General features: G+C 33.8%; 8 protein-coding genes, 1 long non-coding RNA gene and 1 pseudogene across 16 annotated transcripts; 3 read left to right on the forward strand and 7 right to left on the reverse strand.

The window, feature by feature from the left end:
- The first annotated feature begins 18,012 nt into the window (after nt 1-18,012).
- Nucleotides 18,013-29,706, forward strand: LOC119640902 (CCR4-NOT transcription complex subunit 1). Of its 4 annotated transcripts, none has more exons than XM_038039217.1 (9): nt 18,013-18,499; nt 18,766-19,017; nt 21,407-21,640; nt 21,721-23,986; nt 24,058-24,831; nt 24,901-27,440; nt 27,507-28,675; nt 28,754-29,113; nt 29,218-29,706. In XM_038039217.1, exons 2-9 carry the CDS (start codon nt 18,916-18,918, stop codon nt 29,309-29,311), a joined length of 7,539 nt encoding a protein of 2,512 aa, XP_037895145.1. In that variant the 5' UTR covers nt 18,013-18,499; nt 18,766-18,915; the 3' UTR covers nt 29,312-29,706. The 4 variants fall into 4 exon arrangements, with proteins under 4 accessions (XP_037895145.1, XP_037895146.1, XP_037895148.1 ...); XM_038039218.1 differs by having other exon boundaries at nt 18,836-19,017; XM_038039220.1 differs by lacking the exon at nt 18,013-18,499 and having other exon boundaries at nt 18,916-19,017; nt 24,901-27,434; nt 29,218-29,311.
- Nucleotides 29,707-42,358: 12,652 nt separating this feature from the next.
- On the reverse strand, nt 42,359-44,851 carry LOC119640918 (proline-, glutamic acid- and leucine-rich protein 1). The gene has a single exon (XM_038039270.1). The coding sequence runs from the start codon at nt 44,717-44,719 to the stop codon at nt 42,422-42,424; it is 2,298 nt and encodes a 765-aa protein (XP_037895198.1). The 5' UTR covers nt 44,720-44,851; the 3' UTR covers nt 42,359-42,421.
- A 1,519-nt stretch (nt 44,852-46,370) lies between these two features.
- On the reverse strand, nt 46,371-48,225 carry LOC119640909 (membrane-bound alkaline phosphatase). The gene is made up of 4 exons (XM_038039246.1): nt 48,147-48,225; nt 46,904-48,057; nt 46,518-46,845; nt 46,371-46,450 (listed from the first exon to the last, which is right to left on the reverse strand). Exons 1-4 carry the CDS (start codon nt 48,208-48,210, stop codon nt 46,377-46,379), a joined length of 1,620 nt encoding a protein of 539 aa, XP_037895174.1. The 5' UTR covers nt 48,211-48,225; the 3' UTR covers nt 46,371-46,376.
- A 1,553-nt stretch (nt 48,226-49,778) lies between these two features.
- On the forward strand, nt 49,779-95,472 carry LOC119640910. Of its 5 annotated transcripts, none has more exons than XM_038039248.1 (3): nt 49,779-49,828; nt 93,483-94,586; nt 94,692-95,472. In XM_038039248.1, the coding sequence occupies exons 2-3, from the start codon at nt 93,489-93,491 to the stop codon at nt 94,827-94,829; spliced, it is 1,236 nt and encodes a 411-aa protein (XP_037895176.1). In that variant the 5' UTR covers nt 49,779-49,828; nt 93,483-93,488; the 3' UTR covers nt 94,830-95,472. The 5 variants fall into 5 exon arrangements, with proteins under 5 accessions (XP_037895176.1, XP_037895179.1, XP_037895177.1 ...); XM_038039251.1 differs by lacking the exon at nt 49,779-49,828 and adding an exon at nt 63,461-65,468; XM_038039249.1 differs by lacking the exon at nt 49,779-49,828 and adding an exon at nt 85,604-86,032.
- LOC119640911 lies at nt 86,409-87,892 on the reverse strand. Its single transcript, XR_005247768.1, has 3 exons — nt 87,431-87,892; nt 86,511-87,370; nt 86,409-86,446 (listed from the first exon to the last, which is right to left on the reverse strand). It is a non-coding gene; the product is annotated as an uncharacterized LOC119640911 (long non-coding RNA).
- A 2,213-nt stretch (nt 95,473-97,685) lies between the features above and the next one.
- On the reverse strand, nt 97,686-99,633 carry LOC119641015. Its single transcript, XM_038039435.1, has 2 exons — nt 99,454-99,633; nt 97,686-98,644 (listed from the first exon to the last, which is right to left on the reverse strand). Exons 1-2 carry the CDS (start codon nt 99,539-99,541, stop codon nt 97,686-97,688), a joined length of 1,047 nt encoding a protein of 348 aa, XP_037895363.1. The 5' UTR covers nt 99,542-99,633.
- Nucleotides 99,634-100,943: 1,310 nt separating this feature from the next.
- Nucleotides 100,944-102,385, reverse strand: LOC119640952. Its single transcript, XM_038039331.1, has 2 exons — nt 102,148-102,385; nt 100,944-102,067 (listed from the first exon to the last, which is right to left on the reverse strand). Exons 1-2 carry the CDS (start codon nt 102,227-102,229, stop codon nt 101,145-101,147), a joined length of 1,005 nt encoding a protein of 334 aa, XP_037895259.1. The 5' UTR covers nt 102,230-102,385; the 3' UTR covers nt 100,944-101,144.
- A 39,241-nt stretch (nt 102,386-141,626) lies between these two features.
- Nucleotides 141,627-142,563, forward strand: LOC119640990 (translocon-associated protein subunit delta). The gene is made up of 2 exons (XM_038039411.1): nt 141,627-142,023; nt 142,085-142,563. The coding sequence occupies exons 1-2, from the start codon at nt 141,775-141,777 to the stop codon at nt 142,346-142,348; spliced, it is 513 nt and encodes a 170-aa protein (XP_037895339.1). The 5' UTR covers nt 141,627-141,774; the 3' UTR covers nt 142,349-142,563.
- Nucleotides 142,564-142,880: 317 nt separating this feature from the next.
- On the reverse strand, nt 142,881-143,716 carry LOC119641016. Its single transcript, XM_038039436.1, has one exon. The coding sequence runs from the start codon at nt 143,714-143,716 to the stop codon at nt 143,228-143,230; it is 489 nt and encodes a 162-aa protein (XP_037895364.1). The 3' UTR covers nt 142,881-143,227.
- A 25-nt stretch (nt 143,717-143,741) lies between these two features.
- Nucleotides 143,742-144,179, reverse strand: part of LOC119641017 — an 868-nt pseudogene continuing 430 nt past the window's right edge.

Here is a 144,179-nt window from a genome sequence, read left to right on the forward strand (position 1 = left end):
CAGTCGTAAGCTTTATTAATGTCTAAGCAAAGCATGACTACCTGGTTTCCATTTGCTTTTTCATTTGCAATTGTCAAAAGGACTTCATTAAGGCACATACCGGTGGAGATATTTTTTTGGTAAGCAAAGGACCTTGACGGGAGAAGTTGTGAGTGATTCAGGAATTTTGTTAGTCTCTCTTTAATCATTTGGTTGGTAATTTTAAGAAGAACAGGCAAGAGGGAAGTTAGTGAATATTTCAAGATCTTTTCCGGGTTTAGGAATGGGCACTATTTTAATTGTACGCCAAACGGTGGGACACGAGTTGGTCATCCAGCGCTCATTTATAGCAGGTAGCAGGGTTAGAAGGCTTGGCATGGGAAGGACCTTTATCATTTCATATTTGATTCCGTTATGGCCTGCTGCTGTGGACTTCTTTTTCGACTTAAGGACGTGCATGAGTTCATCAAGGGAGAATGGAGAGATGTTTTCCATCCGAGAGTTAAGTAAGGAGGTTTGGAGACCACATGTCGAGGGAACTTGAGCTTTCAGCCATTCAAGGTAGGATTTGTTGTTGAGATCATCCCAAATGGGGTGCTTGTATTTCTTTTTTGTGGTGCGATGACCATTTAAAAATTTCCAGAATGGCTTTGTATTGCTATTTGAGCATAGTTCTTCGATAACGAGGGCTCGATGGCATCTTTTGGCTTTTCTAGTCGATTTCTTCCATTCTTTTTGTGATAACTTGAAATCTTCAAAATTAGAAATATTGGGGTATTTGGAAAATTTTTGTTTAGCAGCCTGTAATCTACGGTATTGTGAAGTGAGCAGCTCGTTCCACCAAGGTTTTGGTGAGTAGGAATTCGAGATTTGGATGTCGGATTTGGCGTTAATTATTTCTTGTTGAAATGAGCACTGGATAGATTCGACCTGTGGCTCAAGACATACGTGAATAAGATTATTTAGGAGTTTTTTCCTCGAGATAAAGTCATTTATCTTGTACGAGGTAATAGAGGTGGCATTAAAGAGAATAGGAAGGTGGTGGCTGTTTCCCAGGAAAATTTCCTTTTTAACCTCCCGTTTGAATGTGAGATGGGTTGCGTTAGTGAAAGTAAGATCCAACACGCTACCACAATTGTTGGTCGTAGAGTGAAAATAGGTTGGTGAATTATCATTCAGTCATTAGAAGTTACTAGCTTTAATGATTTCTTGCAAGGCTTTGCCTTTATTGTTTGACACGGAGTCACCAAAGCAAGGGTGTCTTGCATTGAAATCTCCTGCAATTATGACATTGTGGAAACTATTGAGCATATCACAGAGACGATTAAAGTCATCCCGGAAAGATTGAATGGGGATGTTGGGCTTGAAATAGCAAGCAGCAATGACGATATTAGGTTTTAGACAAGAGGTTTTGATAATGACAATGTCAGCAGTCGATTTAAATGGGATTTGTTTGAAGGATATGCCTTTTCTGGCAAGGATGGCAACACCTCCATAGCCGTCACTTCTACATTTATAAGCGGAGTTGTAATTTAAGATTTTGAGATCGGAAATTTTTTCATCGGACAGAAAGATTTCACTCAAGATGGCGAAATCAGCTCGGTTGGAATTTATGAAAAAATCAAGAGAATGGGCATTATGCCTGAAGCTTTGTATGTTATACTGTAAGAAGGACGTCATGAGAAATGTTAGAACATGATAGGGCCGACCCAGATGTACCTTGTTTTAAAAGATCAAATTTTGATTTAAGGGAACTTATTTCTGTTTGGATGGCTTTAAGCATATCTTCTTGAGAAGAGATGGAAAGAATCCTGAAAATCTTTTCCAGAATTATCTCCATTTCAGTGGATTTATGGTAATTGATGAAAGTATGCTTTTCAGGAGGTGGGGTAGGTTTTTTTGGCTCCTGCGACTTGTTACTGTAAGTCGAGGGCGTCTTGAGAGACATTCTATGCAAGGACTTGGGAATACTTGTTTTATTTTTGAAAACTGCATTGAAGTTTTTGTTAATTAAAATATTATTTGTATCAATAGTAGGGTCTCTGATATTGTTAGGACCATTGCGTCCTTCATTGCTGGGAAGTTTACGTCATAGTTTTCAAGTAAATTGTATGGGTTGTTAGAGAATTTCTCTTTGTATTCTCTAAAAGATAAGTTCTGGATGGTTAAAATTTTTTTTAAATTTTCCTCTTTCTTTCTCTTTGGACACTCTCGAAATGTTACGTTGTGATCCAGAGACCCGCAACCTAGACATTTGATTGAGAGGCATGAGTCCGTAGGACAGGCCGGTGACTTGCCACAGTTCAGGCATCTGCTTTCCTTACTTTTGCAGAATTTGGCGATGTGACCAAATCAGCCGCAATTATAGCAGAGCCTGACGGAAGGAATGAAGTAGTCAACTGGAATATTGCAATAGTTGAATTTTATACTCTTGGGAATTAGTTTACCCTTGAAACCAATCTTTAGGCTGTTTGTTGGGATGAACATTTCTCTGTCTGCAGGGTCTCTTCTGAGGATTCTTGTAACAGAAATGATTTCAATATCAGAGATAGCTGAGTTGAGAAAGTCCTCTTCCTTAATTGAAGGTGGAATGTTTTTTACGATCCGAAATTTTTCTGTGAAAATTCTAGGGATGTGGGCCTTGCAAAACTTTGGACCAAAATCATTGTTTATTATAAAGTTGCTGGCATCAACCGCAGTGGCAAAACCAAGTTTGGCTTTGCCATTGCTGATGGTTTTGATATTAATCAAACCATCCAATTTGAGATCTTTGATGTGTTTGAAAAAAAATAAATCTGAGTTAAGGCGAAAAGGTTTCTCTAGGTTATTGTTACATACTTCAATGAACCCGTAGCACTCACCGGTCGTGTCATCACTATAACGTTTTGGACTAGTTGGGTCAGAGTTCTTTCCTTTTATGGGACTACGATTATTGTTACTGTTCACAGAGCTGTCTTTATTGGGAGGCTTATTCCTAGAGGGAGCGATCGGGGACTTTAAGGAGGTGCTGTTGACATCCTCAGTCAAGTCTTTTATGGATGAATTATTTTTATCAGAGATGATCTTTTTGAGACCTTCGTTCTGGTCTGTGATTTTTCTTTTAAATGAACCCTTGCTACGCGTGATTCGAACAAAATTTTCGAAATCATCATCGTTTGATAACATGCTTGAGAGCCTCACCCCCTTGAGGGGCGGGCGACTTTTAGGTTTCGTGATAGATTAAAGGCAAGAGAAAAGGATCAACTGACTTACCGAGAAAAGAAGATATATGGAAATCAGCAGTTTTTGGTGGAACCGACAGAGACAGAGAAGAACAAAGCCTTGTAAGTTAAAGCAGTTTTAAGAATTTGACAGGGATCGCCGCTACTTGATGTCCAATGTACAGGTGAGTTGACGAAGTGAGTCTTGTCAGGATGAAGACAGCAGGTGGTGCTGCGCAATTTGCGAAAAGCACAAGGACGTCGAAGCCTTTGTTGATTTTGTTTAAATGCCGCAACTTCACTATATATATTTTCACTACTTCAAGAGTTTTCAGAAACAAAAGTTTGTGAAAAAAAAAGAGAATTTTTTCTTTTTTGTTGAAAAAAAAATTTATTTTTCAAGAATTTTCTGCAAGAAAGCGTCTTGTTTCATGCAGTTGACTCAAGTTCAAGTTGAAAAGTGATGAGGAAAGCTGCTGATATATTTCGCATGAAATTGTCCAACTGTTCCTATTCTTATGACTTTTGCTTTTTTTTATTCTGTATTATATTCATATATATTTCGGTGACGGGGCAAAACAAAAATTTAACAAAACTGCTTATGAAGATGCACTTGTTTACGAAAAGTTCGAAAATATAGACAATTAGAATGGATACAATGTCTGACTATGCCAACAAAAAAAATATTTCTTTTAACATCCATTTTCAGGTTGATATACGTGCCGAGGAAGTGAAAAATTCGCCCAAAATTACTGTTGCTACACAAGCTAATATTAAAACTTTTGTTGACTAATTGTTCGAAGAAATTAACGCGGAAAATTTTCATTTCGGCAACAATCAACAATGGTGGCACCAATTAAATGGAAAAATGGAAAATGTCAGCAGAATCATGAAATATTTCATTCTTTAGCAATGGATACTTCACCTTCTATGAATTATTAGAGTGTTTTTTCATCATTTGTGTGTCAATTACTACCCAAGGACGTCTGACAACGCCTCTGTACCAGTATGCACTGCATTATCACTTTCATTCATGGACGGAGTGTCCGTAAGCATTTTATGTATGCTACGTTCCGAATGCACTGAATGAGCCATTATTCTATATATTTTATTCTTATTCTTTTAATTATCTTCTTTTTTAAATACGATTTAATTAGATTAGACGAAATTATTCTTTCTTAATATATTCTGAACTCATATCAATCGTCTTCTCTTTAGTGTAGTTAAATTTTTCATAATTTTTAATGCCTTAAGTGAAGTATTTTCCTTCTTTTAGAAAAACTTACATGCATTTGAAAGCTTGCGTTGAATGAATGATTGTCAAAACGAATAAAAGAAGGCTTTTTGTAAGCAGGATAAATGTTACAAAGTGTTTTACAATTTCAGAAAATCATTCGGAGTTTTTTAAGAAAGATAAAGGCCACTTTTGCTAGACAATATTACAATTGTAATTGTAATTTAATGTAAACGGATTTGTTGCTTAAAGTCTTAATATTTCTTGTCTTTTGTATAAAAACGACTAAAAAAGTGCGCAAATTTTCTGTGACAATGTGCGGTTTACCACCTTCCTCGGTATTTGCGTTTATACAAATGTGTCCAAAGCGTAAATTTAAAGAAAAATTACTAAAATTGATTACAGATTGACTAACTACATATGTAAACATATACTTTTTTTAATTTTCCAAACCGCGTTTTAATTTTAAACAAATAGAATGAGAAAGTGAGTATATCTCTTTTTTTTTGTGATGAGTGTAATAAAAATAAATAATATTCAAATCATATTGAGTATTTTGATACCTATCATATATACATGCACGTATATATATATATTTAATCCATTTCGCAAGTATAGAACTCACGACTTTAAAGCAGTCCTTAGAATGTTTAAGAAGCTTGTTCCCAGTTGTATTAATAAAATTTGAATAGCAGGTTGTTTTCAGGGAAATAGTAAAAAAACATATAAATTTTGATAAACGTTAATATTAAAGAAAATCCATAAATTTTTTCATCAGTAGAGTTTTATGTTGTATAATTTGTTCCTGCCCTTGGGAAATCTGGTACTGTGAGACAAAGGTTGTTTTTATTATAGTACTACGCTTTGGCAAACTAACTAAGCCTCCACCCTACTAGTCTAATCGAAATTCAACTGTAATTATATTTTAACCCTACAAATTGAATAAAACTTACTACCCGTAATAAACCTTAACGTCCTAATTTTAATATAATTCCACCTAAAACAGGGGCTTCTAACATGAAGCCTTAGCTAATCAAAAATGAACTAAAAGCACTGATATTTTTACAAAAAATGCTAAAATTATAGAGATATATAATATTTTGTAGTGAAAACACTCAAATTTAATATTCTTTAAGTCTTTATTACGAATTTGGTTCTGACCATCACTGAGGTATGTTCAGTATCTTATATAACTAATAATTGTAATGCTAACTTAGCATAATAATACAATTAACTAGTTACGACTAAATTAGGCTAACTTAACTAGGTTACGTGTCGCAATTGAAATGAGAATGTAAACTTAGCAATAGTTAATAAAATTGGAACATAGCGATAATTTGTGTAAAGCGGTAGAGAGCGACAGCCCGATAATGCTACAATTTCGTTAACATAATAAAATATTAAATCTTCGGAAATAATCATTGGCACGTGTACGAATAGTGCAAACTGAAAGGCAAACTAATGCTGCCCTTCATATACTCATCAATGATTTTCCCAAAAAAAAAAAAAAAAATATGGCGAATATAACAACATTAATGTCGCGACGCGTGTACTTGTTGTTCTTTGCCGCCAATCGCCCAGGCAAAAATAACTCACACTCAAGTATTTAAAACCCAAAAATATTCGTTTACAAGTCCCTACCCTTGTTATGCAAAACCCAAAAATCGCTGATCTACGTTTACTAGAAATATGGAAATATATTTTTTCCAAACGGGACATAATGTGAAGGCTTATATAAAAATAAATTATTAAATTTTGTCGCATATTAATAATAATAACCTGCTGAACGCGCCGTTCATGTCGCATCGGCGGTTCACAGTTAGAATCAACAATCATGTCTCTGATTCCTTGCCGCCAATGAATGGCATTCCGCAAGGATCTCCTCTCTCTGTCATGCTTTTCCAGATCGCCTTCAACGAAATTAGCAAAATTCTTTGTCGTGTACCAAGAGTGGAACATTGTCTCTACGCGGACGATGTATACATTTTTACAAAAGAAAAAGACAACACGAAAGCAATCAACATCCTCGAACCTATTGGACGAGAGATCTCCGCATGGGCCAACTCGTCAGGGGCTAAAATTTCCATACAAAAATCTAAAAAAAAGCACATTTGTCGAAAGCAGATTTGCGATGCAGGAAATCTACTGATGCATATTAATGACTTACCAGTACTAAACGTGCAGACGCTGCATATTCTCGGGCTCACGTTTGCCAACAAATAACGTTGGAAAGCTCACTGTCTTCGGTTAAAAAATTCTATTTTAACAAGGGTGAATTTGATACAGTACGTTGCTTGGAGAAGCCATGCGCAGATTAACTCTATTGCTTATCTTACCAAAATGCTTGTGTTAAGCAAGATTGACTATGCTTTGATAATTTATGGCAATAGCTGCAAACCTAATATCAACATCCTTAAACCGGTCTATCACCAAGCCGTCAGAGCAAGTTGTTACGCTTTTCGGACGACGCCCATAAATAATATTATAATTGAAACTGGTCTCTCAACTTTAGAAAATAGACTGCATGAGTTAAAGGCTAAAATAGTCCCCAAGCTTCTTAATTCAAACAAATCTATTCTCGTTGATGACGTGAGAAAGATTATTATTGCGAAGAAAATTCCAAAGTCACCATCTGCAATTGACTACTCAATGTTCTCAATCACATATTTCACGAAAGTACTTCAACGTTCACAACCGATGCCAGAGCTATCCTTCACGCTGCGAACCTTGCCCATAAAAGCAAACTCAACACCTTCATTGTTACTGACAGCTTGTCTGTTTTACAAGCTATTCGGAACCCTTGGACTTCGAGATGGAGCACCATCAACAAATTAAGGAATATAATTACAACACCCGACGGAAAAATTGAAATGTTATGGGTACCAAGTCACATCGGTTTATTGGGAAACGAGCAGGCTGATCGAGCGGCAAAGTATTCTGCTTCTGCTCCTCTAATTATGGATGATGTCATGGAAAAGTTGGATCTTCAAAGATACATTGGAAGAAAAGTTAAAGAAAAAATTGCAGAATGAAATTTACAATACCATCATCAACACTACTCTTCCATTAACCCTCAATTAATTCCACCTTTATATCCAACAAACGTTGAGAAAACCAAGATTCAAACATTTTCGAGAATTCGCCTTGGTCATACAATTGCAACTCACCAATGGATCTTGAAGGAGTCTTCCTCCCCAATCTGCAGTTGTGGACAAACTCTAACTATAAAGCACATTCTCTGCGACTGCCTTAAATTTTCCTTGCGTAGAAGTATTGCATTTGGAGCGACTAACCCTTTGGACATTCTAAAATCAACTTCAGAACCGAATATAAATTCTATATATTACTTTATTAATACTACTAAGCTCATTATCTAATGTAAATTTATTTATATCAGAGCCGATAGCCTGTGCTGCTAGTGCTCAATGTCTTTTTTTTTTAGTCTAAGAATTTATTTCATTAGTCTAAAACTATAATAATAATAAATTTTATTTCTTTTATTTTTTTTTTTTTCATTCCATTTTCTTTTTAATTCAATTTTTTTTTTTTATTTAGGTCAAAATTTAATAATTATTTCAACGCACTAAACAAATTTTACACTATGATTTTATTCAATTATTTCAATGCACTGAACAAATTTTAAAGTATCTTTCTTTTTTTTAAAAGCTATATTTAATGTAAGTGTAAGAAAATTAAATTTTATTTCTTTTATTTTTCTTTTTGATTCAATTTTCTTTTTAATTTCGGTCAAAACTTCATTTGGTTGTATGATATGCGAGCTTGGCAAACTAGTTGATTGAATTGAAAATTTTGAAAACCGTTGGCCAGTTTTATACAAAATCCTTTGCGTGATTTATCAAAAATCCACCATCCGTGGAGGATGGATGATCAAAGAGTTGCTTTCCATAAATACCAATAATGGTGAAAATAAAATGTCATCATATTTTGCATTATTCTTCCTTAGGTAAAAGCAAGTACAAAAATTATAGTCAGGCGAGCTCGAACATTAAACACCTTTCAACGCTTATGTAATAAAATTCGTCATCTATTTGAATGTAAAAGCATTCTTTTTTTTGTTAGTCCTTATGAGAGAGGTGAAGACTAAAACTGACGTTATTTAAAAAAAAAATATTGTAAATTAGACTTCGATTTACTTTTTAGGTGAATCTTGAATTTTGTATTGTGATCCTGTAATCAAATATTTCAATTAAGCTATGCCTGGTTAATTCTAATAATACGAGGTATCATTCATCATTAAATCATTAATTAATAATAATTAAAATTAGTGTTAAATCCTTAACGCAATATTTTGGTTTTTGCTAATTCCACTATTTTATTTTTGTTTTTTGTATACCACTTGTTGCTATGCATTTGAACTTCGTATTTTGTTACTTTAGAGAGTAAGTAAATGAGCGACCACTTGTTAGAATGTATTTGAAACAAAGTATTGCCAAATGTAATTTTTTTCGTGACAGTAAAATGTTTTGTGAAGAAACATTAGGGTTATCTATTTTATTTTCTACTATTCGCATACATGGTAATGATTATTATACTGAATGTAAAATTTTTATATACTCTGTGCTCACGTGTTCTTCTTCTACCGGTACTTCTACTGTTATATTGTGTTATAATTCTATCTTGTAAGCGATTTATTGCCAAGTCGCTTATTTCCGAAACAAACTAATATTTTCTTTATTACAGACGTGTATATTTAGATTGAAACTAATGAGAAATATTTTAAAATTAAAACATTAAATTAATTTATTCGCTTTCTAATATTGCTTCATACAAAATCTGTTACAAAAATCTGTCAGTTTCCTTTTCATCATCATTCAAAATTTCGTATTTATTTTTATGCACATATATTTTTATGTATTTTTACGTGATGCGGAGAAAGAAGAATAAATATTGCCAATATTTACATTCTAACAAGTGGTCGCTCATTTACTTATTCTCTCAAGTTATGAATTTTGAAGTTCAGGCAGGCTATTGCCCGGCGCGAATGGTGGACTACTACTAGAGGCCGCTGTAATCGTAATGCAAAAAATTGGTGGTGATGGACGAACAGTTTCAATATAGAAAAGCCTTAACTACAATATTTTCATCATATCATTAAATATCAACCCTAAAAGCCCGTCAATTTCGATTGTTTAAATATAAAAATTAGAAAAATACACTCACTTGAAAAGAAAAGATAGTAGAAATATACGCAAATAAACTCTGCAACAAAAGTCAAGTAGTTATTCTTAAATGATGCAAAACTCTTGAAATTTTCAAATTCATCTTTCCAACCATGGTTATTGTAAAAACCGTCAAAACGTCTGCGCAACAAAAAGTATGAAAAACGTTCGAAATGTTCAGCCGACAAAATCGACGTTCATACTACAAGTAGATGTGCTTCCATATAATTGAATTCAAAAGTTGCCAGCAGCAAAATAGATAATTAAAAAAAAAAAAATTACAACAAAAACAACAAATACAACAAATTACAGCAAAGTCAGCAAAGTCGATTTTATTTGAATTAAATTTAATTGAATATTGAATATTTCTCAGCAAATTCAAAAAATTTCAAACATTGTCGGAATTTTAAATCTTTCCATCCGCCTGGGTGGCCGAGTAGGCAAGAGTCTCGACTAGCAACTCAGTGGTCGTGGGTTCGAATCTCAAGTGCGGTAGAGTTTTTAATAAAGGCCGATAGCCTTAGATGCTAGTGCTTTTAAGAGTTTAGAGAATTTATTTCTCTGGCGAAATTAATAATAATAATAATAATAAATCTTTCCAATTTTTTTTAGTAAAATTATAAAATAAATATTGTATTTTATATAAAAAAAAGTAAACACATTTTTTTACCACTAACTTTTTTAAAATCTTTTTATGGATCCATTTCTCGCAAATTTTAGTTATTAAGCATATATTAATTTATATGAGAAACCACACGCAAGGAACAAGCAAATTCAGTGATCGTAATCCCGATTCATCAATTTTTTTGAGAGGACTTTGCAAAAATACATGGTGCTGTTGTTAGCATCGCAAATATCACCATTCAAATTAAAGTAATTAATGTGGGCGTTATTAAATATAGTATTTCATAGGGGGAAAAAAGGGGAATTTGCAACACCACCAATATTCATGATGACGGCTACAACTTTCGTTATTGCAAATTTGTCGCCTGTCGAGGAAGAAAACAATGCCGCCAGTATTAATGTAAACAGGGTTGAAGAACAACTTATTAATGTGACTACTGCAGTTTTTGTTAATTCCAACGACACTTGGTACAGGTAATTGGCACTACATAATGATTTAACCAAAATTATAATTCAAAAATTTAAAAATAACGTTTAGGATGGAGTTAACTTCATATAAATCACTTACTAAAACGTAAGAGCGTAAAGCAGTTTTATGATGAGGTTTCTGAGGCCTAATGCACATACTGTCGGCTTGATGATATATTATATTATATTTTCGAATTATTGTAAAGACTGCTTAGTAAAATCTTATATAAACAAAAAAAAAGAAAAAAATTTTAAAAAACTTTATGCCAACCAATTTGGTTAAACTTCTTTAATAGCATCCACTGTAAAGGCATAATTGTGAGAGCACGACTTTCATATTTTGAAACATTAAAAGTGCAAAAAAAAGGGCAAATTCTTGGCGAAGCAAAGTCGAATTATCGATATTCAACTTTTGCCATTAAAGGGCGCACGGTAGAGCGCGAGAAATCGGAAATAGATTTTGTCCATTCCTAAAACTCTCGCCTTTCCGCAAGTTAGTCAGTCATACATTGTGTGCATTCGTGTTTTTTTCATTTTGAAAAAATTTCCTAAAGCAAACATCATTATTTGAATGGTACTTGATAATAAAGCTACGAGCCTCTTGATTTGTTTGTTCAGGTAAAGTCAGATGGAAGAAAACAAACTATACCCACGGTTCTGAGTTGTCTATGAAAATCCTTAAAGTCACCATTGTCTTCGTTCATATCTAAACAATAAAGATGTATGGAGTTCAAAGCTAAATCTGGGTACTGTAAAGTAGCCTTATAGTAAACGAAACCACTAACCTAAAGTAAGAAAACGTAGCTTTTCTATAAAAGTCCTTTTACATTTTGTCGCATCGCATACCTCATTTATCTCGGCGCTGGCCAATACATAAATTTTTGTCGGATAATTTCGTTCATTTTATGTTAACATATTCAGAAATATATTAATGCGCTTAGTTGGAACGTCGTTCCGCGAAGTTCCGTCAGATTTAATATATTTTTGAAATTTGTTTTGCACCTACTTAGGACTATTGGCCAATTGCAGAGTTCAGATCGCGTTGATTTATTTGCGTACAAAGAAACCACTGCGTTCTGGAGTTCCGATATCTTTTCATTAGATACAATATTATTGCTCCTTTCATTCAAGTAAAAGAAGTAACGAAGAAGAACAGTACTATTTGAAATTATGTATTGATTGGCCATTTTTTGTTAGAAAAACCTCCAAAAAATCTGTTAAGGTAATGGAGTACACAAAAAGAAGAACAAGAAAAAAGTAAGGAAGTAACAACATACAAACTCTTCATCATATATTGCGCCTTAGGACGAGCAGTATCCATCTTCTCCAAATTTTGTGCGGTATTCGAACGAAAACGGTGAGCATCTACCACAGGGTACATTTCAATATAAAAACACTGTGTGGTTAAATCAGTACCCTCGTCGTCGCTTTGATCTAAACCAGGATAGCAGGCAAAGTTCAAAGTTTTTGCAACGGTGAATCTAAATTCCTACACAATTGATTCGGTCCCATAGAATGTCGCTGTTGCAATGTACTAGTAATAGTACCATTGCCGACTTTTGTGCCTACCTTTGGCTTGTAAATAATTGCATAAGTTTTCTTTCCAATCCGCTATTTCGCGCCGACCTTTGTGCCTACCTCTCATTTGTAAACAATTCCGTATGTTTTCTTTTGAATTCCCTACGCCGATGATATTCTCGAAATAGTTAGGAGCCTACACAATTTTGTCAATCCAAATAGGCGTAAGTTAAGATAGGAAATTGATATTTAATATACATACTCTCAACACATTTTCGTGGATTAAGATTTAAAGTGGGGGTTATGGATCCAAAGTCCTATGATCAATAAAGGAAAAGTCATAATAAACAATTGGTAGTAACACATAAAAATTTTATATTCACAGTAAACAAAGCCTGCGCGCACCACTCCGTATCATAGACCATGAGAATTTTGTGCTTTTACTCCTTTTGCCTTTTTTTTGGTCCGGACTGCATTTAATTTTCTTACTTGTTTTTTTTTTTTTGTTGTATATATATATGTAATCGATTTCTTGACGAGTTAGACTGAAACTTAAACTGAAACAACATCTTAGGGTTTCAAGCAATGGTCGATTTAACCAATAAAGGTAAATTAGTTTAAAAAACATATTCAAATCCACACCCAATTAGAATTATTAGAAAAGGTTCTGTATAACAAAAATTCTGTAAAGAAACGAGTAAAAGCAAAGTAATCAGATGTTGTCTAATACGTATGTAAGTTAACTGAGTGAACCGAGTCCTTGAAGTTCACCAAATCATGACAAAATGTTGTGCTTTTTAATTGGAAGCTTTGCGAAGTTTATTGGCTAATGTATCATTTTATATTTGATCTTTAAAAAGGGCTTCGCCAGACGTGTATTAATTGAAATAAAGAAGGGAGTAGACGCGCCTTAACATACTATTAAATATTTATTAAAAAATTTTTTAAATAGATTCTTTTTGCGTAGACTGATTCAAAATTTAAAAACGTTTTTGCGAGATATGTCAAAAACGTCGGTACAAGCACTTAGGAATTTTTCATTTTTAAATTGGAAAAAGTGAAAATTTTCCGGACAATTTTCGATCGTAATTGTTGAAAAATTTCTATATTCCAGCTTTTTATCAACTTCTAAGTTTGGTACGCTGGTGTGACTCAAATTTTCTTCATCTTAGCGAATTTTTTCGGCACTTTAATAACCTATGTCTTCTATAACAACTCTTCTCGTAATGTGCACAAGTAAGTGCAATGTTTGTAATTTAAAAATTTGATCTTTTAAATTTTTTATACCCATCATCGAAATATGTGAACATTTGCGACTTTTTTTTTTTTGATTACAAATCTTGTCAAAAAGTAAGCAGTAAAAAAAGCCAAATGCTAAAGTCCTTTCGTGATTTCGATCATTTTGGATGTAATGTCTACGACCAGTATTGTACATATTTTGCTAATCTCAACAGGAAAGTAAGATGAGTTCGTCGAGGTTTACAAGTTATACAAAATATTAATCTCACTAAATAATTAATCTTAACGTAGCGCATGCATGCAAATACCTTTAACAACAAGTAAGAACATTACAGTCGGCCAAGACCGATCATTACTACCTTCCACCACATTGTCTAACACAATTCTTATTTTTATTATAGAACACAAAAATTATATCTTGTTTCTATATAAAGACATATATATCATGTGCGGGCCCACAACAAGTGGGACGACACTTCATTAAATATCTGCGCAACCTTTGAGCTTCAGCGTAACGTGGGCTCTGTTGTACTTGGCGCCTGGAGGCACATCCAGTGAAAGTTTGCTAAGGTGGTTAAAGAGATTCGCCCATCAATCAGTACCCTTTACGAGATGACTTAGAGGACTTATTCACACGTTTTGGAATTGCCTGCAAAGCGCACAACATATTGACACGACTCGTCGATCTTCCACCGTACTTCCGAATGTTTCCACTGAAGTCGAGTCGAATGTACATAATTACTACTTCCCCTACTCTCCTCCCTCTACGTACAAGCCTTCATATGTGGGGGGAGATGCGCCCTGAGCAATTACTCTAATATAAAAATAAAAAACTCTTCTATTTGCTTATCCCTTAATATTAAGAACTGAATGTCTTTTGAAAAAGTTTGGACCAAGTAGCGCTTTTTACAACGTTCACAGGCTTATAACATATGAAAGTATGTTAGGGCTTTATGTGAAAAATGGTTTGAATTTATTGATTGCTTTGAGGCTCGGGAACTAGACATTTCTGGTGCAGTGGTTTCATTAATTAAGCAGAGATTTGAACATGTGTACCTATTATTATAGATAGCTTGAAAACCCGTAACTAAAATGCTCTTGCTTGAAAGTTGAACGCAGGTGGAGAGAGCCAATTGTAAAAGAAAACAATGATCAGCAGCGATGATCTGTAACGTCCAGCGGATTTGTTTGTTTACTACCAAAAACGCCGCAATTTATCAAATTAACATTAAAGGCAGTTAGGGGTTTTATGCACATTTCATGCCACTGCCCTCTGCGCTAAGACGCAACTAACTGCGATAGCAAACAGTTCGTCTGACAGAATTTTTGATTAGAATACGAAAAATGTATTAAGGAGTGCTTCTATACTATAAGCAGTTAAGTCATTGTTCTTGTGATCGCCATGTCTGTAAAAGAATTCCTTGAAGGTAATCGCTCTGTATATTTTTTTTATTTTCTTTGTACTTTCTAAGCCAAAGTTCCTTACGGGCTACCAAGTTACCAAAATGTGCAGAAATAGTGAATAACATATTTGGATTTGCATAGGCGCCGCGATATCCCCTATTCTCCTTGTTGTTTGATTTTTACAGGGGAGATGCTTTCCTTTTTTGAATTTCATTTTTCAAATTAAAAGCAGATCGCGTCAAAGACAAACTTTAGAGTAAATAACGAAAGTAAGGACGACCCAAAAGCGGAGATCTTTGCTAGAGCTCCTAAGTTATTGTCAACTATATTTTGACACTTTATTTTCTCTTCAGGTATAAAAGACAGTGAGCAAAACGAAACGGAAAAAGAAAAGGATCGATCTGTATTTGTAAAAGCCTCCAAGTTATGACCAACCATATTTTAAACTTATTTTTCTCTTATTGCGATTTTTTGTGGTGATTGTGAACGCACTTGTTTATGTTGGTTTAAATGCAATTTCCATAGAGTATTTATTATCAAAAAACCAACTGATTACAACTTTTTGTGGTTTCAGTACAACTTCCATAGAATATTTAGTATTAAAACACAACAAATTTCTACTTTTGTTGGTTTCAATAGAGTATTTATTATAAAAACAGAAAAAAGTTTTACTTTTGTTCGTTTCAATACAACTTCCATAGAGTTTTTATTATTAAAAAACCCAATATAGGACAAGTTTAATGCTTACATAGGACGGGATGCAAAAATAGGCCGAGATGGTCCAAATTTTATGTGGTTAATTTTTTTTATGTTAAATTACTATAACGATATAACTTTCTTCGAGAAGCGTTGAAAAGTGTACCCGTTTGTCGTGTGAACTTCAGTGTTCGTTATATATGGGGGTTCAAAAATGGCCCCAGCTAGTCTAACGTTACCATATCAACTCAGAATACCAAAGTACTACTAATTACCCATTTTTTCTGAGAAATTTGGAAAACTGCCATTTTTTTCCTAATAACAGCTTTCCACAACAGGGCGTTATATGGGAACCGGTTGAAAAGGTCGGCTGATCCGTACCATTTTCAACAGGGATTGTCCTTGGGTCAAAATGTGTCGCTGTACCAAATTTCATCAAAATATCTCAAAAGTTGCGAACTGCAACTTAAACACAATATTACATGGACGAACATCAGGCGGGCGGTCGGACAGACAGACTTAAGTCAATTCAGATTATGACTCTGAATCGATTGCTACATCTGGATTTGGTGGATCTATCTGCAGTCCTTCTGCGTGTTCAATATGATCGCACTAACTTGATTGCAATTGGTCGCGTTTAGTTTACAACCTTGCTATATTAGGCTTATGGAATCGTCTAACCCGTCTCAAGCATTTTGATTGAATGAATGTATTCAATTAATCATTTTATCATAAAAATGGGGGAACATCGGTGGTTGATAAATAATAATGGTTGATAATAATGAAAAAATATGAGCGTTCCGAGTGCAGTAAAAAATACGCCGCATTTGTATTAATTAAAGGTTAAAGATAAGTTTATTAAAAATTAAAGGTAAGTAATAATCATTAAAGTTCCATATCCATTTTATAATTAATGCGTCAATAAGAGTTTTGCACAAGGATTAAAAATCATTTTGATAGGACTTAGTAACGAGTTCCATAACTTTACAGCGTTCACCCTTTGCACCCGGAAGTCGCCCGAGAGATGCCACTACTATTTTTGATAATATTGTACATTAAATTGTGCACGCGTTGTAAATTTTTTTACTTGCTGTGAGATTATTCAGGTGTAAATCATATGGTGGACACTTAGATCATTCAGTCTGAACACTATAGCGTTTCTGGCAATATCGTAACAAAATATTAGATGCTCTGTTAAGTGAAAACACTGATAAGCAAAATCGAAACAAACATTTTTTGATATTCTGTTAAGCGAAAGCATTGGTAATTAAATGAACGAAATTTGTAGCAGCGAAGATGAGTTTGAGATGCTTAGATCGATTGATAACATTCTAAATGAACATAAAGAAGATAGTGATCAAGACAATAGCGGAAAAGCGGAAGACGTGAAATGGTGTATTACGGTGACACATGTCGTGAAAAATCTAGGATAGTGTGGGACAGTGCTTCCTCAAATATCACACTAAGGAAAATTATAAAATTTGATATTAAAATATTATGTTTGTAGTATGTAAATAAAAATAAGACATGTAAATAAACTACTTTTGTTTAAAATTCCTATGTTTGATGTATTACAATTTCTTATTAAAACTACTGTCGGGTAGCTGAATACACGCACTAAACAATGGTTCGGGTGCAAAGGATTAACGAAGAATAGCATTGATGGTATCAAGTATTTATAGGCAGATAGAATGAGATTCATCTCCCCCTCTTATGTAAACACCTTGGTGTTTGGGTTCGTATAAACTTGTGTAGAAAAGGCAGATTTCTTATATTAAGATATGTCAAAAGATCAGAACCCAAAATCTGCAGCTAGAACGGCGATATCCTATAATCGAATTATCATTTTTTTTTTTTTGAAAATAGGGTAAAATCGAATATATATATATTGATATCGTATATAATATCTTCGCTTGTTGAACACGTACTTAGCATACTTATTAACGACAACCTGCAATTTTTGATTAGAAGCGTAATCTAATTTACCATAAACACATGCTCTTTATGATATAAGCGGAACACAAGACATTTCCACGGACATGTTCCCGAACTGTTTATTTTAATAACTTAGTTTTCTTCGATTACTTTCACGAATTTTAATATTACCCTTGATTGAAACTGCTGTATTGCATACAGCAATTTGCATCGCTGCCTGTGACAAGTTTAGCTGAGTCACACGCATTTGCAACGCCTCGTGTTGAATGAGTTAAAAAGCAAACAAGATTTTTTTACCTATGGCAACACTTGTCGACAAGTCAATAAGGAAAAAAAATAAAGTTTAACATAATACGAAGACGAAACAGTCAACAAAAAGTCGAGACATTTTTTAAAACTTAAAACTATTTAATTCTAATTATTCGGAAACAATATTACACAAAATTTTTGGAATGCAAAGAGGGAAAACAATACCAAAATGACGTAGATATTGCTATTATTTGTAAGTGTAAAAAGGTAAAAATAATGACCGAGAAGTTCGACTGCGGTGGCGATGACACGACAACGAAAAAGACAAAAGATATGAAAGGAGGAAAAATGATAAATTAATACTAATGAATAACATAAAGAAAGCAGTCGTAAGGCCAATATCGAAAAGAATCAAATTGTTGTGAAATTTACTAAATTCTAGTAAATAGGCGATTAAAATTTTAATTATAAATTGCTGCTTAATAAGTGTTTAATTAATTTGGCCCCTTATAAGGGGCCAAAATAATAACAACGTATGTGCTACAATATCAACGCATGTGGATATCGCAAGATCAATTATAAAAAGTGCTAACTCTGAAAAATTTAATAAGAAAAAAAATGACTTTTGTCAATTGCGTTTTTATTAAAAAAGAAGAGGAGGAAAAGTAAAAGAAATAAAAACATTTATTAATATACTCAGTGGTGGCGCATCTATGATATTCGAATTTATATTTGAGACCATATTACAAAGAAAATACGTGTAGTTGTAAGTGGTGAGTGTGTTGTGTACATTATTATGCCTTCATCAACACGAACTCTTGAAAACGTATAAGTTACTGATAGTGTATGCGAATTAATGTATACATACATATACATACGTATATATATATATATATATGTATGTATATATGGTCATACATATAAAGAAGTACTTGTTAATGACAAATTGGTGCTTTGTTTAAAAAATAAAAGAACAGAAATAGTAAAGAATTCCAAATATTTTTTTGTTATCGTTGTGCTATTTTCTTTTATTCATTAGTTTCTTTCAATTTTCGTTGATTTTGTTCGTGCGCCACCGTGTGTGTATGATCTCGTAATTTTTTCGAAAGATTGTTAAATATCGTTCGAAAAAATCCCGATCTTTCATCGTCGTGTGTTGTCGCCGTTCAACATATTTAATGGAAGAGCTATGAACCTAGACCATCTGAAATTGATGCTTACGCAGATTGGTACATTGGTTAAACAATTGAATAAGAAAAATTTTACCGAAACCAGCGAAAGCCTTAATAAGGTAAGTCAAAACTCTGTTTCTACTTCGTCTTATAAGAGTAATATAGAAAAATTAAGAAGATATGAGCTTATATCCTCTTCGTTTTGGCTTTGAAGTCGGTTAATGGACTCTAATAACAACTGTTCCGCTTACAAATTTAAAGGGAATAGGGCAAGCATTTGCATTTAGACGATTTTAAGTTACGTTTTTTAAGAATAAGCGATATTGACTTACAAAGGGGTTTACGTAAGAAGACGTTATAGTGTTGTTGGACAGGGCAAGTATATTTATTACGATTGATAAGAATTAATATTAATAATTGCATGAAAATATTTTTACTGTTTGCTTATTCAAAACTAATCTATGCGCAATTTTATATTATGCTTACAAACTACTTACGAATAAAGTAATTACTACTAACACTTTCCAATTACTTTCCGAAACAATTTCTCACTCGCATTTAAGTTTTGAAACTCAACCAGTTGATGCTTTCAGCAAACTTTGTAAAATTTTCTCTGCGGGATGTGGCCTATCATTCAATATAAGAAGATCGCCGAATTTAAACAGTTCCGCTCGTGTGCGAACTACGAAATCGTTACTCAAACTTAAAAGTTAACAAAAGTGATTTAGAAAAGAGGAAAAACTCACCGTAAAAAAATAAAAAAGAAAGAATAAATAAAAAAATCAAATTTGACATTCGTTATTAAAGGAAAACCCATCTTAGAGGTGACATACTTCGCAAGCGCAATAAAGCATATATACATATATTCATATATGATGCCTAAAATATCACCACATGCAATACAACATAATGAGCAAAACATACCGGGAAAAACAATATAAATCGGTCATAACTTAACGTGGACGGATTTGTCTCCTCGAAAAAGAAGAAAATATTACACCTTCTAAACAAAGTTTTGAATTCGTAACTATACGAAAGTAATGTATTTATTTTCATTAATTTTAAAATGCAATCAGTTTTTTTGATTGTACTACCTGTAGAGTGCACAATCCACTGAACTCAAAGGGGTAACATGATTCTCATAGCGAACGAGAAATGAGAAAATCACAAACAAGGCTTCTGTTGTTAGTTTTATTTAAGTGTTTTCTTGTTATTTGGTGCTGCTGCCGTCGCTTGACTCTCCCGATCGCTGTATAAGTCTGATGCTTTAATATGAAAAGTATACAAAAGAAAGTAATATTTTACTGCTATTGTGGCAATAAACAAGAGAAAGTAATGGCAACCCTTCACTACAATGACAATGCTTCTCACCCGTTTTTCACACTAAAAATATAAATTTAAAGAATTTTTTGTTTGACAGGAATAAATTTCAATTAAACATTCTAATAATTCGGCAGGTTTTGGAAATTACAACGTTTATGTCAGAAAAACAGCAATAATTTGCATTGGAACTTGAGCTTTAAACTTTCACTTTACTACTGTCTAAAGCAACTGTGAGTAGAGAAATAATTGACAACCATTTCTTGCCGACGCCATTACAATTGGTGGCAAAGAAGGAAATTTCTCTGCTTGTGTTAGTCGGTTGTGAAGAAGAAAGAAGTTTGACAAATTTGTTTAAGTGAAGAAAAAGTAAAAACGTGTTAAAGTATTAATTAACTAAAATTACTTTCATCTATTATATGTATATAAATAAAATGCAGAAAAATGCGGTGTTCGTGAAAAAAGTTTTATAAGAATTGTTGACGCATTCTTCTTCGTGCAGCTCTTAAACCAACTTTCATCATCGTCTCCTATACTTCCCAATTTCGTGCGTTTACATATATATATCTATATATATATATTTTTTTTTAAACAAGTTTAATGAAAACTAATTGGATATAGAAATAAATAATTTATGTGCAAGTCTTTTAAAGGCTTAAAAAAATCATTAGATTAGGTATAACTTTCTATTATCAAAATGCCAATTTTTTTCTTTTATACTCGGTGAATATGCCACAATAAAACTTGGTTTTAGACATTTCTTTGTGTATTTTTGTTTTTTTCTCTTATTTTTTAATTGTAAAGTCCTTACTTCCAGTAGTAAAATTTTATTTTCCACGTTCTACCTCGCATATGATTAATTGGAGCAATTTATTTGTTATGTGTTTGTCTCTTTCTAGCCCATTTAATGAAGCTTTTAATCTTCTCTTCCAGTGGAAGAAGGTATTTTTGACAGTTATTGCCAGATTCCATTTTATTTGTTTTGTTGTTTCTTTATAAAGCAATGTATATTTATACATACACATATACTTATATATTTATATGCAAAATCTCAGTTTTAGGCGGGATTTAATGTAATATATTTTTGTTTTCCTCCATTAGTTTAACAAATAACTGAAGGCTTTAAGCTCCTAAGATACAGATGAAAATTATTTTTTAAGTATCATCTTGTAAATTGTTTATTTGCAGTTGATTGAAGAATTTGGCTTGGAAGCGGATCGACATTGTCTGCGTTGTTTGTTTTCATGTATTAATTTTAATGATCCATCATTCTCACCGTTATCATTTTCAATATCAAATTTAACGATACAACAGCAAGTTCAAGTGAAATTCTTAGGTATCCAATTGGAAAAGCAACTGACGAGAGCTTCACACATCTCCAACATCTGTTTTGCTATCGATAATTGTTGGTTTCATCAAAAGGTATATAATGTTTAAAATGGTGTTTGATTTTATAACGATAGCTTCCTCTTAACTGATAATAAATTATCCTGTGTTTATAGGGCTTTAAAGCGTCAGCGCATCTGGTAAAACAAATTGTACGTGTAACTGGCATCAACAAGTTGAGTGAGTGCCTTTTATGTTTATCTTTAACTCACTCGTCGCAACCGGATTTACGTAAAACCGCTCGAGATCTTCTAACGCGATCGTTGCCTGAACTTATAGAATCGTATCTGGGTAAAAATCAAGCAACGGCAGGTGTAATTTGCAGTTTTCACGACATCTCTATCGATTTGTTGCAATTGTTTTTATCCTGTTTGGAAGAATACGTACCGCAAGAATTTCTACGTGAGCAATTTGTACAGAAACTACGCGACGAATTCCCGCGAGCTGGTGTTCCTCTGATATTAGCACCATATTTGTACCGTTTGGAATCCGTCAGAAACTTAACTCAACAAAAGCCGTCGCTACAAGATGAGGACGGGTTGGCCTTAAACTCTATTACTGATGGCTACCACTTGTCAATTAATTTAAAAGAAATCCCAGTTGAATGTGTTTACGAGAATTTCTGCGAAACAATATTTTCATCACACGAGCACAATAATATTATGGACACATCCTGGATTAATTTAATCCTTGAAATTGGTTATGAATTCACTTCAAGCGTTGAAGATTGTAAAAATCACTTACGCAGCGGAGGTAGTGTAGGTAGTAGTAGTAGTCGAGATTTACAACCGCAAGATGTTGCTAAAATTATTGGTCTTATGTGTCGTCGACATACATCGCTATTAGATTGCAATGTAAACTTACCAACACCAGCAAATTTTTGGCCACAACAGTCTGTTGGTGGTAGCAGTAGTCAACAGCAGCAGCAGAACTCTACCAATAACAATGATGGTTCGTCGATTAATTCGGATAAAAACGCAACAAACGGCAATGACAAAAAAGACAAAACAGGGCCGAGTAACGCTAATAACGGTTCGAGCAGCACAGATACTACACAGGCCTGGAAACCAGATGTATTCGTTCAAGCTCTCAAAGAGGTAGTGCCGCAATTGAACTGGAAGGAAGTGTGTTTAGAGCTTGATCATCCCGAATTTGTAATAAAGGATCGCGTTGGACTTGATCTTCTCTTAACCATATTTCGTTTGGCTACGCAATCAACGTTGTTTTCTTATCCAGAATGCATTTACCGTCATTGGCAAACCGTGGAAGGTCAGTTTACGCTGATTGCAGTGATGCTGAAGAATCCCGATCTATTCTCGTTTGCGGATTATATCTTTACATCAGCTCCAGTGGAAATGTTAAAAACTCCGCCTGACAACGATAATAAAGATATTTGCGCCTGGAAGTCCCTCCATCTTGTTGAAGTCCTATTATATATTGCGGAACATGGTTATTACAACAAAGTTCACGATCTGTTTAAATTTCCTGCACAACATTGTCCTGATGTTCTCTTCCTTTCATTGTTGCACATCACACCGCCTCTAACTGCTTTGCGTCAGGAACTATTCAATCAATTAATTCCGACATTTCTGGCCAATCATCCAAACTCAGGAGTGATATTAGGAAGTGCGTGGAGCTCTACTAATTTTGGCCACTCTCTAAGACCCTTAATAATGCATGCAATGTCTGAATGGTACCTTAGAGGCGCAGAGTATGATCAAGTAAAACTCTCCCGCATCCTGGACGTGGCCCAAGATTTGAAAGCACTTTCTACTCTCTTAAATGCCAGATCTTTCCTATTTGTTATTGATTTAGCTTGCTTGGCTTCTCGCCGCGAATATTTGAAGCTTGAAAAATGGCTCAGCGATAAAATTCGTGAACACGGCGAGCCATTTATTCAGGCGATGTTGAAGTGTCTTCAACGAAGATGTCCTCAAATAACCAACGCAAAGATACCAGACGATCAATTGCCGCCAAAGCAAGCGCAGCTGCCTCCAGACACTGTTAATACAATGGTTTCATGTTTACAAGGTTGCATTGGCAACGTTCCACATGAAATAGCCGAGCTCATTATGCAAATGGCTGCCAATTGTTCCATTATGGCAAACAAAGCGCGAGTTGCCGCTGCTGCGGCTGCACAGCAACAACAAACTCCACAAGGCTTGGTGCCACCTCAAAGTGTTTTACGTAGTCATCGTGGGATGGACTTGGGAGCCGGTGGCGGTGTGCCGAGCGGCGTACCACCGCCGCAGTTTTCAGCAAATCTAAATGCCCAGCAAATGTTCGGTCCTACCATGGACACTCTATCGAATTTGACCACAAATATTGCTAGTCTCAACCTCGGTGGACCCAATGGAGCTTTCAACTTTGGCAATGTATTAAGTAAGTTGATATCATTAATATATATCATTTTGTACGACATTTACCAAGTTAATGGCGTATCTCTTTTCAAGGTAACTTGGTATCCACGCCGGCGTCACCATCACGTCTGATGAATCCAGCAGCTGCTAGTCCATACCCCTTGAATCCAATGCAAATGCCGGCGCCGCCACCGAACGTAGGACCGTTAGGTCGTATGCCTCCTACTGCTCCGCAGCCAACACCAACACCGCCGAATCCAAATAATCCTATAATAGCTGACCTTCAAGCCCCTGTTTCCAAAGAGATCGAAGATGAAGCCAATTCGTATTTCCAGCGCATATATAACCATCCACCTCATCCGACTCTGTCTATAGATGAGGTGCTGGACATTTTACAACGTTTCAAGGAATCCAGCATACGACGTGAGCAGGAAGTGTATCAATGTATGTTACGCAATCTCTTCGAGGAATATCGTTTTTTTTCGCATTACCCGGAAAAAGAGTTACAAATCACGGCGCAGCTTTTTGGTGGCATAATTGAACGTAATTTGGTGCCGACTTTTGTGGCATTAGGACTAGCGTTACGATGTGTCTTAGATGCATTACGAAAACCGGAGGGGTCAAAACTGTACTACTTTGGCATTACAGCTCTGGATCGTTTTAAAACGCGCCTGCATACGTACAACAAATACTGCGAGCATATCAGGTCGATTCCACATTTTAAGGATTTTCCACCACATTTGATACAATATGTTGAATGCGGTTATCTTGGCCAAGAACCGCCTGCAGCTAAATTACAAATGCTAATGGGGGCTGCCGGACAACAACCGCCGCAGGATTCAATATATCGCAGTAATTCTGTTACAGGTAAACAACGATTGTAGATCTTTCTATCATAGCACTTCTTTCTAATATAGTTCTCTATCATAATTACAGGCAACCTTGTTACTACGCCAACTCAACAAAAGCCAATGGTAGTCGCGCAATCCATTCATCCGGCCCGTGTGAAATCAATTGCCACGGCTACAAATATCGACACTCTACTAGTGGCTAATCAGGAAGAGAAATTGACTGTACCACCAGAAGGTATTCAGGATAAAACTGCTTTCATATTTAACAACCTCAGCCAATTGAATATTCCGCAAAAAGTTGAAGAAATTAAGGATATTATGACCAAAGACTATTGGCCTTGGCTAGCTCAATATTTGGTTCTAAAGAGAGCTTCTATGGAATTCAACTTCCACACATTGTACTTCAATTTTTTGGAGGCTTTAAAAAATACCGAGATCAATAAATATGTCACTAAAGAGACAATACGAAATATAAAGGTCTTATTGCGTTCAGATAAGGGCGTAGTTAACTTTTCAGATCGTAGCTTATTGAAAAACCTTGGCCATTGGTTAGGTATGATGACCTTGGCTCGTAACAGACCAATACTGCAAATAGATCTAGACTTGAAGTCCTTATTGGCAGAAGCTTATCATAAAGGACAACAAGAATTGCTTTTTGTGGTACCTTTTGTGGCTAAAATTCTGGAATCATCAAATAAATCGAAAGTGTTTAAAACCCCAAATCCTTGGACAATGGCCATAATGAATGTGTTGGGAGAGTTACATCAGGAACCCGACTTAAAGTTGAATTTGAAATTTGAAATCGAAGTTCTTTGTAAAGGTCTAAACATTGATTTGCAGAAATTAAAACCAATAATATACCTTAAAGATCCTGGTCGTTTCACGGTAATTGAACACCAAATGTCACAGCCGAAACCGAAAGCTATAGATCCCTCGCCTTCCCAACAGCAACAACAACAGCAACAACAGCAGCAGCAACAACAGCAGCCTACCTCTAGCACACAACATTCAATGATGTCGGAAAATGACGCACAAGCTATGATGATGGGTGGAGCCGGTGGTGGTGTCAACATTCCGGGTGGGGCTATACCATCACCTAATCTCACCAATGACGGTGTCGGACCATTAATGTTGCCCGCTCCAGAGCCACGTTTTTCGTATGTAGATATTAATGTGACAAACTTTCAACTTTTAACCCAACATGTGATGCTGTCCCCTAACATTGCATTTTTGCATGTAAATCCTGGAATAAAGCATATAGTGCTAAGTGCTATCGAACGTACCCTAACCGAATGGTTACAACCTGTCGTCGATCGTAGCGTTCGTATTGCTGCGTCCACTTCCGAGCAAATTGTTCGCAAAGATTTTGCTCTTGACCCTGATGAACATCGTATGCGCACTGCGGCCCATCAAATGGTACGTAATCTTGCCGCAGGCATGGCAATGATTGCTTGCAAAGATCAAATCACGCAAACCTTGAATAACAATCTGCGTAAAGTCTTCATGAATGCTCTGCCGGGAGGGCCAACATACCAAGATATTGAAACTGCATCCATGCAGCTAACAAACGACAACGTAGAATTGGCATGCGCTTTCATACAAAAAACTGCTGCTGAAAAAGCTACTCCCGAAATAGATCGTCGTCTTGCAGCTGATTTTGAAACACGTAAAATGGCCCGCGAAGAGAACAATCGTTACTTTGACGCCCAAACTTTGGCGTATCAATCAGAGCGCTTACCTGAACAAGTGCGTCTTAAAGTCGGTGGAGTACCGCCAAATCAATTTGCAGTGTATGCAGAATTTGCCCGCAACATACCCGGATTCCAACCAATGACCGACCGTGATGTCGCTATGTTTTTACCCAAACCTCAAGAAATGCCCCCCAGTTTTGCCACTGACGAATTGGGTCTTATGTACGCTGAATTGGCCAGCAAAATGGAAACTTTCCTCAATAGTTGTGTTAACAATTCTAATTTACAATTGCAAGCTAGTAAAATGCATGCGCTACTTAACGCTCTCATGGTTACTCGGCGTCATCGCGACAACGAATCCGCGTTAAACTTACTTAACCGTTGTGTTGAAGGTTTTATTGAAGGCATGATCAATATTCCCGAACACGTTGAACAAATGAAATTATATCGTGACATACATTTACGCATATTAACTTTGCTTCAGAACACATTCGGCGCACCGGCCACTGAACGCGCCATCACGAAATGCATTTTTGAAATTCGCGAAGAAGCTCGCTACAATATAGATGCAATTAAATTGCTTATAACATCGCATTTCATAAATGTTAGCCAATTCGATTTGTTACTACGTGATTGCATGGAAAATGGCAACAATTATTTAGCTGTATCGTTTGGAACCACGCTTTTGGAACGCCTGCTAGTGGATGAACGCTCAAGCTCTAGTTTAGTAGAAACCGAATTCATCGGCACCTTAGAGTTGTTAAGTCGTCTTACCCAACACCGTCACCGTTATCCAGAGGCCTTGTCCCATTTGATTGACATGTTGTGTGGTAATAACAATGCTGGAGACATTGGGCCATTTAGTTCAACGGATCGTTACTTGGCAGGAGCTACACAATATATACATTCGGGATGGCAACATGTCAGGGTAAGTGTAAGTGACTGTTCTATAACGATTAAAAAGTATGATCTTCGAGAAAATATGATAACGATATTACAGGCAAACGATTGCGATGATCCGCCCGGCTTGCAAGAGAAGACAGAATTTCTACTAAAAGATTGGGTCTCTATTTATTCGCAATCTCACAATTTATCGCGAGAAACTAAAAATTTTGGATCGTTTGTGCAGAAAATGAATCTTTACGGTATATTAAAAACTGACGACTTGATTACGCGGTTCTTTCGTCAGGCGACTCAGTTTTGTATTGATTTGGTGTATCGCATTCTGACTGACCCTGCGCACACTCCCGTGCAGGCGAAGACAAAGATTTTCCATTGGATAGACGCTTTTGTGCATTTGATAGCCCTCCTCGTTCGTCATTCCGGTGAATCTGGGAATCCTACCACTAAGATCAACTTGCTCAACAAGGTTTTGGGCATTGTTTTGGGAATTTTGCTACAAGATCAAGATATACACGGTACCGCATTCCAACAGCTTGGTTATCATCGATTTTTTGTCATGCTCTTCCTTGAGCTTAGCTCGCCGGATGTTGTTTTAGAATCATTGATGCATAGCATTGTAACTGCTTTTTCGCACACCTACCATCTCCTAAATCCATCCCTTGCACCAGGTTTCTGTTACGCGTGGCTGGAGCTTATTTCTCATCGCATATTTATTGGACGCATTCTCGCGCAGATTCCTCAACAGAAAGGATGGCCATTATATGCTCAATTGCTATTAGATCTCTTCAAGTATCTGGCACCTTTCCTCCGGAACGCCGAACTAGCGAAACCAGTACAGTTGCTGTATCGTGGAACTTTACGAGTTTTGCTCGTGTTGTTACACGATTTCCCCGAATTTCTTTGCGATTATCATTTTGGTTTCTGTGATGCCATACCACCAAACTGTATTCAGATGCGCAACATCATTCTGGCGGCTTTCCCACGAAATATGCGCTTACCTGATCCATTTACTCCAAACTTAAAAGTCGACATGCTGGCTGAAACGGCTTCAGCACCAAAAATTTGTACCAATTATGCAATAAATATACAACCAGTTAATTTTAAAAAGGATCTTGATTCTTATCTAAAAGCTCGAGCTCCGGTTACGTTCCTGTCTGAGTTACGCAGTCATCTACAGATATCAAATGAGCCCGGTTCACGGTACAATATACCGCTAATGAACGCTCTTGTATTGTACGTGGGTACTCAAGCGATTGCACACATTAGGTAAGGTTTTTTTTAATCTCTGTCTATTTACTTTGTCTCGCTTAAATCTTAAATCCTTAAACCAATTATAAATTTCAGAAGTAAAAATTTCGTTCCCAATACATCAAATATTGCGCATAGTGCTCATATGGATATATTCCAAAACTTGGCTGTTGATTTAGATACTGAGGGCCGTTATCTTTTTCTTAATGCAATTGCCAATCAGTTACGTTATCCTAACAGTCATACGCACTATTTTAGCTGCGCTGTTTTACATCTCTTTGCTGAGGCCAACTCCGAAGCCATACAAGAACAAATAACCAGAGTATTATTGGAGCGCCTTATAGTGAATCGTCCACATCCCTGGGGCTTATTGATAACGTTCATTGAACTTATCAAGAATCCCATATATAAATTTTGGGATCACGACTTTGTTCATTGCGCACCAGAAATATCAAAGTAAGTCTTGTTGTTTGCTTTCCAAATGATTAAAGATAAAAAAATTCATTTTTTTTTATTATCATCATAACTTTATTATTATTTTTTTTAATCATAAACTTTAGACTCTTCGAATCGGTTGCCCGCTCTTGCATGGTAAAATCGAATCATCCTCAACAGATGAACAATATGGATGGAGAAATTCAGGAGATTAATTGAATTTGAATGGAGTTATCCCAATATTTTCTCTAATTATTTACAAAAATACTATACATATATTAATGAAAAAAAAAAAGAAAAAAGTAAACGTAATGTTTCTGTTTTAAGCTAAAGATATAAAATCTACATGCATTCTTCGCATTATAATTGATTTAATAATAATAATACGCGTTAAGAGAGATTGCAATCATTTCTAACTTTATTTTTATGTTTTTTTTTTTAATAACTTTTATTATTATAATTTTTTTTTGTCATATATTATAAATAATTCATAGAAACAAGATTTTTTAGTTTTATTATTTGTCTTATTATATTAATATAATTAATTATTAACTGTAAGTAGTTTCACCGACTAAAATAATGGAAGAATAATTTGAAAAAAAAACGAATACAGATGATATATATACATAATAAAAGAACAAATCGGAAACGGTGAATTCTTAAATTTTAAAAATAATTTTTATGTATTATATAAAAAGGAAAGAGAATTAAAAAATCAGAACACAAATTTTTGAATCCCAAAAATAAAAAACGAATTTGTAAAAAAAATAAAAAAAAAACCAAACCTTAATTCAAGAAAATTAAAAAAATAAAAGATATAATTCAAAATAATTAAAAAAAAAAAAAAAGTTAAAAATCAAGAAAGCCAACTGTGCTTCAATTCGATATTCAAAGGGAAATATGGATTGAAGTAACGGTTAAAAAAAAATGTACTTGTATATGTGAATGTATAGTAAAGATTATTGCAATGATAATACACAACTAACCCGTGGTGTACGCCCTTTCCTCCCCCCCCTCCCCTCCCCCGCTCCCCAAAACAATATCGTAGCCATTCAATGACTAAAGAAAACCGTGTTGCTTAACGTAGAAATAGTCTTGGCTCCAGAAACACCAATAAATTTTTATTCAATTTGCTTTGTTTCTATTTCAATACTTGGAACTGTTTCGAAAATTTTATGAAATGAGTAAAGAACTACTATTATTGACATTTTTATTTAAAAGATATTCTGTAATAATTGTTAATATTTAGAAACAAAAAAAAAAGGAAAAAAAAGAAAATAGAATTGAATATAAAGATTTTAAACATCATCCATACATCCCTTAAGAGTAAAGAAAGAAAAATGTTTAGTCTTTAACTGACAATTAAAAAAAAAGCAGAAAAACGAAAAAAAATTAAAATAAAATAAACAAAGAATTAAAAAATGAACACACACTTAGCTTTAGGTTACACACTATTACAAATAAATGAAACATTAAAATCATATGTATAAATAATTGCAGAAAAAAATTGTTTTATTGCATTTACACTTACCTCAAAAGTAGCCAATCCTAGCCTAATGGTCATAAGTTAATTAACGGTGTTAATAATTCGAAGGAACTAGGACAGCCACCACTTACCGTAGGAAATGGTCGAGGTATTAAAATTCCAAGTTACGGGCAAGATGCGAATTTTTTTCGAGGAAAGGAGTCAATTTTCTTTATTACGTCCATCAGCGCCAATTAATTTGCAAATAAAAAAAAAAATCAGGCCTACTCGCTCTATATTAAAGAACATGAAAATGTAGTTCTTTTATAACTTACCATTGAAGGAGCGAGATAGACTTATTTTGTTTTCTCCGTAATGTATGTAAGACCCAAAAGGAAGCTTCACCCTGTAAGTGTATATATTCCTCATCTGTTCAGTGACTTGGCTTGGTGCAAGGGCTCTCCTTATAGAAAGTGGATTGGATCGCACTTTTACAATAGCCTGCGATAAGTCGACATAAGACACGTTTAAACAATCATTTGTTGGAAAATGAACTCCATATTTTAAACAGGGTAACATTTTCGCCGCACATGACTTCTTAACTGTTCTTAGCTGTTGTTCCAGTCGATGGGCGGAGGTCAACACTTTTTCGCATGAAGGACATTTTCATTCTTTCAAGTTATCAAGTTGGTCATCCGCCGAGTTTTATTTAATTGTTGATGATATTGTTTTAGTTCGGGATTCGCGTTTGTTGTCTAAATGATTTTCCACGTGTTGTTCAAGGCGAGGTGCAGAAGTTATGATCTTTCCGCAAAAAGGACACTTCCAATCATTTAAATTGTCATCTCGCCCTTGAGCTGTATTCCCACGTTCACGATATATGTTCCCGAGTCTTAAAGAAGAATTAAACATAAGCAACTACGTGAATCCCTTTCAAACACTCGTATATTTATAGGAAGTAGAGTGTTTTGTCAATTTCCGCATGTATGATCGTGAACGAGCGTGAACTTTGAATTGGTTACCAAGATACTGCAGCTGGTCATTACCGTTACTGATCAACATTTTCAAACTGTTTAAGAATTATACTAGATTCGTTTGAAATGGCTTTGCTATTAAACGCATTCATTGCAATTTTTTCTTTGCTTTTAAATCGATGGCGAGTGCATATAAGGCTTGTGATTGTATAAATTAGGCAATAAATGGAAGTAAGTGGGGCAACTTCGCGAACCTTGGATACTCATCACCTCGAAGTACAATTTAAAATGAGTTATATATTGTCATTTATGCATCTCTGACAGATATTTACTCCAAATCTTAGATGAAAATGTGGAAAAATTCAGAAAGATTTAGGAATTTTACCCGCCAAAAAAAGGTCTTTTAGGCTGCACCGAGATGATAGAGTGCCGCACTTTAATCTTGAACGTATATCACTAAATCGATTCAAAACTACATTTGCTTTAAGGGATATCTGATGCCTTGTTCTGTGTGAGTATTACAAAAGGAAGGTGGCTTTTATAAAAAAAAGTTAGGCAATTCATTGCAAAAAATAAATTAACAATATTGTGTAATAATACTTTAAAGTGCTTCCTTCAAAAATTGTCTCGATTTGAAAACCGCATTTGAAAAAAGTCAATTTTTTGTTTTTCTTTTTTCTTATTGGTTTTTTGAACCAAGAAAATATTCTTTTTACGGGTCATCATCTTACTCCCATAAATATATTTTACCGGTCTTCCTCTTGCTGTTCATATATTTTGCTGGGCTTCCTCTTACTGGTCATATATATGATCATGAGATCATATATCCTTGTGGTCATTACAAATAAGATTCCTAACTTGAGCATAGTCACAGCCTTTACGAAGGTATAAGTTGCGAAAGCTACTGGCGCAGGTACAACAAAATCAATGCAGAGCGCTCGTGCTGGTTATCTAGCCGAACGAGTTACTGAAAGTTGCAAAAGAAGCACGATCGAACAGCATGGCCGGTGGCTGGTAGCTTGGCGTCATAGCTTGGTAAAGATAATGAAATCTGCAAAGCTAGATCTGTTGGTTAAAGAATTGAGAGCAATTCGCGAAACAATAAAACAATAAATAAAAGTTCAAACAATGATATTTACAAAAAAAGAAAAAGGTGTCATATTTGTTGTTTGTCATTGCCGTCTAAGCTACAAAAGAAACGATTCTTCAAATCATTAAAAAAAAAAAAAAAAAATCGAGAAAATATAACAGATTCCACTTCTCTTTGTGTACATAATTCAGGGAGAAAAAATTATTATTATTATAAATTATAAATGTACTAAATCTACAAATGTATAAAACACTTACATTCTATTAAAACTTTTGCAAGTGTTAGTACGATCACGGTGCGCAATCACTTTGTGACGCTGCAATAGGTACACAGTACAAATTTTCTGGGACACTGAGAACAAACAAATGTTTTGTGTTCATCCTTTTGATGTTTCATAAGAAAATGATTACGCATCGACTTGCGATCGGGAAATACACGACTACAGTTCGTATGTGCTCCAAAAGTAAAAAAACGTTTGGAAAAATTCTTTGACGTTGTGCTCTGCGGGCATACGATCGCGGGGAACGGTAAAATTTGCTATCTCTACGCTGCATAGTTCACAACGCAATGACATAAATTTGGCTATTTCCTCATCAATAGCTGAAGAAGCGTTTTTATTATGGTCGCTAAGACCCACTAATTCAAGCTGTCGCAGTAAATATCTTCTAACAAATTTCTTGGAACATTATGAGCTGGAGAACATTTTATCTTCAACCTTTTGATTTTTGATAAGTAAATGATTTCGCGCAGATCTACGATCTGCGAAACCCCGCTTACATGGATCGCATCTAAATAAAAACAATATCAAAATAAGATTTAGAAATCAAATTAACCCACGTGAAACAATCGGGATTTGAATGTTGACGTATGTTGTCCAGCAGTAAAAAGCGCTTAGAAAATTTCTCATTACAACATGGCTATCAAGATCATGAAAATTCTTTACTTCAACGCTACATAGCTCACAACTTAGAGACATAAATTTCGCTATCTCTTCAATAAACGCTAAACCCTGCTCACGAATAGCTTTAGCTTGTTCGGAAAGTTCTCTTGCTGTGTCACTTTTTTGACGCTGTTCTTTTCAATCTTGCGGACTTTTGTTGCAGCTGGTTTTTAGCAATGAATATTCTGTGCGTTCCTTTGTACCATAGACGAAGATCTTGTGGTTCTAGCCTTTTCACTGTATAAATAGGTCTTCTGTAAAGTGTTTTATGTGGTGCATGTTACATTCAATTGCTTTTCTTAATCTCTGAAATGAAGAGTCACAAAGTGCGTATTCGACATATAATGCTTTAGGAATTTGAACAAAACAATAGAGCTAAACGGATAGCTCATTCAGCATATATTCAGCATATATACTGATAACTGCATATACGGTGAAGGACTGATAACTGATTGGGCGGTTAGAAGTTGATTTGTAAAATTCCATTTTGTAGATATAACCGAGGGCGGGACGACCCCCTAACTTTGACGACAACTTTTTAAAGGCAATAGTGGAACAAAATCCAAGCCAATCAAGTGCATGTACACCAAAACGTTGAATACCTTACCACCAATACTTAACCGCCATCTGGAGAAATTAAGAAAAGCCAGCAAATTGTAAAAATCTAGAAGAACAAATTTTTCATCTGTTTTTGATTCGAATTCGCTATACCTCCCATTTATTTGTAAACAATCTCATCTGTTTTTGATTCGAATTCGCTGTACCTCCCATTGATTTGTAAACAATTTCAAAAAATACATCAATTGCTGAACATTTAAATTGAATTTTATTTATTTTATTTTTTTTATTTTTTATTTTCAATGTAAGATAGTCAATGCCTTGCGTGATGGTTATAAGACTTAAATACGTTGATTGCCCGGTTTTTATTGAACACAAAGTAGGATGCAATCACAGTTATACAGTTGCAGTATAAAAAATGGACTAAAATAAAATGCAACAAAATGAAGCTAATAAGTCTAGTTAACTTTGAGAGCGACAATTATATCGACCCTTTTTCAATCACGTTATTTATCTACACAATAGCTTTTTAACAAAAATATTTCAATGGTCTTCTAAATAGAAATTGTTGCCGCAGTTGAGGTTATTGACTTCAAATATGTTAAAAATATTTAAGAAAAGGAGAATTAAAGTGCGATTCTCATGAATCGGTCTTGCTGACTTTCGAACTTAGCTGAACGAGGTAAGAAAATGTTGAGGTTGTGCTTGTTTATGTGCCTTTGTTTGCAATGGGGTGTGTAGTTTTTAGTAGTTAACAGCCAGCCGAGCCCGACTATAATGTTTTCAATTGTTGTTTCTTAAAAACACCTTTAATTGAAATAAAAGATGCAAGAAAAATTTTGTTCGATACACTGAAGATTTTGATTGTGTTAGATATACGAGATTCGATCCAGGCCGAATATAAATTTCTTACTTCTTTTAATTACCATATTATTTATAATGTATCTTGTGGATCAAAAAGAAAGTATTTGCATAAAGATCCTTTCACCACTCCATTTCATTTTAGCCGTTTTGAATCAGCCCAAGTCTCGAAAGAGTTTTGTAGTTGCAGCGAAATTTGCTTTCTTCTCATATGCATTTAATTCAATTTTGTTTCACTTAAATCCGTAAAAAATAGTTTTAAAAAATTAGAAGAAAGTAGTGTAGAATAGATTAATATCGTGGAGAGATCACTTTAAGTAAGTTACGTAAAAAAACAATTCTTATATATATAGGAGTCGGGAGGAAGTTGTCGCCAACCAAGGTACAAATCTTTAAAGATGTCTTAACCGTTTTTTAGCTTTTCATGGGATCAAAAAATGTTTTGAAGCAATTAATTAAAGATCGCTTTTTGACGACGAAAGACCATCCATATGCAACACATATTTGTTCCTTTAAAAGCTTTTCCTTGTAGATGTGTATGAGGTTCAAACAAAGATACCAGTAAGGCTATGCTTTCTATGCAAGTGCACAAAGTAACTTAAAAGACGACTTAGAATGAATAAGTATGAACTGTCGATAACCAAAAATCTGAGTACGGTAGGTATCTTCCCGGTATGGTGGTTAAAATAAGACATATGGGCGAAGAACATTTCAACAAACTTATATGCATCTTTTTCGAAAGCATTGGAATAATTGGATCGTACACTTCCTTTAAACATGACGGTTCTTTATCGATAACGTACACACTGCCAATAAATGGCAATCAGCCGACGAATTAGGTTCTGATGCTTTCTTTATTCATTAATCATAGAAAAAACGTTTATGAGAATTAAGGATCACATCACACATATGCAGTAGTATCCAAAAAACAGACATACCTTGTCCAAAATTCGGCATGGTAGATTTCTTTGCCACTTCACTATTATGGGATAATTTTCAGATTGAAAATTCTGCCTTTTTACCATATAAAGCTTCAGACTTCGTAGGAACGCTTATATGAGATAAAAAATTACCACAGCCGATCCAAAGTTTGCATAACAATTTAAAATGCCTAAACACTACTACTCAGCCACATAATCCGTATAGAGCTGGGGCTGTGTTTATTTTTACCAGGTTAGCTAAGTAGTTACACAAAGAAACAAAAGTAAGAAAACGACAGATATATATAAATATATGTAGTGATGTTAAAGAGGATGGTATGTTCTGCTTATTCTGCTCGTCACAACGTTCGTAAGCCTTATTTTTCGTCTGTTAGTTCGAATATGTACATATCTGTTAATCTGTTAAGTCAACCTCAGTTATTGCAAACATATAGGCACACATACATATCACTCGCTTCCTTCACCAAACCACTTACAAATTAAACCTGCGACACTAACTATTACGACGTTTAGAATTTCAGCCAGGGTCATAATGGAGTTCCTCATTAGGCGTGCATGTACGCATATTTATGTCTAATAAAAAAATTAAAGTTACTTATAAAAAAACGGAAGTTTTTCTAAGAAATGGACATGTGCATTTATACAAGTTATGAGAAATTATTTCACTTCATTTTATTTCCTCAAAAGTTTTACATAATTTTACGTTTGTACGGTTTCATTATGGATTGTATTATTGTAAACAAACAAACGTAAAATTTTCGAACGCCGTATATAACTTTACTTTGTATACTCCTCAAACGAGGGTAAATATATCTGCTTAAAAGTGGATTAATTCTTAAATGGACATGGTAGACACCGCGACCTGGTGGATTAATTTTTTCTTAATAATATCAGCGAAATGAGCATCAAATAAAAGAACTTGTTTAGCTTTTTTTAGCATGAAGAGATAGGCATATTCGGCCACGACCGAATATAATTTTCTTATTTGCTCGATCATAGTTCTGCCTGTCCGCCCTGTTGTCCTCTAGTGTTACAAAGCTACTTGACTTAAAAATTAATACAAAAATTAGAAACTCGCAGCACATATTTTTGTACTCATCACCGAAGGATAGGGATTATATTCATTTGGTCAAAAAGTTTGCAATGGGTTGAAGTTAGCTTCAAAGACTCTGCAGAGTATATACATTCTTGATCACCACCTAATTCTGAATCGCTTTAAGCACGTCCGTCTTTCCGCCTGCAAATTTGGCAGAAACATTGGTAGTTCTTTAACACGGGTTGATATTGAAAGTGGGTCAAATCCGTCGACACGCGTGCAGTATCAATAAATTCAGAATATCTCTCTTTTTGAAAAGGGTATAAAAAATTGTTTTTACTCATGCCTCATAAACTACATAGACAAAAAATTTGACGGTATAGGCGTCGCCATTCTGTCTGTTAGTTCCAAATATGAATGTGTAGGTAAGTAGATGGTAATAGGTTAAGGAAGGTGGCAATAGACTGAATCGTTATTATCTATGCTTACTGTGGTACAAATAAAACGGTAAAAGAAGTTAACTTGAGAATAGTTCAAGATATACTCTTGAGGCATTAAAACTAGGAAAATTAAACGGAAAAGTCAAATTTATACACGCATGTATGCGCATACATGAAAATATTAGTATTTTGGAAATTTCTGAGGTTTTTTCCCTATGAAAAAATGTACATTTTTTTATTATAAGGAATAAATTTTTGTCTTGGATGAATTACGTCTAACTTACTTTTACAAAATAAATATAAGCCGGCTTTACATAACTATATTCCTTTTATTCCTAATTATAAGTCTAGCCTTTTGAAAAAAGTTATTTTAACATAGCGTCGCAAAAAACCGGAAGATATTTCCGAGCTACCCGATAGTCTTTTTAATGTTTTTCTCTTTATTATTTTAATTATTTAATTTTGTTTAATTACTTCATCTTTTAACCTTTCTTAGTTATAATATCTACAGGCGCATATACCCGCATTAATTAAAATTAAAATTTCAATTTTAAATCGAGTTCCTAACAAAGGTGATTTTTTCAAACTTTAACTTCGTATTCTTTTTGTTCATTCAAAGTGTTGCCATTTAATGAACTCTGAAGAAGCAACTCTGTTCTCTCTCTATTCTCAATATATGGTAATTTTTTTTTTATAAACCATGTACAGGGAAAAACCAGCTAACGTTTTTTCAGAATCAAAATTACTATTATTATTATTTTTTAACGAGGAGATGAAATAAAATTCCAGGTGCGTTTACCCTCTAAGATATTGTGTAATTTTGTTGTTTGAAGTCGATGGGAAATCTGTAAGCTGTAGCGAAAACAAACGAATAAACCGCTGCTGCCGTTGCTAAAACAGATGTCTGAACATCACCTCAATAATATTATTTCATAATGTAAACCTTTATTTTTTATAATAGCATTAATAATTAATAATTTTTAATTGCCATATTTCTTAATTTTCAATTTAAATTATTTTCCTTGAAATTATCTGATTCATAATTTCTTTTTCGCTTTCGCTAAACATATAAAATGAAGAAAATATATATATATTCATGTAATGTTGTCTTCTTCTTTTCCTTCTGCTTACCGTTTTAAATGTATGACCAATACATGTCACAGCCGAAAGTAAATGTCACCGCCGAAAGTAAATGACACCGCCGAAAGTACATCTCACCGTCGAAAGTAAATAAAAGTCGCGAAACTAATGTCATAATTAAAGGCAAAATAAAGGCAAAACTCGAAATGCTGTCGCTACCGCTAAATGTAAAATTGATGTATTGCTTTTAATGTTTTAATGTTTAAGTCCGCGTTTGAAGGGAATAAAGCATTTCATTATTGAAGTTGTTTTTCATTTATTATGGGAAGGTTCTAGGTTGCGTTTTATATGCTCAAAATTATCAATTATAAAATATCTTAACATATGCTCCTGTAGAAATTTTTCTCTTTCTCATTTTCTGTTTGTTTCTCTTTACTTGACACATTCTGTTGTGTTATAAACTAATTAGCTTGTGTCTTATTCGTCCAGGTGAAATCTTTGCCATATTGGAAAGTTAAGAAAGATTGAATCGCATTTACGTTTCATTAAGAGAAAAAGTAATAATGTTATTTATACTTTGTAGGGGTAATGCTTACCCCCGGGCCCATATGACGTAGTAAAAGATGGACTCAAAACTTCAGACATTACAAACAGATCCAATAAAGTGAACAAGGTTGATTGAAACCACGCTCGAGGTTTCACGACTTTCGCATTTAGAGATTCGATGAAAGAGCAACTAATGAATAAAATGATTATTAATACTAACTAAACTATAGAGTCATCTACTTTTTGTTTCCGAAACCAAACACAATTGAAAGTCTTTGCTGATTGCTATTTGGATCATTTGTTTGATATTGTTTGAATCTTGGCATTATTTGTGAAATACAATACGTACATAGCTGAACAGCGTACAGAAATTGAGAGATGATCGCGACTCGGACAATATGTGACTTCTACAAAATGTTGCAACATATCATACATATCGTAACAAAATCAATTAGTTCCGGGGAAGTTCAATAATTTGTGTATCGCCCGAAATGCTTATGTGAGTTTGTAATAAAGATCTGGTGATATTGTTCCCTTTGACTTTTTACTTTGCAGCCAATGTTGGAGCATTGCTTTACATCAATAAACCACGAAGACTATTTACTTTGCTCGTGAAATAGGAATAGATGTTTGTGAAACATTGGCGAAAATTGGTCTTCTACGGTTGAGATTTTACAAAACTCCAAAGGCGGTTGCTTATATGAAAAGACATGAACTAATGTATAAGGTAAAAAAAAATTCATGTCGATGGCCCATACAATTTAAAAAAAAAAAAACTCTCCGTCCCGCACATAAAATTAGGACCTGAAAATGACGTTAGGCAGACATGTAAGAATTATAAACAAAGGTGGACGCTTATTCTCAGATGTTTGGAATTTTTATACAAATTATTGAGAATCATAGACGCTTACTTTCAGTTGGCGGCAAATTTTTATACGTTTACTCTCAGATGCAGGCAATTTTTATACAAATACATGTTCAAGTATTGAGATCAATATTATGTCGCGTTCCTAAAAAAACCCAAGCTAAAGCAACATTAGTGTTAATTCAGACATTAATGAAATTTTACGAAAGTTATACCTCTCCTTGGAATTCCTCCACGGTGCCTATTTTAGGCGCTGCTACGTCGGCATCATCAAAAAGTTTGTGTAAATGTTCAACTTGTTTTATGTACGGTCTTATGATGCCAATGGATTCTGGCTTAATATCCTTACGATAAAAGTTGACTGTCATAAGGAAAACCTTCAAAAATGAAATAAATGTTATGAAATACTAAATAGAAGGGATTGTGCTTTTAAACTAAATACAACTTACCATCTTCGCTTCGTACATATTTAACCACTGCATATCCTTACCACGCGTTACGCAGAAGAATACACCATATGTACGTTTACCACGTACGTTTACGTTACCATTGGTACGTTTAGAACTTTACGTTGCGATTGATAAAAAAATGAGTTAAAAATTTCATCCTTTGAATGTTGTTCGGGTGTATTACGTAAAATAAGCGTATCTCTCGTTCAGATATACAGCCTGCGTATAAAATTTTATGTTTATATATAGCTTGTTTGGACAGATAAAGGAATTTTTAAACTTGTTAAGAAACTGTCTTGGCGAACCGGTTTTTTTGATCTGTATAATCGGCTCTTGAGCCGGCTATCCGAATTTGAGAAGCAATTTTTTCCATTGGATTACTTTTAAGTAGTTAAGGGAAAGAGCCGATAGCCTGTGTTGCTAGTGCTCAATGTCTCCTTTTTTAGTCTAAGAATTCAATTCATTAGTCTAAAATTAAAATAATAATAATAATAATAGTTAAGGGAAATAGCATATAACAATTCCTGCAAGTTTCATTAGGTAAACCGATCTTTTGAAAGAATACAAAAATTATATATAAATCTCATATTTTTGCTTCACCAAAATACGAAATCTTTCACTTGTAAAGATACTTTTGTACAAAGTTTTTTTTTTTCATGTGAGTGAAATTTAGGATTAAAGACGTTAACTACCTCATATTTTTTACTTTAACAAGCTCTGCTCGCGCAATCGATTATAAAGTTAAACGACTAAGCACAAAAGAAAGAAACCCGCAAAAGCTTCTACCCATTCACCTTGACATTTACCTATGCCTTATATAAAATCAAAGTCTTTGAAGAGAATTTCAACAAATTCCTAAAAGATTTTCAAAATTGAAGATGAACCGTTTCAAAAGAACCCTTTCCAGGGGGCCTAGCCTAAGTCATGACACGTACGTTATGACCGCTGACCACTTCATCTTTTTGAATTTATTATAAGTATATTTATATACATGGCACTCGTTTCACCAAAAGTGTCACCTTTTTAACGTAGGTCCTCTATATCTATGTTACAGGATGGTACGAAGAATGCGATTACTTTTAAATTTCATTACATGGAAGCGGCCAAAAGTTATATTTTTAGGGAAATGAATTTTTGACCATACCTAGGTGCACCAAAAAACTAAAACTAAAAACGAAGAAGAAAACCTACACCAAAAAACTAAAACTAAAAAAGACGAAAACCTAACCAAAAAACTAAAAACCTACACCAAAAAAACGACATTCTCTACACTTGGTGTCCAAAGATATTTAATTGAAATGCTAGCATGCATGCGCACCGCAAAAAGACTCATCCTATAGAGTGGGCGGAACATCGTCGCAAAAAATATGTCAGCAACTTTCTGAATAATTGTGGTGCTACTTCAGGGACTACCGAATTATCAACGCAAGTATATTAATATAAATTTAAATATCGCTGTTTTCGTAAATAGCAATAATTGAGCTAATATTATAATAATAAATATTAGTATTTAATACGTTGCAGCTTTGAAAGTGCCTAAAGACGTCCACTGAAAACTGATGCAATCATCAAATTATTTTCTTTTGCTGGTATTTTTAGAATGTTCCCATTATTTCGTTGGCATATTCATTACTTTACTTATTGTTTTCATGCGAACCGCCTATATTTTTTTAATTTTGGATTTTAATATACCAAGAAAATAGTAAGTAAATAATACATATATTTACGATATCAAAAATTAAGGTGAATTTTTATTTAGATTGCGTAAACGCTAGATTGCTAGGAAATCACAAAATTAGTCTTTACGGATTGGTATTCGCCGTCTTCAACTTCTATGTGAACGCACAAGTATTAGTGAACACACAAAAGCGAAGTATTCCACTTATGCCAAGACACCCTTTTTCGCGATAAAATTGGTAAATAGAATTTTTTATTTCAAAAAGAAATTCGTCTTACTTTTTCGTCACATTAGTAAGCGACAACAAAAGTTTTCTTATTAACCAAGTTTACTGTTTATTGAAAATTTAAGAAAAAACCAATTATATAATGATTTTTATGTAATTAAAAATATGATTGTTCTTCGCTTAACTTAATTCGTCAACAAATTCGGCTGCGATGTCTTCCAGCAACTGATCGATAGCATCTGCGTCGCTTGAATTAAGTACGGTCCAACTTTTTTTTGAACCGCTAGCCGTATCACCTTCGTCAATTTTCCGTATTTTCGAGTTGGGAGTATATGTTTGGTCATCATCCATTTTCTCCTCTACGACTGTTTCATTTGCTTTATTAACTTCCTTATAGCATTCAGCGTCCAGCCCACATGATGAGGAACCGCAATGATCACAGTGTTTAGTCTCGTTGTTGATCATCTCGTTTATTTCCTTACCTTCACTATAGAAATCAGCTTTCATTGCAAATGATAAGGAATTATTGGGATGATCAGAAGGTCTAGTTTTATCGTCACCAAGGTCTTGATTTTCATTGTTAACTAAATTATCGTTGCTAGTATTTTCATTGTATTGAGATCTCTCCAACAAGTTTCCAGGGGTAATATTCAATAAGTGTTCTTGCCCTAAGTTAACGAATGCGTTACGAATATCGCGTGCTTCTAAAGGGAACAACAAACTCTCCTTTTGTGGATGGAATAGTTTTTCCAAATTCCTTATTAAATGTGTGCATTGATTTCTCACTGACAAACTATTGTCACTCAAATGAGCGCATTGCAAAATTTTTAAAGCAATTTCTGTTGGTGGAGGGCACAAATGATTTGGCGCCATTATTGTCACGCTTAAGCTATTATAAACTTCAAGACGATACATGCTATTATGTTGTATTACCGTAGATGCGGGTAAACTATCATACAGTTGAATGGAAAGTTGTACGATATTTAGATGAATTGCTTTCATAGTTGATGGTTTCAAAAAGTTTGCAAATGTCCACAAAATTTGTTGTAAACAGCGTAATGCCCACACAACGCTTATGAGCAAATTCTTGCTTCCATACTGGTTAATTTTACGGATTGAATTGCCTTGAGAAAGCTTGGACTGATCGCTGCGAGCCTTGTTCAACTGTCGTCTAGCTTGTTTTGACAGGTGTTTACGGGCTCCACTTGAAATTTGTAAAGTCATTCCACTATACACACACGGAGTGTCGCTAAATATTTCATTCACTAAGAATTCAACAACTGTTTCACCATGACACCCACTTTTTAATGTCTGACACCACAGAGCTATCGTTTCGTAGGCTTTTGCTCGTAGACTCGCCAAATTAATTCCATTGCTTTCTTCTTGTGCCTTCAGAACTGTAGTCCATTTTAATGAATCTAATGTAATATTCCAGATTAGCTGGTAATGCGGCTTCAAATGTGGGCCTAAAATTAATATCAAAGTATCCAACAGACGTAAGAGATCTTTGTGGAGTTTAGGCAATAATACTCCTAATGCCAAGTTATCCGCGATAGGATTTTGCTGCAAAGTAATGCACGTGACACTCGTTCCCACGCTAATAAGGTTTAATATTTTTTTTGGCATAATAGATTTTTCGACAGGAAAAGGGTCCTTTAAAGCTATAATCAAATATTCAATGACGTTATGAGCACGTACATGCAACTGCGCAGCTTTCCGCACCGGCTCGCTACTAAGATCGGCTATTGTTTTGTTTCCTATCTCCTGACTGCTGTCGCCTACATATGTTTCTGAACAGTTTGAAAACATTTCATTGAAAATGGCATGAATGGAAGCAACTAATTGATTTTGATATTCTTGCCAGCGTGTTTTATGGTTTACGCCTTGTTGACCTCCACCACGAATTTGCTGCAACATGTGCATACATTTACCACAATATACAATAATATTATGATCAGTTGAATCAATAAACTTTCTTAAGAATCTATCTATTACGCTTTGAAAAGAAGCACTGGGCGCAGCATACAATCTTAAGCAAATTTCTAAGCAGCGTAATGCACTTTCTATACCGATTTCTAAAACATTATTCAGAGATTCGTAGACTTTGCAGAGATAGTTATTTATAAACATCTTTGATAGATCACAGTTTTCGTGACATCTCATTGCAAACTTTTTTAACAAATCAAAACATAAATCCATGTTACCGGAATCCTGGCTGTTACATGATTTTAATATTAAAGGTATCCATACATTGGCTTTCCTTTCTAAAACCGCTGCTTGTGAATAATCCAAAAATTGATTGAGTAATTGAAATCCCACCGTACGTGTGTTCGGTTTCAATAATAATGAATTAATGCGATGATCGATGTCATCCCCTTTATCAAAAATCTTATGCTCAATAAGACCATCTAAATAAACATCCAAATAGGTATTTTCCGTTGATAAAAGAGTTTGAAATAAAGATTTCATTTCGTTCATTTTATTTATAAGCTTCTGCTTTCTCAAATGAAAAAGAAATTAAGAACGACTTTGTTGACTTATTTTGTTTTTTTTTTTTTTGCATTACACGCACGTGAGTTCTAGTCAACTAACCACTAAAAAGAAGTTTTATTCTCTATTATGGCAACGCTTATACAAAGAAAGACAATGAAATGAAATTCCCAAGAAAAACAATATGTACCGCTTTTTAAAAACACTGCAGAAAATGTTCTTGTCAATGATTTATAATTCAATTTTTGACTCGTACGTTAATCGTCCAAATGTTACTTTAATAGATGTTGTCAAATTTAATTCATTATAAGATGCAAACATTTCTTGTTTCTTTTTCTTTGGTTTAATACTTTTTACTATGTATAATTTAGACACCAATATGTTTCAAATTGAACAGCTGATTGCACAAACGTTTCTGTAGTATTATTTTGTGTTTTCGTCAAAATTGACAAACAAGTGAAGAATACTTCGATTCAGTTAAAGTAAGTTTTGTGAGTGTTTTAAGTAAATTAAGAAGGTTCTTGCACAAGTAATTTCCTTGAATCGCATCTTGTATATATATCATCCCGCTACAGGGTTTGTTGTTACTTAGAAGCAAATCATCAGCGATTACCACAAAGATTTGATTGCAAATTTTCGACACTAAAAAGAAATGAATGCCTACAAATTTCTATTTTTTTGATTCAGCTAATTTATATGTTTCATTTTCGTAACCATTATCGCAATAATTTACCAATTTTGTTTCGTGTTTAGCATCATCTTAATAAAGACAGCAGTTGCATATTTTTCTTATACGTGAAACTTGAATTTTATTTTAGACAAACATTCTGAGGGTTACGAAAATTGGAATATAAGATCAATACCACGGAATAGGTACACGCACGCTAAAAATTTTAGTAAACTGCAAACGTAGACAGGCAGTTTTCTTATTATAGCTATCACCAAAGGATGAGGGGTATATTCATTTTGACAAAACGTTTGCAACGCCAAGAGGGAATCATCGGAGCATCAAATTCCAAATCGATTTAAACGTGTACGTCTGTCACTTTGTGTAATGTCTGAAAAATGAAGCTGTCGACTTCACGTTTGATAGAAAAATTCGAAGTTCTTGCACGCAGGTTGGTACTGAAAATAGGCCAAGTCGATAGAATAACTGGCCCACAGTAGCACGCAAGCTGAAACCACTTCTGTTTGTCAAAAGTAATAAAAAATCGATTTTTTACTCATTACTCTTGTACGATAATAAATAAATGTTCAAGAATTTGAACGCATGGGTGACGATGTAGTACATACCTAGCAAAAATTGAAAAAATAAATTACCCAATATTATAGTACATTTGAATTAAATATTTTTGGAATATCTATATAACGAGCAGAACAAAATTTCAAAAACCCTGTAAAGTGTATAAATTCCAATAATGGCCAATTTCACGGCCACGACCGAATATAATTTTCTTACTTGTTAGTCTTATAGGCTTTTGCCAACGCAATATATAATTATAGATTGAGATTTTACGCAGCCTTGGTCATATACGGTAAAATATTACGTTAAATTTTACCCATTCAGCCGCCCAAAGGATCAAACTCTCTGTACATTACTACCAACCCATGAAAACTGAATAATACCACAGGCGTTTTAAAGATATTATCGAGTTTTTAATAAAATGATGAAAAAATGAATTACAAAAAGAGCCATTACCGTTGGTCTTGCTTGTACGCCTGCAAAGTGAAGACGTCATTTATTGATTCTTAAAAAATTAAAAGGTAACTTGTTATTTAATATAACCTGCTCCAGATCTGAATGTCCCAATATTAGCGGCTTTTGCCATCATAGCTGGTATGTTACATTGTTCGTAAGTTCCGCTAAAGTAATGGGCAAAAGGTCCCGATGCAAATACACCAACATCGTCGCCACCATGTGTTTCAGATGCCAAAGGTACCGTAGCCAAGTATTGAAAATTAGGATCGATGGTCTCCTCCGGGGCAATTCGTTTACGTCCTTTTTTATTATAAGTATTGTCAAAGCCAGGACCGTTAGCGTAAGATAAAATTGTATATGGCAGGTCATCATCGGCCTGATCAGCAGCTAAACCAGTTATGTCCTCATCGCGATACTTATTAAAATTAAATATATTAATAATTGGAGTAAAATAGCCGAGTATAGGAACTTACAGGATAACCACTAATAGTCATTGTGTGCGAATGATCTGAGGTTACAATAATTAGGGTATCCTCTTCGGAGAACATTTTACGAGTTAAATCAACAGCTTTTGCAAGCTCTTCAGTGTCTTCTAACGACTTACGAGCTTTAGTTTCGTGATGAGCCATATCAATACGAGCACTCTCCACAAACAAGAAGAATCCATTGTTTTTCTTACTTAAAACTTTTAAAGCAAATTCAGTCATTTCACTAAGCGACGGTACCAATGTTGATATATTATTGCGCTTTAAATCACCGTGAAAAGGACAATGTGAACTACTAAATAGACCCAGCAGGTAGTCAGTGTTATTTAAATTTAACGAGTTGAGACCTTTCCGATTCCACACATAGTTGGCCTTAACATTTTGCGAACGCTTATCTTGTATCCAATATTCAATAAGATCACGACCATCATAGCGTTGACCTGCTATACCGTCTTCGTCGTTAACTGTTATGTTTCGGAAATTACTACGCCCTCCTCCCATTATAACTTTCAATTTGCGTCCAACAGGCCATTCGACCAACTGACGTGCAATGTCAACGTTAACTTTGGAACTGCAACCTGATTTTAGAATTTCGGCATCGTTCTCCCAGCCACGTTGGGCTGTATGAGCGTATACGCCTGCCGGAGAGGCGTGCGTAACGCGGGATGTCGTCACCAAACCAGTATCCATGCCGGCATTTTGAGCCCATTGAGCAATACTTTCCACCCAATTACCCACATTAAGACCGGCCATACAATCGAAACGTGGTACGTTAGCATTTACACCAATTGTACCGTAGTTACCTTTAACACCTCCTAAATAGGCTGTCGCACTACATGCTGAGTCCGCGACTTGACTATCCACACAGTATGTTTTTGACAAACCAAAATATGGAAATTTTTCAAATGAAACTTGTTTCGCGCTGTCACCCATGAAATTCCTCGTTGCTGTTATAGTGTGCACTGACATACCATCACCTAGAAACATAATAATATTCTTAGCATTATTCGTGATAGGTGATTGAACCTCCACTAATTTTTGTTTTAATATGTCTTGAGCTCTTTCGTTCCAATATTCGGTGGTATGTTCAGGAAACATATTCTTCATTGTATATTTCCTAGACGGTCCATACTTGAAATGGTCTAAAAAAGGATATAAAAAAGAGATGCTGTAATAAATGTTACTTTAATTATGGAAGCGTGCACTGTGAGTATTTGACGTGTCATACTACCTGCGGCTCTTGCTGTGTCGATTAGTAATGCTATTAATAAATAGAGCAAAATTTGCAAGCCCATGTTAACCTTGTTTTTAAACTGAATAAACTAAATGAAATGTAATGAGAAAGAACCATCAAAAATAGAAGTTTTAATCTTATCGTGAAATTTAGAGCCTATCTATAGGAAATTTATGATTCAGTTAGATTAAGTTGATAATAAGGGCATCATAAATAAATCGTCTTATAATAGTACTTTCGGAACGGATAATTTGACATAAACGGGACAGGCCAACTTTACAGGAGGAACATTTAGGGCTCTACAAAAGATGTAACGACCCGAAGTGTTTAAAATATATACATTCTGTATGTTTCTCCAGCTAGAATTCCCACGTTTGCACAAAATCTAAAACTTGACTCATACATATCAACTTAGTATGACCACAAAATTATAAAATTTGTTTTTATACCCATCACCGTTTTATCAAAACCCATAAAATATATACATGTATTCCAAACCTATTTAAGGGTGTCTGTCCGCCTGTGTGATTGTGATAGACATTCTCATATTCGCGAAAGATCAGCAATTGCCTTAAAATTTGGCACAAAGATTAAAAGTAAGACCAATATTCAAGTTAAGTTAAGGTTCTAAATTGGTAGCACTTTGACCGACATCTGTATCAATCTCCACATTTTAAACGCTATCAGTATTCCAGCTGCGTTTGGTGTTGCACGGCACAAAAAATATTTTTTTTTGCGATTTTTACAATGTGTGCGAGGAAGTGATTTCTGAATATCACTGTCAATTAAGCGAATATCGTGCAAAAAATGAGATGAGACTGAAAAAATTGCTCCAAAGGCGCTCAAAAATCAACGTTAACAGTTTTCACCGATCATCGTAGCGTTGTGCACTAGGAATTCCTTCCGCCGAGCCAAAACTGTTAACAAGGAATTTTATTTGGGTTTGAGGATTACTTTGAAGCCGACGAAACTGATTTGGAATAATAAATAGATTTAAAAAAGAAACAACAAAAATTGATCTTACTTTTTAAACCGCAACAGATACAACGATAAAAATTGAGATTTACATCTTATGGCAGCGCCCATACAAAAATGTGGAAAAGCGACCATGGCTACTTAATATTATAGAATATTTATTTTTTCATGATTCATATCAAAGTTTACAGCATCCAGAAAGAAGCTTTAGAGACGATGCAAGGTTTATATATTATTGAACAGTAGTATGCGGTGATGGATATAAAAGACTCTATCGCGGCCGAATATTATTTTCTTACTTGTTTATATTTGATTAGTCACACAGGCAGGGGAAATGAACGTAACTTATCCAAAAAAGAAAAGACCAACAAAGTGATACCAGCAAGGATACTTTAGGAGGCACTTTTTAAAATCCACTAAATGCTTGTAAAGTAGAATTAACACCCCCTTTACATGATCTGGATTATAGGTCTATCGTTTTATTCAAAGCGTCAATTATTCGATAATGGCTTGACATTATTGGACTACAAACGTGATGCCGCGACAATTGAGGTTATTGCATTTCAGGCGATATAGTGAGCCAAATGGTTTTCACAGGCTTCTTTTCAAATCAAATCTACAACGCGTTTCGCAGAGAATGAAATAAATTTTAGCTGAATGGAACATGATCCGGTCTATTCGATGCATGTATCAAGATTTTCCAGGTAAGCCTTCTCAATATTAACCAAATTTAAAAAATCAAATATGGGTTGGCATTGTCGTAATCGAAGACGACGGTTTTTCTATTGATCTATTTTGGACTTTTTTTTGTTTCAGTTCTTCGCTTTGTCACATTAATTGTTTGATAGTAGAAAATCATGAGAATCATTCGTTTGGTCGGCTTGAATTTGTTAATATGACATCGATTTAAATTTGTGTCGCTTGATCCATTTTGAAGCACGACTTTTCTTGCACTGTCTAGTTGTATCTGACCGTTTTTTCACTGGTCTGATTTCTTCAAAAATGGCTCGGTTTCGTTTTGTTTCACTAGTTATTCACAAAAAAGATTTCGGTCCATTCAACGTTTCTTAATCGAAATATTAAGCTTATTTTGTGCCCAATATTCAAATGCTTTAAAATTGTTTTCTTTTTTTCAGTTGCACAGCAATGTGAAAAATGAAACGGCCCCATCTTTCTGAACTTTTTAATGATTGAACGTAGACTAACAAAACATTCGCATTTTGCCGATTTTGATAAACAAGCTGAAAAATAGACGTTAATATTATTATTGATTTAGACCCAAGTCTTAAAGCACTAGCATCTAAGACTATTGGCGTAACTGAAAACTCCATCGCACTTGAGATTTGAACCCACGACCATTGTGGTTAGACGAGATCCTTTACTTAGGCGGCCAAGCTGGCGGATTTGTTTAAAACATTTTAAATAAGAAAAATCATTATAGCCGGCGAAGGTTGATCATTGTACGCTCCACATTATTTCTCCTAATGCAATTATTTATGCCTTTTCGTGATACTAAACCAAAATGTATACCTTGTTTTCATATAAATGCATATTACTCATGAAGAAAACCCTCTTAATGGAAAATCCACTGGTGTTGTCCAAGTTTAGCGAATTTAATTTTCTTCGTTAAGGGCTTTATATCTTTTCGTTTGTTTTCTTAAAAAGTTATAAATGAAACTGCTGCCGACCAGGAGCTTTCATTATTTTTTCTTTCATCATTTCCTTTTCTTTTTGTTTCTAACAGCATGGGTGCCAGGAGGAAGCAATTTTCCATCTTCGGACTGGTAGCGGGAACGGTCCATTGCGGGAGTTCCCTGGTGACTATGTGCTGACCCAATCGTGGGAAGAGCTTTTTGTCGTCGTGACGTTGCTTTGCACCCGGGTGTCTCACCCAAAAAAAGACTGTGAGTTTAGGTAGGCCTCGAACCCGCCAGAAGAGGAGATAAGCTTATATACGTATCTTTGCTGGCACTCGGGGACTAATCATCCTCGTGGCGCAGAGCGTGCGTTTTCACACTTCGCGTGTCATCGGACATCGTGGGGTTAAGCCTTTACGGCAGTGTATCCACGTAAAGTACTTAGACACATTCGTCGCCGTATAAAAGTTTTACTTTTCATTAGAGGCCTTATATTTAATTGGGTTTAAAAAATAGACCTACGCGAAGTAAATTTACTACGTTCAATTTTTATGGCATAGTGATATTATGGATTAGTTTTCATCATTAAATATTAAAAATTGTATTACATCAGCCTACTTTTCATGAGTTCACTTATATACCGAGGAGACGAACAAATAAACGTACGTAGTCCAAATTTGGTATAATTAATTTTTATGTTAGATTGATTCTACGCAGTCCAAATTTGTTATTTTTTTTTTAAATTTTTATGCCAATTCCTATTATATGCTCATCTTTAGTCTGTTTCACCAGATGAGGGTTATTTTTTGTAGGAACCATTACATGGAAGCAAGTTCGTAAATTTACCCCATCCTATCCAAATTTTGTAGATTTGTTTAATATGACAAAATACTATTTTCTACCGATTTTTGTCTTAAGAAATATTAAAAACGCCAAATTTTTTTCATTTAACGGCTTTTTCTTACTGAGGTGCTATATGGGTAGTGCATATTGTGTCTAAGCAATCTAAGCCTACTGATATAGTCATTGTGTTGGGTGACTTCAATTTGTCTCAAGCCACTTGCTGTAACATAACCCAGGATGAGGTAAGCATAATCGGAATTTGGAAAAACTCTTAGGGAAAACTTATTTTGTAAATTGACATTTTTTTGGTAAATCGTTAAGTCTATCCTGTGGGTACATATTCCTATTTAGCTCAGCTGGTAGTCGTCCTACCTATAAATATGATCATATGCGGACTGTCAGCTAAACCACGTGTTTAGGTGTCACTTATGTAACTTTTTAGTTATCTTAATTAGAGAAAAGGACACGAAGTTTTTCTTCTACTAAATATTTACATATTTTATACTATATTTTTTATATGTGGTATAACGGAGCAAAATCATGTTTACATGCTGCGCTTTATTTATACATTTCTAGCAATTGTGAGCGAATTATTGCACTATATAATGAGCTGATGTCCTTCTAGATAAAGTTTCAAGTTCCTTAACTAGACGAACAAACAGGCCGATAGGTATTCTTAAGTCGATTTGCGGTGTTTATGTAGACTCTTTACTTCCGCTGCGATATTTTCATGCGTTAAAAAAATTGGATAATTCTAACATAGCTCCTACGGTGGAAGCATAAGGAAAAGTCTTAGGTTAGGATGAATTGGCTGGATATCCAAAACGATATTTGACGTAATTATGTATCCTTAACATACCTTCTCTTAATGAATACAGCTTTTATATATAAATATATATGTGTTGTGTAAATGCAGATGAGTAAATATGTGTACGTAAGAAAGAAAACAAAAAAAAAAAAAATCACGTTATTATGTTTGGTCAATTCTATCGTTATTCCCATCATAGTTTTCTAATAATGAAATGGGTTTGGCAACCGGTACCACTGTTTTACTGTAAAAAACGAATATAATGCGTATATATACACACCCAAAATGTGTATATAACTTATGTATGCATTTTGTGTTTTTGGATAGCGTGCATAAAAAATCGGGTCAACATTTAATAAAAAGTTTGTGTTCCATTTTTATTATAAATTACAAGGCATTCGTTTTGAGTTTCACGTACAAAATTTAGCTAAACGTGCACACTAAAACTTGTACATACACACACACATACGAGTAAATATATATTTACATGTATATTGTATGTATGCATAAGTGTATATATGCTTGTATGTATATATCCTTGTATATATATATGTATACATGCTTGTATATAAGCTTGTACATAGATACATATATGCTTGTATTGAGATATATATGTAATTCACTTTTAAGCACGTAGCTCTTAAACTCCTTACATCAAGGAAAGTCTATCAATTTGAATAACAGTTCTTTTCAAAATTCAATCATTACTTTATATATCACGTGTTAAGAGACGAATATTAAGCCTTTTATAGATTGGAGCTGTTCTAGATGATTATACCCAGATTGTCAACGATTGCAATAATTGTTTCTTTTTTCTGCTGAACAATAAGTCTTCCACTATCTACTATTTTATATAATTAAGAACAATATTTTCAAAGATTCTTTTTAATAATAATTTTTCCAGCCATTTATTTTTCGTACTTGTAGTCGATTTTCGAGGCAGATCTTTTTAAATACTCGCCTTAAACTTTCCATATCACTTTTCGTACTTAATGAGACTTTAAAAAATGGTTGATTTAAGAACGTCAATCATACTTGACTTGAACTGAAACTATACCAAGACCTAAGAATATAGGCAGGTGATGGAGACAATACTGTAAACACTATGTAACGTAGGATCATCTGGTTGCATTTTGGCCACACTGCTTCCGAAATAATATAATACCTCAATGCATAGTTCGATAGAGGCGTCGGTTAGCGGGATCTAACTATCCAGGCATTCTGGGAATCTATTACGCGAAGAATTACAAGCACTGGCCCAAGACTTATTTAACAGATAAATATTGCATATATATCACATGTTCATATTATTTTGTCCATCCCAAGAGTTTACATTGGTATTACGGCAAAAAAAAATAGTCAAATGATTTGCTAACCGACGGAGTTACGTTACAGCAAAATAATTTGGATAAACATTTGAAATGTGGTTAAAGTTTTATCATTTTTGTTTCATTAAAAAGCGCAATTTGTTATTAACTGAATAGCAAAAAAAGAGAACGCAAAACGAAAAAGATTAGTTGATGACATCTAATTGAATACTACGCTGTACAATTTATTATCGAATAAAAGCGCTCTTTATGTATTCGCTAAAGTAAAAGGAAACTTTTTTTCCTCTTATGTAGGTGCGTTTCATATCATATATCAGACACCGCTTTCAATTTGAAGTCATTTTTTAACAATCAGTGCGGTGACCTTTAAATCTAATTTGATGTTGGAAATGTATTATTAGTTAAGCAAAATTTATTCGGAATGATGAGCTTCATATCTATTGGTATCTATTGGAAATTGTTATTACCTGGAACTTCGAAAGTTAAGCGGAACTAGGCAATTAGGCAAATAGCGTAGAGAAAGATCAACATCATCGAATTTAATCGTTATGTTCGCTTGTTTTTCGTATAACTTCATCATTTTTATTGGTAGTAGTTGCTAGCCAAAGTTACCGAAAGCTACTCCGCACATATCACACATATCGCACATACCAGTCCCAGCGCCGCCAACAAATTTTTGCGTGGCGTTTATTTCCCATGAGTGTTTGTTCTTAAACAACTCCGTACAGAAAGTGTTCGGACAACAAGAGACGATTAAAACGAAATAATAGAGCGCCTTACGCTTTTTTTCACAGCGATTGTTACTCCAACGGCATAAAAGACGTTGCATGAAGGTATCCGGTAGGTTCTTCAAAAGTCATGGTCCAATAGCCTCGAGCGACAATTTACTGCGAATGTTAGGCTGACTCAGACATTGTGCTTTCCTTTGTTAATTGCAAATAATACTTTTTCATGACAGACCTTATATGCAGGATTTTTTTGGGCAATGACGAGGCTTCAGGCATACTTACAGAACTGTCGTTTTGGAATAATATTTTTAACCATATCTTGCCCGACTTGTGCTCCCACACAAGGATGTGTTAAATTTGTTGCGATGTATGCGTGAGAATCGATTTAAGCTGATCTTTCCTTATGTCTGCTTTGTGTCCAACCTCGCAATTTTTGATGAAATTTGGTATACTCTGACGTGTTTTGGTCCAAGGACGAACGCTATTCAAAATAGTTCAAATTGGACCAGTTTTTCGAACATTTCCCATATAAGGCCTCGTTTCATAAAGTCATTTTATAAATAACCGTAGGCGAGCGAAGGATATTTGATGGTGAGCCGTTGCAAATTATATTGTTTTCAGTTGTTTATTTAAATAAAGAAAAAATTATACGTCGTTCGCCATATATAATGGGTGCCCAAAAATAATCAATTATTTGAAAAGAATTTTTTTTGCTTTCGGTTCTGTACCGAGCGTAGATGAGAAGACAAGTATTCTTTTACAGTTTTCAATAAAGTAGACGGTGTAGAAAACGTTAATAAAGGTAATAAATTGCCGGTTGTCGCACCTTCCGGCGATCATATTCGTCACTTCTGCGGTATTTTCATTTCATTTTTCTGCGGGATTTTATGTAATGGTAAAACAAAGAATATTTGCGATGTATATTGATGTATTGAAGATCAACAGGTAGTAATGTCATGACTAACTCTAACAGGCGTCAAAGTGGAAGACGAGTTGAATTTGATAATGGCACCCTGATATCTCTAGTGAGAGGTAATCTAAAATAAATTATGCAAGAATAAAGAAAAAGCTTGAGATACATATGGTCAACTGTACAGACACCCAGACAAAATTTGAAAACATACGGCCATCGCGTATACGGGTATCGCATTAATTATCTGAGACAATAACAGAAATATTGCTAACCAAATTTCGTAGAGATCCATTTTTACCATTATCGTTACCGAAGATGAAAAATTGATCTCTGATGAATCTCTGTGGCAATATGACGCGTTCTCACCAATGCCTCTCTGCTATGAACTTCTAAACCTAGCCTATCAAGGAAGCACATCTGGCTTCCGAACCTTGTATTTCTATAAGACGAAGATTGATTGCAAAAAGGGACAATTGTCCTTAATGATGACGGATAATAATACGAAATAAAAACTTGAATTTAGTATGAACTTTCTTTTAGATTTCAAAATATTTGATTACTTATGGATTCTGTTACGAATGGGTTCTTCAGCCGATTTTCCTAAGCATTGAGTTCAATGCAAAAACAAGCGAAAGTGAAACTTCAGGCAAAACTTTTTATATTAGATAAACTTTTATAATGATAATAATAATAATTTTGGTAGGCGGGACATCCGGGATAGACATGACGATATCGATGCAGGGGACTATTCAATTGAATTAAGGACGTTCATCTGTATAGTTTTTTGGTGTATAGTATTAAAGAAAACAACATGGATTTACTTTTAAGAGCATCGATTATTAAGTTATAACCGCATCATACTACTTAAAAAAAATATTACTATTCCTAAAAATATAAAAACACGACAGTTGGCAGCAGTTGAGGGTCCTACACCGCTTATTCATATAAAGGCATTTCAAAATAAGGTTTTGTATGGGAAGCGGTCGAAATTGTGGTTCGATCCGAAGCACCTTCAATACCTTTCGTCCTTGGGCGACAATTCGCAAATTTCACGTAAAATATTTTAGATCACAAGAAAACAAGACGAAGAAATAAGCTTAGACAGATTCAGAAAGTGATTTTGAATTGAACGGTACACCGAAAGGTGGATTTATCTTAAGTCCTTCTGCCTGCATCCGCATAAACCATTGGAACATTGCACATTGTATGGAATGCAAAACGCAAAGAGAGAATGTTCTTGTGAAACTGTTGAGTTGCTTATATATGACGATTGTTACGAAGCGAGCTAAGTAGCATTTTGCGAAACAACTACATTGTTTCCATCGCCTCTAATACTTAAGATAGTCACTTTTCCGGTTTTTAAATTAATTCGATAATCTTTGAAATCTTTGTCTACTTTTTTAATAGTTCATCGTACATTTAGGATTGGGGGATAGTTGCCAATATCGAGGAGACTCCATCTATCTATCGTAATTTAAATGTGTTAGACTCGGTAGGGATCTCATTCGATTCGATCAAAAGAGTTTTCATTGGCCAGTAAAAATAATTCATCCTTTATCGATAGCTGTAATCTAGCCATTTGTTACAGCGACTCCATAACTAGGGGCAATGAATTGGTATCGTTTTGAATGTCGAAGTTTACTGGTTACGCAGCAGCATTCGAAGTATTGAAACAATGTAGAACAAATTTGAAATCAAAGAAAGTAATTTATCCAACTAATGAATTTTTGCAGTGTCGACAAAAGATTATAGCGCCAGGCTAAATCTCAATCTTTTTATACCCTACACCACTGTGTGTGGTACAGGGTATATTCAGTTTGGGTGTATGTATGCGACACCCAGAAGGCTTAAGGTAGGCCCTTTACCTGCTATCATGGATTTAGAGTCATTTTCTAAATCGATCTAAATCTCTCTGTTCATATATTTTTTTGTTCAACTCACATCTCGTAGTTTTTGATGAAATTTGATACAATTATTACACTAAGTACGAATCGTATACATCCTTTTCTCGGCCACTTTTCCATACAGGGTTTTCGGTGAAAGGTAAGCCTTTGTGTGGCAACAAGTTTCAATGCTCGGTGGCTTATAACAAAAACGAGCTGTATTAGGTGAATCGACTTACGTTTGTCTGTTTATCTTGTTTTCTTGTGTCCAACTTCCAGCAATTTTTGACAAATTTTGAATTTGAAATTTGGTGCTTTGACTTAAAGATGAACATTATTGCAAATGGTTCGGATCGATCCACTAATGCGATCACTTCTCATTCTCGCCTTATTTTGAAAGTTCTAATGTTGGAAAAAATTGGTACTCTTAAGATTTTTTGAAAAAGCTCCTTGTATTTCGACATTCCAAATTGCTATAAAAAATTTGGCTCAAATAAAGCAAAATTCTCTTCTCATTGGTGAAATAAGCTTTAATGTCCCTAACCGCTTCTCTAGTCACTTTATCTTGGCTACGCTTAGTCAGTGTAAATATAATTATGAGCTGTTTAATCCGCTCAGAGTCGTTTGCAAGAACCTAAATGACGTCTACCACTTATTCTTGTTATCAGACTCTTTAAAGTCTATTAAAGCAACATTGCATAATACGCATAATGTCGTACTTAAACTAGCTTTTAACCTTAAAAAGTCGTTACGATTCGAAAATGAATTATTGTTAATTATTATCGGTTGCCAGGCGTAGGCGTCCATTTGCAATTTCGTCCTGTACTGGCTGTAAGTGTGGCTCTATGCTGATAGTGTACATGCTTTTTTTTCTTTTTTTTTCTTATTTGTTTTATTATGCTTATACTAAATTTTATAATTAATTAATTTAAGTTTTGCATTATGAGCCAATTGAACTCGACTGTTATTTGTTTAGTTGAGTTTCTTGTATAAGTAAAATTAAATTAAATAAATAAATAAATATAACTTTTCCTAAGAAAAATGATTCTTTATATAGGGAAGAAATCACATTTTCAATATTTCATAGTAAAAACTGGTATTCATAGCAGTAAATTGATAAAGAAATCAATCTTACCGGATTTCGTTTAAATTGATCTATTTTTTGAATATTATCGAATACAAGGTTTCTCAGGAAATGTAAATCTCTACATGCCAAAAAGGCCCAACTGTTAACGCTTTATGATGAAAATTGATTAAAAAATAGTAAATTGAAAGGAGTAAATTGATATAAAAATTATTAGGACTAAATTTGAAGCACGTGAGTCTATTTCCTGGATCCGACTGCATATAAAATTAATGGCAAGCCTTTGAGAAAAAGATTTATTTTCTAGTATTTTGTGATGAAAATTGTGCAAAAAAATTAAAAGTATAAAATTTGAATCACACAGGGCTGTGTTTTAAACCCTATCAGATATAGGGGTTATCAATAAAAGCAGGCCATTATCTTTTTCTTTTTTAGATGATGGGAGATGAAAAATCATGAAATTTTAAGTAAGTTAAGTAAGTTGCAAATTTAGATCACGTCATATGATGTTTTGGGTATCTTCCAATATGTGGGCTTTCATGTAAGGACAGCCTTTGTGTGAACATAATGCGTACTTTTTGGTATATTATTACCAAAACGAGTGAACAATTGTACAAGGCGAAGTATAGTAGGGTATCTACGGTCGGCGTTGACGGAGTTATAATGTGCTCCTTTGTTTTGTCGCTTACTTTAGCTTTAAAGTGTTACTTGTTTCATGGAAATGTAAACGTCTTTTCAACGGCTCGAGGGACGTTCGTCCAACCTTTATAAATCGATGTGACATTCAGTACGAATTAACTGACGTTCTTCTTCTTACGTATTTTGCGAGTTTTTAAATGATATCGCAAAAACTAATGTTCGAATTCTTCTGAAATTATTTTGAAAAATCGAAATTATGCCTTAAGTTAACACTGTTTGTGGGAGTTGACGATGTGGTTGTCCTTTAGTTCGGTTGCTTAAAGTTATATAATTTTGAAAAAATTATGAAAATTATAGCTTGTTTCGCTAGAAATAGATTCTTAATAAATTAAAAAAAAATTCTCTCGCTCCATGAGTTGAGAACAAGTTAAACATCTTTATGTGAATCTTTGTAAAAATGAAAAAAAAAGAAAATGGCGAACTTATAAGATATTCAAACATGTGCACGCTACACTTGCCATATACTTATATATAGACTCGTCAACATATATAGCATTTTCAAGATTTAATTTTATTTACGAAAAACGTACGAAGTTAACATATGCGTGATGTACTATTACAGACCCCTACAGTATGAACAACAGCATTGAAAAATAAATAGACTTTGAATTTTGTGTTTAATGATCAGCAATCAACATGTTTTATTCGCAAAAAAACAAAAAAAAAAAATATTCAGAACTTCAAGGTTAACTTCTTTTTAATTGTATTAGTGATTGTACAGCTTTGCGCAGCAAATAGAAATAGGAATGTGTCTAATAATAAATACAATCAAACAAGCTGAATTTATTAACAATTGCAATTTACTGGGGAAAAAAAAGAAACGACAGAGAGAATCGTTAATATATACATACAATGGTGTCATTAATCAACAAAACAAGTAAGTAAGTAATTGAGACAAGAGTTTGCAACGGATATCTGTCATAGCTACATTGAAAACAAAAAAAAAGTTAAGATTCAAGTAGAAAAGGGTAAATGGGAGTTTGCTCTTCACTTGAATTGAAAGAATATTTTGATACCTACAGTTTCCTGTCTTTTATACTTTACATCATTTCAGGTGCAATGGTACATTAAGTTTCTGCGGATGTATCCAATACCCAGGAGAACTTGAGATAGACCTACATTTTTTTATACCGATCGTTTCAGAATCATTTCGTCAATCGAGCTAAGCTTGTCTGTCTTCCTCCCAAAAAAATAAAAAATAAAAAAAAATAAAAAAAAAATTATGGCACAAGTTAATAGCTGGGATACTTAGTTTTAGAGAAAGTCAGCTATCGGTAAAGCACTTCGGCATGAAAAAGGTGGTATTCGCTTTTAAGCAGATAGATCTTAAACCATTAGCGAAAGTGTTTTATCGGGTTTCAGTTTAATTACACAAAAGATGTCTCTGCACGCTAAAGACCATGAAGGTAACTAAGAAGTGGTAGGAGAGAGATAGAAATCTTGGAAGGTGTGCGATCGATCCAACAATGCACTACTAGTTACGATCACAAACCAATTATAATTAATGCATGGCCTATTGCACTTGGATTTGAACCCGGAGATGTTGACGCGCTTCTTAAATACATTGCTATGTGGTGGTCTTAATTTCTGACCCGAGTTTATTTATATTATTTTATGTATCCATTTATATACTATTATATGCCAAGTACAGCTTTTTATATCTGTTACAAAAAGTTTGAACGGCAGACTATTCGTAGAAGTCAAAGTTTTAAGCTGATTAAGAATATATTAGCAATTTCTCAAAGAAAATGTTGAGTCTAATAGAGGAGAGAGACTTTAGTGTACGAGAATAAATGTAGTGAATGGAATGAAATGAGCAAAAAAAATTATCGGCATTTAATTGTTGTATCAATGTCGATCCCTCTGTTGTAATGTTGATTACAAATTGCAAAAGTTTGGGCAGAAAAAAATTTTGATCCGAGTGCTGTTATTTTTTACGTAGGTTTGCGAAAGAGGTGCGCTGAAGATTTCTCATTTCTCCTTTGTTAAAAACTTAAAATTTTTTTGTAAAAAAAGTTATAAAACTCAATTTGAGCAAAATCAAAGAAAAAACTTGAACGCAATAACCACAAATTTCCCTATATTTTATCTTGTAATCGCTCAAAAAAACTCTCAAGTTGGTGTTATTACCGATATACTTTGTTTCTTTTTCAGACAATGAGAAAATAACTGCTGATTTTATAACAGAATCTCACACAGTAATGGGTTCAGGATGACTATTAATGAATCCGTATGATTTTAAGATAATCTTTAAACGAAATACAACAAAATGTGACGACCGTCTAACCATTAGTTTACTAGTTACAGTTGTTTAAGTGATTTTCCCAGTGTTTTACAAAAACAAAGGTGTGGTCAATAAAATGATTTCAACTTGTACTCTATCTAATAATCGTAGCAATTCATTAAGAGTGAGGAACTTATTGAGTGGAGTATTAAGGCAACAGTAGAAAGGTGGTATCTGGATATCCTAAAAAATATTTCTAGGCATTACAAACGATCCACGTTCCACGATCCTGATATACCGAACTCGATTTATGCGCGGAAAGATTGGCTTAGGAAGAAAACGGTCATCAATTCTTGAATTCATTGGCGCTTGCGAAGCAAAAGATATTCGTGGGGCTTTCTTAAGCCGCTCAGTCGCTTTTTATACCGTAATTTTCAAAAATTTTTTAAAAATAACTATGTGTCATATCGAATAAAGTATGGGAAGTCAAGAACGAGCATTCTGATCGGGCGATGTGGGTAGTACTTGATCCAAACTCCATTTTCCCACTTTTACAATCTATGGATTAGATGGGCTCGATAGGGGAAAACTTACCTGTTCGGAACGTAAGTGTGTAAAACGGACTGTTGGGTCTTTCTCGAATCTACGTGTGGTGGTGGATGACCGTTCATAGTTCGAGAAGTGATTTGTTGGGTTAATTCTGATAACGAAGTAGACTCAAATGTATTAAATAGATGCTTTCAGGATAATGGTGTGGAAGATTTTATGGCGTTCACTGTTGGAGACACAGTAAATTGTGTGAATATTTAAATGTGTTTTTAAACACAGGAGCCTACCTGTTTTAGTTCGCCAGCTTCTTAAAATGATTTTATTGACATTTTTTTTGTATTTAAAAAAGAAAATATTTCAATAGGAGACATCCGCACATCATGCGATTTGAATGGAAGGCTACTTATAAAGAGTATCTGCTTTTTGTGTAGAACTTGTCCTACATTGGGTGTCACCTCTATTAACGAACTGTAACGAACTGTAACGGTTCACTGCAAACAGATTATTCCCTCTTAAAAAGCATAACCTAAATAATCCATTTTTTTTAACTTATGCAGCGTTATCCGGACGCCGCCTAAGTTTGATACAAAAAAAGGGAAGAGAATTCGAAAACTCTAAAAAAAGTATTGAAATTTCATTTAATTTGGAATGTCATCAGCAACATTTTCATATCGATATTTCGAAGTGTCTTCTGAATGAAACGTAAATTCTGTCAAGAAGAATTCCCCTTCTTCTATGAAGAAATAAATCAAATGTTTTGAATAATCGGAAAACCCATAGAGAACAAGAGCGATTGCGGTGGCCTTTTTTTGAGACAGAAAAGATTTGAAATAGACTTGAGGAAGACTTTCTAATATATTTAGCAAAGAATTTTAAATCATGGATTTGCTTTTTATATTCTTTCTCATTAATAGAGACACTTGATCGATCACCTGTTCAAGTTCAGCAAGTGAAAGGTCAAATTATTTTCGAAGCTCTCGCATTCAGTTTAATACTTTATGCCGCAGGCTTTCGCTGAAAAATTATCACATTTTTAATTATTGAACATTCACAGAGCGCTTTTTGTGCAAAATAATACTTATCTCCTGGACGTGAAAGGCTTTCGTTTTTTTTCTTTTTAAAAATTCTTCGAACTTCAGTTTAAAAATCAACATTTTTGTTGCATACTTCCCGTGTGCTTTATCTATTACTTAAGTAAATAGAAACAGAGCGGTTTTTTGTATTTTATTTCTTTTCAAGTCTAATTGGATTTCGTTGTTAAATGTTAGAAAAAAAGGTCAACAACAACTTATATTAGAAATATAATACAATTATAAGACAAGGTTACATATTTTACGAAGAAGGGGAAGCTTTCTTGGGGCATAACATTTTCCAAAGGAAAGTGTACATATATATACCAATTAGAAATTTTTTTTTCTACAGCATATAAGTGTACATTAGTGCTGGCATGAAGCATATATTTATTGTTTTCAATTAGTCATCTTTTTGACGTTGATAATTCTTAGATTTTTCAAAAAAAAAAAAAAAAAGAGGAAGCTTTAATAGATTTTTTTAATGGCCAAGTTTGGTTTTGTGGTATCCTTTTCGCAATTAAAAATTTAAACAATATATGTATATATATATATATATAAAAGTTTTAATATATGTGTTAATTTTGTTTATATCTCTATGAGAAACATCCTCTCCCTCTTCAAACACTGGTTATAGGTCGTTGTAGCAATAAAAACGGACAGAACTTTCTCTCGCAACACTTTGGATGTTCAATTTCACATACGTAAGAGCGTTCGTTATCTGTTACTATGGACGACTTTTGCAATCTTTATATACTATACGCATTTCCATAAACACATACATTAGCACGCGATTAGTAGTACACGTGCCACTTAGAACAAATAGCACATTTATTAAAATTATTTCAAGTCGTAATCAAATTGTTCCTTTGTTTCTAACACAAATAATTCTTTCTGTTTTATTTTATTTGTAATGGGCAGCTCTTCCCAATGTTTCTTACTTAAGATGATACGCCCGCAATTTTTTATAGGAGAGAGAAAAAGACTGACTTGTCGAATTGACGATAATAAAATCACAGCAAGTCCCTATCTCGCTCCCACATATGTTGCAGTGCGTTGTTTCAGAAACAATGGTTAGAGAAAACTTGTTCCTTTTTTTTATTTTTTTAAATATTTGTTACGAGATTCGTTACTTTTAAGGCAAACGCTTGGAGTATTGTATCTTTTATTAAATAACATATTTTTTTGCTGTTATATTATGCATCTCAAAAATCAACTTGATAGCAACACACATTTCAAACTAACGACGTAGATACTCCACCAAGCAGCTGCGAACGTTTGAATAGGCAACGCTGAACGTGAACGAAACCAAGCGCGAACTCTTTTTCTTTTTTCAGCATAACAAAGTTGTTCGAACACGTATATAACGACAAAGTAAAAAAAAAAAAAAAGCTGATTGTAAGAAAGAACGAGGACACATATTAGATGAGATTCGTCATTTCGTTTTTTTTTTTTTCAACATACACAGCTGTATATTGTGTTGTTACTAGTTATATGGTGGTTGTTTTTATATTGAATTTTGAGCAGTATTAAAAGAAAAAAAGCGCGCGCGTAAAACAACAAACGCTCACACACTTTCCTATAAGTACACACTCTTATTAATATGTAGGTAGATAGATACCCTAAAAAAGTTTTTATCTTTTATATTAGTAAAGCAAACGTAGAGTGTACGAGAGAAACTGAATTATTTTGTAAACTCGCCAACTAACTAACTACTTGACTCCTAAAGCTTTTTATCTCTTTTACGTTTTCCGTGCCTCTCTCCTTAAATTAAAGATTATTAAGGGGAATTTTCAAACAATGTACAGTTGGCTTTGAAGAGTTAGAGGCGAACAATGAAAAGCAAAAAAAAAGATATAGTGCGAAGAGCTTTTGATGTATTTTCCAAACAAAAACCACATTGATGATGATTTCATAATTTGTACTAAACGAGGCCACACGACAATAAAGCTTTATTGTCGTGTGCACGAGAGAATTTAGGTGAACGAGTGTTTTTTTTTTTTTATTTTATACAACAAACATATATGTGTATGCATCGGTGTATCTACATCTTATCCACATATATACAATTCCAACAAGTCAATCTGCATATATACATATAAATATGGCGTAAGAAAATTTCCTGTAGAATGAAGTCATCACATTTACACAAAAAAAGAAGCATTTAAACATATTGCCATTTAACAGAAACAAACTTGTGAAAATAATATATATTTAGAAACTCTCCAAAAAAAAAAAAAAAAAAAATTCAAAGCAAAATGTAAGTAAAAATATTTAAATTACTCTGTTTGTACCAAAGAGCTAAACACTTTCTTGAAAACACTCATCGAAAACTTTATTATACATGCGAAAAACAATTATTTATGAAATGTTAATATTGTTGTAAGATTTAGATTTCGTTGATTTAGAAACGAATTATTAATATTTGAAAATATAATCGATGAGGCAAAAAAATGAGGAAAAAGTGATTGCATAACGGATATACGTACACAAGTGATGGTGTTCAAACGAACCATTTAAGTGCTGCTCGTGTAGCCGAAACAGAAATTGTGAATCTGTGTCATTGTGATAAAAAAAGGTAAAAAACTAAGTCAGAAGCATATATCAAAATGGAAATCCCAATATACAATATACACGTGCCCATAAGATTCTTTTACATTCTTTTTCGATAGATATAGTTATTAAAAACTTAAACCTTAAACATGAAAAATTTTTTTGAAGATTCTTTAGCCCGCGCCCATAAACACACAAACACATTTGCATATTATTGCGCACATAAGCATATATATATATATATATATATACATATATACATATATATATATATATATACAATCAACCACCAAGTAAGCAGAGTAACAACTATTCATCACCGAATACAACGTAATAAAAAAAAAGTTTTAGCTTAGCAACAACAAAATGCTAGCAAAAAATTATTTCAAGTTATGTGTACTTTTTCAATAATTTCTTATTTGCTTTGTTATTCACTTTATATAAAAGTATTAAAATTAAAAAATATATATTTATATGTATTAGTGTATATAAACACATACATATATATACATATATAAAGTTCCACAATTAGCTGCTAAGTGCTTTGCTATGTAACCGTCGCCAGCGCTAAATTTATTTAGAACGACCGTACACGACCACGAATGATTAACGAATGATTTTGTAGAATAGAAAAACTTATGTAAATGGTTTGTTTCCAAAATGCCAGCACTGTGTGTTAGTCTATAAGCGCTTTTAATAAGCATACATATGCATGCAATTTTGCTCGCATGCTCTCGCATGTGTATATCTATATATATATATATATATATATAGTCGTGCGTTTATTGAAAGCTTTTCTCACTTCCCCTGCGCTAAACTAATTTCAAGTAGCATCGACTATATTGGAACCTTCGTTACATTTCGTGTTTGCATCTGTGTCGCTTGTTGTTAGTTCTTCTCTTTAGCTTTACTACATCTACTGTTAGTTTGTGTTAAGTTGTTAGATACAGAAAAAAAAGCTTATTTTGTTTATTATTCTTCAAGTATATGGGTTGCTTTGAAGGTAATCGTAATGTATTTGATAAAAAAAAAAAAAAAATGTAGGGGCACTATATATAGAAATACAAAAAGCCCCTGCCTGCTCTTTCACTCTTTTATTTTCTAAATATGGTGTAAGCTAAATGCATACATAAGTTTGTTTGTTTATGTCTGTCCATATCAATCGATTTCAGTTGAAAAGTAGTTTGTGTTGTTTTGATTTTTTGTTGTTGCTTTTGCTATGGAATATTCACAAGTTCTGTTGTTGACACACATTTTTCTCACTTGCTTTTTTATTGCAGTTGTTTTTCATTTTTTAATATATATTTATTTTTGTTGTCTTGCTTTTCATCATATTCGTTGGCTTTGACTGTGTTTTCAAATTATTTAGCCTTCTCTCGTATATATTTATATACGTACGTACTTGTATGCATACTTTTGTGTTTTTTTTTTTTGTTTGTTTCTCGTATTAAATTAATAGAAGGAATTTCAGGTTTTATTTTCGCATATATACACATACATATATAAACTTACATATATGTAGGTACACTTCTATGTATCGTATTTTACCTTCTTTGTATCCTCTTCAGTTGGCCCACTTATTTTGAAAGTTGTTTCTGTTTTTATTTCTGGTTTTCTTTTTCCCCTATAGTTTTGTTCTTCATTAGAAAGTTTGGTTGATAATAATACTTGGTGTTCATCTGTGATTTCTCTTTGTTGATATTCTATTGTTTTGACTGTAAAATTTTCACATTTATTTTGCATTCACACATACATACGCACACGCATACATATATATATATATATATATATATACATATATATTTATATATATTCTGATAAAGTTACATGTGTCAGTTGGTAAACTTAAATGTAAGTAGTAAGTAAGGCACAAGGCACAATCATCAGTCAGAGTACAAATCATATTTGAAAATTTATCATTAATTGAAAGTACATTAGAAACAAAAGCTTTTTCTTCTCTCAGATCACTGATTGTTGGCATACATGGTATATACATATGCATTTATGTATATATATGTTACGTCAGCATATTTGTTAAAATAAAGTGATATATGGATTTATATACAAACATGTATTATATATATGTAATATATATATATATATATATATATATAATATATATAAAAATATCTACAAACACATGTTTTTGTGTACACGAATATCTATAGAAATAAATAGCTATAGAAATGTTTCTTAATTCAAAGTTTTTGAATTTATTATTGATTATATTTAGAATGAATCAACTATAATTAAAACATTCAAGAATTATAATCACACAATATTAACGCTTAAAAGCTTGCATATAGGTAGTTAAATTATTATTTTTCACTATTCTTTACTCGCTACAAGTAAAAGTCATTTTTATATCGAGACAACACTATTATATGAATAAAATTAAGACAAAAAAATCATTTTTAGTTTCTATTGAAGTCATTTTTTTTATTACTCATTAAGGCGACTAGAAAAAGCTTTGCCTGCCTACCAGTTTCGTCAAGTCAAATTGTAGATAGTCACTCACGACCTTGAATTAAACATATTTTTATCGTTTTCAAAACTTGGTTTATTTTTATAGCTCATCTCACACCGTCTAGAGAGATCGCAAACATATTATTATTAGATCTCATTTTTTTGTTAATTGTAGGCGTATATGAAACTCGTTGATCTGACTGTTCAATGATTTCGTTATAAATTTTCATTTCTATGAATTCTTAATAAAACAAGAGTGATGTTATATTCGCCCTAAATCAAATCAATTAATCTTAGGTTGGAGAGAAAGAAATCCGCTAATATTTCGTTCGCACTAAAAAAAATCTTTTGCTGTTTTTTTTTTTGGTAGATTCAGTTGTGAGTCACAGGGTGTTAAGAATGGAAGTCAACAAAGAAAAAATTCGCCACATTTCTAGTTTTTCTTTGATAAAAGTGAAATTGCAAATCAGACGTCCGACATTGTTAATGGTGTGTATGGTCTAGATACTGTAACAGCCCACCACATGAAATTTCGTTTTCGTCGATTTCGTTCAGGCATTTTTGATGTTAAAGATGCACTTCGTGCAGGCAGGCGCGTCGTCGAGAATTTCGTTAAAATCACAGGAATCATCGCAGCTTGCCGGCATATTAATATTCGTAACATCGCCTACACACAGATTTAAGCCATTTGCAAAAAGCTGGCTTAAAAAAGAGCCTTGGTGTTTAGGTGCCATACCAATTAACAAAGGAAAAGGTGACAGATTGAATTTTCCTTTGCGAAGCTTCGGCCAAACGGAATGGACGGCGATTGCCATGTTTTTCTTGCATTGCAAAACTTCCTTAATGTTAAGAAATTAGCGCCAACGGAAGGTTGTGAAAATCGATTTCGAGAGTTTTTCGTCGAAGTTGCCTTTAAAATGGCAACAAATTGTAAAACAAAACGGTGCATATTTGATCTAAATCGGTTGTCCAAAACATGCTATATAAAGTCTTGGAGTTAGTGTATTTCTTTTTAACTCACGTTAACACTATCATTTGAAATTGTGAACAATATAACACTAAGCGAGCACTAAGTATAGTTGCGTCCACTCGCCAATTGTAATTATAGTGTGTTCTATCTCACTAAACGCGGGCGTGCCGACGTAATAGTCACACTTCTTTATCACTTGTAACACAATTTAGTACTATGGAAGAAAAAAAGAATTGAAATAAATCCAAGTGTAAAAATGAAAGAAGCATTTTTTGCCTAGGAATACTGCGCGTGGACTTTCTATATAAGATGTATATAAATTATTTCTACAGATATGTGCACACGGAAATTTGGGGGAAGATCCAAGTGTACCGCCTATAACGATTGCGAGATTGAATCGCTTTGACAAAAGAGGAATCTATTATCAACGGCGAAAGTCTAAAGAAGTGCCGTTCAAATAATTATATAATTATTAACGCGAGCTATCGCGGACTTTATATGCATGTTTTTGCAAATTTATTCTTTAATTTATTGCTATTTTTTCATTTATTTAAGTTTATCCGAGCTTTCGTACAACAATTTCTAGTGTTGTAGAATGGAGAAATAATAGCTATGAATATTGCTAATAGTTTAAGTGTAGCACTTTGTATATAGAATTACAGGAAAATTAAACTTGGCTACGTGGTAGTCCCAAATAACTTATCGCACGTTCATACGTTCATAGAATGGCATACAGATGTGAGATGACTATTGACGTATGACGCGTGATTTTTAGACAGTACCAACCTTCAAGTGAAATACATGAAAATTTCATGACATTCCGACATTCAATCATTCGTAGACTCGCGATCCTTTTGTGAATCTCTTTAAACATGTCTGCCAATCTGCCTGTTTATCTATCACAATTTTCGAGTTTTTCCAATGAAATTTAGTATGTTCGAATGCTTCACCAAAGGCTATTGAAAATGGATTAGATCTGGTTCGTATTCGCCCGGCATCTAACGCTCGATTTTTAAAGAGTGCTTATAAGAAACAATGTTGGAGTTTTCGATATTTCTCGACAAAAATTATTGAAAATTAGCATCTTTACTGATTCAAAAAAATGTAGAAAACTTGGATCCAATAGGACTACGTTTATGAACACCCTCCTATAGGAAGCTTTCTACAGCAACAATCTTTTTGTGACCACGAGGTTTAATTTCGAATATAAGTTTTTTCTTGGCTGCACTTTTTTAGGCAAGGGTTTCCTCAAACAGGAAGCCTTTATATGGGAACAAGTTTAAATTTTCGATGCCTTATGATGAAAGCAGAAAATGAGCTGTATTAAGTGGACCGACTTAAATTTGTCTGTCCGTCCTCTTTTCGCGTGTTCAACTTATGGCAATTTTGGCCCAAACGCTTTGTATCGTACCACTTTTGAAATGAATACCTCCTATCTGTATAATTATATAAGAAAATATAAGAAAATCTTGCAAAGTTTTCAACTTGAAAAGTGTCAACTTGATAATAAATAAACAGTAATGACTGAGCCGATTTTTCAATTTTTCTTGACACAAACATAGTATACCTTCTGCGATGGGTATAGCGAACCAGCTGCCTGGGATAGACAAGTGTGGAGAAATAAGCGGGGAATGCCAAGGAAATCAAACATATATTAAAAAAGCGCAGAAAATATCGAACTGGTTACGAAAGAAATTAACATTTCAACATTCATTTTTTTTTCTGCCTTGTGAATACAACTTCGTTGTATTGGCCGCAGTTTTTTTTAGAATACGGGAGAAAGCAACCAAAAAGGAAAACAAATATTGTGAATCCATCTATCTCTATTTTTAATGGTTCAGCCGCAAAGTTATTGTGAAATTTTTGCCTATCATTACACCTCACTAATAGTGAACTGTTACGAGAAAAGGAAAAAAATAAAAACTATGAAAATGAAATATTTACCAGATAACCCTTTTAGGTACCAACAATTATGATAGGAACGGAAGCACATGCTCTGTTCATTGCTCAGTTCTTGCGCCATTATCAATTAGCTTGAAACAAAACGCCTGCAGCACAACAGGCACATGGATTAGATAACTGTCCTGTTTGCTCTACGGTATCCAATAATTCAGATTTTTGCACAAAGAGTGGATTGAAAGTCAGCAAAAGAGACAGTGAGTTAAAAAAATTAAGGAAAATTATACGAGGAAAGTTTGAAACATATTAAAGAATCAACACAACACAACAAGACCACGATGAGCTGTCTGCATAGTCACGTCTTGTTTCCAGGCAAAAAAAAAATTGTTGCAGTAAAGGATATGTTTTGGGTTTGTGACGGCCACTAGTTATAGGAGAAAATAATTTCTTTTCTTACTATCGTTTTTTCGAATTTTTGTAAAATTTATGCGTTACGTGAATACGATAAACATTTCCAATTTCATCTTAACTAATTGAAACGAAGAAAAGTTGAAAAACTTACTAAAGCTGACCAAGCACATCCAAGTATTGCAATTATCTATTTTACTTTTTCTTAGGAATTTTTGGGTTATAATATATAATAAACTAATTGGGTATTAGTCGCGTTCATGTGATTTTTGCCATTTTGCCTTTAATGCCATTAAATTGTACACTATTTATAAAACCTTGACAATGTTTAATAAGTAAAGAAGTTACATCCAGTTGTGACCAATTTATCCTTAAAAACAAAAATAAGAATATTCCAAACTCTATGCTATTGGGTAGGCGGGGCCAATTTTTTTTTACTATAGAATCTGTGAAAATCGTTTTTGCTATATCTACTTTAGGATATACATAAGTAAGTAAATGAGTAAAAAAGGGCAAGTTTTTTGCTTCTGAAAACAGCTTCTAATGTAGTCGTGTGTCCTTTAACCGATATGGTTCATTGTTAATATCAATATTTGTGTAGTAGCTTCTAAGTGTTTTCTCAAATTTAAAGCATTTTTTCGTCCAGGAAAATATTTACTACAAATGGACGGGCAGACAGACAAACAGACTTTTCTTAAACCGATTGAAATCAAGAATAAATATGCTCTATATAGTTTTTGAAGCTTCCTCTCGGGTATCGCAAATGTTTTGATGAAATGATTACATTTCCATTCCGCGGCGGAGGCCATAAAAAATTTAACAAAAATTTTTCAAAATCCGCTTTTAGCTATAAATTATTATTTGTAGTCATCGAATATAAAAATTTATTGTATTATAAATGAACTAAATTATTGGGGTCACGTAAATGTGGCGATCTGGCACCTGATTTCATGTAAATTTTTCTTAGAGCTTATGTACACCTCCTAAAGTGTAAGTTACATAATGTATAGTATATAAAACAACAAAGCAGTTGATGGGCTAAACTTGACAATATGACTGCAAAATTTACATTCGTCTTGTTGGTTTGTATTGCTTTTACAAATGCATATGAGTCAATAAATGCGAAGTATATTTGTGGGAAACATTTCTAATCAATGATATCATGTAATTTCTTTTAACTAATTAAAATGAAACAATAATAAACAGTTTCTGAAAACTTCTCAAGAACCATAAGGCATATATTTTCCGTAAGCAAATGGCTTTACAGCTTGAGTTCATTAAATGTTTATAGCGTTTATTCATGCTTCTATAACGGCTTACTTAAGTAGTTTGAGTCGGTTGCGTCCGTCTGTCAAACTATTAATGTAACTATTTCTTTTTAAAAGTTTAAGTTGGAAAGCAAGACTTGATAACGTTTTTTCTTTCCTTCTTACTTAGTCATAATTATTTTCTCATTTATTCCTTACTCCTTAGATTCTTAAGGAATACCGCGAACATTGTAAATTTTTCAGAAAAAAATTATTCTTTTTTACTGACCTAGTAGACGTTTCGAACCTTTTAGAATAGGTGGAAAAAAATCACTATCAGAAAAAATATTCTCCTTCCTTTTTCCAAAGCGCTTCAAATAGACTGCTTGGGCTATGTAAGCTTCTGCTAGGAACGTGTAGCTTAATTTTTTGTTTTTAGACTTGTTGGCCCTCTAATATATTAACGTAGGCCTTTGGGAAGTATTTATTTTCATTTAAAAGTCTTTCCAGGGAAACACACATTAGCGTAGCTTCATCACGACAACCGTATATTGGTGATAAACTATTAAATATGATTTAAATATTATTCGAATATGATTCGAAACAATTCGAAACCATTTTGCGAAAATTGTTTGAAGAAAGAAAATGACAGCGTAGGTCCTTGAGTGATGAATTATCTTTGCTTTGTCATGTACGTTTGAAGAAAGCTTCACTTAAGGTTAACGGTAATTCCAAATTCTCCAGTCTTCCCTTGATTATTAAAAATATATATTAAAATTGTTGCATGTGGAAATCAACAGCATTGAATAAATATAAGGCAAAGAGAAATGTGAAAGGTGTCGTTTTCCGTTTGCCGTCTTCTCCGGTAATTCCCAACGTGCGATTCTGTCTTTGAGGGAGGCAATTTCGAATAGAAACCCGTCGAGGCAAGAGAAGACTGTGAGGCAGTGTAATGGTGCTAGGCTTATGGGCTAATAGGAAAAGGTAATGGAAAATTTATTACAATAAAAAAAACATATGCTCATAACTGAAACTTTAAAGACATTTTTGTTGAAAAATGATTCTTCAAAATGTCCATCAGCATAACAACAAAAAAATTGCTTATATCATATATGCTTATATTTTATATATATATATCAGTTTTAGAGATGGTTTGACAAAGCGGCATTTACATAATTTTTTAATATTTAAGCAATATATTGAATTTTGTTGCAAAGCGCCCAGAAGTTATGCTTGCTTTTTTTATGTATATATGGTGTATATGTATGTATATGTCTGTGTAGGTATTTTTTATTTTTTTTTTTCATTATGTATAAGGTCTTGATCTCAACGGAAAATTATCGGTTCATATTTCTATAAGCATCGTCGCATATATTTTAAATGGTTTTATACCCTACAAAATTTGTGGCACAAGGGTATCTTAAGTGTGTGTGGATGTACACAGCATCGAAAAGGATTTGCGATAAACCCACCAGTCCGCCCGCTTAATTATCGGATTGTAATTTTCGAGATATTTTGAAGAAATTTGGCCCAAGGCGGAACACAATTTAAAATGGTTCGAGCTGGACCATTTTTTCGACCACTTTCAATATAATAATGTATTAAGTGAAGTGATTGTTGTTGTGTTATGTTGAGGCATTTAATGGTGGGTCGTGTCCGATCATAGTGTTTTTACTTATTATCTATAAGAAATAACTAATTATTTATCTGAGCAATGTGGCAGGCAGGTCACATGTAATTAATAAATGCATTTGATGCGCCCACGTTTCACACATAATAATATGCATAAAGCAGCATAGATAAACTGTTTGATGGCCGTCTCTGCTCATGTAAGTGCTATTCTCGTTGCACTTTATATTCGTAGTACAATTCTCTATATAACATATGTTGACAATGTGTGGCATATGGGAGTGATGCCACGTTTTCGCTTCATAGACAAAAACGGTCATTCCAATATTGAACGTTATTTGTAAAAATAATAATCTATAAATTGAAATGATAATCGATTTATTCTGTGTGTTTGATCAAACATCAAAGGTTTGCAAATTTTTGTTAAGGCTTTTTTTTTTTTGGAAATTGTTGATGATCTTATATGCAAATGTTATATTTACTACGAACGTTCGCATTTGTTCTCGGCATTTCTCTTTCTGATTTTATTTCCGAAGCCGAGACAGTTCATGTTAGATTATTCTATATAATAAATACTTTAGTTTTAGCAGTATTAAGTTCATGAACAAATCAATTCAAAGAACAAAATCATATTTTAATTCTCATCAAACCTTTGATTTAGTTTAGTCGCATTATCCATAGTTTTTTTTTTTTTTTTTTATTTTCCTCTTCGCATGGGTTCTAAATGATTGCACGTCAGCAGCGACCAATTTTGTGATCTATAACCTATCATGAATTCATTATATCGGCATGATCATGTTATCTTTCCAACCATATGTCGCTTCATCAAATAATTCCGTTACCACTATTACTCATTTAGCGTAATTTTCTGATATAATTGCAAAGGTATTTAACGATTTTGAAGAGCTTATTTCATTGTGGTCCACTTTTTTTATTTGAGTTTTACTAAAAGGGTTCCCTGTGTTTTTTATTAAGCAAAACAGGACTTGGTGTTTTTCTTCATTTTTAATTTTTATATTTTAAATTAAAGAACGAAATTATATGTTTTGGTAAGCAAAGCCAAGTTAGATATTCTGCTAGTTCTGCATCGGTTCTGTAGAATTCTTGTCAAATATTTTTTGTCTGACTTCGAGTATGGTACCCAACTAAAGTGCTACTAATATAGAGGTAATAATCATACATAACACTAAAATCGTGTAAAAGTGAAATCGCATAAAAGCGTAAATCGTATGAAGACGAAATCAAAGAAAGTGTAAAAAAATTTAGAAATAAAACTATTTAAAAGCAAACCGTATAAAACTGAAGTCGCGTAAAAGTGGTGTTGTATATATAAAAATTGGTTAGAAGTAGAATATGCCTATTTAATTTTTTACATGCTTTTTTTTTGCACGAAATTTCATTTAATACGAGTTGAAAAGAACAAATGATTCTGTTGTTGTTGTTTTAACACGATTATCAATATTCTACCTGATCTATGTATGGACTGAAGGCGTAAAGCATTTGTACGCAATTTAGTACGGTTTTTCAAAGTATAATTTATTTTTGATGATATATTTAATGAATTAAAATGCATAAGCACGAAATAAATTCTTAGATGGATTCTATCTGCCTGAGTGGCCGAGTAGGTAAGTGTCTCGACTAGCAACTCAATGGTTGCGGGTTCAAATCGCAAGTGCGGTAGAGTTTTTAATAAAAGCCGAAAGCCCTAGATGCTAGTGCTTTAAGACTTTAGTCTTAGAATTTATTCTCTGGATAAATTTATAATAATAATAATAATAATAATAATAATAAGCGGATTCTAATAAGAATTTTTTAATATTGTTGATTGTACTGTTTAGTTGCTTTTTTAGGTCTGGAAAAAATCTTTTTTGTTTTACACCAATGTTCGTATGTACCTCTCGTACAACAAGAGAATTAGGTGTAATTGAAAATGTAGAAAAGCGTAGAAACAAAGTCGTCTAGAAATAAAAACGGGCAAAAGTAAAATCGCGTAAAAGTAAAAGCATATATATACGAAATAGTCTAAAATTGAGATAGAGGAAAATGTAGAAGAGCGTAGAAATAAAATCATTTAAAAATAAAACCGTGTAAAAGTGAAAACGCTAATATGGTTTGAAAGTAAATAGTTTGAAAGTGAAGTCGTGGAAAGGTATACATAAATATACTCATATACTTCCATATATTTACATATATGCATTTATACATCAATATACGTATATATATGGAAACTGATGTCTCCTTGCACTGTCTGTGAATCATATTAACAAAGAAATTTTCCAATTGACTAAGTAAAACAACAAAAAAAAACGTTAAATGACAGAGCTGACTTTGCATTGATGCGAATCACGTCGTACCCATTACCTAGAGGTAATATAACAAAACTAGATGTAGGTATATAACAAAACTAGATTCCTTCTATTGCATGCCCTATAGAGCAGAAAGAATGTATATATAGTTGTATAATACAACATATAATTTATAAATAAATATGCAAGTTTTATTGCTTTCACTCTTGTCATGGGCGAAATATTTGGGATACCCTATGATTCTTGTCCTAAGCTCATGCCTCTTAACTAATTTATTACATTTCATTTTACTAAGAACTTGATACAAAAATATACTACAAGTAACATGTTAACACATTTTACATACTAGCATCCATAAACATAAAAAAAATATTCTGAAAAGGTGTGAGAAGGTGTCAGATGTTTTAACAGCGTATGTGTAACTGTGTGGTAGTCGCAACTTCGTGACTGTTTTTTTAGTTTAGTTCTTTCCAAAAACTTGTTTTAGTTCAAATTGAACAATAGCGTGTAAATGTATAGGAACAAAATGTTGGGTTAATTGAAAAGTGCGCAGAACAATGACGCAATTTTACATAGTTTTTAACAATTTCAAAATACATAAGAACTCTTTTGGATTGTTTAGAGTTGATTTGAAATTTAGGATGTACAAAAAAAAAAAAAAAACAGGAAAAAGCAGTTAAAGGGAAAGCGAAGGCATCTTTTGCAAAAACTGTTCCCCCTGTTGTTGGTGGACGAGTAAACTGCTGTGTAAGCGTGCATGATGATCTTTGCTCTGAAAAGAGTCCTCCTTACTAAATCACCCTAATTTTCGGTGTCCATCGTCGTGTCTATCCGCATCGAGGATTTCTTCTGGCTGGCCCAATACAAGCAGAAACCATTATTTCCTCTTTAACTGAACTTATAACTGTTAAAGTCATGACTAAAGGGTTTTTTTTATCGTTTGACGAAGGAACCAGGCTTCCTAAACTTATACAAATATGTACAATTCAAATTTAAGAGTGCTTACGAAACAATTACTTAAAACGATTTCATAGCAAATGGGAAACTTGCCTCATCACCGCTGAGAACTTGGACCATTGCAACGAGGGAACGAGTGTGGGAGCGATATAAGTTATTGAGCTTTGCAATAGTCAAAGCCACGAAAATCGACGAAACAAAGTGAGAGAAATGCCCTTAACTCCTTATCTTGCAAAAGTCTCTATCTTCAGATTGATGACAAAATATAATAACAATAAAGTATCACTTAAATTTTACGGAATAAGAAATGAATATGAAAAAGTTCGTGAAAGAAGATTGTCCTTAGTGAGAAAAAGTTCTTCAGGGAGCAAATGCCTCGATTTACAGAGGTGTCCTTATAAACCATACAGTGTTAAAGTGCTATGCTGTGAAGAGGGGATCCGTAGATCCTAGGCGCTAAATGTCAAAGAACATGCCAAACGCCAATGATATTGTACTAGAAAATAAAATCATTTGTAGTTTTCAACCCGTAAACTTTCCAATTACCCTAAAGTTATGTTAGGCGCTTGCATGTATATTGCTCAATTGGTAAAATATATAACAAACCAAACATTTTCCATTATTTCCTACAACTTTTTCCGATCTTTCTGGCCACATGGCGACACTGTGCCGAAAAAACGGTATTGGTTTGGCAGCGGTGCAATTATCGACCCCTTTTCGCGCTTCCACAAGTCATTTTGCATCGATCTAAACCAATAAGTAACGAAAAAATATCATGGAATTTTTCCCTACAGGCTTTAGAATCATGTTAGTTCGATAATATTTAGAAGGTGTTAATTCATAGCTAATTAAAACAAAACATTGCGATCATTGTTTACCCCGACGTGTTTTGGAAATGATCCAAAATTCCTGAAAAGCTCGCTATATTTTCCTGTATCACTTCTATAAGGTTGACATTGCATCACAGGCTTGTGGAAATATTTGCTACGTTCATCAAGCTAAACCGCATACAGTTTTAATGAGCGGGGAAAAATTGGTAGAGCCTACCAAGGAGCTTTGATGCATTCATCAGATGGGATGGATCTTGGCCGTTCCCACCATGATTTGTTTTGCTCTCTTTACCACCTCTCTTAATGATTCAAAGTTAGTTTTAAAAATGATCTGCTGAAGTCACTTAGTTCAGCATTTCTCTCAAAAGTGCTATAGTGGTGCAATATTGGCATTATGAGAAAAATGGCAATAACTTGTCGATCAATATGGCATATTTTGGTTTAACAAACTTCGTTTAAAATATATCTATATGTAAGAGAAATATGTTTGCATTTTTATTAAAAAGACGCCACGAAGTTTTTATTCTCACCTTAAATAAATTGACTGAGTACGGGCTATTAAAACAATTGCAACACAATACAATAAACAACGCTATCTGTGTATGAAGCTTAGCCCTATAAAAGAAAAAATCTTTCACAATATGAATTTTATTGTAGTCATTAATCATACGCTTTATATACATTTATGTATCTATGCATAATTGTATTTATAGCACGCGTGCTAATAGGACTTTAACGTCGTAACATGATAAGTGTAAGCGTGGATTGCAGTTTTTGGGTCAGAAATGCCCCCACCCTTAAGAGTTGCGCATTGAAATCGAAAAATTACGTGGTAAGAGGTAAGAGGTATTTTGTAAATTGGAAATACAGGGAACAAAGAAAGCGACGAAGAGAGATAACAGAAAATGAACGATGAATGAAATGAAAAAAAAAGAAAAGAGATAAACGTGCACATATATAATCGGACCTAAAATATATTTCATAGGTATTATAAGTAAGAATGCAAAGAAATTTCAAATCATTCATTTACACACGTTTACAAAACATACATATATGAATACATATAGAATAATTTTAAATGACTTCTTGAGATTAATAATAGCTGAAGAGCTACTGTTGTCGACATTCTCTGGTGTTTATCTTTCAAATTTCCAGGGATTCCTGTAATGTGCTTTTTGGCTCTCGAGAGCTTTCATTTCAATTATTGATGATTGCGTACATGCTTTATTATCTATTCAAATTGTTTTAATGCTTGTATGTGAACTTTGTTAAGACTAGAGATTCAATGCAAGTTAATTTAGCATAACTGGGATCAATCGTGCTGTGAACTAACCTATAGAAACAGACGTATTGAGAGATGGGTAAATAGAGCAGAAGAAAAAAGGAGCAAAGCAAGGGAAAAAGAATTGAAATGGAATTAGGAACTAGAAGGACATGAAGGCAAACATGTTGTGAAATGGCCAATTAGCCGCGCTTAGGGATCGATAGAGCAGCAGCATGGCTAAAACATGGTTAACAAGAATGTAGTCTGAAGAATTAGAAAGCGATACAAATAAATTTCATAAGAAATTTTTTCTGCTCAACAATGGCTGCAACTTGTGAACTCTTGAACGGTATATTCTCATTTTCTTTATTTGTTGTTCTTCCCAACTGAAGGGGTAGAAAGAAAAAAAGGATAAGAACTGCAGGCCTTCAAAGCTTATATATATATATATATATATATATATATATATATGTATATGGGAGCCCGCTAAGGATAATGAAGGCTGAGATGTATAGAGGCAGAGATGATTACCTTTACTTATAATTTCATACTAGTCAAATCTCCTAGAACCTATGAAAAATTTTTGTACGTGCATCTCAATCAGTAAATCTTTTAATTTTTCGATAGAATTGCTTAGGGAATCCTGAAAAGTCAACCAATTTTCCTATTTGTCATATATTTTTTTGCATCTTGAGTTTTGCTGTGCACGTTAGCGATAAAAAATTTCTTTAAAAACGAGTAAGAAAACTATACTCGGCTTTAGCCGTTTTAAATATTTTTACTTTAATTAAATAAATCTCCATATGTTAGAGTCGATAGTTCCGCAAAAAAGTTACATGAAAGTCTTCTAAAATCTTTAGGAAATATCAAAAAATCAATCCGAATTACATAGCTCAACGTATTAAATTTTTTTGAAAAAGAAAGAAGAAATTAACAGAAATCTAAAATTTCGATGATCTCTTTACATACATACGTGCATTTAGGGATTCTATCCCTATGTAACGATAAAAAGCAAACAGAAGAAAATCCTTGAAATACATCCGAAATTTTTACAAAGTGTTTATATATCCGTTTATCATTTATTATGTTTTAGGATTTTAGGGATTTATGAGTTGAATTCATGCTAGTTTTGCATTTCATAAGGAATCTTAAAAAATTATTATGTGTTGTGTATGTGTCCTTCTAATGTCTTAAATAAGTTGGTCGACAAGCGTATTCAACTCTAGCGCCTATCGTGTTTTCTAATTAATTCAGCTTCTTTCTCAACATTACCTGTGCAAAAAAAGCGAAACGGGGGGAGAAACTAAAGAAAGATTTCCGTAACCATATCGTCAATGTTTTTTTCTACTTAAAGTTATTGAATGACGCAATTTATAATTTGATGTCATCGTTTGGCTGAGTTGATAATTTTTCCATTTAATTAATTTAATAGGAAATTCATTTCAAGCCGGAAATTTATAATTTTATTTGAAAACTAATCTACAGAAATATATTTATAAACATGTAAAAAGAATTTAATACTAATAAATAGCATGCAACTGGTATCGTTGATAATAATATTTCTCAAAGACGCTGTAATAATTTTACTAGCAATTCGCTTTAGGGTACGAATAAATTGCAAATGTCTTGCTCCCTATACCTCTCTCTTTCCATCTATCTTTCTACATAATTTTATACATAATCCGAGCGCGAGTTGGTTGCCACACCGTTTTATCGAATTCGTTGAAGGATACCTGTTATCTGTCTGTCCTCTGTTTCGCTTACTCTCTCTCTCTCTCTCTCTCTCTCTCCCATTCCATCACGACATATTATCGGGAAGTGAATTGGCCAGCGGTGCACTCTGCCTTTATCTCTTTTACTCTCCCTCTCTCTCTCTCTCTCTCTCTCTCTCTCTCTCTCTTTCTCTCCTCCCGTCTACATATATATCTGCATACATCGCTTTGCATAATTTTGTTGGATTGGAGTTGGCCAGTGCTGTAATGGTCCTCTCCCTCTCTTGCCCTCTCTAGGTCACTTTGCACAATTTTCTCCAATCGCATCAAATTAGCCAGGGGAAGATGTTTGGCCAACGTTATCTTACATAATTCAGGCAAATTGCTTCAAGGATATTTTCTCATACAATGTTCTTAACTTTTTCATAAAGTTTTCCATAACATTTATTCTAGTTTCTTTGAACGTTTTTTAGTCATCAATCAAATCAAATATCCAAGTATTATCCAAATCTTTTATCAAACGCCCAGTTCGATTGTTAGAGCATTACAGAAACTTAAGTTCTCGCGATGGAAGAACATTTGTAAAGTCCTCTGAAAATATTTGAAAACTCACAACATTGACGAGCACACGAGCATCAGGATTGATGAACATATAGCTTTAATTAGTAAAAGTCTTAACGAAGGGTTTGAATGTATCGACTGCGCGATTTATTTTTTTTGTGGAACGATTTATACCTGCAAGGGCAAGTAAAATCGAATAACTCAAAAACTGAAACGATGACGCTTGCCGTTAATGCGGTGGAATGACTTTTAAGCTTTTATACAGAAAAATTATGATTTTAATAGAAAAATCAATAAGAACATCGGAGGCCGGACAAGGCCGATCATTAGATACCCCACATCAACTCTTATAGTACTGCTATCCACTTGGTTTGGTAATAATACACCAACAAGTACATATTTTCATGCTCAATCGTACTTTCCATGAGAGCCCGAATATTGAAGAAAACCCGTAAATATTTGACGATATCCAAAGGAGTTAAAAAAATTGATCTATGTGATCCGAATTGCATACCCTTAATTTTTATACTAGGTTCCTACTATAGATCAACCATGATCAGAAAATAACAAAAATTAAACCGTTTTCTGAAGAAATCTTTTCATGAGAAATCTTACATGGAGTGGGGTTGGAAAAATAAATCCATATGATTCAACTTTAGTTCACTTAATTTTCATGTCAAATTACTGCCATAAGCAAACTTTCAACGTAAAACGTTACAGATAAGGGTTTTTGGTCATAAGATGATTTACATTTCCTGAGAAGCCTTATATGCGGTGGTAACCCAGAAATAGACCTTCGTGGTCGAAATTCGGTAAAATTGATTTCTTTGTCAATTTACTATTATGAATCTATTGGAATGACTTCCTTTTACCATATAAAACTTCAATTTATATATGAGATGGGTTCAAAAAATTGCCTCGGCCGAATCAAATGCTTTGTACTAATTTAGAATGTCAAAATACTATTACGCAGCGGGCTTTGTCGGAAAATTGTGAAAATTGCAATTTTTAAATATGGAGTGGTCAAAAAAAACATCGATCCACACGCTTTCCATAGCGTTCGTTCTTCATCCAAAGCATCTCAAAAATTTGCGACCTGTCGACTGGACACAAGAAAACAAGATGGACAGTCAAGCTTAAATCGATTCAAAAAATTAATCCGATTTGTATATTGAAACGTACGTCTATTTTAACCTCGTCTGGGTGTTGCATATGTCCTTGCAAACACTTGCCCCAGATATGAGGTAAGGCATAAAAAGTAAAATAAACGTTCTTTTAAATCGAAGCATAAATGGGCTGTGGTAAGAGAGCTAGTAGCGAATGAATTAAGCAGCATTTCGCAAACTAAATAAGATTAAGGCCAGACAAGCTGAGATCCATTCACAATCGTTTTCCCAGGAAATCGGACTCTTTGTGGCTCAATCCATATCTATTCTTTCGCACATACATGAACTTCTTATGAAAATGTATTGAAAACAAAAACAAAATTAAAAAGAAAAACAAATTTTTTAAATACTATTAAGAAAGATAGGAGTTTAGTTCTATATGCAAAACTTTTTCTTACTTTCTTTATTTTCTCGCGTAACCGTGCAGTAAAATTACACAAAAAATAATGTTTAGCTCGTAACATAAATCAAAGAATTATTTACAAAACTAACATTCGTTATATATGTACATAATGAGAGTATTATTATATATGTGAGTATGTAATATACGAGCTCATGCAAACAAATAGATATATATATATATATAGTTCACGTATTTATGCGTTTAAATATTATTATAAATGCATATATATATATATATATATATGCACACATATATGAGATATAATGATTGTGTGCGTTTTAAAAGTTTTCGTTTCACTTTATCGTTTTCGCTTCTTTTTGATAGTAATGCAAAGACAATGACGCTTTATTCACTTTGATCTTTCTATGGAAGGGAAACGTAATTGTAATTGTATTTTATACTCACACACGAGACCAGAGTAAAATAAAATTGTTGTTCAGTTTGTCAGAAACCGAAGATCACTAAATATGTATCAAATATGTATTTATAATGTAAGTAATATTACGAACTGATACACAAAAAGCATATTGAAGCATATTTAAAACGATCCAGATCAGACGCTTATCTCTAAAATTGTAGGAAAGACTTAGGCATAAATCTTAATTCAAAATCTTACTTGATATAAAGCCCATCAGATTTCACGACTGCGTTAGAAATTCGTCGAAGGTCCAGAGAAGCAAACTTCTGGTGTAAATACATCCCTAATTGGAAAAAGGCTACCATAATTGTTAATCCACTACAGCAAAGCGACACTGTAAAAATGGTTTGGTTCAGTTTTTGAATTCTGGGAAATTTTAAAATTAACAGAAACTTATCCAAGACCTAGTTGTTATTATTATCCCTACTATAGTAGATCTGTTGAGATGTCAATAGAATCTTTAGCAATATTGATACAGATTTGATTAAAATCTAGATTGCTCAGCACTCGTCTTATGCTGAGTTTTCTTACTTATTTTTTATGCATGCTACTAAGGTACAAGGTAGTTGTATTAATATTTTATGATATCTGTAACACCTAGTATCACAATTTATATAAATTTTTAAAAATATTGCATACAACGATCAATTCTTGACTCGGTTTAGCTACATACGTTTACACGTCTACCTACGTGAGGACGAAATGAAATAGAACAATAAAAGTTGACGCACAGTTCGTTAGCTAGGCAAGCGGGCTTATACTCAAAGTTATACTTGAAAATCTACTAAGGAGCTAAGAAAGTGACAAATTCACGATATCTGACCACATACATCCTTGAAGAGATAATTGATATATACATCTATGTCCACAAAGTGAAGGCCATTTAATTTTTTGGCTTTTTTGAATCTATTCTGGCCTCTTTTTGCGGATAGCTTCTTATGAGTGCGCCCAGCGTTACGCTCAGGAAGAAATTAGAAAACCCGACTATGTATATAATAGTGGAGGCAATAATTCCCGGGAGTAAGTAACATAAGATATTTTTTTTGTCAAGTTCATCGTTAGCCACCAGTATAGTCTTCTTCAAGATGCAATTAGTTCACCTCATCTCTAACAATTCGATGTCTCTTTATACAGAACCATTTATCAAGATTTTCAAGACATGCGTTAGTTTCCGCAATGATGTCGTCGTTTGTTTCCAACTATTTTTGCTGAAGCATCCTTTTGACGTTTGTAAGCAGATAACAGTTGCCACTACGGGCACCAAATCGAACTTCAAATCAAGCGATTTTATAATTGCACTCATTGACTTGTGGCTTGGTGCTGTTGTTCTACAATCAACAAAGACTGTAAAGACTAATTGCGAAATATCTTTTCCGTACGAAATGATGAATAGAACGTCTTTTGATTTCTTTAGGATGTCAGCTATCTTTTACAGTTTTGCTGCAAAACCATTCTTCTTCGCAGTTTACCACCTCGTTTCAAATCCACAAACCACGGGCAAGTTATTGTTTTCAACGCTTTTTATCATCAAAAGGCATTGTCTAATCAACACATTAAATTCGGAGTTTTTCATTATTTTAAAATTGAGAAAAATAGCGTCACAATAAAGGTATTTCACCTGGTGGACATGTAATCGAAGAGATATGAAATTCTAATAGGCGTCGCTCAAGCATAATATGCATTTTCCAAGCATAATATGGATTTTTTTTCCAGAGACGACAATTATCTATCAGTTCCCCAAATGACTGGGGAATATTCAACGCAATTTCTTAAGTAGTTTTTTCGTCCACAAAACTGTTCTACTTTGTGAAGCATTAAGCGTTTAAAGGGTTCAAACGCTACGCCAATTTCCTTAGTTCAACTTTTGTTTGCATTCAGTCACATTACTTGAAAGCAAGTAACATTATCTTATCTCTTTATTTATCTATTTTTGTTTCTGTTATAATGGTGGGCACGCAAGTTTCGCTGTAAACTGAAAATATGACTTTCTTGCTTGTGCTTTTTTTGTTGTTTCCTTCTTCTCTTTGCTCATTTACATAAACACAGAAACAGAAAAACTAATTCTAAACAATTAGTCAAATGTTTGCATTTCAAGGTTTTCAGTTTATTTTTCCACCATTTAAACTTTGAACATTTATATGTAGTAGTGATTGTGTGTGCGAGTGTGCGCATTTGAAAACTGACAACAGAGTAATTTGAACAGAGCATTTGCTTTGTTTTCACATTCAAGGGAAACAAGAAAATGAACGTTTGTAACTTTGACTATAATTTTGATCAAACAGTAAAGAGAAGTCGCCGGCAACGATTTGACAATAATCTGGTAGACGATTAAAAATCGATATGTGCACTGTATGTGAGTACGAGCGAATAAATGAAAACAATGAACAATGTAACAAATGTAATGTAATTAATCGCGTTGACCACTCGTTGCAATTTTTAAAATCATCTACTTTTTATGAACTGATGTTGTCATAATCGTAGTACCATGCGATGCTATGATGTAGACTTTTTTTAACATAAAAATTTCACGCACTTACGCTGCTAACTACGTACGTATCTTGAGTTCCTGCTCATTTACAAGAGCTTTTTTTATAAAGTCTTTCAAAAGAAGATCTTTCGCCTGCTTAGCCAATGATGTTAGACCGTAAAAAAGGCTTTCTTAATACGTTTGATGTCAAGCAGCTTTTGAGCAGACATCGTTGACACATCCCGGAAACGTGCACTTTATGCACTGTTATCAGTACACATATACCGTTTTCGACACACGCTAACAAATTGAATAAATTTTTATGGATATTTCTTTTTTGGGGTTTATGAGAGATAATACATACTTTGCCATGCTGTTCCGAATAAACATAAGCTTCACATAATGATAATGGCGATTAGTTTCTAGATTCTATATTTTAATCTAAAAAATTGTGCTTAACGTACAATTGAATTTTAACGTCTGCTAAAAGTGGTACCAATGGCAACGAATGTGTTGAATTGTCTCAAGACCATTTGAATCAAGTAGCAAAGGGTGACTGCTTATATTCTTATTGAAAACTAAGGTTTTGAACTTTTTTTGAAGGTTGCTTTTTTCCTTTCTTGTATTTTTTTTTTTTTTTTTGATGAATCGAAGAAATTGAGAATCGAGGGCATGTACAAGATAAAAAAGAACGAAAAATATGGAAAGAATTAAATTCACCTTTTTTTTAACTAAAAGAAGAAAATTACACTTTGCGTGCGTACACTCGGACCACCTTCAAGGGAACCATCTCGAAAAGACCGTTTTTCGTGACTTGAACCAATAGACTCATGCCTGTATTTTTAGCAGTTCCTGAAGTTTCGAATAAGAAAATGCAGCCCGTACAAGAACATTTTGGACATTTCTGCAGGCTAACTAGATACCCTATAAATGTAAGTGAAAAGAAAGAAAACTCCATGGACTCTGTGGAGTAACTCGCCAAGAAATTTGTTGCTTCTGCCATTTATTGGAACGTAGTTAACGTTTGGAAAGACTCATTATTTCGTTGAGTTTAACCATCCATGAAGAATGGTTGAATATCTTTCTTTACCGTCACCAGCCGTAGTCATACATTTTTAAAGCACTTGCTTATAGCACCTTGTATCGAAGAATCGGTTTCTTATGATAATTTGGCTTTCGGATATCTTTCATCAAAAGCGAATTGTGAGGATATGCGGTTTTGTCCTGGAATTTTAAATAGTCTTAATTGATCTTTATTCATCAGCGAATTTCGATAACTGATACTTATGAGTTATAGAGAAAAAATGCACAAGACAGAGCTACGATAGCGCCGCCGCCGCATTTATCGCATTATCGAATCGGGGTTGTTTTCATTGGTATAATAACCGTCAAATTTCAGTTTCTTGCCTAAGGGAATAAAAACAAAAGGAACATAGTGGTGAGAGATAGTGATGGAAGTATGGGCGGATAAAATATGCTATGATCTTATCCTGATGGAGGATTAGTTGACAAGCCAGTACTAATCAATTCTTCCATGCAGAAGATGAATTTTATTTTAGGAAATTAATTGAAAAACTTTACTTATCCAGTTTGCACTCCAGTCGATTCCATTTTCATTCAAGTGTTCGCATTGCCAACATCCTCAAAAATAACTCGTATATAATGTGCAACTAGTAAAAAAAATCGCGGTCATAATTGCGAGATTGTCATTTCAAAATTTTAGTATTTATTCATAAGCCATACCACCCGTTTCGCAACGCGAAAACGTAGACTAAGTTATGCTGTATTCCCATAACCTAATTTCTTTAGGAAAAGATAACTTTCGCGCCTTTTCTTGAATAATTCATTAACAGTATGAACGCATACACAATGGCCCAGTGCCACAGTATCTAACGGAATGAACTGCATAAAGCAAACCACACTAAAAAAAAAAAAAAAGAAATAAAAAAGAAAATTGCACAATTCCACGAACGGCCACAACATGAAAAGGAATACGCATGTATGCAACGTAAGTAAATAAACAAGAGCATACCAACAACTCTTGATACCAAAAAAAAAAAAAACTGCTTACTTAACACAGCTAACAGCAGACCACACCTTACTCCAGTAGACAGATTGTTCTTATGGGCCACTATTTGGAAAGTGAGATTGCGTCAGCAGAGTGAAAAGAACGAATCGCTATTAAATCTGCAACAACCCACTTTTACTGCAATATCTTAGTTTATGAAAATTTTTCTCCCTGACACGTTGTTAACCACTTCACCTCTTACTCCTTCTCTCACTCTCTCTTTCTTTCTATTTTTTTTTTGCCCCTCTCTCGCTCTCTCTTTATCTCTCTCCCCATCGCTTTTAGATTTGTTAATAAAGAACCAGAATCGAATAATCCAACAGAAAAAGAAACGAAAGAAGAGAAAGACCTGAAACCTGACTGCAACCAGTTTTATTTATTTGCGTTCTCATTTCATGTGCTCTCCCCTTTGCCCTCATTGCACAATCAAGAATAGAATCTTTAAGCCAGCAAAATTTACACTGTCGTATGTACTTACTTTGTGCACTACGTAGACAAATGCATACAAACCTTTTAACAGCCAACCAATGGTAAAGATACATATATACATGCAGATGGATTACGTGTTTTACGAAGCGGATCAGGTAAACTTGCATACATAGATACGCACATACAGGATATCGATATGACAAAGAATATGCTTTTGGCAGAACGTGTCTTTATGGGATATGTGGCCACAAAAAGGAAAGCACCAGCAAAAGTTTTCACCAACACCAATAAACATGCATGGCTATCAAGTAGGAATGCATTTTCATATCGAAAAAAAAATTAGTGGTAAATAAAAATTTCAAAAAAAGCTTTAATCATCTTAATCTTAAGGTAAATAAGTCTAAATAAAGTTTTGTTTTTTGTCTGAAACCACCTCGATTCGCAGTCAGATGAGAGTAATTAAATGAGCGGCCCTGAGAACCACTTCGATTCACAGTCATATGAGAGTAATTAAATGAGCGGGCCTTATCATTTTTCACACTAACATATTATGCACCGAACACAGAAAGTCTTTTCCACTCTTTTCACAATAACATTTTTTTAAATGTTTTGCTGTTGAAAAACATGCGGGTTTAATAGCTTTAATTTTGTCTTGTATAGTGAGCACCTAAAACCGTCTCAGTAAAAAACTTTCCAATATTTTGTTTTTTTTATTGCCTGACATCATACACAACGATAGACGAGCCGTGGATGAGGGAACTAAGCGTAATCACAAACGAAGTCGTAATATGAAAAGGCTTTCTAAATCCCACAAATTTACCTTTATAGCAAAAATTGTCTTAAGTCTTGTCTTATTGGAAAGTTGTATACTGCTGATCGATACAGTTCTTCATAGCGTTAATCGATTCGGATCGATTAAAATATTCCCTTGCAGCGCGAAGATTTGCAGACTTCATACGCACTGAATTAAAAGTTTGACGCCTACAGAGCGTTTAGAGGGTTTAGGGTGCACTGATTGTCATTCGATTTCTTGAGCGAAAATAATCTCAAATGAAAGCCAGTTTAATATAGGGTATTCCAACATTCCCGCAAAAAACCGTTTTAATAGAAAACAGGTAAGGACGTTATAGTACTGTACACCAATTTGCTTTGTTCATGAGAAAGTTCATTCATCATTATTCGCTCATTTTGATAATAATACATCGAAAATTAAACATTAATTCCGTGCAGGGTCATACTTTGCATGAAAGCCAGTAAATTAGAGCATATTCAAAACATCACGTGGCGGGAAACAGATTTACTAAATTTAACTTAATTGCTTAAAGTTTATGGTTTTTCATTTTCCGGTTAAAAAAAACTAGAAATCGGACTTTCCCTCCATATAAGGGTTTGCTTTTCAAGGTAATTCCTATAAATTGGTGCTAAAAAGTCCAAATTCCAAATTTGTTTGCAAAATTGCTGCTAAATGTGCACCACAAAATATTGAAGGGAGTAGGGCTCTAGAGCCATGTGGTTCACATGTCGTCCACTTCATTTTCATGTCAAATTATTACCATGAATAAATTTTCATTAACAATTAGGCCTTTTTGACATATAAGGATTTATATTCCCTGTACTATTAGTCAGCAACTTTTGTCAAGAACTTTGGACCTTGCGCCCTTTTCACCTTGCTTAAATGATGATGTTCGTGGCCATTAGAATCTAATTCTTCAATCAACTGAACTACGTAAGCATGAATATACAAATTGTTTGTGAGAAGACGGTATAGGCAGCTTCTCGAAAGGTTAGACACTTAGCAACACTCTCACGAAGTATTTTGACGTTTTGTGTCGAAGGACAATCGGAGTGTTTAAAAGCGCTCTCTTCCTCGCAAGCCCTGTTAAATTGGTCCAATCTACTTAAATTTTTTAATCAATCTTTTGCACAAACGTCGCAAAATTCAAATCTTGATAAATTTTGTGGAAACGTCGTATGTTCCAGGAATACTGACAATACTAAAATTTCATTTATCCTAACTACTCTTAAGTCTTAGCCATTACATACAATTACATTCAATAAGTGTCCGTTCTACGGGAGCCTTATTGAGTGTTATGCTTTATTCTCCTATGGGAATATACAAGAGGAAATGTACATAAGTCAATTGGATGTTAAGTAAAAACGTCAAAAACAATTTTCGTGTTATGTGCCAAATATCTACCGTTTCATATCTATATGCTAGGGTTCAACAAATTGAAACACCGGCCAAATTAGAATAAATCTTATGAAAAAAACTTTATGCTTACACTGACATTAATCAATTCACTTCATCATCAATCATTACTTTGCCTATACTATATTTTGCGCATCATTTCCGCTGATTATGCAATTCCACACGGTGTTTATTATGAGTTAGTTCATTGTATATGGTTATTTGAAAAGTCTGTGGTTTTGAGCCATTAAAACAGATAGGTGCTACTCTATTACACTGAAAGAATGCCGCTAGTAAGTAGATCTTAAAGTATATTCGAGCCAGGATGTGTGCAGTGATTTGAATTGTTTTAGAAACGTGAGATGATCAAACAAAAAGTGAAGGACAAGAATTAGAAAGAATAGCGTCTCAGGATTCACACTGAACTGTTGAAATTTTAATTACTGACGAATGAGGCCACGTGCTCCGAATCTTTAAAGACAATTTGATTAGATTTTGCACAGAAGATTCGTATGTATATATGCTCCCTGTGCGCCGTTATACTTTAGAATTTACTAAGGCCACAAAAAGGTCGCGATTTAATTTTCTCATAAATATGTCGGTCTTATGATAAAGTGAAAGAAAGGTGAACTATTTCCTCCTATCATCGTAGAAGTCTAAAGTTTAATTTGTATTTATGTATGCATTCAAGGCGACACGCAAATCTCTATTTTTATCTCTAAAGCAAACATAACAAAACAAGTCTTCGTAGATAACAACATTTATAATATATATCTAAAAGTATTTACAAATAAACGTATTTGTCCATAAACCGAACGCATACATACATGTGCGCTAAGCGATTGTTTGCGCAAATAACGTGTGAGCCTTTTTGTGTGCGCTTTTGTATATAAGAAGTTGATTTGAGCCAATAACCTACTTTAAAACATCCACGTGTATATGTCTGCCTACAAAGGCATGCCACTTATGTTCAGTGTAGTAATGGTCCGAGATACACGTATTTCTATTCTAAATGAACGCATGAAAGTTCAAGATAAACCGAATCATTTACATACCTGTTTGTAATCCACCGTAGACATGGATACAAATGTGCATCGAATTATACTTATCAACAATTTCCAGATTAATATACATATATTTGTGAATGTGTACGATTTTTTAAAGCTTAAAATTCATCTATAAGCATCTAAGAAAATCCCCGAGAAAAATACATTGTACCGATAAGTGAGCGGGAGAATAAGTTCATTAATCGGAGATAATTCCACAAAACTAATGATATACTCAAAATTTTTCCATCGACCGTATTTAGCGGCTTTGAATCTGATGTCCGCAAGCTGCTATGGTAGATGCTTCAACGCATATTCTGCTTCCTCACATACTTCACGAAAGTGCTTCAATTTTCACAACCGGAGCCAGGACTGTCCCCTCCTTGCTTGCCTTGTTCATAAAAATAAGCTCAAAACTTTTATTGTCACTGATATTCTGTCTGTGTTAAAACCTATCCGGAATCTGCCTAGTTCGAGCCGGAGCACCCTTAGCAGGCGAAAGGACGCTACCATAAACCGAGATAATAAAATAAAACCCCTTTGGGTGCCTAGTCATATCGGTTTGTTGGGGAATGAGCAAGCTGATCGAGCGGCGAAGCCTACTGCTTTTGCAGCTCTAATTATGGACGAAGGAAAATGAAAGAGAAAATTATGGAAGCAAATCCACAATGCTGTCCTCAGATATAGTCCTCTGTTAACGTCCCGCTAGTTCTATCAATATATTCAACAAATATTGACAACCTCAATTGCAACACGGCAGTGGATCCTAAAGAAGTCTTCTTCTCCAATTTGTAATAAATCGCATTCTTTATGACTTCTCCTTTATTAGAAAAATTGTATTCGGAACAATTAGTTTTAGAGACAGGATGCAATACTACTTTAACATATCACTTTGTTCAAGCTATAATATCAAACTCAAAATCTAATTTTCTATTCTAAAATTATAATCATATTAATAATGAACACGAAACAAATAACAGTGAAGCTTGTCCCGAAACTGTTGAATTTAACAGCATCTGCTAAAAAAACAGGTAGCGATTCTAATGTTGAAGGCCTTTCATCATTCAAGCCAACTTCTTCTAATACTCAAAATATGAGGTTTTCAGCAATAGACAAAATTCTAAACTAGACTCGAAATAAAGAGGCGGCGTTTCATTAACAGTTTGCTATACCAAGTGGATATGCCTAAAAGAAACTATTTCCACGACAAAGATATAAATAAGTTCATAAGATTAAAAAGTGATTGAGTAAAGCAGAAATTCGCAGCCTAAAATTTTAAACCTTCAAACCCAGCTACTAGATCATCTTCTATTGTTAACACAACAAATGAACGCTGTTGACGATGCGTCGGAAATTAAAGTGCTTTTGCAGATGTCCTTCTGAGAAATCTCCAGTTTTTTCCTGTGTTGGGTGAAAGTATAATTGCTGCTACAATTGTTGCAAATTGCTTTTCCTTGTTGAATATAAAAAATTTCAATGTAAAATAGCATTCACGACAATTGGTATAATTTTTTTGAAAATGTAAATCATATTTTGGGGCAGAGTATATTATTCTTACAAAATTTGGCTTTATTTGGTTTTTCAAGGCAATTTTATTATTTTCAGTTTATTATGGATACGTTAAACGAAGACTGTCTTTTTCAAATCTTCAGCTATCTTAATCTCAAAGATCAGATTTCGTTGGAACAAATTTGTACGCACTTAAGTCAAGCCGTTAAAAGATATTGGATTTGGAAATATAAACATTGCGAATGTCATTTTTTAAAACAACCATTGTCTTCACACGAACTTCAAATTCTTTTGACGGCTATATGTGAGACGGTGGAAATAATGGAGTTTCGATTTTTTAATAAGCTTCAATATGAGACTCTAAAGAAATTTAGATATGTAAAAGCATGGAATTTCCGTTTCACCCAACTGTCGCCTTATTTTATGAATGATAATGACATAAAGGATCTGGCGGATCTATTTCCAAACTTGCGTAGTTTCAGTCCTCATGGAAATTTCACCGGTGAACACATAAAATCATGGCCTTCGCTAACCGATCTATCTCTTAGTTATTGCTGCAAACTGAACCCGCTTACCTTCGCCGAAATTATGGATAAGCTGAAATTGGAGAAATTGCAATTGAATATATTTCCAAATTATAAAGCCACTGATATATTTAACGGGTTAGATTTGCAAACGTCTTATGTCGAAAATTTGACGCATTTAAAACTGAATACATACGAATTTTATTATTTCGTATGCGAACGTTTGCCAGCTCTGCAACAATTAATTTTAACCAATCGTTATAATCCACAACAGATATTTGATGTCTTATTATCAAAATGGAAATATTTAGAAATAATGGCATTGGAAACCAGTAATATAAACCACATACTAATAAATTGCCTCAACTTAAACATGAACGTTGAAAAATTAGTCATAATCAATGACGTCAACGCGTTGCCGCTTAATGTCATTGATAGTCTACATCAATTGACCCAGCTGCGTGAACTAAGCTTTAATGCTTGCGAATTGGATGTGTCGGTTATACAGCGACTATTGTACAGCGGTTGCTCCCATCTGGAATTAATTAGTATTGCACTGTGCCAGTTTAACGAGGCGTTTTTGAAGCTCAATGTCCGCGATATTATTATCAATAGAAACAAGAACTTAAGATTCAATTTCTATAGCAATACATTAGAAAATATAAATGATAGTGAGGTATGTATCCGCATGGCTGTGTTGCATGCATCTTCTGCGCACTTATTTATTATATCGACTCATATTTTACATATATAAATTTGTTAAATTTTTCTTTATTCACAGTTACAGACGCGGAACGTAACACTTGAACTAAACGGTACTCATTCCCTTTTCGAAGTTACGGATATGCCAAATAATAAATTACTATATGAGCCGTTATGTGTAACGTTTCATTCAAAGCAAACAAATTTAAAGCAATAAATACGTTTTTTTTTCACTTAAATTTTAAAAACGATTTTCACGCCACACGATAGAAAATGGATTTTAAGTAATTGCAACCTACAGATATACAAATCGAAAAACATTTTGTCTATATAAATTCTTCACTTGCAAGCATGTCTTAAAACTTTCCCTCGAAGTTCTTTCAATCCGCATCGTCTAGGAAATAAGAAACGCGACACGGCATACCTGCATTTTGGCCGCAAGTATAGCAAATGCCGCTAACAGTGAAGACTTAGCACCTTCCACCATTCGGACGCACTCTGTGCCTCTCTTCCCATTTCTTAAAAATTTTGTCTTTAGTCTTACATAAGTAACAATCTATCCAATATGCTATTACAATGGGTGTTAATTTTCCAAGTACTTCTTCTACAACACCGTTAATTCATATTTTGCTATATCGAAACCGTGTTATATGAACGTTTTTTTATTTATTATTGCTTACACTAAGATATAATTAAGGGGTCGGTTCAAAACCAACCAAAATGTGAGTATTGCAGATACATTTGGGTCAGAGATATTTTCGTCTTAAAATTTTTCATATATGCACGCATAAACATTTATATACACATAAACATCGTAATCGAACTGAAAGATTGTTCTTAATTTCTATTTTCAATTTTTTTTATTCGCAAAATGTTTGCTTCATGTCTATGTTTTGTACTTTATTTTATATATTATACGTTATTTTCGGAACTAAAGTGCGTCACTTGAAATTATCAAATGGGTCACTTAAATGTTGATACCGTATAAATCACAGGAATATGCCGCGCTAAGTCGAAACCGTGTCTTAAGATATACATTTTTATAATAGCGTAAATTTCTTTCCCTATATACATAGGTAAGGCAAAAGAGAGAGGAAAGTAAGCAGTTGCTCATATGCCGTCGACGAGGACGGATCGTCAGACACTGTTCTCTTTTAAATTGAGCAGGATTATATTTTTATTTGTTTACACATCAAATTAATATACATATATATATGCTAATAAACATATTAATATATTAAATTATTTTTTGACCACTCGGTTATTTCCTTTTCACATATAAATAAGAAGGTAACTTAGTTTTAATGTTTACACAAAAAAAGAAAAAAAAGAAAAATATGACATTCAACGATTCATACATCACGCCCAAGGATGAGAGTATATTCATTTTTAAAGACGCTTGCAGCAGCCTTGTGGAGGCTGTGGAGACCCTCTAAAGCCTCATATTCCAAATCGATTTAAGTATATCCGCGTATCCGCCTATGTGATGATAGATTTCACATTTGCTAAAACCATTGGAAGTTATTGCACACAGATTGGTATTAAATATGGATTAAATTGGTTCAAGGACCCGCCTACAATGTAACATAAACTGAGAACACCTCCAATTTTTAGTTTTTATTTAGTACTGAGCAAATAAAATTATAAAATTTTCCACATATATGCTATGGGCGATACTATAATATCTTCGCAAAAATGGAAAGAATCGGCGATGCCCACCTGATAACAAAAGAAATCAAAATTTCATTGTTTTTTTCAAAATATTTGTAGTGCCCAGAAGAAAGCTGCAGAGATCCCACTACCTATATGATACTTGACCAGCACCAAAAACTGAATGGATATTAGCAAGTCAGCATATGTCCCTGCGTGTGATGTTTATGTTTAGCATTTCCTAGTCGCACCCGTGAAGATGTTGCTTTCAAATTTGTTATGAACATTGGAAGTTCTTCAACGCAGCTTGTTGGTGAGAATGCTCCTCCAAACAGGTCAAAAAATAAGCTCATAGTACAACGTCAAGTAAGAACAGCTTGTTTGCCCAAAACGAAAATTAATAGATTTTCTGCTCGTCACTTGTAAGTTACAACAATAAGATCCACTTGAATAGCCACGTAGGCAAAGAAGCTCAACGGACAACTTAATAGTCGCGGGTTCACATCTTAAGGGCCGATCGCATTAGATGCGCCTATGCTTTAACACATAAGTGTTAGAATTTGTACATACTCCTCATCTTCTACTCCGTCGATGGGTATGAAAAACTGAATTCAACACATACTTTAAAATAATTGCATAATCAAAATTGCATATTCGATTTTTGGACGCCATCACAAAATATTACATAAAATGTATATTTAAGCGTCTATTAATTACAACTGTATTTAGTTTATAACGTTGAGTTTAATCAATATCTGTTTTGATAGAAGTATATTGTATAAATTGTTCGAATTTTATATATTTTCATTTTTCACAGATCTTTTAGTACAAATTCGAAGGAAGTTTAAGTAAAAGTTAAGTAAAAAAAGAAAACCTTCATAGATTAATGCTATTGCTTCAAAGTTACTGCTTTAGTGTTGCATTAGAAATTTCAGTGCGCCTTTTCCCTCGTCGTGATGTTCACAACTTTAAAGTACGTAAATAATTTATTTAAAATCCTAGGGCATTAGTTTAGTTATTTTAAAGTGTTCTCACTATTACTCTGCATTATTGCAAGGATATCAAGGAAGTACAAAATGCTCAACCGCAAGCCAAAGGAAAAATGGAAAATTCTTGCGCAAGAGTGAATATATGCGGAGCACTTTTAAACAACCTCTCCATCCCTTTTGTGATCTTTTTCACTTGCTTTTTCTACTCAAACTTCATTCACTCTTTCCTTCTTGCTGATCTTCACGGTATAAAAATATGTCCTCAGCTTTCATCAGCGATATGCACATGTGTACTTTTTTTTTTTATTATTATTTTACCTTTACTGATGTCAATTAAATGTATCTTTTAAGAATATTTTGAAATTTTTAGCATAATAACCGTACGTACTTTAATATTTTTTAAAAATCGCAAAATAATATATATACTAAAAAACTCAATGTTTTATATCATTTTGAATATTTTGCAACAACACATCTTGTATGACATGGATACGTTTATCGTCGTTTTTAATTTCGGCGTTTTCATTGTTTGTTACTGAACGTAGTTTATATTTTTTTAAATCGAAACCTGCATTTTCTGTTATAACAGTTGAAGTTTGTTCACCTTCTTCAGAGGAAATATCGGGATTGTTATCACTATTTTGTTTTTCCTCACGGTCTTGCATTTTTTTAACCGCTTCATCCGCTAAGCGCTTATGTTTACTGTAAATCCATTTGGCACTGCCATAGCGCATATAAATTTTGCCACGTTTCGCCTGGCGATACATGTCTAAAGTTTCTGTTGGAAACATTTTAAGAATTTCTTTCTCCAAAGCGTAACTTGTTTGTAGGTTTAAATGAATTTCATTATCCAAATAATAACTTACAATAGTGCTAATAAGTCTAGCTCTCTCGGATTTAGTAAAAAACTTTTGCGTACGATAGATTTTTATTAATTCAGGTCCTGCCGGTTTACAGCTTAATAGGATTTCCTTAATATTTACTTTCGGTATCGGACCGTGGGCTTTAGTTGTGTATGGCATAGGTTTACTAGACTTGGCTGCATACGATGACGGCAATATAACAAGGTTACTAGTATTTAGTGGACCGGCTAAGGGATCGTATGATTGTTCTTCCTTTATATTTCTAATGTCCCCATCTTTATTTAACTTGATTGGCATTTCGATATCTTGAATGGCATTTGTTTCCCAATGTTTGGCTTTACTTTCCGATGGAGGTGTTGTTGCATTTATTTCCTCAGTTTTATTAAAGATCAGAGGTTTACCAATATCAAGACGCCACTTTTCTAAATTATATTCAAAACGTATCTGATCTCCGATCGGATAACTATGCAATAGTAGCTTTATGTGAGACTCTTTCATCATTTCCAAAACTTCGATATTCACACGTTGAGCTGTAAGATCAATTAATCAAATAAATATATATGACTATAAATAAATAAATAAATAAAATATATATAGAAAAATTCGAATACTGATAATAAAATATTATATATTTTAATAATAATATTAGATAATTTGTTTAAACATTCAAGAAAATCAAATTCGAAACTACACACTATGGTTAAAAATTTTTTAACAATTTTAAAGAGAACTTAAGCAGTGGCCTTTTTTTGCTATATACTTTGTCCGTGGAAAATGTTTTTATTTATTTAGTTACTCTGCTGCTAATTACCCTATATATTTCAACCAATGTAAGGATTGTATACTCTGAAGAACTTTCATATGCTAGTATAAATATATATATACATATATATATAAATATGATTGCGGAATTTATAAAAACTGCGTATATAAATACTATTACGGGACATAAGGTAAAGCTATCTAGAAAAGAATACATGGCAACCTATAAAGACCCCATTTGTTCATATATGCTTGCATGGATGCCCATATCTGATATCGCAATAAATACATCTTATATATCTTGTAATGTTATGCACATGTACAGAACCACGGAGTTAAATAATAAAAACCAGACATGCAAAATAAAACTCCTGCACTAAAAATCGTTAATTATATCAAATCAAATGTAACGCCTATAATAGCCTGGCAACTCTAGCTAGTGCTGTACAACTCACTCAACACTTATCGGTTACTTCAAACAAAGTAAAAAAACACACATCTAGACAGCGACTATAGATACATATGTACATATAAATTTACGAATGCATATGTTTATATACGTAGTTGTATAGCTTACCGCTTAAATGTGGTAACAAATACTCAATTTTCCATTCAGAGAGCAAGTGTTTCAGCTCTAAAACATTATTTTGCATATTTGGTGACATATCCGTAGTTATGGATGGTAATTTGAAAATGTGATTAATATGTTTTTTTATCAGTTAATACAAATGCCACATACAGATAACAACTATTTATATGTTTATATTTTTCACAAAACGCAGGAACGTACTTTTCTAACGAAACTACTTGATAACGTACGAACTGTGACTGATTTAATATGCGAGTACTTAATTTGGCTATGCTTCGCAGTACTCGTTCGTGCAATTTTGGTATTCTGGTCTTTTAATGCTATGCAAAGAAAACATACTAATTTTGTCATTCTGTTTATAATTAGTTGAAAAACTCTTTTTTTTTTAGAAATTTTAATGACAATAAGCTTTAGTAAACATGCTTTAAACAGTCATTGTACTGCTGTTTTTGAGGTTTATACGGATGTACGCAATATATAGAAAGATTTGACATTAACTTATCTTTTATTAGACTGTTTTTGTCCGTCCGTCTTTTATTCTAGTGGTCAATCTAAATGTCTCAATTTTTAAGATATTCTGTTGAAATTTGGTGCGGCGACTAAGGACGCACATTGTTAAAAATGTTCCGACTATTTCTCGATCACTTCTCATACAACACCTTATTTCCAATAATTGTTATATGAATAATTGTATTAAGAGTAGTTGTGCAGGCTATTTTATAATGTGGAGCGGTCTACTGTAATGCTTTTGCTTGTTTTTAAAGGAATTTCAAAATTTTCTCATTTCACTGATTTAATATATTAGTTTAAGTCCTCCACAAAATTCTATAAGACGCGCACATCATTCCCTTTGCACACCAGAGACTAACTTTATGTTCCTAACTAGCGCCACATTCCAATTGGACTCCACTGTATTTCTTTATGAATGTTTTCTTATTGTAGTCTAAATGGACACAGAAAACGCATATGTATAGTATAAATTTTGACTCTTCATCCATTTCAGCCCTTGTGAAATTGTGGTAAGAAAGTCACTTTACTAAGCGTACAGTCCGGGTTTTTGTTCGTTTTAATTAACATAAGTTTTAATCGTTGCAAAATAAACCAGGAAAGATCCGATGACAGTTTTTCATAATGTTGACGTTAATTTAACGTCTTTTGCATTGGACAATAAATGATTTTTTTTAAAAAACATATTAATAATCCATAGGATTGATATTGGTGTACGGTATTCTTAAATATTATATACAACTTATATAACTTTACCTATTACATATAATAAATAGCTCGACGTTAATGTTGGTGAATATAGGCATAGCTGATATATGAATAATGTTTAAATGGACAGTTAATAGATTTATCTGAGTGCTAGAGACTGTAGCTTTATTTGGTTTATGAATAATGTTTAAATCATGTAACATGCAAAAAAGAGAACTTTGAGAAAAAATAGCTCCCGGATTAATTTCATTTATTTAAAAAGTAATACTATACGAATGAATTCATCAAAATAATGCACTCTACTCATACGATTTCCCACATAACCAATTTTTTATAAAACTTACTACTTATACATTCGTGTTTTATATGAATTTCTCTTTCAAATAAGTTCCGCGAACCATAACAACATTCATTAATTTTATGCATTCTATACATACTGTTTATATCGAGTTTCGATATGACTCTTATATGACTCCGTCATTGCCATCATTACTAATACACTCGGATTTTACTTGAATTTCTGTTTCCATCAAGTCCCACGGATTGCAATTCGTATCGTTCGAATTGCCTTCATTGTCACTGGTAATTTTTGGAAGAAGTTGAGGTTCTTCCGATTTGCTTTTCGTTACATTTCTATCACGTTTATAACGTTTCATATTACAAAACTTTACATAGATTTTCCCACGTTTCTCTGTACGATAATATTCTAATTTTTCAGTGGGAAACATATTCAATATTTGATTTTCTAAATTGTGACTTGTATTAAGCGATAAATGAAAATCATGAATATCAAAGAAATCTACTATTGTGTGAACTAATTGAGTACGATGGGCGGTAGTGAATTTTTTATATTGTTGATAGTATTTAATAATCGACATTCCACGCGGTCCGGCTAAGCGAAGGATTTGACGTAAAGATATTGGGCGGCTTTCGGCACTTTTAGCCCTAGTCGTTACTTTAGATAAATCTTTTTGAGGTTCCTCCGAAGGTTTTTTAGTATCACTTTCTTGACGCTCCTCTAAGATTTCCTTATTTGGAGTTTTCGATGTACTGGGATGCGACGCCTCCGAAGAATGAGCATCATTTAGTTCAATATTTTCGGCAACGGTCTCGGTTGTAAGACCTTCATTCGTTGCGTTATCTGCGAAGGAAATATCGTCTTTTCCGTTGCAGATAGCAGTTTCGTGTCTGTTGATTACATTAACGCTCGGTTTGCAAAAGCATAATGAATTCAATTCTTGATTTTCCAACGGTATATTTATTTGCTTTCGCCAAATTTCTAAATGGTATTCGAAACGTATTCGCGTACCCAGTCTATGATTTCTTAGCAAATGATTTATATGATGCAATTTCATCATTTGAAGTTCCTCAATATTAATCCCTTCTTCTGAAAAGGAAAAAAAAAACAAATTCATATTAAATACCTATGTGCAAAAATAAAACTCTATAACGCTTATAGTAACATACCTTTGAATAAATCATATAAGTTTTCTACTCCCCATGATGACAATAACTGTTTTAAAGCATTGAAATTTTCTCCTTCGTTCATAATTAAGTGAATTTTTAATTTGACATATAATTATATGAATACTTGGCAATATTTTTTTCTCAGAATATATTCTTCTCCCATAGCAGAAAATTTCACTAACATGCATACGTTCGTATGCATATGTACATCATCCAAACACAAGGAGAGTAAGTAATCAACTGAAAATTCCAAACAGTATGCATTTTTCTTTCGTTCTTATTCATAGATTTGTATGTATAACAATTCGTACATTCATATACATACAAACTTGTTCGTTAGCATTTTAGTGTAGTAAAAGGGCGATTGTGTGGCGATTGTATACGATTCATCGTTTCTATGAAATGTAAATAAGCACAACAACAAACCAGTTTTCTCTTTACTGAGAGAGCGTTACCACTTTATACAAATGTGTTTGAAAAAATAGCAACGTTTAAATCAAAAGAAAGAAGCAATATTTTATTAAACTTAAATAGGATTTGCTTATATTATTTAATCTTTATTCGACATTTATTTTCTTCGTTTCAATGGGAAATGAGGTTCTTTTTAAACATGTTGTGATATTCGGAACCCATTTTTTTTTAGTACCGTATATATGATAATGATGATTTATTATCTTTTAGTTCTATTGAAAATTTTCATGTTAGCCTCAATATACGTTTTATAAAAATTTTCAAAATTTTACAAAATGGTTTTTATTTTGCGGATCCTTTACAAGAAATGCAAAGAGGAGAGTAATTTTGTTTCTTTTTTTTTTAATCTTTAAGAACAAGATTGTTACCTGCCAAAAGTTAAGATGTCTTTCTTTGATATTATAATTAGGGTGCAAAAACAAAAACCGTTTCGGTTAATGGCTCTATTTGAAATATGCACCACATCTTTAAAGAGGAGATTCGAGATCTTTAGATTTGGAATATTAGAGATCTTTTCTCTTGCTGATGCGAGATTTTTTTTATCAGAGCCTTCAAGAGGCTTGATCCTTGATATAACTACAAAATGCAATGAGCAGTTCGTTAGATTTTAAAGCGGGATGAAGACGGATCTTATTGCTTCTTCTTACGGTTTCAATGATGTCGTTGCTGGAGGTCTTCAGACGTCATGCTTGGTTTGACCGGTTCTAGCAGTACATGCGGATCAATGTCCACGTTTATTTAATTGCAATTTTCGAAAAAAAGTAACAAAATGAATACAAAAGACATAAAGGTCATGCGATTGCTACTTTTTTTAACACAACTATATGTACATAAGCTATGTAAATTAAGGGATATTTCATTCCAGCTAAATGTGTTAAAAAAACCTTATTAGTAAGGTATAATAAAATTTATTTATACCAAATAAAAATAAGGCAAGGACCAGCAGCTACTAAAAAGAAAGAAAACACAACAGATGTTATTATACCTATATTATATATATAATATAATTCTATAAATATAATATTTTGTACACTCCGAAGGTACTTAAGGAAGTAGTCGTTCCGAAAGTGATTCGAATTGGGGAAATGTTTCACTTTAGCTACCAAATATCTGTTTAATTGTAAGATTTCGTCCGCGAAGACTGAAAGAGAAGACTTCTTAAGGATCTGTCATTATTTGGTTACACACCCATTCTTTTTGCTAAAAAGGGAATGAAACTATTTACTTTGGACGTTGGGAGTTGAATCCTTTAGCTACGCGGAAATATAATTAGACTTGTGTAGTGATATAGTAATACATCTCTCATGTGATTCCAAATGGATATTATCCTCCTGCGTCTGTTCTTGTTTATATACTTGACAATTTAAATCAGCTTTCAAATAAATTATCAATTGTTATAAACTAAAAAGAAAAAAAAAATACGCAATATCCTTTACTTATCTCTTTGCATTTTTATTAAGCATTCTGCCTTGATTGTGGCTCCTCTTGGGCAGGTATAGAGTCAGGTGATTCTATCTAGATAGGCTTTAAAATAAAAAAGTAACTATATTTCAAATTAAAGTATTAATTCTTTTTATTTGTAACTACAGGAATATTATCCATGTCTATTTTTTCATAAAATTGATGATGGCAAGCGTTATGAAGTAAATCGTGTTTTGTAAATTTTTGATACGGTGTCTCTTGCTTGCTCTGAATCGAATATGCAAAATAATTATATTCTTCTGTTATTGAGTAAATCAACAATCGAAAATTCGCTGAGATGTTTACAAAAGTCTCAATGCGAAGACATAGTTCTTGGTTTGAGCGTTAGTAAATGTGTCGTTAAATTTGATATATAATATTATTATTTATATATTTTAGTGTTTGCTAGATTAAAGTTTTCTTGATTGTTCGTGTTATATGTCCGTCACGTAACTTTTTTTTAAATTTGTATTAAAAGATGCATGTTCGTCCGCCACGTAGGATAGAACAGATAAGCGAGGAATAAATTCCTTTGTGTAAGAAGTAATATAGTACATGAGTATAAAGTGTCATATGAAGAAATTGATGAGTGTGAGAGTAAAAAAGGGCAAAAGAGAGTAGGTTCATAATCTAACTGTCATAGTTTCTTTATCGTGCATAGCACCCTAATAAGACTGACGTCGGCGTTCATCGTGAACACTGGAACGTCGATTTTTTCTTTCAAGTATTTTGTTTTTAGGTTCGATATTATCTACGGAAACGTTTAACTTAGATTGACGCACATTTTGATCGGGACTTACATTGCCTTCAAAGCTGTGTCGACTACTGTGCGGCGAATGTGAAGGATTGGAATCTTTTCTGATAATTCCGATTAAAACACCAATATGTTACATTTGAAAAGCTTAAGGAATCTAGTCGGACTATTAAATTCGAAACATGTGTTTGTATAAAATTTGCTGCCTTTATGGAGTAAGCATATATATTCTCAATAATTCCAACGATGTGAGAATAAGAGTGCAATTTGTTTACAATTTTTAATATTGTTCAAGTATTTGTATAAAAATTGAGTGCATGCGAGAGTAAGCGTATAAAAAGTTACTCTGTATTTGTTTAGAATTGAGAAAAATTGAAAAAGTCAGTCTGCATTTGCAAACAACCGCCTGCTTAATTGAAAAAACGATTAAGAAATACTTCACCGTATCTTATATTGAATATATTTTTTTAAACGTTTATATGCCTTGTTGAAACGATTTAAAAAAAGAAAAGATTGCGAAGTAAGCTGTTAAATTGTGAGAATGTAAAATGTTAAGCATGCTGTGGTTAGGAAGACCAGATATACTTAATTTGCGAAATGTGGAATGGCGAATAGAAGTGGTAAAATTCGGACAGATAAATAGGATATGATCAGAAGGTCGTAAGACTCCACATGTGCATAAAGAGCTGCTTATTATATTAATTTTGAATAGATGAGCATTACATCTCGTCTGAGTAAACATCAGCTTCTTAATAACGCAAATGATGTCACGTCTAAGACCGCAATCGATAAACCAAGGAGCTTTACTTATCTGTGAAAATAAAGAGTGTCAATAGCAACCATAAGGTGAATTATACCAAGAAAGAACTGAATGCTTTTCGTCAATTGCCTTTAAATCCGCAGAAGGTGCAATTTTCCCTGCAGTGTTTTTGCCAAGAATGCCCTTGTGACTGGGCACCCACAGAAAGTGAAAATAAAACTTATCAAATTTGAGGTTATAAAGTAAAGAACTGATTTCTAATATGTAGGGGTGAATTTTGCGTGAGGGAAATGATTGTAAGGCGGATAAGACAGATTTACTGTCTGACAATGTAACGAATTTGTTTTGAGGCTGAGTATTCGCTAGGCGGATCTCTTCCAGGATCGCAAGACATTCAGTCAAAAATATAGTGCCATATGGGTAATTTGGCAGGTATGCTTCTATGCTAATATCTGTGAAACCGAACGACACTGCTTATAACATCGGTCTTAGATCCATCAGTAAAAATGAGCGAAAATTATTTCTATTTGGTATTGACTAATTGCAGGTCGAAAGTATTGAGAACCAAGGAGACTTTTGAATAAGCTATATATCAGTTCTTAGAAAGTTGAAGTTAAGTTTTGAAAGCAAAAATTTTAAAAATTTAAGGATATATAAAGTTGTAAATGAAAGGTAAAGGCGGATGATTCTTAGAAGATAGAATTTTCTAATTTTGGTCTAATTAATTCAAAATACCTCAATGAGTTGAAAGCGGAGAAAGAAAGGACAAAGCCCAAAAAGTCGAAAGTTTTAACAAACAGAGTAGAAGAACCATGTACGAGAAGAGGAGTAACCGTAGGGTCTATTCTTTTTTTTTTGAAAACCCACGCATTTGATCTTATTAACTGAAAGAGTGAGTTGGAGCGACTTGAGTTGGGAGAAAATACTGTCGGGGGCAGTTTGCAAAGCACGCGTGCATATTTCTAGATCAGCGTTGGAACCAAGAACAACAAGATCGTCGGCATAGTCCAAAATTGAGATGTTCTCATGTGAAGGAAACTGAAATGTTTGTAATATATAAAATAAAACAAAGAGCACTCTATGCAGATCTTTGAGTAACGCCTGGAAAGATCTCCTTTGTACAACAACATCATCGTTGTTATTTAACATGTTCTTACAGAGAAAAAGTTTATATAATATATTATAGAATTTCGTAGGGAGATTCAAACGCTGAGGCTATGTTCAGAAAGCAGGTAACGAGAATGTGATTCTTACCAAATGCTGAGTTGATTACAGACAACACAGTGACATGGGCAGGTCTGTAACGCCTAAAACCAATTTGAAAAGTGATGACGAGACATTTAAATTTGAGACATCATTCTAAGTGAGTATAACACCTCCACGAAAATTTTTTTCAGGGCGGAAACTAAGACAATACATCTGTAGGAATTAAGGTCAGTTGGCGAGCTATTCTTTTTTCTTGAAGGGAAGATTTGGAAGTCGTACCACTAAGAGGGTGCATAACCGGTAATTAGAATGCTGTTAAATATTTTAGTGGAATTAACCTGTTTTCAATATGCAAAATTTTGTTACGAATATCTTCTAAGCTCGGAGGCAACTCTTTTTAGAGCCTAATGGCTTTAGCGGAAGATATGCCACATAAAAAAAAATTACCACGTTTGTTATCAAGTGACACAGAAGGGACTGTAGGACCACCAGAAGATCTATACTTCTCATCCATGTTTAACGTCCGCATCTTGCATGAAGCCTTAATCGGACGGGTTGCCTCTAAGTATCGGAAATTAGTATAACTCAATTTGGGAGTTACCGAATTAGAAAATGGATGTGGGCCATTTTATCGCTCACTGGTTTGCATCGAGCCCTATCTAAACACCTCTTCGACAGTTCTCCACGAAATTTCGAATTAACGACAACCACCTCGATACTTGCCGAAAGGCCTTACCCAAGCGGTCAGCAAGAAGACATTCTCCCGACAGTCAAATGGGTGCAGGTTTGTACTAGAAGCAATCCTACTTTTGAGCAACCTGACCCCCGTGGACACCCACTAAACTTCGTGGCTCATCGTAAAACGTAGACCATGCTATACAGTTTTGTGTGATTTCTTTCTGTACGCAGCCGTAGCTACTTTTGCCTTCGGACTCTCCACAGGTCCCGGTAAGCCTTCCAAACACTACTTTTTATCGAGTAAATAATGCTTTCAAGATCCAGCACACACCCAATTGTGTGGTGGCCTTTTATATATCGCTGGCCATCATGCGGTTTGATGATCTCCATAAAAGAGAACCGAAAGGAAGAAGAAAGATGGTCTATTTTCATTAAACCTATTCTTTGCCATTGACTACGCGACGCTCAGAAGCGGGAGTCACAAAAGCAGAAGTCAATGTTTATACAGAACACCACGAAAAAGTGAGGGTTTTGGTACGTCTATGTTCACCCACTGGGGATTCAGTAGATCCACTCTTGACCAGAAGGTCCAGCACGTTTGTCACAACACTCGTAAAATATCTATGTGGGTGTGGAACAATGAGAGGAAACGATGCCTCTAAAAATTCTCAGAGTACGCCAAGGATTTGAAATTGACAAATCGCTATTGATATTTTCAAAAAAAATTTCCCAGTCTTTACCTTTTTCTGGCCTGAGAATATAAGTATATTCCTCTTTAACATCGACCAAAAATTTTAAATTTATTCTAGAAGGAAATCTTTTGCATTTATTTACTGCAAGTCTAAATTTGGAAGCGACTCGATTGCATACGGTGTTTCACCAAAGATTAGGAGGGTAGGATTTTTACGAAGTGTTTCAGCTTAGAGCATAAGTGAAAAACTTTGAGAATCTATCAAAGAAACAACTTGAAGAGTCGTTGATTTGTAATATTACGGATAGTATTGTTAAGTAAAGAGGATTTAATATACTTTGGAACATGGGTACGCGATTGGCAAAGGGGAATAGAATGCAAATGAACAATAATTTCGACACTGAGAACTACCTAAGGTGTCTTTAGGGGTCCTTCAAATACTTACGTCAGATTAAGTGTACAGATCGAATGATATATGCAAGAAGAGATGGAACCAAAATTAGTAGAATCACCATTACTTAATAAGGCTCAACTGCTGCATTCAAGAAAATCTTGAATTTGTCTGCCTTTTGAATCGGAGAAGCGACTATCCCTATTGTGAACATTAAAATTACCCCGTATTAGTCCCGATATGTCGGATCTGAAAGAAAATAAACTGTTACTTGCAGAATCAGAAATAGAGTAAAAGCTCCTTATTCGCGGGGTATAAGTTCCATAAAAATGTCGCAAATACAGAAACCGTGAATACGGAATGGTAATTTATATGGGTTTATAGGGGATATGTTTCTAGGTGACAAAAAAAAAAAAAAAATCAATTATATAAACAAATCAATTTAATTGAAGTTTTTGAACATTTTGATTAGTTATCTTAAGGCTTAGTTTGAAGAATTTTGTAAGTTTCTCTTACTTGGCAGTTTCTAAAAGCTCCTTCAATTCAGACTGATACGCAGCAGTCGCATTAGCAATTTGCTCCTTAAAAATAAGACTTCGTTCCATAGACGGATCAAAGTTCATAAAGGAACCGCCAAGGTCATTTGCCATTCTTAAACCTTTACTAAGACTTTTCAAATTAAATGTCACGTTTCCAGTGCTTGTGGAAGCCTCTTCTTCAATGGGCTGTGAAGTTGACATTTCTTCCAAGTTGATTTCAGTCAAATCTTTATCTTGCGATTCAAGAAATTCCTGAATATCACTTGATTCTACCTGTTCGAACTCATCTCGTCCTATTCCATTCGCGATTTCGGTTATGTTTTCAGTCGTCATTTCCCGCAGTCAGAGCAAGCCACAATTTTTCCAGCATGACTTCAATGTGTGTGGCTTCAGTTGTTCCAATGATTCCTTTATGTTCACGATGCAATTTGCTACGTCAAATTTCTTCCTGCATTCCATAACATTCATATCAGGATTACATTCCATATTATCCGATATGATCTTAAAGGTTCGTCTAATGTAATAGAGCTTAAAGGCCTGGATTATTCCCTGGCCCATAGGTTGAAGTAAAGCCGTCGTGTTGGGAGGTAAAAATGTCACTTTTATGTTTGGACGCATAGTTTCAAGTTAGCGAGGATGACCTGGTACATTGTCCCAGAGGTGCTTTAAAGTATAAATTCTGTTTTTTTAAATAAGTTTCAACTTCAGAAACAAAACAATTTTGACACGAGTCACAAAAAATCTCTGAATAAAGAAATTTAAAGCCGCGAATATGGGAAATGGGGTCGCGTTTTTTAATCTGCGAATAAAGGATGCGCGAATAAGGAGCTTTTACTGTATTACAATTAAGTGGAATATAACAACTAATTATCAAAAGTTGCCCAAAGGAAGTGTGAATTTTGCATTTGGAAGCTTCAATGGGTGCATAATTGCAAAATTGAAAGTTTAAGAGAATGAAATCTTGTTAGATATTTATTTATTTTTATTTTATCCATTTATACGTGAAATTCAACTAAAGAAAATTACAGTCGATTTCAGTGCATCTTACTAGAAAATTGTATACTAATTGTTTTAAAACTAGTATACAATAAAAAGGAAGAAAAACAGAAGAATAATAATAACAAAGTAATTTTAAAAATAAATTAAATAGTTAAAAATGTATGTTCATGCATAAAGAAATAAAAAGAGAAAAAAAAAAGAAAAAGCATGTACACAGCTAGCACAGAAGCACACCCGCAACAAGAACAGATCCAGATTGCAAGTGAACCCCTAAACGATTGCAAACATGCATAAGCTTGGCAACCGACGCGTTAACAACACAATATAATTTTCGAAATAAAAAAAAAGATATATTAAGAATGCAAGTTAGTTTAAGTACGACATAGGTAAATCGCGCGAATTAAGCAAAGCTGCTTTAATAGACTTGGAAGAGTCCGATAATGAGACTAAGTGGTAGACATCATTTAGGTTTCTGCAAACAACTCTGAGGGGTTGAGAGGCTCATAATTTTATTTACATTGACTAAGTTTAATCTAGATAAAGTGCCTAGAGAAGCGGTTAGGGGCATGAAAGCTTATCTCACCAAGTAATGCGGGCGAGTCAATAGTACCATCTATGACTTTGAATAGAAAGGAAAGCCCAAAAACAAATCTATGTTTCCCAAGTGACCTTAAGGATAATAGAAGCAACCTACTTTCATAGGGGGAAAGGGAGGCAATCGTCTCCCAACTAAAATTCCCAAGGACAAACGGCAAGAATTGCTTTTGAACAGATTCAATTGAATCTACATAGCCCCTATAGGAAGGAGACCACACAACAGAGGCACACTCAAATATAGGTCTAGCCAAACTCATGTACAACCTTTTCGTAATATAAGGATCATCAAGCTCTTTGGAACACCTCTTTATAAACCAAGCGCGGACCTAGCTTTGCTTAACGAGAGCTAAATATGCATGTTAAAACGCAACCTAAGGGCAAATAGAACGCCTAAGTCTGTGAGCAAATCGACGTCCTCCAACTTGTGCGAATCAATCAAATACTGAGTAATGAACGACTTCATTCTTGAGAAAGAAAGCTTCTTACAATTATTTAGATCTAGTTTCATAAGATTCAACGAGCACCATGCGTCTAAATTATTCAACCCAGTTTGAAGCTAGTGTGATTGCGACTCTATGGAAAAGGAAGAAAAATCTTCACATCATCAGCATACATTAAGATCTGGATGGATTTAATCACCGAGAGCAAATTATTAATTTATTAATTAAATAAAATGGATCCTAAGTGGCTGCCTTGAAGTACGCCAGACCTCACGGGGAATTCATAGGAGGTGATGAAGTTAAACAAAACCCGGAGTGACCTATTATGCAGATAAGAGCTTATTCATTTCACTAAATAGAAAAAAAAGCCAGAGGCTTGCAGTTTAAAAATAAGTAGTTTAGTAGCCACTAAAAAAACCTTGAAAACATGACAAGTAAACTCTAACAGAATGGTGACCTTTCGAAATCCATGTTGGAGTGGAGAAATGTGCGATTTGATGGCAAAGGCCTAATGCTGAGTCACAATTCGCTCGAACAGTTTAGGCAAAACACCCAACTTGGCAATGCCGCTGTAGTTCTCAACAAGTTGCCTACGTACACTTTTGTGACTAGGAATAAGGAGAGTAGTCTTCCAACACAAAGGGAAAAACACCTAAATTCAAGGACTGGTTAAAAACCTTTGAGATAACACCGCATTGTTCCCCAGCACAAGATATAAGTGCACATGATGGGATTCCATCAGGTCCAGGCGCACAACTATATTTTAGAGAGCTCAACTCCTCAAAAACTTCATTTTCAGAAACACCCAAATTGGGAATTGAAACCAAATTAGTCATCGGGTTTGCGTAGTTTGGTGATAAATGGAAATTAGCAGTCGAAAAGTTTTGTCGGAAGTATTCAGCAAAGATGTTTGAGGTTTCAATATAATCCCAGGACTCAAAGATTTTAAAAGAAACATGCGAGGGATTTATTGAGATTTTTCCTTTGGAGGTGACAAATTTAAAAATGTATTTAGGATTAGCAAACAGAGAGGATTTAATGAACTGAAGGTATCTGCAATAATATTGATGGTTGAGGGAGTTAAATCTATGCCCCGCCACCGAGTAAGCGAAATAGTCGAGCGCAGAGCCACTTTTCGAATATTTTTTGAACAGCGTGTTTTTTCTATTCTTGTAATATTTAATTGTCTTATTAAACCAGGGGGGACACCTGCTTCGAGGTCGGGATTGCTTAACAGGAACAGATGCAGAAATAGCTAGATTTAATGTATTGTAGAACGTTGACAGTAAGCGTTCAATACTTCCAGTTGAAAAATCAATCATAATATGTTAAAGATGAGATTTTAGCATTGAAACATTGATTTTATGGAAATCACAATATTTATTTGAAAAAGTTCAATTGGGAAGGTTACAGAAGTTCAACGAACCATCATGCTTGTAATGAAAGAAAATACCCAATGCTGGATGATAAGGATCCTCAGATAAACTAAAAGAAAGACAACGATTAACACTAATCTCAGGAAAATTAACAAAGCAAAGATCAAGCAGTCTATCAATGCAATTGGGGGTACGATTGATTTGAACTAAGTTATGATCAAATAATTCATTAAAGAACGCAACAGTTCTATCAGATGTAACACCACGTGGCTTGAGGCAAGTTGAAGTCACCCAACGCAATGAATATATCAGTAGGTTTAGATTGCTTGGCCAGTTCGCAAATGAGGGCGGCCCGTTCCTTATATACGGAAATATCCGAATTTGGGGGAATATATGAACAGGTCACATATAAGTGTTTATTAGAAAATTTCGCTCGAATGGCGACAAATTCAACGTCGGGAGTAATGGGAAATTCAATTGGATAGAAGGACACTGCCGCAGATATGGCAATTAGACCACCACCACCATTGCGATACAATCGATCATTTCTGAAAACCTGACACGAATTATGGAAAAGTTCCGACGAATGTACATCAGGCTTTAACCAAGTTTCAGTGAAGGCCAAACAGGAAAACTCCGTGCTCACTGAGTTTTGGAAAGTATAACGAATTTTTAAATTTAGGTCCCTAACATTTTGGTAAATGAAAGATAATGAGCCTGAAGAAACATTTAGTCGGTCACGAGGGTTAAATTAGTTAATTACGGATCCAACTGGCCACAATGGCTTATTTAATAACATATCCTTGTCTTCAGTCGGAACTAGCATTTTAAAAGACAATATTGCTCTAGGTTGAGAAGCAGCGAATTTGAAAATACTAACACTTTAAATTTACTGATGGGACTTTCAACACCAGATAACTTTTTATGTTATCCACAGATGTATCAGGTGCCAGTCTTGACACAAATATTGCCTTTCTGGGAGGAACTGCCGACAAACAAATGTCATTTCTACTAGGAACAGTAGGGTTCACGGCTAGGGAGTTTTGAGTTGGGATGAATATAGAAGCGGTAACCACACTTGCACGAACAACTTGTGCGACGTGCCCAGTTTGGTGAACAGCGTTCACACTCAAACAGCCAGGAGAAGAGAACGGTTTATTATTCTGTTTATTAGTTTTAAACGATAATGCCTGAGTAGAGTGAGTGACGCCACTGGAAGAAGATAACCTAGTCACTTCAGCATAGCTGAGACCAGAAGGACTTCCCGGCTTATCCTTAACTTTTTTGTTATCGCCCAACTCAACGATAGCGAAAACGATAACTTTCTTTGTAGACATTGAGGAAGCGCTAACTTGTACTAACGAATCGGACTTGGGAGAACTCAGAGGTGGCGAATCACACGGTACGCTACGAGTTGTAACTTTACCAGCTGGGGAAGAAGATGAGTGCTCAATATGACGACAGTCATCAATTCAGCACATGTCCATGGTAAGTCTTTTGATGGAACCAGGACTGTATCAGCAGCACGGCCGATAATACCAGCACGCTTTGCATGGCAAAAACGATCACAGAGTCAACACGAGATGATGATAGATTCTGGGCTTGCTTTCGCACGACATGATGTATATAAACAATTCATGTTCAGTGCAACCCAACAGAAGGAACTTATGAAGAAAAAAAATACCAAAAAATTAAAAGATTCCACGACACAAAAATTATCAGAAAATAGTAGAAATTTCAAATCCAAAGGTTTTCGGATATATAATATAAATAAAAGTTGTGAACATATATTGAAACTTTAAATGTTTTTAAACACGCAAGCTCGAAAACGCCGTTTTAACCCGCGCTGTAGTTCTAGTGTTAAGATTATAAGTAGCGAAAATCATCCATTTATATTATTTTTGCGATTTTCGGAATTCTAACTGTAGATGGACAGCACGAATCTACTTAAAATAGAATGCTAACGTAGAATACGTGTACTTTATAGATACCTGTTGTCTGTTCTTATGAGTTAAAATAGAAAGGAGAACTTTCGTTGGTCTATAGCAATATGACATTTTTTATGTGTGTATATCTATATTAATCTTATTGCACTCTCTCTGCGGTTTTTTACTGTTTGTAAAAAAAAACTCATATAATATTAACTGAGAAGTATTTTTATTCTAGATGTGGATCTAAGATTCGTTGTGGTTAATGTCCACTTTTTAAGTGTTGCGGAAGAGAAACTTTCACTCTTTCGCATAATCCAAAAGGGTGCAGAGCAACGATGTTATTGCTGGGATAAAGTATGAATTATGATATAATTCGTCTTCAAGTATCTGCTTTGGAGGTGAGCTTTGAAGGTTTATTTATAAATCATGCTGCATGCATGAAATAATGAAAATCTTAAACGATACATTATTTTTATGCTAACTATCGAACATTTTATAATACACAAATATTCTTGATATGTTTTAAATTTTGAATTTATTTAAATATGCCCATGGTTTCGTTCAAACTCTGATTTGTTGGCTGTGGAATTTTGAAGTTTGAATACGTATTCCTGACTGAGGTCTACAAATGAGACATGAAAACGGAGAAATTGTCTTCTATTACAACAACGAACGAAATCACCAAAAAAATTAAGATGAAAAAAAAATTTTCAAAGCTTTGAAGATAACCTGATATCACTACGTTTAACAAAAAGACCAAAACCAGCCGAGTAGGTAATAGAGAGAAAAAGATGTACATTCGTATGTACCTATCCGATTTGATGGATGACAAAAAAGCAGTACTTTATGTTATTTCGTTAATCAGATGGAAATATTATATTATTATTATTATTATTATTTTAATTTTAGACTAATGAATTGAATTCTTAGACTAAAAAAAGACATTGAGCAGGAAATATTATAGTCAAAGAATATCCTACACTGTTTAGTTTCATTTTTCTCTAGTAGTTTCATTTTTTCATTTTCAGTAATTCATTTATTAAGTAACCATAGAGGCATATAACTAATTATTATCTAGTTACACAGACACATTTCGTGTGGAAAAAGAAATTATAACAGAAGTGAGTACACAAGTTAGCTAGATGGCTGCTAGTGTAATAATCTTACCAGCAATGAAATATACATTATGCGTTTAACAAGGCGATCAATTTTCTTCTAAACTTATTCAAGGAATCATAGAATGATTTCGGACTCAGTTTTATTTATTTATTTATTTTATTCCACTTATACTAGAAACTCAACTAAACAAATAACAGTCGAGTTCAATAGGCTCTTAATGCAAAACTAATATTAATTAACAATAAAATTGAGTATAAGCATAATAAAACAAATAAGAAGAAAAAAAAAAGAAAAAAAAGCATGTACACCATCAGCATAGGAGGACACTTACAACCGGTACAGGACCAAATTGCAAATGAACCCCTAAGCCATCGCAAACATGCATAAGCCTGGCAACCGATAATAAATTGACAATAATTCACTTTCGAAACGTAACGACTTTTTAAGGATAAAAGCAAGTTTAAATACGACATAGATAAATCGCGCGTATTAAGCAATGTTGCTTTAATGGACTTTAAAGAGTCCGATAACGAGAATAAGTGGTAGACGTCATTTAGGTTCTTGCAAACGACTCTGAGCGGATTGAACAGCTCATAATTAAATTTACACTGATTAAGCTTAACCAAGATAAAGTGCCTAGAGAAGCGGTTAGGGACATTAAAGCTTATTTCACCAAGTAATGAAGGCGAGTCAATAGCACCATTTATTACTTTAATTAGAAAGGAAACGCCAAGAACAAATCTACGTTTCTCAAGAGACGGTAGGGACAGCAGAAGCAACCTATTTTCATACGGAGGAAGAGAGGCAATCGGATCCCAACCCAAATTTCTAAGGGCAAACAGCAAGAATTGCTTTTGAACAGATTCAATTGAATCTACATAGTATGTATATGAAGGAGACCACACAACTGAGGCATACTCGAGTATGGGTCTAACCAAACACATGTACAGCCTTTTCGTAATGTAGGGATCATCAAGCTGTTTGGACCACCTTTTTATAAGACCAAGCGCGGACCTAGCTTTGCTAATAGAGAGCTCAATATGCAAGTTAAAACGTAACCTATGGTCAAATAGAACGCCTAAATCTGTAATCGAATCGACGTCCTCCAACTTATGCGAATCTATGAAGTAGTGAGTAATGAATGACTTTCTTCTTGAGAATGAAAACTTCTTACATTTACTTAAGTTTAGTTTCAGGAGATTCAAAGAGCACCATGCAACAAAATTATCCAAATCACCTTGAAGCTGATGTGATTGCGATTCAACAGAAAAGGAAGAAAGCAGTTTCACATCATCAGCATACATTAAGATCTGGCTGGAATTAACCACCAATGGGAGATCGTTAATGTATAAACTAAATAAAATGGGACCTAAGTGACTTCATATGGCATTGCAATATCTAACAACACGAACGATAAAAGGTTGTTCGGCTAATAAGCTAAATTTTCATTGTAAATGGGGGTTTTTTATAGCTGGGGTTTCGCTCAGGGCTGTCCAGCGGTCCGATCCAAGAAAATTTGTTCGTTGAATTAACGGAACCTTCATATTTCGGTGTTAGATCAAAAATATATATTTATGGAAACCAAAAAGAATACAAGGTGGCGACGTAACTTCGTGGTGAAAGAAAAAAACGAATACGCCTTGAGTGGGCAGCCTTGCTTTATCGAGGGAAATATAATTCGCATGCGACTGTGTTGCGGAAATGAAAATGTTCGTTCAACTGCTGCTGAACAACTAAAGGAAAGATTGCTGCTTGTGCGCTGCTTTTATAGCTGTTGGCTGCCGCTCTACTGCATTGCTATTTAGAGCTTTCACCACGAGGTGTGTTTACTTACGAGACTAACTTACTGAAAGCTACATTCGTACTTAAAGCTATAAGACGAAGTCATACAGTGTTGCATTATGATTTCGCGTGAAAATAACAGGCTTATAGTTTACAATATAAGAACTTAAAATTTAGTGAGCTTAACCAGAGTTAGTAAATTTTTATTTACATTTAGATAATAGATCCTTTAGTGTTCGGGGCGGTTAATGAACCCTGCTTCTTTACATCATGATAAGATATCAGAAATTATATCCTGATGCCCGGTCAACATAGACATATTTTGCTTTTATACGTAACAGGGAGCAAAAGTGTACTTACGTCCTCCAAACTTATTAGGTTTACTTTTTTTTCGAAGATTTTATCATTTTTTATATATTTTTGTCGTGAAGTACCCAAAATTATACTTTTTGGCCATATACAGGCTTGCTTTCCGAGAAAACCGTTATTGGCTGCGGATATCGACTAACGTAGTTCAAATTTGGCATAGTAATTTATAATTTGCATTATAAAATATTGAAATTTAGCAATCTAAAACTTAGTTTTCGTAGGAATGATTATGCCGGAGAGGGTTAGGAAAATTGACCCCTATCCAATCCCAACTAATTTTATGTGCCGAAATGATATTATTCCGCGTTTTGTGTCGAGAAATTTTGTTAGATAACACTTTTTTCATAGTACGAGTTTTTTGGAATACGACTTTATGTGGTGAATAGTTACTAAAATGTTCAAACCCCTCGGTTTTAAACTCCTCAGTGAATCAAGTTTCATTAAAATTTCCCAAACTTATTTTGTGGAAAGAATCACAATGTAGAACTTAATTTGTGGAAAGAATCACAATGTAGAACTTAAGGTTTTGTGCTTTTCTTTTCTCATTCTAATCAAAGTGACAAAGCGTTTTCGCAATAGATATCGATTTTATTTGTTTTCTTTTTTCTTCTTTTAGCCTTTTAGGGCTTTGTCGTTAAAATTTAAAACTACTCACGCACCGCCCGCAGACATTTTGGTACATAAAGGCGATGTACTCACCTTTTCGATTGATGATGATTGCCGATCATTCATTATGTACATCATTATCTTTTCGGAAAAGATGATATATTTATCTTAATGGTAGAGTAGCGCTTTCCCACTAAAAAACGTGTTCTACTTTCGGATTGGTATATAAATCGTTCTCTTCCCCAGTAAATTAATCGTGATTGCTTAGACAAGTTAAGCATGTAATTCAGCTTTTGTCATATAATCGTGTAATTCTCATTTCTTATTTATCCTTTTTCCTATATGCAGCCATATAGCTCTCATTTTGTAAAAAAAAATGTATGTATCTATGTTAGGTGGTGCATGTGCTATGTATTTTGATAGTTTTTTTCACTTGAAAAAGGCTTTTATTGAGAAAAATTGGTGCAATGTATATTAATGATAATACTTTCGACCGTTTTCTATAACTTTTTCCTATATTTCTGGTGACATGTCGATATCGTGGCGAAAGAACGGCATTGGTTTGACGGCGATCCTCGACCCTTTTCCAACTTCTCCAAGTCTGGCCAGCACAGTGCGTGTGGCAGAACTTGTCATTCGAGCTGCAGCAGTGTATCCGTGATAACTCTTGCAAGAGGTGGCCAAAAAATGGCATTTTCAATCATTTTGTGTCACCGCTTTTAAATCGTTGAAACCAAAGCCGACAATTGCGATATGATCGGCATAAGCTTCTAAACGTCTTTGCTGGACTTCGGCAGCAGATTTTTTCAAATAAACAACAAAAGCAACGAAGGTCGAAAATGTCGTTTTGAGCACTCTAGGCGATTAAATCAATAAATAAATAATTTTAAATCGAAAGCTGAAAAAGAATACTTATTTCGAACTTAATACTGAAAAGGAGGAGATAGCCAAGCTTAAAACCATTAAAAAAAAAAAATTCCCAATGCATCCGTACAACGAAAGTTACGTCTTGATTAAAGCCTCCTGGATGTTACACACATTTGCAAAACTTTCACATTGTCTGTAACTAAAGTTTTGTAAGGTATAAAAACCAAGAATAAATTTATATTTAGCATCTGGGTCACAGGTTTTTGACAAAGTCTTCGTCGAATCGTGAGTTATAGTAGATATTTTAAAAATATTGTAGTCGCTTTTCGCGGTTGTTCATTTTTTTCTACATTGTGGACCTATATGTGAACCAGCCATGTCAGATCGTATTTTAAGCACGTATTCTTAATCGATCAGGATATGTTTGTGTATATTCCAGTTTAGTATATTTATTTTTGCGACAGTGAGGATTCACAAAATGTACCTGCCAAATTGACAGGCTTCGGTAAAAATAAGGGTTCTACATTTTGGAATGGAAAATTGGGCGTGTCACAGAAAAAAAGATTTGACATGTATAATCGCTGTATTAAATCATTAAAACCCAACATATAAGGAGGATATTTCGTTCGTTCCCTGCCATCCGCCCACACCGTGAAAAACAAAACCATCAATTAACGCGGTTCACAGAGGGAAGATGCTTCACTTATTATTTTCTAAAATCTTTTTTTTATTTTTTAGGTTGAACACAAAAATACATGAAAAATACATTAAGCGGACAGATAAGCTTAGTGGTATAATAAAAGGCGGGTATATCTTAATTCCCTCTGCGTGTCACATACATCCGCGCAAACTTAGTATACCATATGCCAAAGTGATGTATATAAAGAGTATAATAAAAAAATCGGAAAAAAAGAAGCCAGTTTGCCATAAATCTAGTGTTAAATAAATGATATTTTATGCAACTTAACTTCGCTTCAGGCAGATTAAAAGAGCGAAACAGAAAAAAACAGAGAGAAATAATAGAAATATTTATTGCGTTATATTAATGCAATTCGGTTTGCAATATTTACAGTATTTTCTGGTGGTTTCCAAACACTCAATGCTCTTCAAGAGACATTGCGGAAACTTTAAATGATTGCCATTTTCTCAACTGAATTTGACCGAGATTGTCTAGCCTTTACCAAGCGTTCTGAGACGGTGATTTAGAGATTCATATTCGCGGAGTTGCTCGCTTCCTAATCGAACTAATTCACTTTCTTGCGTGCTATCTTTTTTATTTCCAGCGATTACACGTCCAACAATCTTTTCGCTTCATTTCGATGTGACGTTGTTATTCAGATCTATTCGCTCATTTCGTAAGTTTAGCTCTTATTAAATATTTTGATTTTGTTGAACAATATTTGATCATACTCTTTGCAGCCTTTTTCTATTCCAATTATTTTTTCGCTTACTCATAACACAACAACGATTAAATATTGATTCACTTATACCTTCAACACGTTTGAAACGAAGTTTGGCTAGTCATCTAACGAATAAGTCCGCAAGAGTAGTCGAGAGTTGACTAGTAAGTCAATTATTGCCTCTTCTTGGCGATGCGGTAGATTTTACTTTGGCCGTAGCTACAGTGAATGTTCAGTCTGTAGATCCATAACACTCACTAAACTGCATATACACACCTACGAAGCTGCGACCACCTCTCTTTATCATTCCCTTTCTTCACTTCTTCATTTCCTTTCTAGTCATCACCGTGTTACACGAATACTGTCATCACCTGTGTGATTGATCTTCAAAAAAAAAATAAAAATTATTAAATTATTTATGCGAGCTAAAATATATATTATATGCAAATTTGGTCATAACTGATTAACCTGGAAAGCCATCTATCGTAACTTAGTAAAATTTCGCAGCTTCCTTGACCCGAAAAAAATGTTGTTACGGAAATCCCAAATCCTGTTCATTCCAGCTAAATAATAGAATCCCTAAAGAGAGAAAAACTAAATGCACATTCGCAGCGCGTCATGTAGCTGCCGGCCGGGGAAAACGAGTACCAGAAAACGAATTAAAAATGAAACTATAAAATTAGGTGCTAGTAATATGATGGTAAGAATGTATGTAAATAGAATATTTGTGGAAGGGAGGGTGAGTAGAAAAAGAATGTTTGAGTCGAAAGTATTGCCAAAAATAACTTGTGAATAATCTCACATTTAAAGAAATATAATTGTAAATAAAAGAACTTTGAAGTGTATTTTTCTTGAACAAAATATCCACGGTCCAGTGATACCAACTGTATCTTACGAAAGCGAATTTTATAACAACCAAGGGAAATGGTGAAATTAGAAGAACTGAAACTGGATCAGCTCAAGCAGGAGCTGCGCTGAAAAAAATGAAACTTTCGTATAGTCGCTGAGCTGAATTAAAACAAAGACTGGTCGAGCAGCTAGAAAAAGACGGACAGGACCCGTCCATGCTTGAATTCGAATATAATAGCGAGGGAAGGGAGCAAGCCGACCACTTGGGAGAAAGTTTAGTTTCCCTCTAAATGAATGAATGGTTTCCTTGTTTTACAATGACATGTGCACAAAGCACCTTGATTTTGTTGTATGAGATTGGCAGGAAAGTTCTGTCCTATAGTAAAGAAAACATTTGAATTTTAAGATGTGTGATGTTTTCCGGAGCAAATGCACGACAGATACTGAGTTCCTTTGCAATTGCCCTAGTGGTTAGACGCGTGTTACTTTCAAAGTTGGATCGCAAAATGTCTTTACCGCCGACGATCAGTTCACTTCCCAACGTGTCACATACTTTTTTACTAGCAACTGTTGGGTTGTTCACTTGGTCGAGCCTCTTGCAAATGCAACGTCTTATATGCACTTTACCCACACTGCACTTTATTCCCTCCGCCCTTGACACGTAACTAATAGAGGATAGAAGGGATAAAAGCAGATCTCATATCCCAGTTGTTTAAAACACATTTCATTTTAACAGACTAAGATAAATTATTTTCTACTACTATCCGCCTGAGTGGCCGAGTAGGCAAGAGTCTCGACTAGCAACTCAATAGTCGCCAATTCAAATCTGAAGTACGGTAGAGTTTCTCATAAAGCCGAAAGCCTTAGATGCTAGTGCTTTGAGACTTTAGTCTTAGAACTTATTCTCTGGCTAAATTTATAATAATAATAATAATAATAATAATAATATTTACCACTACAATGATAAAGGAATACGTATATCAAATTCATTATTTTTAGTTTTTCTCATAGGAAGTAAAGAAATAAAAAGGTATGTTTGCTAGCCTACGTCTATCGTATGGGTCCCATTGAAGTTCGTATGAAGTCGGTGATTAATGACTAAGACACATAGAAGAAGAGTTTCCGCGGTCCATCTACTTAAAGCCAAATTACAAAAATTATTCAAGTTATTTTATGTAGTTATATCCATTAATACATTCTATAATCGATTATTTCTTTTTCCATTAGAAACCCTCGCCACTTTAATTCTTAATTAATATTTCTACTACCCCAAAATAGCTTAACAATTGTAATGCGTCAATGAATGATTTGTGTGAAAAGCTTTAAATCTGTGTTGGAGCGCACTGCGGCCAATGCGCCCAATAAAAGTTTAGCCAAAGGCGCCAATTAAAATTTGTTGCTGTGATTATGTTTCCACATTTCTTTCAATTTTCAATAAAAATGCTTTAAATTACTTACATAGTGCGGACTATGTGATTTGGGAACGGTGTTAATCCGGTAAGTCTAATAAAATTGCCACTTAATAAAATAAAATTTGCGTCTAATTCTAATAAAATTAACCCTAGCTCTAATAGAATTACTTATAATGATCGCTACAAACCTTCTCAAGTAATTTAGCTTATCTCAATTTCTAGTGTTATTTATTTGTTTAAGAATAAAATCTTGGTGAGAAGTTATTTGTATTAAAAAAGTGACAATATCCAGGAATCAGCGGTTGTCGAAATTGTATGTAAGTTTTCTTTTATCACATAATTATTTATTTTCCTATATAATAAAAAAATAAAAAGTCTATTCATTGATATCTCATTTCATACTCAATTTATCGAGATTTCAGCTCAATTATTTTTATTTTTAGTTACTTATTACAATTTTTTTTTTTGTTTTTTGGTTTGTTGAATGGAGATGGACTAAGAGAGTTATGATACGGTGGTGTCTTCTATTTGCTTGCTTTGAGTAAAATAATCCGCAGATATTAGGATACGACAGAACTTTCTCGCCAACCTGTTATATAGACAGAGCAAGCGTTTTTACACTTTACACGACTTTCGGTACAACGGTATATTAAATTTATGCGGATGTATATACAAACACTTTTTATTATACCGATTGATTCAGAATCACTTCCTGCAACGATCTAAGTTTGTCTGTCCGTCTGACAAGTCTCGTTATGTTCAAGTTACAAGTCGCAATTTTCGAGGAATTTTGATCAATCTTGGTACATTGACAGGTTTGGGCCCGAGGATAGCCGCCATCAAAAACAGTTTTGGTCGGACCACATTCTCGATCACTTCGATTAGAACATATTGTTTTGAAAAATCGTTATATGTGTAATCGTATTAAGTCAAATTGTATAGGTAATGATGGTCCGTGTTCTACTAAACTGTTTTCAAAATTTGTTCTTAGGTATGTTTTTTTCTCCATCCTCATTCAGCGATGAATACAATATTTGATGGGAATTGTTAGATTTTTCTGTTAACTTATCGTTGTTTGCGTTTATAAGAGAAAAATCAAGTGGCATCAGGTTAGCGTGCTTAAAATTTAAATTGCTTGTGCGCATGTATGTACGTATTTACTTATTGAAGAAACGACGATTACACATTTCTTGCATTCCATAAGTATACTTCGCGAGTTTACGATTGTGAACGAATGAAACATTGATAGCAATGTGCGTGCGTTACTTTGCCTAATTTTGACAAAAACAAGCTTGGGGAAAAAGAGAGTGAATTTGCTATTTGATTAGAGTTGCTCCCTTTTTTTACTCCGACAAGCAAGATATGATCAATGTAAAAATGTCTACGAAATAATATGAGCGAAATCACATCGACTGGATACTGGGGAGAATAACCTAAATAAATCATTTATTATTTCTTCATGTGTTTCTAATAATCTAAAGTTAATAAGATTACATTAGTTATTCACGACAGAAAAGTTTTCTTTAGTGAAATCTAAAATGTCGAAGTACTATTGTTCAGCGACTTTTGCTGAAAAATTGTGAAAATCGCACCTTCTTCTGATTTAACGACTTTTTAATATAAAAAGTTATGTGAGGAGAAGTCAAAAGAGTGGGCCGATCCGAACCCCTTTCAATAGCGTTCGTCTTTTGCTCAAAAAACGCCTATGTAACAAATCTCATCAAAAATATCATCTCAAATATTACGACATGTAGGTGGACCATAAAACTTTATGGATTGATATCAAATGGACGGGCAGATAGGGAGATTGATTTATCTCAAGCCCTTCTGGTCGTCCACGCGAACTTAATATTCTCTGTACAATCAGTAATGCAAAGTATACTGAGAAACTTTACTTCTCATAAGTAATAAAAAATATTACAAAATTTCTCGTAAATAGTAGCAAGAAAAAAAAGAAGCAAACACATGGCTCAGAATATTATATGCCAAAGAATGGATTCGAATTCAGTTCACAAAAAATTCTTACTTTAATGTGGCAGCACCATTTACATAGGTGTGCAATGTGTATGTGTAATTAATGTTGATTTGGGCAAAATTTTATGAAGGATTTTAAAAATAACTAATCGAATCTTATGTACATGCATACACACACACACACACACATACACACGGGGCATTGATTAATGCACTATTCAATTGCATCTTATCTCTAACTTAAATGTGAATGTCAAATAGAAAGAAAATAAATATTCGAAATGCAATCTGACTTTATACATTAAAAGAAAAATACTAAAAAACGAAAAGAAAAATAGATAAAAATAAGGGAAATTCTTTTAAATATTTTCTCTCAAGCGAAATATCCCAAAAGCTAGGTATTCTCTCTTATTTAAATATGCTTCTTGCTGCGTCATGTGTTTTCCAAAAACAGTAGCAAAGCTTTTGACCTTCTCTCTTCTGTGTAGGTACCCAATACTAAAAAAATCCATTTAAGAACTTCCCCATACGTATATATATATATATATATATATATATATATTAGGAACTTTTTTTTAGATTTTCCTTATTTCCCCATCCAATTGTTATCTGTATTAAGCTTTTCTCTAACCATGTTGTGTATAATTATTCAATTTCTCCTATCCGATTTTACATAAGAGAGTGAGACAAGTAGAAGGAGAGAAAATGAAAGAAAGGGAAATATTTAATTTGAGCGTGAGAACTGTGTAGTTATATGTAAAACGTTTTTGTTTGTTTTTTTTCTAGTTGTTATATACTTTTAGTATATGGTTGTTGTATATAATTGTTTTTAGTATTGCTACCGCGCTTACTTAATTTTATATGATTATATAGAAGGGAAAGTGGGTCAATTGCACGTGTCGTAGATGTTTTTATTCAATTCCTACACATACATATGTGTAGAGATATTTCGTATTACAATTTTTCCGATATTGCTTAACTTAGAATTTTCATGTGATTTAGAAAAATTGGGAGAACTTTTTTGTTTTTTTTTTTTCCTTAAAGCGTAATCGCTGTCAGAGAATACCCGCAGTCATTTGGTCTTGTTTATTCATATGTTTATGTGCAAATGTATATGAAGTATTTAATCAATATAATTGATACTATACAGTTATAATTTAGCAATAAAGTTATTACAAGCAGCTAATAGAAATGCTTTTCACGCTCGCTTGATGACGTACATATGTACATAGGCATTGAAGTTGAGAATCGTTAAGAATATATCAAGGGTAAGCAATTTCTTTGCACACTCTTGAAATCAATGAAAACCTAACTAATATATTAATGCATTTTAACATTTATCGATATTCATATTTATATATTATATATTTGATGGGATATAGGGTGTCCCGAAATGTACCCAAGATATGAATCAAGTAAAAACCAGAATTATGGTTCTGTTTTAATTGAAAATTTTTGATTCAACTATAATCACGTAGTGACAGGAGCTACGTGTGGAATAGCACATCGGGCAAATGGCATCCGCGGCTTTGCTCGCGCAAACGCACTCCCCTATCGAAATTTTCTATAACCAATTTGTATGACTGTCGCTGAAATTCGTTGACGTCGTGCCGAATCTACCCTTTCAAAAGATGTTTGAGAAGTCGTCGGCGTAGACCTTTGATACCAAATAATCCTGTGAAATCCATTAAGTTTTGATATGGCGTTAAGTGTAACATTTGTCTTAATTAAACGGAGTTGTAATGGATTGTGCTGAGATATTTGTTAATATTAAAATGTCTTTACATTATTTATAAGTTAATTCCGCAAAACGATGCTTCCTGACAAAAGCTCTCATGATAAAATTTAAAAATTTTTTTATTATTAAAATTATGGCTATTATTAACATCGTCTCACGTTTCACTCGTAGCAAAATGCATTTCAAAAACATCTTTAAGCCGCCTTCCTTACAAATCCACTGAATGAACGACCCTAATGATGTACGACCAACTGACTTCCTTTACTTATTTAACATATTTGCCTGTAAATCAAGCAAGAGGAACTAAAATGTAGCAACTAAAAAAGTGCGATTGCATGCTTAAAAAAGAAAAACAATGAAATTTCCGCTCAGATAATGTTAATAGTATGTATGCCTTGCCACGGAAAGCTATGAAACGTTTTGCCCGCAAACCCCTAAACCAAAAATGTTGTCCTTTTCTGAGATGAAACATTAAAGGAAAGGCCTTCAGTGGTTGCACTGTTTTGTTTACGTTGACGTTTAACTTTTTTATGCTTATCCTTGTGAATCCTCGATCAATATGTAAATCAAGATATAAAAGTAAAAATTTCACTTACATAGTTTTTTTTATATCTTGCTCCAAGGTGCAAGAGTGGAACAAGGTGCAACATCCGGAAGGACTTAAGGTGGGCCCAAATTTTTTAATACAAACCAATTGAGAATCACTCTAAATAGATTTATGCTTGTCTGTCTGCCTACTTGTCCTATGTTGAAACTTAATTTTTGAGAAAAGTTGGTACACTGGCAAGTTTCGGTCCGAAATTTAAGCGATTTTGCTTCTTTGTGGACTGCTCCCTTTCTCAGAACTTTATATCCACTTTTGGTAACAATGATTACATGATTTAGTGGCCCATTTCTGATCTCATCAACTCTGGAACGAAGCCCACCAACGAATTTCTCATGTACTAATTTAATTATTTCAGGGGATATCCTCATCAATCTCATCGAAGTTAGGCGGAATTAACTGGGTTATCGAGCGCATGCAATAGTTGCTGCTTGGATAGTCTCAATTTCGAGGAAGAATGGTCTAATGATTGCTTCCACTGAGGGTCCAAAATCCGCACGTTGTGGATGCATTTACTTTTCGACAATCACTTGTGGGGCTCTCTGAACCTCATCTGCCGAATTTTATCCTTTTGTTGTTTGATTTCCTGGCGGACCACTTTTTCTCAAACATTATATTCTAATTGCGCATTTCTTCTTGTCATGGTTTAAGGTTCGGAACGGACCTTTTCATGTAGAACGAACCTTAATTTTCAAACTATGATTACTTCGTATTCTTTTTGTTGATGTTCATCATATGGGAATTAACGAAGCGATCAAGGTGACCATAGTTTATCCGAAATTTTGCGAGATATGCTGAAAAATGCATTAACTTTTATGAGAAAATGAAAATATAGTCTTATTTTTATTTATTAATTAATGTTAAGGATTGAATATTCAGTAAATTTATATTGATTAAGTAATTAAAAGTAATTCAATTATCTTCGATGCAAGAGTTGGAGGCTGAATGGCGTGAAAACTGTACAACTGATAGTAGTCCTAAACCAGACAATTTTGCGGGCAAATCACAACCGAGGTAGGCATCATTATCGATGTAGTAATTTATGATCGTGCGCCAATGAGAATCTAGGGGTTGCCGTATATAATAAGAAGACAACGAGGTCGAGTTATCGCGTAATCCGTTTCTTGTTTTGAATGAAAACTAATGCACGGCGCATCGCCAGGTATATGCTCCTTGCTTGATCTCATTGTTGAAATTAATATTATATCGCGTTCCCAAAAAAAACCAAGCGAAAGCAACACTAGTATTAATTCCAACATTAGTGTAATTTTACGAAAATTGGAACTCGGTCATATGTTTTACAGGTCTTCCTCTTGCTCACACAATTTTACAATTCTTGTTCTTGCTCACATAATTTCAAATTCGTGTTATATTGCGCTGCTCATACAATTTTTACATACAATTTTTACAATATAATTATATAATTGCTCATATAATTTTTACAATTCTTCCTCTTTGTGAATCGAGGTGGTTTCAGACTCGCTCATTTAAATTACTATATATATTGTACACGTATCTCATCTACATATAAAGTGTTTTAAGAATTTGTATAAATCAATGGTTTCTTACTCTCAGATGACTGTGAATCGAGGTGGATTTGAGACCCGCTCATTTAATTACTTGTTGTTCAGTTTCCGTTGTTAAGCAACATGTATACTTTGTCTATGGATGAGTTTCTTGATGGATGATATTCTTCATTTCTATGGATGATATTCTTCATTTTTTTTTTGCTTGTCAAATGAGAAACTCGCTGCATGACCGCAAAACGAAGTGTTGATGCGCGAAAAGAATGTTTTTGATGAAAAAATTCGTTCATAGCAGTTTCATTTATTCATTTTCGAAGATGAGAAAGTAACAAACATAGGAGGAATAATTAAAGTATTTCCCCGAATCATTCTTCCAATTTCTCAAGTTGCCCTAAGCTACTTACCATAATAAAGAGTTTTTGCGTAAGAAATATACTCTTGAGTTTTCTTTACATACTTAAAATAGTAACTTCTTCATTCGACTCTTTTTTTATTGGATTGTAATACTAAAGAATGTTTAATATAAATAGATGATTAACGAGGGGCTTAGGTTTTTAAGAAGCTTTTTTTTAACACAGTAATGAGGCCGTTGTCCGTTTGAAAAACAGAAAAAGGAAGTTTGCGACAAAAAATATTTATAAATCCTTCCATGCCCATAGAAGCCTTCACAGTTTTTTTTTGTGCTGTCTAGATCGAGTAAAATGGCTTACGAATTAGTTCAATAAACCTCACTATATGTAGTATGAATTCTATGAATCGTTGTATGTGTTTCATCTCTTGCGAAAGTATATCGTTGCATATTGTGTTTTTTCTTAACTGATCAAGGCAGAGATTATTTAAAAATTTATATATAAAGTATATTATAATATGAAAGAGAGATTTTTGAGAATAAATTCTTTGGAGCAGAGTATAAGCCAACGACGAACTATGGATATTATTTCGCTTTGGGTGTGAAAGTCCTTTACTTTCAAACACATATTCGTAATTTCAACAATGTTGAGTTTCCTTTAGCAGAGGGCATGTGCAAAAGGATATTTTGCTAAATTAATGGCTCAACGTTTTGTAGATGTCCCAATATATATGACATCATATGTAAACTTGTTCACTAATCTAGGCTATTTAGAACTAAAACCAAGAAATGCTTGAATGTATATATGTATATTGTACAAATATATATACAAATATGTATGTGTTTATAGACATAGAATATTTCTGAAAACTTTGAAATCCTCTACAAAACTTGAAGAAAAAAAAAAAATTAACAAAGATTTTAATTTGTGCGTGTTTATATAAACATACCTACGTATGATTGTGTGTAAGTGTGTGTAAGTTTTGCAAATGTAGGTAGGTGGGATTTTTCATTTTAATGTCCTTAGGGTGAAAATTAACAACAGAAACGTATAACAATGTATCATAAGCACCAACTCACCAACGAAAAGTGTCATTAACTAAAGCAAGGAAAAAGTAGTATTAACATATATATAAACATAAAAGTTTATTGTGTTTGTGTGCGCGCCTGTATGTACTTATCTAGTACGTGTGTTTGCATGTGAATGTTGCTGATACTAAAGCGCATGTGGGAGAAAATGTATGGGAAACGAAAAAAGATAAAACGTGTGCAAATATTCGCGCATGTGTGTGTGTGTATGCATAAAAAACATTAATAAAGTGGGTCAATCGATAAAATAACGACAGTTGAGTAAAGAAGAAAAAGAAAACGCATACCTCTACCTACATCGATTCACATACTTATACATACTAGGCATGTCATTTTGCTTGGGTACTGTTACTAGCGTAAAGGCTCATGAACGTGATTTGTGTGCGCGAGGAGAAGGAGCACAATGTTAGGCATATTTTCGATATAATCAGAAGCTTCAAGGAAACTACAAAAATGTTTGCAATATATAAAAGCTGAAGGAAATATAAGTTTACACACAGACGCACACGCACACACACACACACGCACAATTCGCTTAAGTATAATGTGGCATTTATACGTATATATATATACATATATATATATATATATATGCGTATCGAACCACGTGTATATGTACGCAGTTATATATATGCATTCGACAGGATGTCACTATAGCCCTTTACAGCTACATAGATATTTATATATATTACATTTACACGTGTATATCATAGAGAGAACGACGTCACCGTTATTTTGCTAAATGCAGCCAAAGTAAGTGATAGGCATACAGATGGGCGGTTAGTAGTTGAGGGTCGAGATAGTTTATTCGTCTGATTTCGCCGATCCTTGCCAACAAGATCTATAAGTACGACGTGACTTTAAGTTTCTTTTCATCTTTTGATAATATTATACTTTATTCTCTCGCACATAAACGTAAACTTTGATTTTGTTCGAAAGCTTCGTACAAAAGGAGAGTATCTAGTAGAGAAAAATGCTTGTAAACTTTTTCCTGCATATTGTTGTGCTCATGTCTTGTTATGCAACCTCGTAAAATTTTGCTGATTTTTTCCTCGTTCTTTTTTTTGCATTTTTGTGCGTTTAAAAGTGTATGTATGCTTAATAACTAACGCGTATCCTTTATTTTGTTTTTAGTTTTAAAAATTTTAGTGGCAATGAAGCTCTTACAACGTGAGTATTGTGACATTGTGTTCATCATTCATACGTAATCATCCCCTGAGGAACAGAGAGATGAGCAGCCGCGCTTTGAATTCAGAAAAGACTCGGCCTGTTTGGAGTAATTGATCCAATCCGCCTTATCTAGGGGGAATTTGGCCTGTGATGGAGAGCAACATGTTAAATCAATACGTGAAAAGATGTGACGAGTCGAAAAGTGCGTTGGTTTTCTATCATTTAAAGTGCAGAGATTGCTTTGAATGCAGGCCTTTTCTAAAACAGGACCACGGCTGTGGTTCACTATTGAGCCCCATATGGTATCCCAACTATTAAAGTCGCCGCATATAACTAAGGGGGGGGGGGGGGGGGGGAAGAACGGAGAATAAATTGTAGATTTCTTGCTGAGAAAACGATTGCAGAGGTGGAATATAGAGCGAAAGTATTGTAAATTTTATGCTCAAGCAACAACCATATGGTTGCGACTCGTTTTATTTTCAATTTATAAACAAGCATTTGGTTGCGCCTCGTTTCATTCTTAATTTACGGGGTGAGAGAGCAGAGCATACACTTGTCACAAATATTATATTTGCTTTTATAGGTTAGGGTTAGTGTTTTTTTTTTTAACTTTTTGTATGACATCGCATTTTTCGCATTTTTATTTTAAATTTTACGCAATTCGTTATTAGAACTTTATATACACTTTATATACACTTACTATATACTAGAATAGTCTGCAAATGTGTTTTCGATTAAATTTTGATGACTTTCTCTGATTCTGATACTATATTTTTCCATTTTCGTTATGTTTACAAGCGCGACGGGGTCAAAGAGTGGACAAAACGAGTAAAGACCTTATTCGTAATAAAAAGAACAAAATTGATTTGCTATGCAGGCTGAAAAGTGTTTTCGCACACTATCCTTTATTTATATGATGACCATGATCGATTTAACTCGTTTTCTCACTTGAAATGCTAATGGTGTTGGGATGAAAAATTTTAGAATTTTAGAATAACGGTAAAGCTCCAAACCAAAAATTATAGATTTTTGATTGATTTGCGAAACAGAGATTGGTCTTCTAGTAGTCAGGTAGACAAGCAGATTATAAACAGCCAGACAAAGATCGATTTAGATATTTACCGTGATATGCTTACCGCAGAATTGCAAGGTCTAATCGAGTTACAACGTCAATATGCGATCGTCGTTAAACAAGTAACTAGAGAATGCCAGCGATGCGAACAATTGCAGCAACATCTTGAACCCATACGTAAAAAATCATTCAATATTCATTTTTATTAATCGCATAAGCACAAAGTTAAAACCTATATACTTATACCGTAGTTCAAATAGCGTCAACCGTAAGGGAAGCCGGGTTCTCTTTTTTAAATCAGCTATGTTATGTTTATCTTCAGTTATAGATACCTTTTTTTATAATGACATATTTTTAATGATTAACTCGCATTACCTCTTTCCGTCCTATAGACTGGGCATATCTTCTATTAAGGTAAGACCACTTTTAAGAAGCAATATATTTTATACACTTTTCTTTCTTAAGTTTATATTTATATTTAATTTATCTGATATTTAAATGTGTCTTTATATATTTATTGCTTTTGTTTTCAAGAATTTCGTACCATTTTTGAATTTGTTTACTTTCTTTTTTTTTTGTGAGAAGTTATTTATCCTTTTTTTCTGTTAACTCGTTTTAACTATCATAAGTTTAAAATCCTTTTTTGGGAAATTTCGGAATCCATGTCTAGGAAGTTAAATACATTTAATATATAATATATATGTAGATATTTACTCTAAAATATAATCAAGATAATTTTATAATAATTCTTTTCAAAGTTTATAAAATAACTGAAGTTTAAAAAAAAAGGCGCATTCATTTAATAAATCAACAAATTAGTAGTAAAAGTATATACCCATATTTATCGTCCTAAGATGGACATAGGATGCTTTGTAACGTACAATAGCTACGATTTTCCATAAATCCATAAACGAAAATGAAACGACATTACAAGACGAAATCCGCAAACGTAGTATGTGTGAAATAAGATTTAATCTCGGTAGCTAGTGTTCTTTCGTAAACTGTTTCAAAAATGAGCCTTACTTTTTCCTTTTTTTTTTTTGATACCCACCACCAAAGGATGGGGATATAAAAACGTTTACAACGCTTGATCAGCATCAAATCCTAAACCGATTTAACCGATTTAAGCATGTACGTCTGTCCATCTGTGTAATGTCTATTCTAAACAATCTCCTGGCTGGAAAAATGAAGCTGTCGATTTTAAATTTGGCAGAAGCATTGAAAGATCTTGCACGTAGGTTGGTATTGAAAATGAGCCAAATCCGGTGAAGGACACGTCCACAGCCCTACGTAAATTGAGAACATCTCTGGCTTTCAAGAAGAATAAAAAATTGGTTTTTTCGTTATTGCTTATAAACTATATCAGATAAATGTACAAAACTTTGAACGTAAGTTCTAAGGGCTGTGTGATGCTGTGGTAGCTGTATAAAAATCGAAAAAATTTACCACATCTATCCAATATTGTGCTGCATCAAAATTTAATTTTTCAAATATTACGCAGAAGCAATCTTCAAAAACCGCAATAAAGTATATGAAAGTCTTGGCCAGCCTCATATTTGGAATGCACCTAAACATTCATCTGTTCGTCTGTCCATCTGTCTGTCTGCGTAGCACTTGTGGTAAACATTCTCCCGTTAGCGAAAATGAAGATATCCCCTAAAAATATGCAAAAGGATTTAGAAACGACGCGTCTAACAAGCAATTTATCTAAATTTCTGCGGAGGTTTAATCCCATGGTGTTCGATGGCGCAGGGAGTGAAGAACCCTCCACAAACCTGTCATAACCACACTAATACCTTCCAGCTGTTCCAGAATAAGCACATGTATGCTCTTCTTTCCGACAAGGCGAGGTCTATGTAACAACTCAAATTTAATGTTCGAGTGATTTTGGGGTCTCCTGACACCCTTGGTACCAGAAATAAAGGAGAGAAGAAAAATACTGAAAGAAGCATAACAAAAACCTCTGGTCAGCCTTCGCGTCCGGTCCCATATAACCTGAAACTTGGATGGATAAAGTTTGTAGATGAGACTGGCAAAATATGGAACCAGTCAACACAATGCACATGGATATTGTATTCTCATTTGGCGCAGAGGGCCTATAAGCAGAAATTGTAAGTATTCTGATGTAAAATACTCCCTTCCAGTGTGTGGTGTTCAATGTTTGTGTTAGTTTCGCTTTTCTTATTCTTCACGGCTTGTCTATCCAAAGCGTGTGCATCATCATTGAATATCCAATATCCAATTTGCAAATTGTTATCTACCTAAAGCTGAGAGGGATCAAAGCGAGATCGAGGATGCAGCTTCTCAGATGTGCGATAAATACAATTCATTTGATCAGTGTAAGAGATTTGAGTCGATAGTGGAGGGCTATCTTCTAGAGGTGTCTGAACTGTTGTCTCATCCTTTTTTTGCCAACGACAAAAGAAGACTTCTGCAAGATGCTTCCGCATTTCCTGTTATTCCTGTATATCCTGTTCTTTTAAACTGACATACTTTTAATACATTCTCTTTTTTAGTTAAATCCCATTACCGTATAGAAACGTACTCAGGCTACAGTGGCAAAGTCTACAAAGTACCAATGGCTTTTATGGTAACATTTGACGCCTTTTTCAAGACCATATTTCGAACAAATTTTGATCAAACCTAACTTTCCTTTTAGGCACGTTTTTAAATACCAAATAAGGAGGCACTTTTTTATTAAGGTTTGGCTGAAGTAGCTGCCAGTTTTTGTAACATATTGATTAAGTTCGGCATTCGTACAATCCTTTTCTATTACATTCCATTCTCCAAATTGTTCAGCGTCTTCCATTTTTGAAGCTACGCGTCTTTGCTGAGTATGCTCGACTAAATGCAAGTGTTGTTTTCGAGCGACCAGATATTATGAATAGGATATTGTCCGGGTGATAAGTTCAGTGCGTTAATAATTTACATAAATGTGAAAGTTACGTGGAATCCGAAATAATGAGATTGAATGCAATAATTTTACACGTTCGTTCTGCTTCAAACGCGTATGCAAACCAAACGTTGTAAAATTCAGTAAATGTAACTCGAAGTTGTATTTTTGACCTATGTGAAGATATGCTCATATATTTTACAGGTCTTCCTCTTGCTGATCATATATTTTACCGGTCTTCAGCCTGCTGGTCATATATTTTTTATAGCGATGCAGAGAAACGTGGAAATGGGTTTGAACTACTTTCCTATATCAAAAAGAGAAGAAGTCTCTCGCAAGACTTAAGAGCTCACCCCTCACCATACGAAAGAACAATACGAACTAGGATCTATCGAGTTGTAGGCAGATGAGGGTTAGATCGATGCATACGACCAATCGAGAGAATATTGTGCAAAAGGTGAGCCTATGCCGAAAAAAAGCAAGATGCTTCTAACAGTTTTCTTCGATTATCATGGTGTTGGGCACTGTGAATTTCAATTCTTTAATTCTTGTAAGGTTTGTTCACAGAAGAAGTTAGTGTATATCAGTTGGAAAGCTATAGTTTTTATAAAAACTCTTGCTAGAGTGAGGTTTCTAGCACTTTAAGGGTGTATTTCCATATACGATTAAACCAATCAGTACACAATATCGACCTTAGATGAACGATCATAGGCTTGAAGATTGAAGAAACAAAACTTCAATATATGTTAGATCGATGCTAAATTATTGATAGAAATTCGATAGAATTTTATAAATTTGTTTATATTAGTAGAGATATTATTGGTTAATAAGAATCACATTAAGCATAAAGTAACCAAATTGTTCTACTTTTGAAGCAAAAAATTAAAAACGCTTTTTATTTACGTACGTATATACTGTGGTCTGGGAATTTATGTTCGGGTATATTTCTGATCTGGGTATTTATGGTCGAGGATATTTATAACGTACCAAATTTGAAAATTGAACTTTTCTGTCAAGGAATATTAAGAGTGTTTGAGAAAATTTTCAGAATACTGGACAACGTAACAGAACGCTAACACAGTTAGCGCTGTTATTTAGCAGTCATTTGACTGCTCGCTTTTTCAGTTTCATTGTTTGTGGGGGCACAAATTTTGTTGAAGGGTTCTTGATACGCTGCACAACGAGGTGTTATTCCTATTTTTAGGTTGGAGATCCAACTTTGCCCACTTTTTACACAGAAGGAAACAAAAAGCTCAAGAACAAATGACGATCGTTTCTTTTAAATTTTACAGTTATTTATTTAAGTTATGGTCAATGGAGTGTAATCTAAACTTGTTTTATATTAAGTGATACGCAATTTTAATTTATATCACGCATTGTTTTGTAAGAAAAGAGAAACAAGCGATATAGATCTTTTTTTGTAAGTTGAAATATATCCATCAATTTGTTTTATTAAAGGTGGTTTGCAAATTATCGATGAGGTCATAAAATTTACGCATATTATGAGGATTACGAAATTATGTTTTATAAATCTATATTTACGTTAATTTCTTTATTTTTGTTGGTAAAAGCATATGTTTTTATTTACATTTTTCTCTAAAACAATATGACCGCCTATTGCGTTTACTACTTGGGAGATTTTAACACGAAAATGTAAATGGCGCCTTATTGCGTCAATTCCTTATTATCTCACACTGTAACAAACGTTTACAAAGCAAAAGCATGTACAATTTCGAACTCTAACTGCATCTGAGCTATGTATGTACATAAATGTATATAGACGTACAAAAAAACCAAATGTAGTTGGATCTCGTTTCGCTGTTTATATTAAAGCGTTCTACATTTCGTATTCTCCAAACGCTTCAATAAACTTTTGTGAAATTTGTAGGAATGATTTGTATTACATATGATCCAACGTTACATTTCGTTCAATATACAGTACGTTGAAGCGGAACTTTCAGATTCAAAGTAAGTAAGACTGTAATAACATTTATAGATATAAAGTTTTTCGTATTCGCGCATACTTTTCTTATTATGTTTCCAAGTATAAGTATACAAAATAAAAAATAGATGGTTCTGATTAAAGAAAGCTTTTTAGCAGAATTTCGAGTTGTATTTTTCCTTTTGACAGAATTTCAAGCTGTGTATAATTATATCACAGGGCACATCACTTAAGGCCTTAGAATTATTTCATAAAAATATACTAAATTAAAATATATATAATAATGTAATAAATAATTTGAAAAAACTATTGTGTTGAGCAGCTTTCATCATATCTCGGGTTAACTAGAGCTACGACTGTTCACAATATATTGCCGGATATAACTTTTGTGAATCGTCACAATCGGAAAAATAAAGATAGGATGCTGAAATTTGGTAAAAACATCCCCGATCGATTAGCAGAATATATTATTGAAAAACTGCTGCCCAAGTATTCGCCGTGCATGCTCGGTCTAAAAATGTTCGCGATTGGTTTAGTCATAAACTTTGCCTCAGAAAGTGCCGGAGATTCCGACGGGACTCCGATTGGAAGCCATAGATGAAAGTTAGACAAAATTGTCAATGGTTTTTGAGGTCATTTTTGTTTTTCTTCATTGTGAATGTGCAAGTCAAAGGATCACACACATTTTTAAACAACATATTTTTTTATTTTTAATCGATCAAAGAACATTTGTGTCAAAATTCAACTTCCTACATTTAGTTCTGTTAGTATACCAACCTTTTAGGCTCTACATACCGACGAGATTGAAAACTTTCAATGGTAATCGAGTTGAATTATAGAAGTTTTTTTTTATCCAACACTGAAGGATGGGCCAAAACGTTTGCAGCGCTCAGAAGGAAGCTTCAGAGACTCCACAAAGCATGCCCGCCTCTCCGTCTGTGTAATGTAAGTTGCAAAAATGAAGCTATGGTCTTCAAATTTGACAGAAGTATTGGAAGTTCTTGCCTGCAGGCTGGTACTGAAAATGTGCAAAATTGGTCAAAGGATCCGCTTGCACTAAGATAGTATTGTGTGCAGTGTACAATAGTCACACCTCCGCTTTTAAAAAGGAATAAAAAATTTGTGCTTTATTCTTTACTCATAAACTACAAAAATTGACCCCGTGTCCTGAAGGATAACAATAATAGTGGTTATCAATAAATGTGCACTAAATCAGCTGGTTCCTACATTGCAACAAGAAACAAAGGAAAGCAAAAAAGAACCGCAGGCAAGTATTCTTTTGAAGTGTACATTTCAAAATAAATTTTAAAAAAACTGCTAAAATTCTTTAAATTTTTTTATTTTCAAAAATGGAAAACTTTTATTTTTGCTTTTAAATTTTGAGGCTAATACTAATACGTTAGATTAGAGATAATTTATATTACTGAAGTGGTTATGTGCGAGAAGATGATCTTTTTTAATTAAATTTTATATTAATGCACGATTTTCACTTTTACTTCTTACTTTTTTATATTATTACTTTCCAACTTTCTTTCACGCATTTTTGTAAAAGAATTATTTCATTTACTTTTTTCATTTCAACAACTAAACTAAATAATTCGATTAACTTCGAAGACTTTTCGAACGAAAACATTTCAATTATTAATACTTTTACTCAACACAAGGATTCACATTGTTTTTTTTTTACGCAAAGTTTGCAACACTTTTCTTACATCCCTGCGAACATCTCAGTAATGTTCAAATACACTTTTGCCGATGGTTTTGCAAGTTGCAAAAACATTACGTTCTTTCTGCAAATAGCAGAGAATTTTATTGATGATTTAACGTTGGCTTTACTTGCCTACCTTTAGGTAATTATTGAGATTGCTTATACGTCCTGTTCGAATTTCTTTTTAGTCTTATCTTCTTTTTGATGACGAAATATGTTTATATATGGCTTAGTAAGTCTAATCAAAGCATAATTTAATAATCTTTCCGTTTTTCTTCGTTTCCTATACTGTATAATGGATTTCAACTTAAAAAAGGAAAGAAAAGCCACAATATGCTTAATTTTTTTTTATAAACGGTTTATTTATTTTCACTTTATTTTATTTATTTATATGCTTTATTCGCTACTTATTCACCACTACTGTTGTTTTTGTTGTTAAATTTCCAAATTGTTTGTTTATATAGAATTTCAACAGATGTTTTTTATTTGTTTGTTTGTTTGTATAGAAGTTCAACAGATGTTTTTTATTAATTAGCAGAGAATTTGGAATAAATTGGGGACTTTTGCCGACGGCTTTGCAAAGTAGCAAAAGTATTTGGGGAATACAAAATGTAGAATGCTTTAATGTAAACAGCGAAACTAGATCCAACGTCATTTGATTTTTTTTACGTATATACACACTTATGTACACGCCATACATAGCTCAGATGCAGTTAGAGTTCGAAATTGTACATGCTTTGGCTTTGTAAACGTTTGTTACAGTGTGAGATCCGATTCTTCTTCCTTGACTGGTTCGCTTTTGCTCTTCTATCATCTCCTCTAGATGCATATATATTGTCTTAGAAAATACGCGAACTAAACTTATTTAATTTTACAAGTTATTCGCCTGAGTGGCTTCAAATCTCAAGTGCGCTTTAAAGAAAAGAATTTATTCTCTGGTTAAATTTATTTAATGGGTATGTGTAAGATATAATCTAAGTATCGATCCTTTCTTCCCACAAAAGATTGGATGTGACCAGCGTAAGGTTGTCGCAGAAAGGAAATTAATATTTTTACTGCTTCGATAATTAATATAAAAAAACATTGCTAAACGAATTTATAAATATTGTTAAGAAAAGATATTTAAGATTCATGAAAAATTAAGAAAGAAATACTTCGCCAGCGACCCGATATAATCTTTCAATTTCTCTAACTTAGTTAAATTTTGCTCGTTACATTATATAAAGCATCTATCACGTAGCACACTTCGAATCACGAGAATCTATAAATTTTTGATTTTTATCTCCTAACATCGCTAAGGTTTTTTGTATTTCTGTTCCTTTTTCATTTAATATCCAATTGCAATGAGCGGTATGCACAACTCCAACCATGGTTTATTCGAAGCGCCACCAAACCAAATGACTACGAAACATTTTTTTTCTCGAGTTTTTGGGCAATTTATTTTTTTTTGTATTAAAATCGTTTTTTTCGTTCGTAGTTTTTTTTTCCTATTAAAATCGTTTCAATTTTTCCGCCTTTCAGCCACAAATGCAATTTTATAATTTTAATTCGAAAATGTTCTTTAAATTACATTGAAAGGCAAAGCACAGAGTCGCTCAAAATAAATAAAAAAATTGCCAAAAATGGTTGAGTGCCCAACTAGAAACTTAAATTGCCAGATGGTTTAATTTGCAAAACCGCCAGCTTTATAACTCACGAAATCTGTTAAAAAAGATTTGTAACTCACGAAATCTGTTAATATTCTTTCTGTAAAGTAACAAAAATATTACGTTCTTCCTGTAAAGTAGCAGAAAATTTAGCTACTGTTTTGTTTAAATTGATAATAAAAAAAAAAAAAATCACGGTCTACTTTTAGGCTAACTTAAAATTAAATAATGATAGGAAACGTAAAACAAGAGCTCAAAGCTACGCTTTTTTTTTAAGATTTTAACATTTGAGTTGCTTGTGAGTGGATAAGTATCATCATCATTTCGCGTTACATCAGATTACAAACAAAACACTTCGCAAATTCTGCTTATCGTTCAATAAGCTTCCTTTAAATTTGAGATAGCACGTAAGTACCTGGAAACCTTATAAAATTATTTTAAATAGTTTGTGTTTAAGGGACAGGTCGCAATTTTTGAGATATTTTGGTAAAATTTGACGTGTTTTGACCCAAGAACGAATACTCTTGAAAATGGTTTAGATTGGGCCTCTTTCTGCACCACTACCCATACAGCGCCCTTGTTGGAAAAGTTGGTATATGGCAAAAATTGCAATGTTCAAAATTTCTCGTTATAATATATTAACATTTTTAATTGATACGAAATATTTCGTTCGGCCGAGCCAATGCTTTGAACCCACTCTCTTAGAAAAGTTCCTACCAGAACTGGATTTTTATTTAGTAAAAAAATATAGTTTTTAATATTTCGGAATGAGAAGTAGTTCCTAACAGTAAATTGACATTGAAATAAACGTTAGTGAATATGGACCATGCAAGTTTATTTCTTGGATACCGCCGCATTTAAGGACTTTCGGTATACTATTACCAAGACGAAGAGAATATTTGGCCTTGCCGGGTTATAATGTTCTTAATCGTTTTTTTTTATTTTGAGCTCGACTTTACATTATTTATAGCACCGAAATGAAAATTTTGCTTGTCAATGTACGTCACTTTCGGGCTGCGTATATTATAAAGCAATGGTAACTCTGTTTTGGTCAATATTTTAAAAACAGACGATTTGTGACGCGTGTTCATAGCTTCGTGGCAGAATTGACATATCAAATTAGGTGGTAAACAATTTTTGATATAGAAGAGCGAGATCGTCCTTATAGGACTTACAAGTTTGAATTTCTTTCATAAAAATAAGGAAATAAATACTAAAATGCGTGAATATTTAGTTGGTTTTTGGATCGGATTTTGTATTATTAGCGCCGTTCAGGCGACCAGTTGCAACAATCCGAAAGTCACAATAACATCTTTTAGTACAGAAGATGCCACTATTTTAACACAATTGGCTCACATCGGCGAATTTTCATTAAAATGTAGCAATGAAGTGAAACCGAATCTTTTTGCGGAGTTTCCATGCGGAAAGGTAGTACCAGTCGCTCGCGTTGCTGAAAACCAATATCAAGTGAGAGAAACTACGTTAAGATTGTTAATTTTGTGCACTTACTGGCAATTTAATAATACAGGTTAGTTGGATTGAAGACGTGAAGAAGAGTTCCAGTGGTAGTGTAGTGGTACGTTTATTCGACGAGGAAGGTTATTCCAGCTTGCGTAAAGCTCAGAGAGATGGGGGGGCCAAAGCGTCCAATGTCAAATCCATAATTGACGTTACCGTTACCACTAAAGGTGCTTACAAGGGCCCTTGGGTAAAAGCTGAATTGGTAGCTGCTTTCCTGATAGCTGGTGTAGCTTATTTTGCCATAACCACCAAAAATAAAGTACAGAATTAAAAAGACAAGTGAAAGCAAAAATCATTAAGCTATCGTCACAGAACTTAATTTGAATGAAATTCATTCAAGGCAGGGTTAAATTTGTTAATAATTCCTTGTGGCTTTCATTTCTTAATATTGCTTGAGTGAATATGTGGAAGCCCTGATGTGTTCCTTCTTTCTTTTAATTAACATAAAATTAAAAATGAAGTTTATTATCTTTTTGTTTTAACTGACTTTTTTTTTATTTATATTTGAAAAAATACTGATTTTTATACGTATTTGTCAACATTCCACTTACGTACAAAGTATGACTACATTTTGAATCCTTTTTCTTTTGCTCAATTACCGTTTAAAGTATTCTCTTCATCCGAGCGTAAATCTCTCGTTTATGTGCTGGAGCTGCTTGGCCATCCGTGGGGGAATCCATTAACCATTAACATCGTAATTGATATCATTGGTAACAAATGATGTAAAAAACTGTATGTGTATACAAGATGATCTTTTTTTATATGTATTTTTACATACCTATTTATACAAACTTTTTCTATTAATTTATTTATAATAAATCGTTAAATTGCCATTGGTCGAAATTTCAACAGAGGGTAGTGTGCAGATTGACAAAGCCAAGCTCCAAACTGCCCGAATTTTTATAGACATAATCAAAAAGTTATCAAGCTCGAGTTCAATATCGCTGACAATGCGCATGCAACGCATTTTGGCTAAAGAGTGAAATTTTGTTGGCGTTGCTCACACTTGTTTGGCCAAACTGAGAAAGAATAAGGTATTAAGGTCCCGATTTGCTTGGAATAGGCAATCTACAGAGCTAGCGGTACTGCATTGTAATCGGATTTTTGGTATTCAACGCCGGGAGCGAAGCTTGACTTTGCCACGTAACTATTAAAGAAGGTGGTAATTGTACTGTAGGTAAAGCAAAACAAGTCTTGCTGCGGTTGTGGTGGTATTACTAGTGGCATTTACTAAGCCTATCGCTGAACTACAACTCACAACAGTCGGAGAGGTATTTAACGGCAAACCGCTAATATTACCGCTGATTCCATCCGCATTATTGGTATTATTAGTAGCCGTTTGAGTTTGCGTTATTGAAGTGTTTAAATCGTCGTCACCACTATTAGATGTGGGTTTGGCCAACACCTGATATCCCAAATCACATTCATTATCTTCATCTTCTTTCTGATATATCAGAAGGCAAAATATGTGGATCTGTTTTCTTTTTTTTTTCTTTTCGTTATCTACGCACCTTCCTGGCCCTTGATAGGGTTTCAAAAATTCCACATGATCGGCATGAGCCCAATATTGGGATTTCTTTGAAGTTTTTGTACCCACATGGAACGAACGCAATATATATATATATATATATATATTCATATAATTATTCAAGCTTTGCCGCAATTTACTTGGATCTTGAATGCGACGATATAATAGAGGGAGGCGATGGGAAGCATCGTAAATTCTCTACCTTGGATCTTTCAACGTCACTACCTTTCAGTATAGCGAAAATCTGCGAGTTCAATACTTCAAAGCGTCTTACAGGGTCTACCATACGTTTAAGTTTCTGCATAATTTTAATAAAATCAGGTATAAATAATTCACTAGGTATGGAAAATTAAGTAACCGTTAGACGGGTAGGATTTACAATCCCTTTGACATCTTCATTTTTGCCGTCAACACGCTGCACTCTTAAGATGTGATACCAAAAATCCAAAGCTTTAAAACGCCTTTGTTGGCCCAATAGAACAATCATTGCACAACCAGGCCAATTCAAACCTTCACCGAAAAGTTCTTTTATAGTATACTCAGTGCCTCATACCGGTGTACAATAAACAAATTG

Source organism: Glossina fuscipes, unplaced genomic scaffold, assembly GCF_014805625.2.
Source record: "Glossina fuscipes isolate IAEA_lab_2018 unplaced genomic scaffold, Yale_Gfus_2 133, whole genome shotgun sequence".
NCBI classification, from domain to species: Eukaryota; Metazoa; Arthropoda; class Insecta; order Diptera; family Glossinidae; genus Glossina; species Glossina fuscipes.

Coding starts and splice junctions, on each gene's coding strand:
- LOC119640902 (XM_038039217.1), top strand. CDS start 18,916: ATGAACCTAGACCATCTGAAATTGATGCTTACGCAGATTGGTACATTG. Junction 19,018..21,406: donor CCAGCGAAAGCCTTAATAAG/GTAAGTCAAAAC, acceptor GTTTATTTGCAG/TTGATTGAAGAATTTGGCTT. Junction 27,441..27,506: donor GGCAACATGTCAGGGTAAGT/GTAAGTGACTGT, acceptor ACGATATTACAG/GCAAACGATTGCGATGATCC.
- LOC119640909 (XM_038039246.1), bottom strand. CDS start 48,210: ATGGGCTTGCAAATTTTGCTCTATTTATTAATAGCATTACTAATCGAC. Junction 46,846..46,903: donor TGACTATTAGTGGTTATCCT/GTAAGTTCCTAT, acceptor AATTTTAATAAG/TATCGCGATGAGGACATAAC. Junction 46,451..46,517: donor GACATTCAGATCTGGAGCAG/GTTATATTAAAT, acceptor TTCACTTTGCAG/GCGTACAAGCAAGACCAACG.
- LOC119640918 (XM_038039270.1), bottom strand. CDS start 44,719: ATGAACGAAATGAAATCTTTATTTCAAACTCTTTTATCAACGGAAAAT.
- LOC119641015 (XM_038039435.1), bottom strand. CDS start 99,541: ATGTCACCAAATATGCAAAATAATGTTTTAGAGCTGAAACACTTGCTC. Junction 98,645..99,453: donor TTTGTTACCACATTTAAGCG/GTAAGCTATACA, acceptor TTGATCTTACAG/CTCAACGTGTGAATATCGAA.
- LOC119640952 (XM_038039331.1), bottom strand. CDS start 102,229: ATGAACGAAGGAGAAAATTTCAATGCTTTAAAACAGTTATTGTCATCA. Junction 102,068..102,147: donor CTTATATGATTTATTCAAAG/GTATGTTACTAT, acceptor TTTCCTTTTCAG/AAGAAGGGATTAATATTGAG.
- LOC119641016 (XM_038039436.1), bottom strand. CDS start 143,716: ATGAATATATATATATATATATATATATTGCGTTCGTTCCATGTGGGT.
- LOC119640910 (XM_038039248.1), top strand. CDS start 93,489: ATGGATACGTTAAACGAAGACTGTCTTTTTCAAATCTTCAGCTATCTT. Junction 94,587..94,691: donor AAAATATAAATGATAGTGAG/GTATGTATCCGC, acceptor CTTTATTCACAG/TTACAGACGCGGAACGTAAC.
- LOC119640990 (XM_038039411.1), top strand. CDS start 141,775: ATGCGTGAATATTTAGTTGGTTTTTGGATCGGATTTTGTATTATTAGC. Junction 142,024..142,084: donor TTGCTGAAAACCAATATCAA/GTGAGAGAAACT, acceptor TTAATAATACAG/GTTAGTTGGATTGAAGACGT.